We start from the raw sequence: 124,725 nt of genomic DNA on the forward strand, positions 1-124,725 counted from the left end.
AGGTCATGCTGGGGTCTCTGGTCAGCTGGTCTATTTGGAGGGACTTATTCCTCATTCAGTGCCCTGTCACCAACAGCCACAGCAGCACTTCCCACATGGAACTTCCTTCTATCAGAGATACTTCATTGCTTATGGCAGAGATACCATAAGCCATATGCCCATGGCAACCACATTTTCCTGCTGTGCAGGCATTTCACTGAGAGCACACTGGGTTACCCAGCAAAGCCAAGAAACAAATTAAAATATCTTTCATTTCAATATAGATTCTCATGTGCATTTACTCTGGCATCAGTCTGCACCATAGTGGGGCAGCTGGATTTTTCTCCTCAGTGTCCATCCTCTGAAGAGGCCACACTGCCTGGATTTTCTCCCAGTCCTGGATCTGCACCCTAACAAATGAGCAAAGCCTGCAGAGCCAGCACAAAACATTGTTCATAGGCAGCTCCAGAAGAATCCCAGCTGTAGCCCTTAAAGCAAGATCAGACCTGACACTCATAGCTCTCTGCAGCCATCACCTTCTATAGACTAGCAATCCACATGTTTAAGGGAAAAGCAGATCAGGGCTACCAACTGCTCCATAAAAATCATCACACACAGCACTGCCCTAACCACTGTCTCCACACCAGTTCCAGGAGAGCTTCTGGTGCCAGCCGACTCACTTGGATCAAATCACCACCCAGATCCTCATTTCCATTCCAGATGGTGCCCCCAAAACACCCCACAAAAGGGTGTGTCACTCTTCAATCTTCACCTAGTAGAAGCAGCCCTGTCATGAAGCACTCCTGGATACTCTGATCATGTCCCAGGTCTCAAAACAACCACCTCACCTGCATCCTCTGTGTTACAGCCATAACGATGCAGAACCAAGAGCTGGATTTTCTTTATTTGGACTCAAACATTGCAATCTCTTTATATGGTCATATGTGAATCCTGATTTGAAGCACAGGAATGCTGAGAGGAAATAGTAGAAAACTCCCTGTGCTTTAGATGCTGGAGCAGCTTCAAATCAGGAGTTAGCTGAAGCAAACAGAGGAGACAAAATTTTGGCATTTAATAAGGGCTAAAGTACAGTACAAAAAGAGAGGGGGAGAAGAGAGCATCACTTAGAAGAGATGTTTAGATGGTACTACTCAGCAGAATGGGGTACCAACTAGAATGACAACAGGTCCCTTGATATTCTCAAAGTGGCACAAGCAAAAGAGAAATGAAAACCAACAGCAATCTAATCAGTTTTAAATAGAACTGGGTTGAAATTACATGTCTAAAGCCAGATAAGCCAATCTTTGAGAGCCTGGAGCAGGGAGTGGAGACCAGGCATGAAGGTACACAATTTCCCTTGTTTCTCTGTGATGGTTTGAAACAAATGACCGTGTCCAAATTTCTCCAATCCTGGCCTTTTTTAGATCTGGACATGAAGTGCCTGATTCCAGTAAATACCTCGGGCACCCTCCTATAGTCTCAAATTGTTTTACCAATAGAGATAAGTTCAGAAACACTTTGGGAGTTACAGACAATTTAACACGCAAGGGCTGCTCTGGGAAAACTTAAAACTGTCATAATTCATCCTCCCCTTCCCCCGGTCCAGAAATGAAAGATTAAACCTAGGAAGATTTATTAAACTGGCATTTTAATAGAATTTTTAGACTTTCCGTGTTAATAGTTTAAATATAATTGAATTCCATGAAAGGGAGGAATACAGGATAGAATACAGTGTCCCCCAACAATAAGAATGTTTTAAACACTGGGGCATATCATCAATGTATAATTTAGTCTTATTTGCATGGCCTTTAGAACTGGGAGTAACGAAAACACAAATCTAATTAACAGAGTGAAAGAAATGCCTCCACCAGCAAACTTGATCACAAGCTCCACTACCACACACCCACCCTCTGCAAGTTACAAACATGAAACAGATGGTAAGGGGACAAAAAAATAAAAGACATCACACGTCAGCTCTTGGAGAGAAAGAGGGGGGAAAAAGAGAGAGAAAGCAGAAGGGACAGGATGGATAACCATGCTACTTGACGATGCAGCAATTAACTTGCTGAGGGTGGAATAATTCTTGCAGTGCCTCTCTGGTCAGAGCACTCTCCCAACTTAGCTAAGGAGTAGATGTATTGAGTGCAGTGGAGAGTAAACCCGTTTTCATAAATCCCAGCAGGTGTCCGTTTCGCTTTATAAGATTCATGTGAAAAATTGAAAATTCAGGTTTTTCCAAATGCATCTGTAATCAGCAGGCTGAGCCTCACAGGTCCCAAGAGGGAACTGATCACAGCACAAAGTAGGGTTTCACAGTCACACTGAGCTTCTCCACTGCATTTTTAAAGGTTAGACATTAATTCCTGATCAATACAAGGAACAGCAGGCTACCCCCTACTCCCACTATCAGAATTGTCTTACATTATTAACTGAGCCTTGGCTTTGTCCCAGAATTACTTCAAATCACAACCTGGAGCTGTAAGACAGAGTCTCACCAGAGCCAGAGCAGAGGGGGGTGAGAAAGGCCTTCCTCAATGCCTTCTTCCCCCATGCAGAGACAAATCTACGCTGTCCCGGGTCTTAGAGTTGAAGGTACAGTTTGTTGTGCTTAGCATGACATGTTCAAAAATAAACACTAAAATCTGAAGTTTCTCCGTGTCTAGTTGGACCATAGAACCAGCTTTCCAAGTTAATCTTCACATTTGAATATCCCTTCCTTAACAATGTGCCACACTTTTTTGCTGGGTTCTTCTATGCCATAACCATTATGAATTTCTTTGGCAGCAACTCCCTTTAGTGCTGAAAACAAACTCAGTGTGTTCCAAGCATCAGATTTTCCAGCAATGCTGAAAAGAGGGATAGAAAAAAAAAAGAAAGAAAAAGGGCTACTCAACAGCCTTTGGTCATCAAAAATTTTCTGGACTTCATACATTTTGCTGTCATTTGCTTTCCACTCTTATGATAGGCCGTGACTGCTCTCTTGTGATAATGCACTTTGACATGGTCTAGGTCAGTGGCAGGATGGATGCAAGTTGGTCCATCAGTTAGAGTTAGGACCAGGTTTTGATTACTGGTCATGCTGATTCCTCCCCCGTCTCTCTTTCCCTCTTGGTAACACTCCTGCAGCTTTGAAGGCTTCAGCTGCTGACTGTAAGATACCCCTGGACTTCAGGCAGTATTTTGGGGAGGTTTTGGAAACCTTCACAGTTAGGCAGGCCTGGGTTCATTAGCATGCGCTTATTGTCTCATATTTTTTACTGCCTCTCTGCTGGGCTCATTTATTCCACTGAAATCAAACACAAGGATTCCCCCAAGGCATCCTTGTCAGATATGAAGTGACTGGGCTACACAACACACTCTTTCCAGGTACTGCAGCAGGTACAGGGAGGCTTACAATGGGTTTTGGTGTCGTATCAATTATCAAAGGGAAATTGATGAATATCCCCTTTTGCTGAGTTAGAGTCTCCTGATGGCTAATGAGCATGAATAAAACGTTATGCAAATTAGTGGATGAGAAGGGAATTCTGGAACTGAACTTGAATATGAAACAGGTCATTAATACTACACATCTTTAACATCTGTTGATTGTTTCTAATGTTACATTTGTGGTAAAACTGCCTATGTTCAGATTTAGTGAGAAGAGTGTAAGCTGACCCTGCACTCATGCACTCACCCTCTGAACTTCGTTCCACGCTTGATGTCAGAAAGGAGAAATGACTCTGGGTGAACAAAGCTATCCCCACTCCTGGTGAAAAAACACATTTTACAGTCTAGGTTGCTATTTGATCACCTGCATTGTGTGTGCCTAGCTGGCTGTGCAGAGTGCCTCATAAAATATGAATACTTCTTCCAGATACGATGGTGCTTAACTTGCATTTACTGTATGAACAGTTATAGGTTTCTATTATTATTTATAAGTCTACAGTGTCAGAAGCTTTTCTCTAATGCTCAAGAAGTAGCAGCTTCTTTCTTGACAAGGACAGACAGACAAGGGAAAGGCAAACAACAAAGAGATGTGTAGACAAGGCAAACTACACTTCTGGAAGCCATACAGGCCATCTAGGTGTTTAAAAGGAAGTAAAATTGGAATTGATTTGGGCTTTGTTGGCTTGATAGTGTAAGGTACATTTTGTGTCTTATCCTGTTGGCGCAATCCAGTCTGTCTGGGCTTCTGTCTATGGGGTTGTTTAGGGTTTTTTTCCAGGTTGAAGGAGGTGTGATGAAAGCCAGCAGGTAAAACAGGAAAAACTGAATTTCTTTGAAGATAAGCTGCCCCAAATGGTCTCTGACACATCACAGCAGAGGAGTGGCAAGTTAATGATGGAGGCAGTGTGTCAGTGGTCTTTAAAAATGAAAAATTAATACCTTGACAAAAAAATACAGTGTCAGAATAAGGGAAATGTTTCTTTGTGAAAAACAGTCTTTGGGATACACGCATTCTTCACCTGCCCTGCAGCAGGATCGAGACCTACCAGGAGGGCTAGGTCTGACTAGGAAATGGTAATCATTACAGGGCATTTCTAAATCTGGTTCAGCAAAGAAACAACCTTAAAATCTTGGGACATTCAAAGGGGAGAGGGAAGGGGCAAAAAAAAAAGAAAGGAAAACTCTTTCCTACCTTCCTCCTGCTCAAAGGTTATCAAGCTACCCCTATGAAGTAGAAAAGGTCCAAGAGAAGAGAAACAACCCATCTACAATTACTAATAAACTGTGAGCAGGGCAATATGTGCAGGATGCAGCACAGAGAGTTTCAAGCCATGATATTGACATGAGGTTTTCTTTCTCCCTTCTGAGATGACCACCAAACTCATCCCATCTTCAAGTCAGATTAGGATATATTTCTCTTACCAAAAATTCTGCCTTTCTAACATAAAATTTCACTTCTACTTCTGACAATACGGTCAGAAGTTTCTACACAAGCTCTACATAGGACAACAACAGGAGCCCCCATTCAAATAAATTAGGACCATCCTCAGGAGAGAGTGTGGTAAAAGAGGTGGTTTGTTTCTCCATCCTTGCCTTAGATCCAGTTCTTCATTTGAAGTCACTGTCTACAAAAGGGCAAAACAAACCAACAGATGATAAAAGCTGATAAGTGGCCCACCCAAGCCATGGTCTAGAATTCTGGCCAGCAATATGACGGGAGCAAAATACAATGATCACTTCTGGTTGAGCCACATAACCAAAGAGAACACAGTTAGGGCAATAGTGCAGGAGAAGACCAGAGCATACTTCTTCAGAAACAGAGGCATGAAATAGCAGGGAGACATGAGTACTGTTTAAAATTTAAGTGAGGAGAAAGAAAACAGCACAACACATTTACATTTTCTGCTGAAGGGTTCTGCCTACTCCAGCCATGCTTTATATAGTGCCTGCATTTGCTTCTTAGGTATGAAAAGTCAATCACTGCCTGGTATAGGATCCAAGAGCTCATGTCTCAGGTGGTGCAATGAGCCAAACCCTACCTTCTCACAAGGCAAGAATCACAAAACATGCCCTTTACAAGAGCAAGCCAGACATCAGAAAACCAGCATCAAAAGTACTCAGTTTTTAGAGTTCTTCAAGAAGAGAAGGACTGAGGCTGTAGAGATCCCCATCAAAATCCAGGGCAGCAATTTCAAAGATCTGAAAGTCATGTCCATAAACAAAGGGCAAGAAAAGACAGCAACTGAGTTTCTTCATGCAGTGTGTATTCCAACCCTCTGCACTGAAACACCAGAATTGATGAAAAGAACAAGTCAAAGTGGGGAAATGAAACCTGTAAGTCATGGAGCTTAACCTTAGCCCAGGGATCAGAGGTGCATGCCTAAACATCAGGATACTGAGAGCCACCTAATTTCTTGAATGAGCACCCAAAGCCCTTACCCAGATCCTTTCCAGGCTCTTGTTTCTCCCATTCACTGCCTACTCATAAGCACCAGCAGTGACCTGAGCAGCTTCACCTCCACTCTGCAAACCACAGTGGTGGGCTACTATACTTATTATCCCATCAAAATTAACCACCTCTGATTAGTTCAACTAATTACTGGGTGCTAGCAATTACTCACTGACAGGCCTCCTCAGAGTCCTTAATAGCTGTTCCCACAAGAGCAAACAGGTGAAGGTGAAAAGAGGAAAGCAAAAAACCAAACAAGGGAGAAATGAGGGAAAGAATTAAGAAATCCCTGAGCAGATTCAGGTCCTTTGAGATCCAGAGCAGAAAACAGCCCAGCTAATTAGCATGCCTGTTGCATTGCCAGCATGCATGGAAATTTCCCCTCCAGCCCTTTTTCTTGCAGAAGCTCATGATTTGGGATTTGTCCACAATAAGCATTGCACATTGTCATTTCAATACTGCAATGGCCCTCCAAAACACTAAATCATGCCTGGGTAATTGTGTTTAGAGGGTGAATTTTGGATCTTGGACCACAGCTGACTGAAGGCCTCTGACAACAGGAGGGATTAGGGAAGAATAGGAATTCTGACAAAACAATAGCCTTACCTGATGGAGAACATACTTTTTTATGGATCTCAGAGGCAAAAAATCCTTAGGAGGGTGCTCTACCTGTTGTAATACCAATTGTAGGTTTCTGTTTCAGATCCTGAACAGAAAATAAATTGTTAAAGACACCCATAGAAATGATCTTCATCTGTATTAAATTTTACAGGATGCAAAAAACCCCATAGATTTGTATCTGTTGCTTGGAGAACACTCATGCTCTTATTGCCATTGAATTGCATGGAATTTCCCTATACAGGAGAACATCTAAATAGTGTCTTTTTTCCTAGGTGTGTCTTTTGGCACCTGTGGGATTTTCAGATGGTTGTGAGGTCACCAGAAGTGCCAGCACTGTCTTTATTTACCTCTGGCTTAAGTCAGTCATGTTGAACACAATTCATAGTAGCCATGCACATGATGGTTTCTCCCTTGTGATGCAAAGGTTTGCTTTCCCCAGCTGTGAGCTCACTGGGATAAGAGCAGGTCTGGTTAAATGCAGAGTATGAAAGTTTCTAAAGAGTGAAACAGCTTGTTCTTTTCTCCGCCTCTCCCCTCTCCTGGGTCCCCACTCGTCTGCACACTTCACCCCTGTGGCTACAGCACCTGGAATATGTCTGCTCCCAGACATCCTGCTCCAAAGCCTTTCGTCTTGAATAACACTGACCTGGCAAGTTTTAAGGGAGAATTTCAACATGTCTATAAAGCACTCATGTTAACTTCCAGGTGGCTTTTTAACTAGAAGTCAGTTAGCCACAGAAAACATAACCACAGATCCTGAAGCATCTCAGCATCCCAGAAGCAGTCTCCAAACACAGCTAAGATCTTATCAGGAGGACTCTAATCCTGGGGAAGCTACTGGGGAACAGACACTAAGCAGCCCGGCAACAATAAGCCTGGTTCAGTGCCTTATCCCTTCCTAGTTCCAAACGGGATTTTCCAAAATGACAAATGGCTGTTTTCCAAATAATGGTTTTGCATTAGAAACACTGATTATTTCCCAAATTGCCCCTTCAGGTCAACACAGGGGATTATGTCCAATGCTTTGAGTTTTGCTGTGCCACAGGAGATGATGGGAGGACTGGGAAGCTGAGATGGTTGTCTGGAAATTGGTGGAAAACATGATCTCCCAGTGGACAAGTTTCCTGAGCACAACACCTGGTCCACAGGGTGGGCATCAGAGTATGGGTGTCTGTGTGGGGTGGGATGAATTGCCCTCAAAGCCAACAGAGAGAAGAAGGATCATCTGCAGACTACAGCTGGTAGACACACCTATCCCACATGTGCATGGTATTATTACCTAAATGCATTCCCTCCTTGGGCAGGAAAGGACAGTGAGCATGGTCAGGAGACCTCTTGAACCCTGACAAGCAGCATCATGCAGGTCCTTTCCCTTTCTGAAAAAAAACAAAGAGGGGAAGAGGCGGAGGGTACAGCTAGAGCTGAATTGTCCCATAAAACATTTTACTACAGCAAACCAATTAACATCTGACTCGGCTATGGAACCCAAACAATGCGAGGGGCTGCAAAACGCTGTCTGAAAAGGCAATGCAAAACAATACAGTCACACAAAGGGCCTTCACCAAGGCAGGAAGGGCCCCTAGACAGCCCCTGTCCAGGCTCTGCCCAGCCACCGAGTGCTTTCATGCTCGTGCTCACTATCCATGCTGAAAAGGCACAGGAAAGTAAAACCCTTCAGAACAAAGCATGTGCTGCAGAAAGGCAAGGGACATGATAGCATCCGCTTCTACAGGAACTGAAAGAGCCCTTTGCTCTTGCAAGTCAGAACCCCCCCCCAGATTCTGTTTTCTGCCCTCGAGGCACACTCCACACTCATAGGAACCCCAACAGGCTCAGCACAGGAATTCTCTCCTGTTCTGCTTGTGTGAAGGTGGGAAGGAAGCACCTGGGGACCGCAGCAACCAGCCATGTAGTCACTGCCAGAGCTCAGCCAAGCTATTGCATCTGTAGTTCTGCCCCATTTCTGCAGTTACATTCAATTATGCAACTTCCACTCTTCTACAGTTCTGGATGGGTTTTCTAGACCTAATGAGATTATCACATGAACTGCATCAGAAAAGACTATGTTTTTATCTCAAGCTTTTGCTAATAAATTCAGTTCTGGAAATCAGCTGAAGTTCAAGTAGCCATGAGCATCTGTAAGGTTAGATCTGATACTTCTGGTCAAGCAATACTTTTTCCTGCATACACACATACACCTAAAACTGTTTTTGTCCTTAAAAGTCTTCATACCTTTTCACCACTTTTTTTCTTTTTTGCTTGCTTTTTATGATTGAAGCTGACAGGACAGCTCTTCACAGGAAGGCTTTCAGAGATCTCAAGAGCAAATCTTACAGGGTTAATTCCTGAATGGATCTTGCAGGCATCTCTGACAGCAGAAGCAGAGCTGCAAGTGGCCTCCAACCTTTGGGGACCCAACTGGAAAGCCACAGGAGCTGATGCACTGACATCTTGCCCATCCTCCAAAGAACAACAGGTTTTGGTCTCCCAGACTCAAAGACAGTTGACAATTCAACTTGATGATCTTATAGGCCCTTCCCAACCTTAACAATTCTGATTGTACGAGCTGGGCTGGCATCCAGGAGCAGCAGGCCATGATCTGAAAAAGGTGGGTGCAGGAATTTCCAGAGAGGCTGTTGTCAAAAAATCAACAAGTAAGGAGCCTTCAGGGTGGGGAAATGTCAGACCAGCTTGTCAGTCAGAGAGGAATGGCTGACAAAGACAAGGTTCTTGCCACGTCTTACAGGAGCCTTATTTTTCACCTGCAAGCAGAAATTCTGGCTCTCCCACATTCATGACAAGGGGCCTTTTACAAAGCATCCTCCACACTCCACTAGGCAGGCAGCAAAACAACAGGGGTCAGGTCTAACTGGCCAAGTCAGGTCCACAGAAAAGCAACCACCAGCCATTGTGGGCAGGTCAAGCAGCTGTTTGGGGTTGTGAGCCTTCAGGAGAGGTGCCTGTAGTTCAGAAGGGAGATATGCCCAGGGGAAGCCTCACTGCTCCACTCCACCAGCCCTGAGGAACAGGTGGCCACAGCATGAATATCCACGCTGGTCTGGGATGTTTAATATCAAACTGAGAAGAAATTAAGGTGCTTGGGTCTGTGACTGCTTTACGCATTAATTCTGGTTAGTATGAAAAAGTTACCCACTGGTTTTGCCTTTATGAGCAATACTTGGCTCGTTCTGTTCCTGAGCTTGTCTCCTGTGCAGTGCATTTCTTGTGCTGATAAATATTTATGCTCCGTGATTTTGATTTATACAAGGGGCTTAAATATTGTAAAGCTGGATATAACCAGCATAAAACAACATAAAACAAAACACCAGTATTCAGAATGGGGTGGACTAAAAAGGAATGGCTCCTGCAGCAGCTAAATTTTACCCCAGAAATGACCTCTTCCCCTCCTGGGAGTGGCACAAATTGGCAGCATCCTCCTTTCTGCTTTACAATTGAGATACCCAAACTGTGTGTATCAAACAAGAGAGGTGTTTGCAGTATTGCCAAGGTTACTAGAGTGAAAACATTGCAAATGGCATTTGCATGATTGTACTTTCAAATCCTAACTTGTAGCAACAGTGCATTTTAAATGAAGGGGATTTATAACTCAAACCAGAACACTAATCATATTCCAGGGTAATAGGATTTATTTGTTGGTTGTTTAGTGGTTGTGGGGTTTTTTAAGCTCAGAGACAACAAGCTATGTTCATGAAAAGGGAGATGGCTGGGCTTAAACCCTACTCCAACAACATTTTCAAAGGATTAGGAAATAAACACAAATGTACTCCATTTTCAATATGTGGTTCAGAGCCTGCATAGTCTGTAATGCTTCCTGGCTAGGAGAATGTCCTAAATTGCTAAACAAGTTCAGACAATTGCCATTTTAAATGCAAAACTCAGATCAGCACAAAAAGAGAAACAGTCATTTGAGAATCGAGGGTGGATGTTTAACAGCAACCGTCTGTTCTCCAGCTATGAAATTCCCTACCCAAAGCACATGAGGCACGTTATGCAGCAATGCTCAGTCCTCCACCAAGACTAGGATTTACAGCCCAATATCTTGACCAACTAAAGCTGGAAGAAGCTGATATGCTCCCCACAACATGGGATTTCAGGGACTAGCTATTAAGGTCCTGGGGCACCTGACTTGAAGTCATGCAATATTTATGGCAAGAAAGAGCTCGTTTAGGCTGTAATTTAGGAGGTACACTAAATCTCATGGCCCATATCCTTACATGGAACAAAATGCATTAAGTCAATGTACACCACCCAAAGAGCTTGATTTTAACCTCCATGCCCTGCACACACCAGACTTATGGGAAAAAGGGTGCTCCATGAGAGTTTGAAGTTTACGAGAAATAGTTCCAAAAAATTCCCTGGATTTTTGACAAAAAGGAACTTTTCCAGACATTTCTGAAATATCTCTGTAAAACACATGTTACAGCCACCTTACAGGGTTTGTTTTAATATAACTATTCTCAGTGGTGGTCTGTTAAGCTATCCTGTCAGACATGGAAAACCAGGAGTGCTCGTGTGGTCTGTTACTGCAGCCATCTAAAGAGATAATAATCTTCATCTGACCAGTGAGAACTTCATTTAACCTCATCACTTAAATTGCATGATCATATACTTGCTGGCAATTGATTTTAGACTAGTTAAAGGCTGTCAATTTAGGCACCTAAAACCAACAGCAAAAATCTCCAGTTATGCTTGGAAATTTTGGCCTTCAGTATGTTCATACACACACTGACTTTATACAGTGTATAATGTATATATGTATAATTTCACACACACACATACATACATCTATAAATGAAAAAATTAATCTGAAATATGTCGCCCTGCAATCTGTCAAATGAAGCTGATATAATAAATATGTCACTTTATTTAACAACTGATGCTGAAGAAAACTAGGCAGAATGAAAGAAATGAAGACAGGGCTTAGCAAAAACACTGAGGAAGGCAGAAATTAAAGCAATCAATCACATTCTCGTGGAATGTCTACACCACTTGAAATAATATTTTATTGTCTGCTATTGATTGGATGCCACTGAACAAAATTACAAACAATGAATCTGGTATTATAAACAAGAATCACAATAAGAATAACTTTCTTCAAAGCCTCGGCCATACAATAGTTTGTAGTCTGCAGAGTCCTGGACATCTGCTTGCTTTATCACCATAACCTAAGAGACATCCCTACTCATTGAAAATGGAGGGGTTGGTGTGCAGTGGTGCTGAAACAAGGGTACAGTCCTCTTCTGCCCTTTGCATTTTAAGCATGAACATTTAAAACTTGCAAAGTTGGTAGGACTGGAGGGAAGAACAGGGATGCAAAAGAGAACTGGAGCTGGTTTTTTTCAAACTGAAATCTCAGTTCAGAAAGAAGGAGGAGAACACTTTGAATTTTATTCTGGCACAGTCATAAGAAAAAATAAAGAGATTACGCTAAATCAGAAAGTAAAGCATAGTTGTGTCACCCAGAAGCTAGATCCAGGTAACTTACTGGAAAATGAAAGAAAATCTCTGTGGTACTCTGGAAACCACTGATCCCAGGTCTCTTCCGAGGTGCTTTACCCTCACTCCAGTGGGATGCTGCCACCTCGATCTGTACAGGGACAAGGGAGACCGGTCAAGACACAAGCTGAGAGAGCTGATGGAGAGAACTAGGCACAGGACAATTCACATCCTCCTGCTGCTGACCAAGCCACAAGTTACTCATCAAACACCTTCACTAACACCACCAGGACAACCTGGGAAGAAAGGTGGTTTATGCTGAGCACTTGTCTGAAAGATTCACCTCCAGAGAGGACGAGTTGCCAAAATATTTTACGGTGGTGCAGAATAGAACCCACAACTGCTTCCCAAACACCTCTGAGCATGGCTTGTTGTAAGGAGCCATGAATATGTGACAGGGCAACTGGGGGAAAGTCCTAATTCTTTTTCACCCCTCTGAAATCAGATGATGATAAAACAGAGCACTACTAAAACATCTATGAAAATCAAATGAAGTTCTTGGATAAGCTGGCCATTCCTGATAATAACCAAACTCTAAAATAAAAGTAGGCAAGTATGAATGCAAAATGCTGGATGAAGGAGCAAGCAGACAAGGTGGATTAGAGGACACATCTCCCCTTCATGGATTGTACTGTAATGCCAATATTAGCGATTTACAAACACATGCAAATGGCATGAAAACACTGGGGCAAATCCATCCATGGTGCAAATTCATTGAGTTCCAGCAGATCTACACTGGGTTCTAGTTAGGCTTATTATGTATAACTGAACATAATTCTAATTGACAGGTTTGATTACACCTCACATCATTTCTGGTCTAATTTACCCATGTGGGGTGAGAAAGAGATAATACATGAGTCTGGCTCCAAGGGTGACAGCAACAGGAGGGAGAAAGAAAAGCATCCCTGGACCTGTACACAATGGCCAGGGGTGGAGCTGGAGGTATTCTCCCACTGCAGCAACATTTATCCTGCTGGTATTCAGGAATAAGGTTGTTTCTAATTTACCCTTATGCACCTTTACCTACCCAATAGTTTGCCACCCACCCCTGCAATCTCCAATCTACTATTACTATAGATTTGATGGAGTGGGAGTCCTTATAGGCATTTGAAGGGGGAAAACTCTGCTTGGAATGTGAGGAAGAGTGAATGTGAGGAAGAGCGTGTTTGTGCATGGGTGGGATCACAGTTTGGGGGATTGGAAGTTAATAACTATTTTCTCCCATCTGTCTCATATACACTCCCTTCTTTTACAGACTGCATGTCTCAAATTAGGAGACAATTTCCAGCCTGCAGGGTTCAGCAGTGCCAGCCCGCCCTTTCTAGGAAGGAGAGATGCTTCCAACAGGGTACCAGTTAATGTGGAAGAGAACTGGGTACACTGGACACACCTACCTACCAGTTTGAAAGGAAGAGCTACTGTCCTAATGAGTTATAATCACTTCAGAAAGCTTTGCCTAGAGCTCAACTTGGGTGAGAATGTCCTTGCAGGAATGGGACTGCACAATGGCATCTATGGGCAGATCCATGGATCTTGGTTAATTCATACTGTGGATGCTCTGAGACCAGAAAGCCCAGCTGGTAGTCCCAGGTTGTAGAAAAGCTGTGAAGGAAAGGACACAAGTGGTTGAAAGGTAAGGTGCAAAGTGGTTAGCCTTGGTTCACTTCCAAACCTGTAGAGGTTTGCCTCAGATCTGGGTCTGGCCAATGTCTTGATGGATGCCTTTGATGAAGGGTGGAGAACTTGCTTGTAAAATGCCTGGTGGGACCAAGCCCAGAAAGGGTGCAAATGCTCTGGAGGAGAGGGGCAGTATTCAGACAGACCTCGACCTGAAATCCATCTGAAAGAAACAAGAAGGAAATCCAGAGGAGTGAGTTCAACATCCTACCCCCCAGGAAGGCCATCTCCAGGGCAATGGAACATAAAGAGGTTCTGGTTTACAGCCTGGAGTTCAGGGAAAAGGGCCACAGAAATGAGAGCAGTATCCCAGCAAAGCTGTGGAATGTGTTGACTGGAGGGGATACACAGGGAAGCACAGGAATCTGCCACGGTATAGTGGGGCGATAACCCCCAACCTTTCTGCTGGGGGGAGCTGAGGGCAGCCACCTTCATCCCGGCCTCTGGGGTCCCTATCCAAGGCCAGGGATGCTTCCTGCTATCAGGTCAGTGCACCCCCCACAATCAGACCAATTTGCTATTTGGCCACTGCTGAATGTGAAGATGTATCTCCAGCTTTGGAACCAAGCCAGCCTGTGCAGAGGAGGACACCACATGTCCATGGCACGGTTCTCAGGGTGGCCAGTGCTCTGCACCCAGTTAGCAGCAAGGCTGTGTTCATACAATGAGCATTTAAAGGGGTGGAAGGAGCCCTCGATGTACAAAGCCATTCTATCCAAATGCGAGGGAGGGAAGGCAGCGGGGTGGAGGAAAGCCATCTGGCACCCTCTAGTGTGATGCTCTGAGAAAAGCTCGTCCCTCCGCACCCACGGCTGTTCTTCAGCAGCATTTTTTCTCACCCCCACACCGACCCTCCGTGCCCGCGGGCTCAGTCTCATCAACCCCCTTTAATTACCATCCACTGTAGCAAGACACGAAACTCATTAGCGCGAGCAGCAGCGCCTCCTGATGAGCCTGTCGTATCCCAAGACATTCAGCATGTGAGCTCGATCGGCAGGAGAGGCACAGCACAGAGAGGCTTTAAAAGATATTTTCAAAGCTTGGGGGACCTGGTGTGGCTGAGAGTAAGGAAGAGCCAGTGCCAGGACATCAAGGCCACCATCAGTTGCAGCCCCACATGTGGAGGGTTCGGCATGAAAGCAGAAATAGCCATGGGCACACACTGGGAAATTAGACATGTTGCTGTTTGACAGCATTAGTCTGGGAGCAAGCAGATTCAGCTGACTGAGGTGCGACGTTTCTATTAAGAGACCCTAAATTACAAAAAAAAACCCAAGACAAGGGCAGGCCAGGGTCTCCCACACCAGCCCCTACCCAACAGTGTAGGCACAGCTGCAGCTGCCCAAGCACATTTCACCTTTTACAATTTGGCTCTTAAGCCACTGGAAGAAAAACAACTTCCTTCCGTTCCTAATCACCTTCATTGTCCTCCAGCGAGCTTTTGGGTAATGTGTGCTGTGTCATCAGAGCAGCACTGCCCCATGAATGGCAAACAGGCACCCATATATTTCTCAGGATGATGGTTCACATTATTCAACCCAAAAAGTCAATGCAGAGCACAGACAGAAGGAGATAAAATAACCCAAAGCCAGGGAGAACAATCCCCTCCCAGGGAATGGGACCACCAACACTATCAAATAAAACCTGCTCCTCTCCCAGGGCTTTGCAAACAAAAGGGTTTGGGGATCATATCACATGACAATGGTTCAGTGGCTGGTGGCCTGACCTTCAGCACCTGGGGTGGTGTGGATGGGACAGCTGTCCCAGCAGCGACTGACAGTCATCAGAGGCAGGGCCAAGTCCCAAAAGACCATTACAGATATTGTGAGTGATACTGCAAAAACATTAATGTGAGTGTCCCTGTCAACCCTGGAGAGATGACATCTAACTAACCTTCATGCCAGCAAAGGCCACCCCTGCTTGACACATCACGGGCACTTGTTGGAGGTTTCTGTGATCTGCATAGTTTTGTGTTTGGGTTAGGGCCAGCTTGTTACCTCAAAATAATTCTTCATCTTCATCCTCCATAGAATCATTTAGATTGGAAAATACCTCTAAGATCATTGCATTCAATAGCTAACCCAGCACTGCCAGGCCCACCACTAAACCATATCACTCAGTGCCATATCTACATGTTTTTTAAATACCTTCAAAACTGGGGACTCCAGCACTGTGATAGGCAGCTTGGTCTGATTCTTGACAACCCTTCCAGTGAAAAATTTTTCCTCATATCTAATCTAAACCTCTCCTGGCACATCTTGAGACCATTTCAGTTGTTACTTGGGACAAGAGACCAAGCCCCACCTTGCTACAAACTCATGCTCTTCCTTATCCTGTGAGTCCAATACCAAGGAATCCTACTTGGTTAGGATCAAACCCATAGCCATGTGTCTCCTGCATCAACTCTTACAACCCCCCCAGCCCTTCTTCCTGTGCCACTCTGAATCTGCCTGACATTTCCCATGAAAACCGGCTGCTGGTTATGCAAGCCATGGATCTGGCTCAGCTCTGGATAAAGCCGGATCCAATTTTACAAACCCCATCTCACAAACAAGTCCCTCTTCTATAAATAAACACAGAACCTGGAACGTTTGCCTGGCCCCTGAAACAAAAGGAATTTTGATACACGGCTTATATTTTTATTGCTAGTTAGTGTAAGAGAGGAGGAAACGCAAAAACACAGGCTGAGGCAGGATCTGTGCAAGCTTTCATTGGCAGATCAGCAACTGTATCCCCTTAATGACCTTTAAAATGCCTCTTGTCTGTCATGCAAAATTGTATGGTCATTTTATGATGTGGACACATGTTCACAGAAGACCAAGCTGAGACTATCCATGAGACAGATGGCTCTCAATTAATCAATGTATTCTGAAAAGTGTGATTTTTCTCCCCTTAAAGGTGTAAGATTCCATTTTAAAATCAACTCCTATTTTCAAACCACAGACTCACCAAAAATGAATACACTGAATTCAGGGAGCTAAAGGTATCAGAGGTGACTCAAGCCATGTTCAAGACATCAGAATTATGACCAGATCACCAGCCCCCATCAGAAGCAGCAAATTTTTTTGGAGGCAGGGCAAGAGGATAAACATTAAAGCAACTCCCTTACACCAGCCCTTCCACTTGAAAACCACAGGTCCCTTGACACATACTATGCTTAAATCTTTTTGGAAAACCATAGAAAGACATAGCCTTGAAATAGAAACATGAAGCAGTGCTTCAGAGGGCATCACTTTAAAAACAGGTCTTGGTTGCTCTGTATCCTCCCTGCCACAGCAAGCACCTAGAGAAAAGTAGCAAACAGATAACTCAGTGTAAAAAAATGGGTTGTATTTTCTAGTCATGCACTTACAAAAGTCACAAAAGGAAGAGAAAGTGGAGTCCAAGTCTGATACTTGATCTGTGTTCATGCAACATCACACTGATCCACCCCTACAGCCACTAAGTGCTACTACAGTATGAAAACTAATACAATAATAACCAAATCAAATGAGACATCTTTTACCTTCTCCCCAACCTCTCTAAAAGTTTTGAATAAGAACAATTAAATGAAAGCTGGCGGGCAGGGCATTGCTTAAGGTCAGTTGACACATCTCCTTCATGGTCAGTGAAATTCCATCTGCTAAGTCTGGTGAGTCCATGCCACAGGATCTCAGGAAGGTTTGGACAGGGGCTACGTTGGTGAGAGCAGAGTGAAGTCAGTGATGATAAGAGAAACAGCCTGAGCTGTTGTGAAACTGAGGAATCAAAACCAGCTAATGGAATGGAGAGAGGAGAAAAAAGAAGGGAAAGGAAGGGGAAGAGGAAGGGGATGGAGGGGGAGGGAAAGGGGGAAGGGGGAAGCAGGAGAGAGAGAGGAAAAGGAAGAGGAAGAGAATTTCAGTTGGAAAGGACTTACAACTGTCATCCAGTCCAACTACCATCCAGTCCAACTACCTCATCGATTCTGTGTTGAGTAAGTTAAAGCATGTTACTAAGGGCACTGTGCAAATGCCTCTTAAACACTGACAGTCTTGGGGCATCAACCACCCCTCTAAGAAGCCTGTTCCAGTGTTTAACCACCCTCTTGGTAAGAAATGCTTCCTGATATTCCACGTAACCCTCACAACAGTACTTTAAACCATTCACATGTGTCGTATCACTGGATATCAGGAAGAAGAGCTCCTCCCTCTCCACTTCCCTTCCTCAGGAGACTGTAGAGAGTAATGAGTTTGCCCCTCAGCCTCCTTTTCTCCAAAGGAGACAAGCCCAAAGCCCTCAGCTGCTCCTCACAGGACATTCCTTCCTTTGCTTTGCTGATCTCCTCTGGACACGTTCAAGGATCTTCACATCCAGAACTGCACACAGCAGTGCTCCAGGTGAGGTCACACCAACACTGAATACCACAGGGCAGTCACCTCTTCTGACCAGCTGGTCATGCTGTGTTTGATGCACCGCAGGATGGAATTTGCACTCTGGGCTTCCCAGGCTCACTGCTGACTCCTACTGAGCCTGCTACCAACAATCACCTCACTGCCCCTACATGTCAGCTGGGAAAAGAGATGGGTGCACAGGCAATGACACATATCTGTGTTTGTGCCATTAGGGAAAAAACTTTACACATTATTTCTTGGTTTCCAATGATTAGTAAAACAGAGAGATTTTTCTCAGTATCCCTATTACCTTATTTTTCTTACTTTTTCTTTAGTCATTATTTAGTTCAACTCAAACTTACTGTTAAATGTACTCCCATCAATGATGGTGAACAAAGCATTTAGGCACCTGTGTAACTCAAAGCAGATAACTAAGGCACACTCAGTAAAACTCACCCATATGCCTCACTTTTTTTTTCTCTGAATAGGGGCCCTCCATTGTTTTAAAAGCTGTATTTCTTTTCAGCTTAAAGTACTGCAGCCACAAAAATCAATGCACTGTGCTCCATCAGTGTGCATCTGTCACTCAGCTCCCAGCATGGGGAAAAGAAGAAGCACACATAGAAAACACTCACCCAATCCCTTTCCTGTAAGAACAGCCAGGAGTAAAAAAATGCATAATTTAGCAGAACAGTTCTGGTTTTGTATAGGGTTTTAAATGTCAGCTGAGGTTATGTTTTTGTCTTCAGTTGCTGCTGGGTGTTGCTTCAAAGTCATTCTGAGTCACTACTCTCCATCTTCATCTGCTGATGGGCCCCCAGGTAGTGATGGAAACATAACTCCGCTTGACATGGATAACCTCCAATAAAGAAGTGACTTCCCTTTTGACATGTTGATTAGAATAAATGAGGGGAGATGGAAGGAAAGGCAAGTGTAGCCCTTGAAAAGCAAAGACAACGGGTCACATCCTGCTCTCTGATTCTGTGCCATCAGATTCACTGCAAGTTATTTGCAAAGCAGCAAGAAACTCATTAGATTGCTGCTAGGACTATTGATGGAAATGCAAATCTTTACTTACAGGATCTTATTCCACAGCAAATTAACAGCAGGTTGTGGAAAACCAGAAATCTGTAGTCTCAGGTCTAGGAGTCCAGCAGAATGAAGCATAATCTCTGTTTTTCAGATGCCAGTACAAAAAAGGTCTAACTTCACTCAGTTTTTCCATTTTTTCCATTAGTTGCATCAACTAAAAGATGCAACTAATGGAAAAGAATGACTTAAAAGAATTTCCTCCAGGTTTCCATGAGCCTGAGTAAGGTGAGGATGAGAGCCTGAGTGTTCAGTAAGTTGGCCTGGTACATTATGAAAGGGCTATTCTCAGAGGGACACAGTCTGGCTGGCGCTTTACAAGACCAAGGGAAGTATCCTCCAGAGTCGAGCTTTTGTTTTGCCCTGGCACAAGACTTGCCAGTGCCAGTAATTCTTTCCATTACCTTCCATGGCCTTTGGATGAGGTTCCTTATAGTGAATTCAGCTTTGGCTGCCCAAAGCGATACTTCATGAGATCATCTACCTCAGAAACCAGGTAGAAGGTTTCCAGAAAAATCCTGCTCTGGTCTTCCAACGGACCCTGCTGAGATGATGATTAAGTCATTATACTGGTTCCAGTAAGGCTACAAGTAACTGGATCACACAGCCAGCGGCTTCTCCACTCCAAGAAAGAACAGGAACACCCCCACACTCCACCCCCCATCTCAACCCCTCAGTATGGTCTGCACTCCTTGTCACATGCTCATTATCCACAGAGCAGCAAACATTGTCATTTACACCAATAAAAAGCTGAATTCAGCACTCTTTCCATAAAACGGATCGTGAACCCTTAGCACCACTTGCCTCTCCTTGGAATAATAAATTATGAGGACAAATGGCAGAATCATTATCAGTTTCAATATCCAGTCATAAATAGTCTTGTAAGAATGCTCAAATGATGGTGTTTTATTGCATTAGATATCACTTGCCATTAATTACAGCCTGAAACTTTTGCACTTTGATGAAAAGCATTTTAGCCAGCTCAGTTATAAATTTAAAACAGTCTTAAAACAGAAGTCATTGCAACTTGTGGGGTGGTTTTGTTTTGTTTTTTTCTCTATAGATCTGAACACAAAAGAGCGTTTTTGGCTTGGAATGGCACAAAATCCAGGTTTTATAAAAGCTATTTTATTGCACATTCATTCAGCTTCAGCACTTTCAGCAAACTAACGGTACCCATGGCTATTTTTTACAATAACATTGCTGGCAGCTGGATTTCACTGCTACAGATAGTTCATTTTGTTTAGTGGGGGTTTTCTTCCTAATGATCTAGTGATGTTGTGAATCAACAAGATCTAGTTTACGTTTCTGCCCTGTTTCTTTTGTTTGGATCATTTCTCCTTCCTTCTGTCATTGTAACTCACCACGCAGGACAGAATCACAGAGCAAGTCTGGCACCAACAGCAGCTCATGGGTCAGTCCTCAGCAAATCTGAAGCACCCAGAAAACCCCATATAGAGAAGTCAACTTCAGTCTAAGAGCTAAATTTTCAAACAATTGTAGGACCTGTCTTCAAATTTCCAGTTCGGAGGAATTCAGGCTCTGGTAATTTACGTTGCTGTTCCATGGCATTGATCACAATTTGCATTTGTTTGCAAAAGGGATTAAAAGGATTATTCCAAACCCACTCTGGGCATGGCAACCTTACAGCCACCACAGCCAAATCTCCCAGTGACCAGGATTCACAGCCTCTGCTGAGGTGAACAGCAGTGTATCTATTATAGCAATCCCTCTGGATTTAACATCCATGCATGAATGTATAGCCTCAAATCCAAGTGCACAGCAGCAGTTACACTAGATCCTAAATATACAGATTTCTCAGTATATTTAGGGTAGACTTTTTTTACTTTCCTAGCCCTCCAGGAGGAATTATGGGTGGCCCAGAATTTAAATTATTGTCACAAGACCCGAGAGACAAAGGTTTGGCTCTTGTGCTGCCAAAGGCTCCCACTTTGGCCAGAGACACAGGAAAAATGTGCAGCTTCTCAGAGGTATGATAGAAATCTGCTGAAGTTTAAGAGAGCTAAGCTTAGGAGTCAAATTCCCATGACAGTCAATGGAGATCTGGTCCCTGCATTCAGCAGTGACTTCTTGCCCTGGAAGAAACGGCCCCCAGAAGATTTGCTCTGTGACCTTCCTGGAGACAAAGGTGAAGCTGACCAGCCTGCAGTTTTCTTGGCCCCTCCTTGCTGTCCTTGAGGGTGAATTGGACATCAGTCTCTTCCAAGTCACTGGGGACCTTCCGTGATCACCTCCCCACTTTCAGAGATCATAGAGAGTAGTGTTGCAATGGCATCAACCCTCTTCCTCGGCACCCTCTAACACATCCATCTGGTCCCATGCACCCACAGAGACTCATTTTGCTTCACTAGTCCCTAAATTGATCCTCCCCTACTACATGTAGCACCTCCCTCCCCTAAATCATGCCACTAGACACAGAGATATAGAGGTTTGACTGTTACTGGAAGACCTTGGCAGTAATGACAAAGGGAAAGAGCACCTCAGATTTCCGCATGCCCTTTGTCACTAAGTTGGCCATCAAATTCAGCAGCAAATCAGTATATTCCTGTTTTCCTTTTTCTGGTGATTTAGTTATAGAAATCCTCATTCCTGCCCTTCACACCCTCAACAGTTTCATCTCACTTTTGGCTTTTTGAATTTCATCCATGTTAGAGCATATCTGAGATCTGAGGACAAGTGACATTGGCCAAGACTCATCAGCACCTGTAAAAACAGATGTCATTGTTGCAACTTGACTGTTTCTTGAAAGGGTGACCATTTGCTTTTTGACACAAAAGTGAGAAATTGAAGAAAAACAGCCTAACTGCTCATTTAAGGCAGCCTGTTCTTTCCCTTCTGCTTAGCCTGTTAAAACCTCATTTGACAATCTGAGAGTTTAGCTCACAGTGCTCTTGCTTAAAATATAACAGATGGCCTTTAATAAGTAAATTGAAAAGTGCAAATAAGGTTAAAACAATTTTTCTTTATTGAATATCATTAACTTCAAGGCTGTCCACTTAAAAATGCTAATTAAACCTCACTTTCTTTTGCAGGGTTCTAGTGAAGAAATTGCCATGGGGTAAATTCCTCTTGTTTGCAGAGGACCAGCCCAGCACACTGATAGCAAACTGGGCTGTTACATGTCCCAAGCTTAAGAAGTACAGTTGGAAGCTTTCCATTATTTGTCCCTTCCATACTAGTTCCTTCCCACAAACTAAACAAAGTCAAGAACAAAATTCAAAAGAGGTCAAGTGTGAAACCCTGCTCTGTCCACACAGCAAATAAAAGCTTCTCTAAAGGTCAGTATTAGTCCATCCCAGTTTTCACACAGGATTTCTAACACCATGCTATGGCCCTGCAGAATGTTGTGGGCTCTGTATTCCTGGCACCACACACAGAGTACAAGAGGTCCTTCAGCACATCGTCCCCACCTTACTCTTAATTTCCAGTGCAAATTTATTCCCAACCAGTATGTGTCAATTGCTCGTGTGCCAACACTGTTCTTTGGCTTGAATATCTTTTCCCCTGTTCTTCACCCCTAACCTGAAGGATTTTTATTGAATTATGGTATCACTTCACAGATTCTGTTTGCTTGGCAAAGCAACCTAAGCCTTCAGTCTCCCCTCCTAGGAGAGCCCTTCTCTTCCCATGATCAAGGTACCAGCTCTCTTCTTCACTGTTCCAGTTTTAATTCTGCTTTCTTCAGCACAAGAGAGCAGATTTGCAAATGTTCTCCCATGTTCAGTCTTACCAGATTTCTGCATGAGGCAGTGTTCCCACCTCAACTGGAAAGGCAGACAGTTAAGCTCCAGGATAACATTCACCTTCTTCATGGCCAGGTTCATACTCAGAGTTTCCAGTCATGTAAAAAAACTGGTACGTTTTTTATCTTTTACTACCTTTGCTCCTTCTGAAGGCTGAGCTCCCAGGAGGCACCATGACTCAGCCCCCAAAGACAGCCTTACGTTCAACTAAAACTGGTGGATGTAAAGCAGCCAACTTTTTGGAAAACACCCTCAGGACAACAGCCCATCATCAGGAGCAGGGAGCTCTGGGTGCTCCCTCTGCCTGGTGGGTTTGACCCCAGGTCCCAGTTTGCAGGCCACAGGAAGCTCAGGGAGGGAGCAGTTTCCATATCTCCTGTGATCCTGAGCTACTGTAGAGGAAAAAGTCAAGATGCACCAGGCCAGAAGAGAGGGAGTCTGTGTGAGTTCCTGGGTCCCCTCACCAAGCAATTCCTGAGGTCAGATGCATTCTCCCTTCCCTCTCTAAACACAAGATTCTCACTCATCAGAGCAAGTTAATTTACTTTGCCATTTAAAGATTTGGAGTATAAATTATAAAATGCAGAACTTCATACAAATTACCTGTCCAGTCTCACCTCAGTGATTTCTCACACAGACAATCTGGCTGAATGTCAGCATCCCTCACCTCAAACTGCTCACACTATGGACAATCCAACACTGCCTGTCCAGTGACTCCAAATTACAACAATGCTTCTGGGCCAAAATAGATGGGAAGGAGCCTCTTGACATTTACTTTTGACTTTAGAGGAAGCCCTTGCCCCATGGAGACTCATCTCTCTTGCTACAGAATCCCTGAACAAGGAGAGTTTAAAACCAACAGGCAGGGACAGTTGTGGCAGCACTTGTTTAACTGGTCTATTTATAAATCATGCCAAAACCACACACAAGAAACACAGAAAATGTATATTGACTGGACAAGCAGCAAAAAAATCTGTGGTGAAAGGTTTTTGGGAGAGTCGGCCATGATGCAAACATGAAATGCAGTTTATGTGCTTATTCATTCAGTTGAAGTCTCTGACTAAATCACTTACTGGATTAGCTGCACTCAATGTCTTCTCCCTCTGCTTGAGGTTTTCCTTCTAAGGAACAACAAAAGCAGGGACCTGAATAATTAGAAATGGAAATTGGGAAAACATATTGTTGCCATTCAATAACACCTTTCTTGATCAAAAGGGTGCTTCTGTTATATGCAACTGTCCTCAAGTAGGGCAGAATTCTAGGAAAGAAACAATACCAGGAGTGACAGGGGAATGGCCCATCCTAACCTAACAAGCTATGACAGCCATGTGAAGAGATGCTCCCAAGTGGTACAAGCTGTGATATCAAAGTTGTGTGAGACTCCTTTGCTTCTTATGTGCTTTCTGCAGAACGTTTTATTTTAAAATAAAAGCCCTCAGCTAAGAATCAGCACCATTTCTGCTCTGTTTCCCTAAATCCTTCTGTTACGCAGCATGGCTTAGACTACTTTTTAAGGAGAATTTCATTTTCCAAAACACCAGTATTTATCAGAACTGGAACAGAGTTGAGGTTTCAGGAGGGTAGTGCATAGATGTCAATCAGAGAGTAAATATTGTCTTCGAACAGCAAGTTGAACAGACCTTTGTTTTTCTGTGCAAGGCTTGTCTAAGTCTGAAGGGAGCTGTCTTTCCCTGAACCAGGGTTCTGAGCTTGCAGGCATAACACAAACGCCTGAGAGAGTTCAGCTTGAAGAGATAAACACAAGCAAGGGCATGGAACTAAAGGACAAAAAGCAAGAATATAAGGAACAAAGCTCTCAACCTATGTCTGCTGGATATCTCCATGCAGGTGTATGGAGAGGACTGCCCGACAAGAGTTGGGGAGGTCAGTCTCATGGATTTGACAGTAAAAACAGAGCATGTCTGGAACAAGAAAGCTTTCCAGTTGTACAGTGGTAACTGGGGACAAATCTTGTCTCCAAACTTGAGACCAACTTTCAATCAAGTCTTCAGGAGTTTTGGCACAAGAAGAAAAATAGGCTTTTTCCGTCCTCTTCTACACACCACTGCCTTTCTACTCAGCAGGGAGAAACATTTCACTCAGGAGACAAATCATCTGATCTGTTGTAGACATCTGCCACAAGGTAAGATGAACAATATCCAGAAACTCCTCTCCCTTGTGGTCCTCTTCTGTGATTGTAAAAGGAGCCCATATGACAGCAGACAGAGGTGTCTACACTGATCAGATGAGTCCCACACCTGAGTGACCAGACTTCTGTTTGGCTGATGAGATCCTGAAAGAGGAATGACAACCAGATGGATGCATTACAGAGTATTCAGGCAAAATATACCAGATAAAGCATCTTAAAACATATGACAAATATGTGTCATCAAAAGATGTTAGAGCTAAAAACACTCTACACAATTATAAACAACCCCAAAGTTGTTTGGCTGATGATTAAACATCGTGTCTAATGGTCTACTAGGCAGGCTGATGCACCAATGGATGAGGTAACAGTGAAAGACAGAAATCAGGGATCAGTATCCATAGGCAGTGACAGCTGCTGCTTCACCCTTCTCCTCAGGGTTTGTGCTTCAAGAACACTGAACGAAGTCACTGAGTTCCCACAATGGTTGAGACATTCCCAGAAGTCTGGGATCACCACAGAAACATTGTTCTGTTTGTCAAGACCAACTTTAAGAAGCAACAAAGAAGCAGAAGAACAAGTAAATCAAAAGGACTCTTGGGGCTGGATTTCAGCAGGAGACAAGTTTACTCAGCAAAGTGTCACACAAGAGAAGCTCTCAGCATCCTTCAGAAGTGGAAACAGCTAACAAGGCAAACCATCCACAAGAACAGGTTGTTTTCTGCTGCAAGAGCGGATAAAACAGCCCTAGGGGAAAAAACATCATCTAAAAATCTTATATTCTGGCAATATAAGCTGCGATGACTGAAAGATAAACCACTTGAACTGGCTAACCAAAAGGACTTGACCTAGGCTACAACCGAGGGGTTACCTGAAGAATTCATCCCAAGTTCTTTTGCCTTGCACATCACATAGTACTTTTGATCTGCACAAAATGAGCTTAAAGTAACAAGAAGGTAAGATCCTTTGCTGCAGACATGATTTTGTACCTAATTTGCACAAGAATATAAAATTTCAAGCCACACAGAATCAGGGCTACAGTAACCTTCAAAGACACTTGTTACCAAAACCTCTTCACTGAACAGTGATGCCCTGGTATCAGATGAGTGAATGTTCATCCACTTGCCTGTTGCCCTTAGCCATTTGTTTGCCAGTTTCAATCCAGTTTAACATGAAGGTAGAGATCGTATCAAATTGAAAATCCAAGATGTTATATGAAAAATCAGCAGCTGAGAAGAAAAATCCAAATTAACACTTTTCTGCTATGGAAGAGGTTATAATTTGGCTCCATATTCATGACAAGCACCAACAGCAGAGAGTTTAGTTCTCTAAATTGCTCTTTTCTTCCCTTAGCCCCTAACCTGCACGTAGCAGTCTGGGGACTAACGTAATAGAAATACAAATAAAACAAATGATTTGTTCAAAGTCCTTCTTTGGCTTTTTGTGGCTTTAGATACACATCCTTCACTGCACTGCTCTGTGATCTGTGGTGGTAGCTCAACTCCAAAGGAAAAGAGAGCTGAAAAACAAAAAGGTCCCACTGGGATCGCACACGGCAGTATTCAGCTCAATTACTTATTAAAGCACCAACACAGCATAGATTTTTTTCAGTACATTACTTATTCAATCAGAGCTCCAGCTCTCTCAGACTGATCCCTTAAGAAAAAGCAAACATCTTTCCCTGTTTGTTTCCAGCTGCATCACAAAAGACTTTAAAGACTTCAGGCTGCAAAGAAAACTGTTTGTCTTTGGGTCATGGTACAGCAGGAGCTTGTGGGTGAATCCTGTGCAGCTCTGATTGACTGGTGAGAGCACAGGGCCATCAAGCTAAGGAAGTTGCTAGGATTTTTCCATGTAACTCCTTGACCCACCTCCAACCTAGAGTAGTTTTGCTTGTGCAGGACAGGAACTACAGGCTAGACATTGATGAACGACCTCTTTGTGGCAACCAAGGGGTTTTTTTTACAGGAGACAAGATTAATTTTCCATCAAGTTAATCCAGACTGAGAGTAGTTTATCAGGTCTTTAAACACAGAACCTAACCTTTCATCTAGACAGGATGAGGATGCTATGTTGCTCACCTTGAAGGACAGTAAGGTCCCATATGGAGGAGGGAATCAAGCATTATCAAATATTTATAGGTAAAGACATTGCCATGCCTTTAGATTTGTGTTAGCTAATATGTTAATTAGGTGATAGAATCACAGAATCAGTAAGGTTGGAAAATAACTCCAGGATCATTGAGTCCAGCTGATACCCTAACACCACTACTATACCAGAATAACATAAGGTAGACAAAGCTGTCCAAAAACCCATGTGGTTTTGGAAACAAAAGGGCATCCTTCCGTCACTGGGGACTTCTTTGAAGGGATGTGCACATGAGAGCAAGAAGCCTGTGGTTACTTGGCAGGCTAATGCGCATTCCTAGAATGACAAAAATAGAAGAGTGGTAGATGTCTTACAGTAGCATTTCTTCAAAGGACCTTTCAAGGGGGAGATTTATTGAGTCTTATTCTATCTGACACTAGTCAGTGAACACATGCAACTTTGGTGAGCTGGAAGAAAAAAAGAGCCTGTCTATAAATTCTTGTACTCCAGACGCCATTCCTCAGAGGCCAGCCCTAATAAACCCATCACCACAGCAATACTGTAATTCAGTGGTGCCTTGCTTCTGAACCTTCAGAGCACTGTATCTGTGTCTTTTCTGAGGGACTCCTGCAGCAAGCACACAGTGCATCAGCCACCTTGAGGAAACAGTGCTTTAATGCTAATGTGGAGCACATCAGAGAGCCCCAGCCCAAGAGGGAAGGGTCTCCTTTTCTCTACCCAGAGAAGAGCTCAGGCCCAGAAAGTAATTAAAACATCCAGACAATGTCCTACTTGCACCACGTAATACTTTGCTAGGAGCCAAGATATTATGTAGAAATGTTCTACCATGTGCTGTGTTATGAGCTGGGAAATATAAGCCTTAATCTTCCTCAGCTGAGTGACAAACTGACCCCAAACCTCCCATTTCACAGGCAAATAAAGCCACAAATCTACAAGAGACATCAGTCTTCTCACTCTGAAAAACCAAATGAGCTACTCAAGAAATTGTCACCAAAACTGTACAAAGCTGAAAGACCTCTCTGAATCCCTTCCCTGTATGGTTAACCTTGATGTCAAACCAGTAACCAGGCAGAACTAAAGACTAATGATGATGCTTAAACTAGCAGGCATTGTTTAACTTACATTAATTAATCCTTCTGCAACTCTCTACAGCCTTGCTCAATGACAAAGCAACTGCTGACAGCAGAGGCCTATGAGAAGTATTATATGTTTTAACACTGCACCTTGGGACCCAGAATAATAAGAACATAAAAAAGATAAATGTGTGTTTCTAATGCCACCTTTTAAAGCAATTGCTTAAAAGAAGCCTGCTTTAGAAACTTGGAAATGTAATTCTTGACCTTCCTGAGTAATCATGCCAACATTGAGAGAAGTTGTAATTATTCAGTTGTGAACAAAAAAAGGTACTGTTCGTACTCACAAATGAAGCACTTAAATATAAAAGGGGAAAGCAAAGGAGGAACGTGTCCATTCCCTGACCACTCCGGAGGTGAGTCATGGCACAGGGTTCCCACTCTTACTGCAGAGACATGGCAGGGACAGGGAGAGTGCTCCATATGCTGTTGTAACGTTAGGATTATGAATCTGAGTCACCCAGCTCCAGCAGGGACATAACCCAGCTCTCACTCAATAAAGAGATCCTCTACTCCCTACAATTCTCTGGCTTACTCCTTAAGCACATTACAACTTCTACAAGAAGGACTCCAGTCACTTTCATTAAACAATGGGCTTTATTCCCAAGAGAAATTTTATCCTAAGGGAAAGATATAGGCACTGCAAAATAGTGCAGTTAAGTGTTCCCACTTTCACAGGGTGATTTAGGATGTTCATTCAAATTCTGCAACTTCCACACACCTTTGCAGAAAGATCTCCTAGATTGTATTTTCTCCTAAGATTTTCTCAGGTAGAGGTTACTTAATCGGGACTAACATCAGAAGTGAAAGAGCAGCAACAGAGGAATACACTCACCTGTTCTGTTTGAGATGCCTGAGAAAGAAATGGGATCCTGGTGGTGTAAGGAAAAAAGTGACCTTCCTTCCCTGTTGGGAGCAGAGCATGACACAAAGAATTTCACAGCCATGACACCTAGAGTAGGAAAGGAAAGCAGAGTAACCCTAAGCTGGTGTGCAGAAGGAAGATGTGTGAAAATTCCCATGTTTGTCCCTTTATTTTCTTTTCTCACAAAACTGATTTCAAGTAAAACATTGTGGAATGGCATCGGTATCCCAAGACCTCCGTGCCTTCCACAATCTATAAAAACCAACCATATCAACCAAATCACAAGAGATTTTTTCAAAGTGTCATGTAACAAGAATTTCCCTTCTCAGAGGATCCCAGGGAGTTTTAAAGACTTATCCACATATTAAAAAAGGATGGGATTAAGTCAGTGTGTTTATGCTTTCCATGGGTTTCATGTAGGTAAAGATATAAACATCAGGAAGTTACAGATGAACAGAAAGATAGTCTCGAAATATTTAAGTAGGAGAAGTTGAGGAATTAAGATACTTTGCTAGACAGGTATGCAGAGGTTGGCATGCCAAACACATGGAGTCCAAGCTGACAGAGATGGGTAAAGTGACTCATTTATACAAGGGACCTGACTTTATCATCCAGCTCTTCTGAAACAGCAAACACAATCTGAAAAGTACCCAAGAAAAATTGAAGCCACAAACACACAGAGCAATATGATGCCTTTTTAATCAGGTTTTCAATCACAATTTAATTTTTTCCCCACCAACAAACTCAAATACAGACATTTAAAAATTATTTGTCTACAAAGACAAATGAAATTATTTAAACAACTCCAGTAAATTCTGAGAAAATCTTTCTTGATCTCCTTGGGAGTCCACTCAGCTGACATAAATTTTGTTTGCTTCTATTTCGTAAGACAAGAAGAGGTTGAGTTGTAGATAACCTTCTGTTCAAGCTCAGCATATCTTTTCAGAAGTGGACCATAGAGCTAAAAAGGAAAAATAAATAAATATGTCTCAGTTGAAAAATTATGTTTTTAAATCACACTGCAGTTAATAAACATCTTCAGTCCTGAAATATGTAGCATCTTTGCAGGTACCTGGAGATTTGGGCTGGTTTTTCCCCAGTTTGCTCAAGAAAATGCTGCAGAGTTTTCTTTCTTTAAATGTCACAGTCTTTTTACCAGCACCTTTACAGCTTAATTTTACGACATGCACAGGTTGTTCTTACTGTGTCTGCATTCTTGCTATAAGCAGAAGTCATTACTTCCAGTGGAAGGAGCTCAGCTAAAGTCACCTCTCCCAGTGTGACATACTCCTCTCCAGTAATAGCTGTCCCAATCACCCAGGCAGAACTCCTGTCCTTGCCTCCCTCCACTGCCCCAGGATGGATCACTGGCTCTGTCCCCTCCTCCTCTGCCTCACTAATCACACACTACTGCCCTCCAGCACAGCCAAACTCCACCATCAGACAGATCCTCCTTGGTCAGTATACTAAGCAGGGCCTTCTAAAATACACTTTGCACTTCACACTCCCTCTCCCACCCCTATCACACTCGTGTATCTGAGCTGCTTTTCTCATTCACATCTTTCACAGCTTTCCCCATCCATAGTCTGCTCCTTGTCCAGGTTCCTTGCTCCCTGATCACAGGCCCAGAGGGACAAATGGAGACCCAACTTCTATCCACAACTACACCAAGTATCTCAGGAGCTTTACTTTGCATTTCCCTAGCTCTCCAGGAATTTTTAGATCCAGAATTGTTACAACCATAAAAAGAAGAATCAAGACTCAAATGTACTCAAAACCCCAGACTGAAACATGCCATATGCCTTTGGATATGAGAGAGATCCATGACATAGCAGAAACCCTGAATAAATCCATACTACTGGCTCCAACCAAAAACTGTACTTCATCTAGATCTTAGAGATACACCTTTTCCCTTATGTCCTTTCTCTGGTGTTAACTGTACATCTAATAAAATCAGTAGTTTGGCAAGTCATATCAGAACAGCTTCATTCATTTGCTGGCTTGAGCACAAAGAAGAGACTGCCAGGAGCCAGTGTACAGTCTGGTACAGGCTTGAGCAGTCCTTAGCAGGTTGCCATAAGGTTCTATCCCTGTCACAGTCAGTCCTAGGGGCAGTCAGTCTGGTCTACAAGCCCTCTGCACTGATGTTACTCATAATCAGGGCAGCCTTGCTCCTGGCTCCAGGTTTGGAGAGGTTATAGAGCCATAATGAATCATACCCAGAAAACTGAATTACTGCTCTCATCAGTGAGATCTCACATTTAAATGCATTTTATCCTTTTCAGGATAGCCAACTACTGTGTATGTACATGCATGAAAAATTCAGGAGGAAAATATTGCAGGTGTAAACTATCAGGACATGGTAGGAGGCAGGATTGTTCTTGTGCAGTTCTATGTACAGCCCCACAGTAGCCTCAGTGTTTGTAACACTCAAGCTCCACCAGATGAAAAAAAAAACAAACCATCACACAGTCTTCTCATCTAGGAAGTAAAAAAAATAGCTTTTTTGTTTTGTTTTGTCTTCTAATTGATGGAAAAATATCAGTTTCTCTGTTTGCCTCTTCCTGAATGATAATTTCAGTCTGACCAGCGAAACCTGGATTTATCTCATTTGCATTTCCACCTTCCACAAGGGCCAGTGAGTATGACTCAACGGATACATTCTGCAGAAGAAACCTTTTTGATCAATTCATCCCTTGCACAAACCAGATGTTATAGATGTTGAAGTGCATTTCTACAACAGATTAAGTATATGAAGGGGAAGAAGAGAAGCAGCATCTACAGCACATGGAAAGAGACACTGTCCCTTAGCCGAGGTATCATCAGGACGGTTTTTAAATCCATCTCACGGGGACTGAGTCTTACAGTGTCTTTATCTGATTGAAACAGAGAAATCAACTCACTGCTGCCTCTGCAACAGCCTCATTCAGTGACCCCGGGCCACGCATTTAACATGTATGTGCCCCAACTCCTCTTCTCCACAGGGAAGTGATACTGAGATCCATGGAGATTTATGCAGATTTATGGGGTTAGAAAATAAAATGCACTACTATCATGAAATGTCACATTACTCAGCATGGTATTTTTAACTAACTATATGAGGGCCTTGAGGCCTCAGAGAAGTGTGTGTATATATATATATATACATATGGATATATACATATACACATTCTTTTCATGTTCCCAAAGAACATCATTGCTCCCATATCTGCTAAATATGCACATCAGAGTAAACAAAACATTGAGCAGGCAACTATGGCTATAGTGGGAGTATCAGTATGTCAAACAAACCAGCTCCTCTATTCACTGAAGTGTCTATAATGAAGACTGGCTATTTCTGACTTCACGATTCTGTAAATTTGATAAACCCTTTGCATTTCTCAGCAAAGATTCAGCACAACAGAGCAGCATTGGTAAGCAAGATCAAGCACTGAGAAAACAGGCTCCATATTACTTACCCATCAGTAATTTTTAGAAAATACATACAATGCATTTAGCAGAAGACTGGGAAGTATTATTGTTAATACATCACTCTAAATTAAATTGTGTCAAAATAAGTGAGCAACCACATTTACTGATACGGTTTCTTTTCCTGTTTATTGGACTTAAGCACTTAGCTTGCTAATTGAGAAAATTCAGGCATTTGCAATAAGCTTCTCAGCCACTACAGTAAGTAAATGCTGCATTATGGACTATCTGAAAAAAAATGCAAACTTAAAATTAAGAATATTTCTTGTACTCTATTCCTGTTCATCGGAAATGAAAAAAGCTCAAAGGGATAAGCAAAGTCTTAAATTCCTCCTCCTCAGGGAATTTGGCTGTAATACCATCAGTACATCATGGTTGACAAGTGGAGCAGTACTACAAGGTTTTAACAAGCTTTTCCACCAGCTGCAGTTTGGGGCCAAAGCAGCGCAGCGCCCATGAACCACAGAGAAGAAAAGCCAAAAGGCACCAACCAAGAACATGTCCTGAGTGTGCACACAATTGTGTCTGTTAAAGATGGTTCTCCACATCTGTCACAACTGAAATTCCTCCACAGAACCTTGGGCAACTCCTCCTGTGCAATTCCAGGAGTCTTTCCTGAAGCAATTATGTAGATGCATTTTTATAATTGAGGTCCAAAGGGAATAAAGGACTCTCAACGATGCATAAAAACACAAGAACATAAATTCCCTCTCTGTCATAGCCTCAAACCTAATCTATCAAACCATGATATTTAACAGAAGTAATTACATGTATCACAACATGAACCTTATTATTGTCCATAATTTAATTGTCCTTGCTACATTACAGCCCTTTCTCTGGCTTATCTCTATAGCTTACCCCATAACATCAGCAGTATTCTGATTGCTTCATTTACAAACCCTGAACTTCTCTCCTGGGACAATCTGGTCACACTCTGACGGTCCCACAAATAACTAAAGAAAATTATAATGATAAATAATACATTATAACAGGGAATAACTTAACCTGCTCTCTCTGAAAAATACTTTCATACAATGCTACCTTTTTCTCTTGTCAAAATCAAATGTGTCATCCTACTACCATATCTCACCACAGTACCAGCCTACGTACTCAACAGGGCTTTTACTGCTTACATTGTCCCTGCCATCCTCTAAAAGTAAAACAAGCTAAAGATTATTACTACAAGTGACAATTCATATGGATCCTCCTATACCCTGCAACACTCTGTTAGCCAATCATTGGAGCAATTAAAAATTTACAAATTACAAAGATGATGCTGATGATTATCTAATTTTAATCTACTAGAGTACTTTTAATCTACCCTGAATAGATTAAAATTAATCAGTCTCTCACAAACACTTGCTGCTTTTGATAGGTTCGTTTTTTTCTTAACCCAGCTCAAATTACCCAAAGAGATTTGCTAAAGAAACCACAAGTTGCTTTATTTTTCAAATCATATTCACTTTTCTTAACACAGAAAGGATATTCATAAAGCAGAAAGAATACATCAGTGTTTGAAATACTCTGAAAACTTCTCCAAGGAACCACACCTCAAAAAGTGACTTTATTTACTTCAGATATTCATTCTTCAAGCCTATTTTAATCAATTTCATAGGTTAAAAAATATTATTGGCTACACAAATCACCTTAATCAAACTCTTATCAATACCTATTATATTTTTGTGGTTATATTATTATTACCTACTTTGCACTAAATTGCCAACCTGAAGCAATTCTAGAAAACAACACTCCCACCCCCACAATCTATCTCAACAAAACATGATTATTTTAAATCAATAAATAGGTCATTATAACCTTCCTGGGGAATAGGGTCACTTCTATAAATCCACCTACTTACAAAGCAATTCACCAAAGTCAAGAAAACCTGTTAGGTTTACATTTTCCCTTCTTGAATTTTTGCAGGATTAATACATCTCAGCAGAGTCAATAATGCAATCAAAAATCACACATCCAGAGGTAGTGAACTGCACTGTGCCTTCTCCCTTACAAAACCCCACAGGACAGTATCACAACCAATCTGACACTGTATAAACACAAGTGACCAACTCCCAGATAATCCTGTTCCCTCTCATGGTTTTTTTTTTCTTAATTAACCAACTAGCCAACCATCATTGTTTTAACAGACTACTAAAATAGATCTGAATTCTAATGCTAGAATAATTCTTTCTGTCTGTTATCACATATCTATTGCTCTAGAATCTCCTCGTTATTTTTGTGATGCTTAGTGGTTCTGATTAATCTCTCTCTATAGGGAGAGAGGAGGTTTCAAAGAGTGAGATGACACTAATTTTTGCTATTCTGAAAACCGGGAAGAAGGACTCATCAGGTTAACCCACAGATGACTTGAGCTGCCCTGGCTGAATAAGTGACCAAGGACTATCACCATGGTGGTTACCACCAGAACACCTTATGACCCATTTGAGTACCGACAGAATTAGAAACAAGCTCAAGTTAACACCCATAGCCTACAAAAATAGTGGGAAATCAGGTTCAGCTAAGAGACTAGGGGTCATAGCCACGGAGAGGGTTTTATCTTCTTTGAAATGGTCTCTTCAAGGCAGCATGGCCTGTTACAGGATAAAGTCACATTTTTGCCAGACAAGTTCGAACTTTTGAGACTTCAGTTTCCAATAACTACTAATTCATCTCCCATCACAAGGTCTGTGTCCCCCATCTTGTGACTTTATTCAATTTTACCTGCCCATCAGTTTAATTGAACCAGAAGAGCTGCTTTTTGTTCCCTGCCCTTACTTTTTAAAATCACATTCATTATCACAAATGATCCCTCAGCAATCAAAGAAACCCTTTTTGCATTTTTGGTTCCTGAAAACTCCTACTGGGTGAATAAGCCTTGGCAATGAAGAAGCAGCTACATCAAACTGTCGCATTTGACCTCCATCTATGGGAGGTTTTCCTCCCTCCAATGATCTAACACATGTTGTCTCCAACCTATACCAGGAAGAAAGGATGAAACCAGAGCAGATTGCTGTGTTATGACCTGTTTTTCTCTCCACCCTGCCAAGATCTAGCTGTAGCCATCCAAAAAATGTAAAGAAGTGGTCCGGGGAATTTCACATTGGTGAGCCAGACTCTTTCAGAAGAGCTCCTCAGCAAGACAGAACTTATCCTCAGGATGACTTTGAAGTTTATAAAAAGAACCATCATTTAAGTGAAAGGCTCTAACCTCAACAGAATGAAATTGGATGGACAGGGAGATGCAGCTCTGTAAGAAACAGAATCAGACTGACTCATTGCATTATGAATTTTTACTGCACTGTTCATGCTAACACACTGTATTAGCGACAGGCCCTCTGGCTTTCTGCAGTTTCACAGCCATGAAATAGCCAGGGAACCCACCATCAACTGCAAAATTATAAGACAGGAAGAAAAAAGAAGTGGTGTAGAATATGTAATTGCAAGAAGCTGTTTTTAATGGAATGAAGCTGGAAAGCTAAGCTAAAGAGCAGGAATGGTTATTCTTTCACATGCTGTTTGGCCACTACTTTCCCTATCATTCACTCCTATCTATCAGGGCAATAATTCACTGTTGTACATCATTTAAAACCAATAAGATGTGCTATGAAAGCCAGGTCTAACCATGTGGAAAAAGAGGAAAAAATTATAGAGAGGGAGGTAATTAACTCTTTTGGCTTCCAGGCCATTTTCTGCAGACACTAAAACAGAAGGTAGGTGAATTCCCCAGTGATCTTTCCAGTCAGGTTTGCTTGGTCCCTGCAGGGGTCCAAGGTGCTTGCAGGGCCCCAGTGAGTGACAGCTGTACTCCCTGCCCTTGAGTTTTATAGCTGAACCAGCACCAGGGGGTCAAAAGCAGCTCTCTGAGCACTCCCCACCTCCACCCAAGCCAGCCTGGCAGCTTTTCAGCACACAGCATTTTGGGGGAGAACAGGGCAGCAACGTGAGGTTGAATCAGACACGAGGGATCTGCTCCTGAAGTGCGTTCCCCGCAGAGCTTCAGCTGCAACACACACAGCACAAGCCATCGCTGTTAATTATTTTATCTTTTAAAATGAGGAGGGAAGGTTGAGTAAATGAGATCAGATCAATCAAGTTTAAATTATTCAATGTCTTAATATTTCTGAAGGGGACTTCTATTCGATTACCAAGCTCCTCCATTTCAGTTAATAATTAAATAATACGCTGGCAGGCACAATGCAGCATGATCATTTCTATTATTACTCATGATGATATCTGGTGCTCCACTACACATGTAGCTGGGAGTTAGTAGTTTTGGCAGATCATTAATTTCCCAGTTTAAATAAAAGCTTTAAAACCTTGTTGCCTGTAGTTAGGGCACACCCAAATCTCATAAATGGTACAGTGTGTAAGGCTGTGTTGATGCAAACAAAGTTTTTGCACAGCTGAAGACAGATTCACCTTTGTTATTTAAACTTGTGCTCCCTACGAATCTTGCTCTAGTGTATTGTTTATTTATTACTACACATTGTATTTCAAAAGCTGTTGTAAACTGAAGCTTTTGGCACCTGATAGTGAAAGGTCCAGGGTTGCAGTGAAGAGCCTGAGACAATGATTCCTTCTTTGGTTTTACAAGGACTGGAATCACATTTAACAACAATGACTGTCTCTTTAGCTTTATCTACCCTGGCCATAGAGCACAAACATCACCTTCAGATGTGCTGGAATTCACAGGATGGGCACAGTACCAAAGACCTGTGCCTACAATATTCTCCCACTTGGAATGCTTTCCAAGTAGGAGCTACAAGTGTATATATACAATTACTGACCACTGTTTACAAACAGACAGGAAGGATCTTTAGGGATGTTTTCCAAGAAGCCAGAAAGTACCATCACCACTCCTTTTCCCATGCTGCTTGCTGCAAACAAGACTGTTTTATCATTATTATCAGTTACAACCTGACTGACCTGTATCCAAATTCAGCCTATTTTACGATATTTTCTGTCCCTTAAGGAACAGATTTTGCTCTCTGATCACACCCTGTTAGGAAAATTCACTCTCACAGACCTGGATGGAGGAATCAGATTATTGCACCATTACAACACCAAAGATCTCCCCAAATCAAATCCATCTTTGCAACATGGAATAGGAATTGTGAAACCAAATGGTTTTTTTTAATTAATCTATTTTTCTGGAAAAGTTAGTAAACCACTACATTTTGTAGCAGGCAGGAAATGAAAAGAAAAATGGAATTCCCAAGCTTGCTCACCTCCTCAGCCCCAGCTGTGGGTGTAACAGCCAATCTGGGCTCTGGTGCCGATTTCACAACATCAGCCAAGGACACATTCCTCTCAGCTACAAGTCCTGCAATGAGAATCACAATTCTGATCAATGTAAAAAAACCACGATGAGGGATGTGCCTTGACTCCCTGGCAAATTAATACATTATATTGATCTTCCCTGGTCAGGTCAGTATTCAGGATTGAAGGATAAATGGCAGAAGATCTTACATTCCCATGCGCTACCCTGGGAAGGGGGGACTCTGAGTTTTTGCCAATCACTCAATTCGTACCCTGGGGAATAGGTAAGCAGCAGAAATGCTACTCAACAATATCAGTAATTATTTATGGCTACAACAATACAGTAAACAGCAGTGAAAATACGTGGGAGCAAGGGATTCAAGGACAAAATGTGACTAAACATAAAAGGGAAGAGAAGCGAAAACACTTTCAAGAAAACATGCTACAAATTATTAAGCATATTTTTATATAAGGAAGTAGAATAATAGGGGAGTTCTGCTACTAAAGCATTTTGCTTTCCGAGTGAATCACAACATTTCAGGAGCTCCTTGTACACCTGGTAAGAACCCCAGGCTAACTGCCGAATCCTTGCCATCAGTATTTCATTTATATTAGCAAGTCTTCACTTTTCCTCAATTCCTTTGCCTGGGCAAGAGTGAGTCAGCTGAAAGCATCAATCAAAAATGCCATTTAGAAACACACGCAGCAAGCCCCTGGAGCTTGGCTGGTAGAGGACCTGAGCTGAGGGGTCCCTGCATCAGCATGGCATCCGAAATCTTCACTCAAACACTGTCAGCCAAGCCCCACATTCCACATGCCAAACTGGCAGAGGGAAGATAGCTCCCATACATATGAAACATCTGCACAAACTTTAATGATGTTTCCACATTCCACACACATCCACAGATGAGGAATTTGCCTGCAGCATTAGGTGCTGGGAAGATTCTAGTGGCTTCTGAAGCAATAGGCAGAGTTTGAGTACAGAGGAAATCAGTTTGGAAATTTGACCCCCAAGGTGCAAAAATGGTCTCATCGTGGCTTCAAACGCACTGACAATTGAACAGTGCTGTTTCCACTGTCCTAAAACAGGCACTTTACCTAACAGAACCCTTGTGTTTTTTCTGGAAATAGAGGAGAGCATTTTGTGTGCATCAAACACACCAACTCAAGTTTTGGCTGTGCAATTTTTTGTGCTGTTTTCAAATGCAAGGGAGTGTGTATTCTTCAGATACTGTAATGTGACAGCGGAATTTGCTTCTAAAATTAAAACTTGGCTGATTTCTCCTGATGGCTGATGTTATCTTTTCCATGCTTGTTGTAATCCCATCGTCTTACATGAACTTGTACAGAAGTTGTCCATGTCTTAAGGACCAAATCCTAAATCTTCTAATTAGAAAAACCGAGGCTAATAAAAGTTAACCTAAATAAGGACTTCAGAATTTGATATACATTCATTGAATTGTTTAGCTGTTAGATATTAGAAATTGGTTTAAAAATAAAATGAATAAAATTTCATGTTTGGGACTCAAGTCACAAATAACTGAGGGCTCACCCTTAACACACACCTGCACACAATAATAGATAGAAGTTAATTAACACCTTAAATCTGGGGCTTGGACTGTTGCATTACAGTGATTGATGTAGTCCAGCAAGCAAAGTGGTCAACCTAAGAGTGTCCCAAGATTTATTCTTTTGCAGAAGTGCATGGAGCCCAGGACACCTTGCATATCCTTCAACTTGATGTTTAAAAGCTGGAAGATAAATATAAGTTTAATAACATCTACTTGGCCAGCAGTATTACCAGTTCTGTTGTCCCTGCCCTCACTGACGTTCTGTGCTAGGTTCTATGTTGGTTTGAGCATTTCAGCAATTCAGTTTACAGCCCAGTCCCCAAACTGGGGCAGCATGTTACACCAGCACCTTCTGTTGGTTGTAATCTTCCACGTGTGTGCAACTTGACACATTAAGATCCTAGACCTTCCCCGGACAGTATCAGCACTTCCCACACCCTAACCCTTGGTCAAGAAGCAGCCACTAGACTTGGAATTACAATACAAACATTATTCTTGAGCCTAATCCAAGTGCATTAGGGGCAAAAAACCCTCTTTGACCTGAATGACCTCCCAGCCAGATGCACACAGATCTACTCTCCCCTCATTTTCAGTAACATTAATCCCAAGCATTAACCAACTGAAATTAAATTCCCTGATTGCTCAAGATTCCCCCCTGCAGCCTTACCATGAATTGCTCTGTAAGCACTTCCCAAGCAAGCGGAGTTGGCGGTATCGATGGTGTACACCGGCGCGTTGAACACATCAGACAGCACCTGAGAAGTATCAAAGCATGGTCCATGGAAGACAAGGGATAAGAAATCCCCAGTCACTGCTTAGGAAAACAAGCAACTTCAGTACACCTCAACCAAGCACTCAGAAACCCATGGAAAGAGGCACCACAGGCAATGAGCCCTGACCTCGGCACACAGCAGGGTATTGGTAATTCTGAGTTAGAAAGGTAAGGCAGCCAGGAAATAAAGCCCCATTTCTCTCCAGATCCCTTGATTACAAGTTCAGAGGAGCATGGGTTCAAGCATTATCTCCCTCAAAAGCCCACACAATTAGCCTATGCCAAAGGTTTACATCAGGGCAGGGAGACCTTCTCATGAATCTACAACTGGGGTTTTTTTCCATCATGTTTATGGTTGATTCAAGTTAGAGGGAATGAGAGAAGAACCAGTCATGGTTTCTCAGTTCTCAACTTGGGTAAAAATAAAACTCCAGCAATATGAAGGCCTGCTAAGCCTGTCTTCTTCACCTCTACCATTCCCATTATATCAGGATTAGCATGAAGAATGACACAGGAGCTGATTACACAGTCTCTATGTTTACCAGGAGTTTTCCTGTATTTAAGAGAACCTTAGCTATGAAGATATATTGAGACACTTGTCAACTTGGCTTGAGCAATGCAAATAAAATTTTACAGGCAAAGAATTTATTATGGCATCCAATACATAATAAAGTTATTCAACCACGCATCATTCTGCATTGAAATCAACACCAGGCATCTCACATCCACTGAGAACATGTGCTCTTCCCCACAGTGCAGGTTTGGAAAAACAATACAGAAGGGGGAAAATTAAGACATTTGATAGGGACATGGGAGTTTCAATAACTCCTTTCCAAAAACATCAACAAATGCTTTCCATTTTGGTTTCATCCCTTCTAGGACTGCAGGTGCATCTCAGGCTGAGCAATGCAAGGTGCAGGCAACAACTCTGATACAACTTGTGCTGGTTTATTACTTTTGCCAAAGAGAAGAGTGACTCGTCTGACTTACATCCATGCAGTTGAGTCTAAAATAAGGCCAGAATGTTCAGGAACCCAAACCATTTGGACTAGTGCAAGACCACCCTGATCCTAGAATTTGCAACCCTGATGATGATGGGCCCCAAGATTTCATAAAAGATGACTAAGAAACTCAATCCATATCAGATCTAGAAAAACAGTACGTGAAATTTCTGAAGAATTGTTCTTCTTTCTCTGAAAGTTTGTAGATAATGTGCCAATCAAAACCTTTGAAAATCACTGATTTTCATAATTTTAAACAAAAGTGGCTGGTTGCTAACTAGAATCCAATGAAAGCCTGAGTTCAAACACTTAAAATGCTCTCTTCTGGTAAGACAGCCAAGGCGGTATTACCTAACTTCACTTGCAAGCCAGCACTGAGCAACACATGAGCTTCAATGCTAGAGAACAAATGAAAAATTAATCATGGTATCTATTAAAAAGCCCTCTGGAATTCATAAGGTCACAGAGCACTGGCTCCACTGCCTGTCCTGCCAACCAATACCACCATGTTATTTCAACACATTCCCCATCTACTTCTTCATCTCAACTCTAATAGTTATTTATTGTCTTAAGCTTGAATGGTGCAATCCTTTGGACAACCAGGGTTTCCTTTCTCTTGCATCTCTGCAGAGTCTCATACAATGCATCTCTACTCTATACTGAATGCTAATAAATGTTGTAATACTACAAATAACTAATTTTTGTGCCACAAGATTATAAAATTAAAATTATTCAAAGTTCATATATTTGGTAAGTCATTTGAAACTGGGGTATCTCTTATGAATAATTTTTAAAGAAACTGTTAGAGTTTTTACTGCTTAAAATATTTCACTGTGTTTCATATGGTCATTAATCAAGCACCACATATGTTATAAAAAGCTTCCCAGAACTATGGAGAAAGCTGCCCTACTAAATTTTTTTAACAGATTTTCCTAAGTTGACTCCTTTGCAGTGTAAAATATAGGAATTACTGAATGCTGATTAATTAAATGATAGTCTTTTGTAGCCCTGGAACAAATTATCCAAAATTGACCATGATAAGGGTTGAAGCTGTTATTCTTCATGCAACTGATATGGTTTCTGAGGTTTTGATTAAATTAAAAAGAAAGATCCAATTAACCAGTGATTGAATTAAATGAATGACACTGTATTGATCATATTATTTTAAGACACTTCTAATGAGTTTTAAAACCAGCTGAATTGTGATACGTGAAAAGCAAGCACCCCAGCCACCACTCTCCCATCCCATGATTTACCAGCTCTATATGTTGCCAAATTACATGTTATTAGAACATTAAGTTCTCTGCTTTCATTCCACAGCAAGGAGATCCTCCTGGCACCTAACCTGGAAATACAGCTTTAAAAAGAAACTCATGTATGAATCCAGTCTCTTTCCTGATGTATTCTTAGCAGAATTACTTCTGTAAGGACCAATTTTTTTTTTAGCAATTAAATGATCAGTTCATTTTCCAATGTCAAGTTATTAGGCAAAATAACCAAAGCAGATGAAGCAAAGTGACATCTGCAGGCAAAATGTGCTCCCCAATCAGCTGTACAACCAACGTTGATACAAACATCTGGTTTAGATGCCTTGGGAGAATCAGCTTTTGGCTTTTTGCTCTTCAACCTCCATTTATTCCAGCTCAGGTTCTGTGGAGCAGAGAACCTTCCTTCCCTATGATTGGAATAGTCAAAAAGCATGGTGTGCAGTTGAGGCTGGCCTCTGCGCTCTCCAGGTGATGAAAAGGGATTGGCATCTCCAGAAAACAATCCACTCTGTGTTGACTAATGTCAGTGGTAAGACTTGGCCCAAGATTAAGAGAAGTGCCTTTTGGTGTCCATGTCCACCTCCAGCTCAGTGTTGGAGCCTCCAGTTAAAGTGGAGCTTGTCAAGGTATTCTGTGGAGTCCAGAGAGCTCTTTGGCTCACCCAGAGGGAGACATTTATATTTATTAAGTTAAAACACCACCCAGTTTCTTTTGCACCGCAGCTGATGGGATCTCCCCTGACTGTTACAGGGTTGACAGATCATAAACAGACATCACATCACAGATGACTGGATTTGGGCAAGGTGAATGCCAGTCCAGATGTCTAACTCTGTGCTAGCAAAAGCCAGGTGAGAGGCCTCTCACCACTTGTGAGCAAGTCTTTGCCAAATCTCAGTGGGCAGAAACAGAGAGCACATGGTACTCAGTTTTTGAGAAGATGGATGAAGGATCTTATCCAGGCAGGATGTGCAGCAACAGCAGCAGAAGAGGAAGGTGGGAAGAGAGGACAGACTGTACAGAAGTGTAGCCTCCTCCTACATGACGTGATGCTAATAAGTCACAGAAGGGCAGGGCTTTGGGGTTTGTATGGGGGGGTTGCTTGTTTGAACATTTAAAAACCCCAATGCCAACATCATCTTAAAGCAATCCATGGTGGAACTTTGACCTGAATGGCAAAAACTACAAAAATCTTAGGTATTATATTTGAAGTTTCTTCTTGATTTCTTTGCTGATTGATTTGTTGTAAGTGATGAGACCTGGAAAACACCATTCCTTCAGATAGACCCTCACAAAACTAGTCAAGCAAGAAAAAAACCTTTAAGTTCCGTATAAAATTAGCATTGGGCTAAAGGTTTCCAAAGTAAACCTGAAAAAACCCCAAAGACCTGCAGCAGTTTCACAATCCCATATCCACACCTTCTTATGCAGTGATCTGGCTTCAGTACAGCAAAATAAAAATGGCGATGTAACTGCAAGTTCAGTTCAAAGAATTTAACTTTCTACTTACTTGCAAGATTGTTTTATTGTGGGATGCACCACCAGTAGCCAAAATCCTTGTTCTAGGCACTGCAATGTAATAAAAAATACAAATCAGACTGAAAGTGCATATGGTCAAGATTTGTACTACTGAAAAAAGCAATGAGAGTACAGGGTGGGAGTCAGGGTTCTCTCTCTGTACCTCTAATTTACCGTCTGTTAAAAAGGAGATAACACTAATTACCCACTTTTCCAAGGCACATTAGAACACTTCCTTAGAAGAGGCAACATAAATATTGCAGATCTATTATTATTATAGTGCTATCAGAGTCAGGGAGACTTGAAAAGGAGATACACAGTAAGAAAGGCAGAGTGTTATTATATTACAGCTCTGTTTGAGATCAGATTGGTTTGGCTCATAGCTGTGTGTATACAAACTGACAGATAACCTTTAAAATCAGCAGTATTTTCCAAACTTATCTTCTCATGATGTTCACAGTCAGAGTTCACTGAAACCTGGGCAATCCCTATGCACTTCAATGACAAGGAAGTGTGTCAAAAGGTAATTAGAGGTGGTCTAAGTCACTTCAATAAAAAAAAAATCTGAATCTTCCTCCAGTGCAAACCCACAGCTTTGAGGTGTTAAAAAAAATTATCCTGCATTCTTTCTTCTACATTTCTGAATATCTGTCCTGTGTCTCATATTTATTTGTGCATTTGTGTGCATTCTCCTCTGGAGCACAGCAGGCAACAAGCCACACATCTACCCATAATCACAATTCTGCAAGGCATTATGAACATGAGTAGTTCCAACAATCTCACTGAAGTTCTTCAAAGGCTTAAAACAAAATAAAGGCATAAATATTTTGATATCATACATTTAAAAAATCTAAACACTTAATTACCCTGATTTATGATAATAGTAAGTGATACCATCATGTATAGCCTCCCAAAAGGGAAATTTCGCTGTGGTTATTGTTCTTTTATCTTAACTTCCTTTTTAATAAAAGCTAAAGATAATTTATTTCTCACAAGGCAAAGCTGGGAAACTTATACTGATGCCCTTAACTTACTGTCATTTATCCTTTCAAGTATCTTAATGACAAAAGCCCTTAAGACAGAATTAGAAATAATCAGAAGGTTCAGCTCACCACGCCATTTTCAGACCCACATCTCAGTGCTCAGGTGGAGCCCAAGACCCAGACAAAGCATTGCATGGGGGACCCTATTTTACTGATAAATTTGATTTTATTGTCCTCTTTGGAGGATAGTCAGTGATGCACAAATTGGGTTTTAAAAGCCATTAGGATCTCTGTCAATGTCAGTAAACAAATAAAACAAACAGCAGAGTGATTCCTCAGGGAAAACAAGTTTCAATTATACCAACACAGAGTGACAGATTCCTGCCAAGATTATCACAACAACATAATAGCACAGAAACCAGTGAAAAATAACTAGTAAGCCTCTGTTCCTAGAAACCAAAGCAAACTCTAAATGATTTGCCTGGTAGTCACAATTCTGTCTTGCTAAACTTTGTTGTGAATATAAATTCTTGCAGAACTACCATATCCAACATGAAAACATCACATTTCAGAGACAGCCAGCAAGACAGAATGAGAAACAAACAAAATGGCTACACTTGCAGCAGATAAAACCAAAGAATAAGGCACACTTGCTCCCCAGAGGCTCTGGAAAGAAGCCTAATCCACCACTGGGCTCCCACCATCAGGAGAGAATGGGGGACAATGCCAAAGTGGCAAAGCCAAACAGTAACCACCCCTGGGAGAACAGCAAGCATCTCATAGCTCAGCTACTTCTTGCACTTCCATCTGCATTCCAGATGTCTGTCTCAGGGCTTCTGCTTCACAATTTTGCAAAAGTTTCAGAGCTCTGTCAGTATATATTGCTGTCTGCTTCACTGGCACGGTGTTTGATGGGCCAGGTATGGCTGAGTTGTGCCTTCTATCTGAGCTTTAACACCCCTGTAACAGGCAGTGTTTGCATTTGGAATAAGGGAATGCATGGGAGACTTACTCCTTACTAGGTCAGAACATTCAGGTTTTGGCTACATTATCAATTTATGCCATAACTGTAATTCAAGCTACTTCTATATAAGTTATCATCAGAAAAGTAGGTGTGAATCTACATTGCAGTAGCTATTCAATATAAACCACACACAAATGTGGATTTACCCTACTATTAGTTCAGTTAGATTTCTTCCAAGCGGACAAACTAAATCTCAAGTCCAGGAGTATTTAACATGCTGATTATCTGCACAACCAACTTAATCCAGATTATTTCTTTTGTAGCAAAATACTAAGAATTTTTTCAGAGTATAGATAACCTACTTGATAAAAGAAACTAACTTTTTACACTGTGAAGTTTCTAATGTTGGTTGGACACCTCAAGTTTTAAATTGGATCAACTCGTGAGTACAAACACATGCAGATAGACAGTAAAAGCACTCAAAACCCCTATGCTGAAGCTACATAAGGGTAAAATCTTTCACTCTCCTCCACTTCATTAACTAGGATGGCTCTCTCCACTGAAACACATCCCAGTAGGTAACAGCCTAGTGAACCTTGGCCATCACTGTCTGATAGAGACTCCGACCCATCATACAGGTGGGACTGACCCATCCAGGCCACATGGAAGAGTGATCCTAGATGAAGCTGGTGCTCTGTGTGTGGCCAGAGCAGAGAGAACCAGCAGCCCCGGTAGTTTCAGTCACTGTTTACAGACAAGGATTAGGTCCCAGAAGAACTTACTTGAATTTGCTGAATTTTAGGTTTAATGCTTATTTCAATCTCTCTGGAGGGCAAGGGAAATGGATTGATCACTGATTTCGGGGATTGTCTTTTTGATGCCAATATTGTGTGCTTTACTGAACAGTGGGCATTTGCTCTTAGATGTGTAATTGGATACATCTCATAAATAAATAAAGCAAGCCCTTCATTTATGTATACAGGGCATTAACAGAGACATTGTTCATCCATCACCAGCAGTGTTCTCAGCCAGCTGTGCTTGAATCTGTCAGGAGCCACCACCCATCCCCTACAGCTCTGCACAGAGAGAATTCTACAGTGTTACTAAAAAAACTCCAACAACAACAACTGTAGCAAACATAATCCATGAATTTAATTCTTTGACAGTTGAGAGAATCAGATTTAAACATCTTTTAATTAAAAGCTCCCTGTATAGTACCTAACCAAGCAGTTTATTTTCTTCCTATTGAAAAACTAATTATTTTTTAGAGTGTTGATACTGAATTTTAACCCTCTCTAGAAATTGTTTGCAGCTGCACATGGCATGGTGTTGTCCTGCTATATGCACATCTTTTAGAGATCTGTTCTCTGCTGGGGAATGTGGTGACTGAACTAACAAAATTGAGTTAAAATAATGATTCCCACTGGACAGGAGGAGAGGGGCAGACCCAGGTTCTCTTACGCAGAAAGACTGAGCATAAGGTACTTTGCCACACAGGGCTGAAAAAGTCAGCACACAGTGTGTGTTGTTATGCACACAAAAATACCCATTCTGCCTTTCACAGAGATTCAGCAAGAATTGAGTGATGTTAAAGTTCATCTCCTGCCTTTTCTTTCAGCCAAAATATTGCTTTCATTGAAAGGCACATAGGGAAAATAAAAAATCTGTTACTGAGAAAAGACAGAAATTACTCTTATTTGTGTTCAGCATTGTCAGTGGTCCAAAAAGACTGAAGTCCTGCATCATTGTATATTTAAAACACAAAACCGATGCCTTCCCAGTAAAGGAAGCTATTTAAGAAAAAAAGGAGGAAAACCCAAAGATTTTATAAAGTGAAGGCTCAAAGAGCATTTCTCAAGTGGATTCTGCAAGAGACACTGGAATCTGTAACACAGGGTGAGTCTTCCCTGAGCAATCCAATGTCCCCTCTAATGGTCTTGGCACATAACTGTGCTGGTGTGGCACTACCTTGAGTCCCATGTGCAGTTATGGGTGCTACAATATAAGGAGGATATAAAGCTATTAGAAAGCACCCAAAGAACGGCCATGAAGATGGAGAAGGGTCTTGAGGGGAAACCATACAAGGAGTGCCTGAGGTCACTTGGTCTGTTCAGCTGGAGAAGAGGAGCCTGAGGGGAGACCTCATTGCAGCTACAATTTCCTGAGGGGAAGAGGAGAGGCAGGCACTGATCTCTGCTCTGTGGGGACCAATGACAGGACTCAGGGGAATGGCCTGAAGTTGTGTCAAGGGAGATTGAGGTTGGATATTAGAATAAGGTTCTCTACCCAAAGAGTGACTGGGTGTTGGAACAGGCTCCCCAGGGAAGTGGTCATAGCACCAAGCTCAGGAAGTGTTTGGATAATACCCTGGGGCACACGATGTGACTCCTGGGAATGGTCGTGTGCAAAGCCAGGAGTTGGACCTGATGATCCTTGTGAGTCCCTTCCAACTCAGGGTATTCTATGGATCTATGATGATAAATGTAGTTATTAAGGAAAATAATTGTATAAGTAAACTCACACCAGTTAGATATTTAGTGCTGGTAATTAGCACCAAAAGTTTGCTGCCACATCATTTGTGCAAGGAGACTGGAGGAAGAAATTCAGTCTCCTGTTCCACCAGGAGTAGGCCAGATCAGACTTGTAACAGGTTCAGATGCTGAAACTGAAAGGAAGATTCCTGACCTCAGGGTGTTTGAATCTGGCCATATTTCAACTGGACAGTAACAGTGTGCCTGTGTCAGTACAGAATTTTGGTGGTTCATGCAGTCCAAAGGCAGAATTTGACCTTCCATTTTGAGGCTGAAAACGCCTCAACTTTTTAATCTAAATACCCAGGACTGCCCACAGACCCTGTTTGCACCCCAAACTCCAGGAACTTGCTGACTTTTAAAACTCCTAAAAGACATTTCCAAAGCTTCATCCAAACAACTTCATAATGTCTTTCTCATCACAACTGAATCCATAAATAAAACAGAACAATAGAACATGCATTCAAAAAGCAGCTGATTATGCACATGAACCCACGCCAGTTATAAGTATGATTGCGAATAACTGCAATTTACAATTTGCAAGCAACAAGAAAAGTATCAGCCCCTCCTTTATTTCTCTGATTAACTCCAAACACCATAATTTCAAAAAAAAGTATTTGCTGGCTTTTCATTCAAGAAAAAACAAAGCAAAAATATATGGTTATTTTGTCCCATTTATCAAACAAATGTTCCAAAATCATCCTCCTTGCTTATTAACTCTTCCAAAATACATGCTAATTTTCTTTATGCATATAAAGACACTGAAATGTAACTCTCACTATGGTAAAATGTTTCTTTGTCTACATCCTTTTAAAAATGAAAATGTACAAGGTGTGGAGAGCCTTTTATGTCCATGTGATTGCTAGGAGTGGGTCCAAAGGCACTTTGCCCTCTACCTCATTCTGCTGCATCACTTCTCACATCTGCAAGTATTTCATAACAGAGAAAAAAAAGACTGCCACAAACCAGCCTTCATCATACTAGACAATATCTACCTGATTGAGGCAAAAGAAATGTAAGCTGGAATACACCCTTTTTTCCTTTTCCTTTCTTTTTTCTATTTAGACCAATACAACTGCCCAAGTAAACAAATTACAGGCTTGAAGTTAAATATTCACACAAATTCAGCCACCTTTACAATTCTACAAATGATATGGTAAATAATAAAAGCTATTAAAAGTGTTTCTGACTTTCACTTTGAAGCATCACTAATTTATTACAGAGAAAAGCAAGCCAAATTTGCCATAGAGGTTGGCTGTTTTCTTACGTGTAACCAAAGTTTTCATATTTTGTAAAATGCTTTCATTTTACTGAGAGTTTCTCAAATGTATGTCAGAAATTTTCCAGACATAGACTTTCTTCTTATTTTTTAAATGCAGTGCCTAGGGAAGAAAAACTACTTTTACAGATAGAATTGATCATCAGCCTCTAAGGCTGGTGTAGTAAAGCTACTATTAAACCAGCTGTAATTCAACAGAGGGAGGAAAAAAGACTTGATTTTCTTAGCACCAATGACAAATATGCCTAATACTCTTGACATTTATGCTACTTACATAGATAAAGTCTCTACAATGGTGTGGAGGAGACCAGCCATTATTCTTCTTGCTCACACTGCTGCAAGGCAAGAATAAAACCACAAAAAGGAGTAGATGTGCACACAACTAAGTGAAACAGAGTAGGAATGGTATCCATAGCCAAGACTCATGTGCCACTGATTTCACAGGTCACCTTATGTTTTCTGGTACTTCAGATAGAAGAAATTGTTCTTCATGAGGATGCAAATTTAGGCTTTACTAAGACCTTGTTTCAATAAAGGCAAAACTTTTCACAATCTAAAGCATAAAGACACCAAGTCACAGAAAATCCTCTCAGCCCAGCTCACTTTCAGAGATTAATTTAAAATTTAATGCTGAGTCAAAGCCTTCCCCTTCTTGATGGGTTTCAGAAAGAAATAAACATAGAAAAATATGTACATAAATTGTCTCTTAACAGCAGCTTAAATTACTGCAGATCACCCAAAGGAGAGGAAACAAAATCTACTCAAGATACAACCCCTTGGACAATTCAGCTTCATTGACTTCAGCAGAGTTATATTGCAAGGAAAACTTTGGTACATTAGTGGCAAAGACTTCTTTAAGAACAAGCAGATCAATAGTCATAACACTGTTATAACATATACATTGACACACCCGCAGCAAGACCTCTGAAATATCTGCAATTCTTGTAGAAATACTGCAGAGCTGCAATTGCTTATCAATTCACAGTGATTTTTAATTTTATTTTTTTTAGACACAGATCTCTCTATTTGACAGAATATTGTGATGAAGCCTGGGACAAATTCCAAAGGTAATGTATTAAAAAAATTCCACAACTCAGCACTAGAGATTACAGCAAGGGGGGGAAGCAGATTCAGTCCAAAACTTTTTGTAGATAAAGGCATAAAGGCTGAATATTTTGAAAAATTATTTATCTGAAGCTTTTAAGGAAAGAGAGGGAAGATATAGCAGGAGGGTTGGAACTAGATGATTTTAAGTTCCCCTCTAACCCAAGCTTTTCTATGATTCTGTGAACACTTAAAATGTTTGGTCCAGACTGAAAATGTATATGGGTAAAAGTCCTCTCTTGAAGACATTATTACTAAGAGTAATTTAGTAAACCTTTCCTGTCTCTAACTTCTGTAATCTCTTGGTTCTGAACTGATTCCTTAAAGAAAAGTAATATATTTCATGAATTAGTAAGGTAAAATACGTTCATGTGCTAATAGGACTGGTTTACACCAGGTTTAATTTTTATTCTTTTTTGGCCACTAAAAGTTTTCCTCTCTTGTTACCCAAAGTTTGGATATTGAAAGAACTCCGTGTTGGGGAAAAATACTGATCACCACAAAACCTATTCAGCAGTTGCCCAAACATCCATGAAGTAGCCAAGGATCCAATTAAAGACTTAACATAACAAAGCACAATCTGCTTTAACTTATCCCATGCTTCCACAATTATTCATAGACTCTTGACAACACCTCTACCTTCATCTTCCACTCCAGAATTCCTGTCATTCACCAAATAAACAAGAAATCTGCAATCAACATGACAAATTAACTGATTCTCAAAATCTGTTCTGAAGCAGGTGGTACCAGCCTGAAACTAAAAGTTAGAGTAGATCCAAAACAGGCATTTGAAATCTGGCCATCACATCTAGTTTTTAATAATGTACCTACAGGCAGCTCCAAAAAAAAGTAAAAGGCCAGAGTGGACCATCTGCTTAAAGAAGGTCACACAACTTCCACCCAGTGATCCCACCATCCAGCCCAGAACTGTATTCAGTGAACAACACTAACATTAAAAAGACACAGAACCTCAGCTGAAGGACTCTCTGCTGCCTATTTGCATGGTTACTACTTTTAAATTTAAATTAAATGCCTTAACAGTTGCATTTTTCAAATAATTTATATTTTTTATTCTTTAAACATCGAGTCACTTGATCTTTATGGCTTTAGCCTTCCAGTTAAAACATTAGCATTAAAATTGGGTTTCCCCTTCACATGTTGCCACTTTACAGGCCACAATTAAATTACATCTTGTATTTCTTTTCGATAAGCTAAGGATATTAAGTTCTGCCACTCATTAAAAGGCATAATTTCAAGACCACAAACCACTGATGCTTAGTGCTTCTGGTCCCCTACAAGTGCCTGGCAGAAATGTCTTCACCACTGAAAACACTATCAAAGCAGAGCAGAGTTGGTAAGAGCATTAAAAATGTCTGTCCTAGAAGTGCCTGACACTGCATGTTGTCACTTTGCCTATCCAAATATTTAGCAGGAAAGTGCCAGTTTATAAAAAGTCCTGATAAATCACAGAGAACCTTGAACTGGAAAACTGCCTGGGAGAGCTGCTTCTTGGGAGAATATTCTGGCTTTGAATGTCTGTAGCTCCAACAGATTCATGCCCTGTGGAGTCGTGTGGGAGGAGGTCAGGTGTCCTGTGGTCCCCACCTCAAGGAGCCCCAGGGCTTTGGAGAGCTCTGCACTGAGCTGAATTCTAGTGCCTCTGAGAACCCTGGAAATGCAAAACTACAATTCCTGCTGCTTGCTTCCCAGAGTGAAGGTGAGACATTCACCCAGAGACAGGAAAATGCAAGATATTTCCCAAAACTGTTTTTAAAAAGAAAAGTTCATTGCTACTTTAGGCATTCTCCACTGACTAAAAACGACATTTTTTTTTTACAATTTGCTGTGTTCTTGGCACTGCAACACAGCTCAGTATTTCCTCAAAATATTCTGGCACAAGAAATTTGTGCTTGAAACTCAGCAAAATATACACCCTCCCATGCCTATCACAACTCTGATGTGTATAAGTACCACATGAGGCTTTACAGATCACACATCAGTGCATAATGCTTAATACTCAGTTATTCAGGAACACAAAAACCATCATTCCATTTTTTAAAACAATTTGTCCTCATACAGCAACATTCAGCCTTGCAAATCTTCTAAGGGAAACAGAAAATTAAATTGGCAAATCAACATATGACACCATCCATCGAAGGTTAAAATGAGAAAAGCAAGCAAGGAGATAAATGAGCCACCCAAGGTCGCACAAAATCAGTAGAACAACCAAGAATAGAACAAAGGCCTCTTCATTACTTAGATCACAAATGCATTCGATTCTGCATTAGTTAATCTGCAGAGTATGAGCATCAGAAGCAAGACATGTCCACAGGAGAAAATATAATAATAATGAGCTGCAAGTTCAGCATTACCTCAAGCCACAAGATATAATTAAAAGGTACAGGGTGCAATGACCTGACCTTGAATGGCACTTGAGTGATGAAGAAAGAACACGCTACCAGGTATTTTGATACTAGGAAAACCCAAACTACCGCAAACTTGGGGGGAAATCAGTTCAGGATACAGATTTGCAAAGCAAATCTCCACCAGATCTCAGGTCTGCTCTGCTCCCCTCAGCATCAGCCTCTGCATCTTAACAACATCAACAGAAGCCTCTGGAAATGCAACAGAAAAAAAGTCGAGGGCCAAGTAATATTTTATTTTTGCAAAGGATAAGCCAGATGAAAAAAACAGAAAAGAACTTATAAAATGAGGCAATTTGGGTGTTTTCTTTACAAGATTTTTCAAAAGAGTGATTACAACTATTTTGGCATCCACAGATATTGCCTGTAGCTCTTCATCTCCTAGTCCAGTAAGACTGTTTTGTGTTCAGTGCTGGTGAAGAATGTTTCTTCTTTATTTTTCTTTTTCATACCTCCTACTCCTCTCAATAGAAATAATCTACAGGTTGTAAAGCATTTCACAAGAATAAAATGAATTTACAGGGAGGATGTACCTGCTCACAAAACACTAGGCTGAGGTAGCAGAAAATCTGTTTATTCTGTTTGTTCAGTAAGTTCCAAATGTCAAGAAGTGAAGAAAATACATTGAGTAGGAAACATTTGCTCCTTTTTACCCCTAAAAACTATACCAGACCTATGATCAGGAAAAACCCTACACTCACTGTCGTTCTCTGTGTGACTGTGGTGAGTTACTCTGAACCTCATTCTTTCTGTAGCTAAAGAACACAGCACTGGGGACCACTTGTACCAGTTGGGTCTCTGAGCACCGCTAGAGTCTTCTGTTATTAATAAACCTCCTGCTTTCCAAGTGGATTACTTATAAATTAATTTTGTGACCTCTGGCAGCCTAGAACTAAACAGAATACAGTTTGTTCCCCTTTAACTGAAAAACAAAGGCTACAGGAAGATGAATAGAGAGAAAAAATTAATATTTCCTAATAATTGTCACAGAAAATGGGAGAACTGCTATGTTTCTCAGGGTTTCTGCACAGGAAGGTTCCAGGTAACTATTCATTCACAGGGCTGGGTTCATGTAAATCGGATGTTGTTGCCAAGCAACTAAAGGTGCTAAGGAATGAAATACAGTCTCCAGAAACCTAATAGCCTGGAGAGAAAAAGGACTACAATCTGAGATTTATGGCATATATAAAAGGAAAAGAGTCATTCCCCCCACACAAAGAACACAGATACTTTATTATAAATGTCCTTAGCATGTTTTTCTAAGGCATAATTAAGCAATAAAATTTGCACTACTCCCCAAATCAAACAGGTAAATTATTTTTTTAATGTTTTGTTCATTAAGCTTTCTAGAAATAGATCTTGAGAAATTAGCTACCAAGGCAAAAGATAAAATTTAACCAAAAGATCTTTCTTTTCCCCAAGAAAATGGTTAGGTATACAGACAGCACTGCAACTGCCAATCAGCTATCTGCTTTACCTTCTTATGTTTTTATACCAAGCTCATTATCATTGCATCTAATCATCAGAAATTCTCTTTAAGCTTATTAAGATTTTAAAATATTTTTAGCAAGTTAATTAGAATACATTAACAGAGCTCATCTGTGTTCACCCATCATGCATATTTTATTTTATTCAAGCAAATTGCTTTTAAATGAAATACTAGACCTAGGAAAGGTACCCTGTTGGGTACCAAACAACACAACCCCTTAGTACAAACATATGCTCCCAAACACCCTAATAGCTTCATGCCACTGAAAACTGGGGGGATTTTCTGATAGCAAAGGGGTTTTTTTAGCGCCTGCCCTTATCACAATTCCCAGCAGCTGTATTGTGCTTACATGGACCTGGTGGATCATCCTACTACCTCAACCATTCTTTGTTGCCATCATGTTCCCATACAACCAATAAAAGTTAAAGACACTAAGAGATCACTGGAATGGGAACAAAAGGTCCAGCTAAGGAGATGAGAAGAACATTTTCAGCTCCTCACACTGTAATTCAAAGACTTAGAAAAATTCACATTTGGTGCGTTTGTTTTCCTCTAGTTGACAGTCTCTGAGGCTATTGATGTTAAGGCAGGACCCCAGTTAGAAGTTCTGGGATGGTGTGGCACAGGTTTCTAACAGACAGGAGTGCACATGGATTTGGCAGAACAACAAGAACAGCTCACAGAGAATGACCCTGAAATATCCTCTGCTTTAGTTAGCATCATAAATGCCTCCTTAAAATGTGCACTAAATGCCACCAAAGCCAAACACAGGTAATTAAATAACCATTTTTGAGGGAAAGGGAAACAAAAAAAATACCTTGGTCTATTTTTGGCTTGCCATTTGCAGAATTTCACTCCAGTCTGATGAAGTCCATCACTGGACACTGAAAAAAACAACTACAATACTATTACAATATGACATCCCTCAATCTCCTGATATCCCTTCACTCAATCCAGCCAAATAAGAAATCTTTTAAATTGTTCCTTTGTGGCCCAAATCCTTCCTATCTAAGGAAAGATGAAAAACCACACTAATTTCATCAACAGTTTTCAAGTTGAGCGGTTACTTTTAGAGTTCTGCATAAATAAAAGGATGAACAAAGTTTGCCAACCTCATGCTTGATTCAGATTTTGCACTCTCACTGCATTTCAATTAACCTGTCACAGATTGCAGAGCTGACATATTTGATTCAGAGAGTAAAGAAAACACTCTTAAAAAAACAACAGGTCTGAAGCTTTTGATGAGTGATCATACAATCCATATCAAAACACACATTTAAATCTCAGCCACCACATATTTCATGACCTGCATCATTAACACTGTCTGGTTTGAGGGATTTTGATAATCTCCTTTACAATCTAGAACAGTTCTTTATCTCCAAGCACTGATGCCTTTTAACCAATGATCATTATTTAGGTATGCTTTGTGCCTGTAGCCCTCCCTGAGATGTCAGTGTGTAATTCCAGAGGCTGCTTTTATAAACTTCTGTCACACGCCCATGTTTTCTTCCCCTGATGAGCCCCAAAACCAGACATGTTCCATTTTAGCATTTGGCTGGTACAGGGTAATTTTAACCATTGCTGAGTGATTCTATGGAAAGCTCTTCCAAAAACCAAGAGAAGAGAATGGTATCAATGGGTGAAGTCCCTTTTCTCTGGATAAATCACCATTGATTGCACTCAACCCAAAACCACCCTGCCATAACCTTTTCCTTCTATTTCTATTTATTAATAAACTCCCATATCTCAAGCATAAGCTGCAGTCTTGCACTTTCTCCTCAAGCTTGACCAAGCATTAATTTTACATTTTAAAGGAATTCTCAGCCTTTGACAGCTGGAGGAGAGATTTCACCTCCCTGGCAGGGAGCTGGAGTCTGGCAGCTGCCTTGGCTACCAGGATCAGCCAGGATCCCTCCCTGGCTCTCACTGCACTCCAAGTGACAAGTCACACAATCCCAATAACCTATTTGTTGGCATCAAAGAACACAAACTGCCTTTCTTTATTTTGTAACATTTAAGCAGAGATATGTCCTATTCTAAGGAAAAGAAAACCACATAGAAATCAATATAAATTTCTAGTAGCATCCTAATTGCAAAGAGTAAGGCTTGAATGAGCAGTGAGGGCAAACTAACATTTTTATGTCATTTGTAGTGACTAAAGACACTGAAATACATGTACAATAAGAAGTATTCACTAGCTAGAAGTAAAGCGTGGCTACCACACAATAGTAAAATAAAATGCAATTTAGCAAAGCACATTTTGTTATTGGCCTACCCTGGCTCAAGCTCATTGTTCTCACAATGGAAAGTGTCTCAGTTATCCAAGCCAGCACAATTTTAACAATCACTGTCATATCACTGCTAGAGCTGCATCTGTAGCACAGCTGTGCTCAAGCTCACCTGGCTCGGGATTTTACCGAGAACCTGGAGCTCTCCACTGCTTACAGCAACTTCCCTGGTAACCCAGCCATCCTCAGCACAGCTCAGAGTGTTACCCGCCCCAATCACCTCCTGACTCATCCCTCCAAACAAGTCTCAGCCACCGTTACTAAAAAGCTGAAAAACTGTCCATTCTCTCTCTCCCCCTTCTCCCAAATCCACAGCACAGAGGACTCAGGACCAATTCTTTTCTTTACATTTTCTTCCAGAGATGCCAAAACCTTCTACTACCTAAAACAGCCCCAGCTAAATATGGGACATCACTGATTACCCGCTGATTCTATCAATCAATTTTAATTTTTTAATTATTATTATTTTTATCATCATTGTTATTATTTTAAAGTAAGAGGCTGCTCAAATCTTTCTCTTGAATGGCAAAAAGGCAAGGTTTTCCACTTTGGGAACATCCCCTGGGTACCAAAGATGTGGCTCCCTAAAATCCAGCATATTCTCTGAGCCCCATTCGCTACATTACATGCAATCCTTGCATAAAACAGCAGTCAACAAAAATGCACAACATCTTTTCCCAATTCCTCACAGTTAACACATTAAGTGGCAATAAAGGGTGCAATGACTTTCCAAGGGCATGTACCTGTTTAATTATTCAAAAGAAAATTGACTCAGGCACCATGGTATGAAACACTAAAATATGCAAATGAAGTAAATTATGGGGGAAAGCAACAAAAGAGGAAAAAAAAGGGATCATGGTGAGAGGAACATATGAGGGCAGATTCTGATCATCCTGTGTTCCTGAGTTTCTCGATATATAAGAAGAAAGGCTTGTGAAGTGACAGAGAAATTATTATTTACTCATTGCAGTACTCTGACTAGGGTCTTGAAACAATCTAACCATGCCTAGAATTTCCTAAGAGAGGGTTATTTTCACCTGTATACATGAAGCAATTTCAGAAAAAGGAATGTTTACACCTTTCTAGACAATCAAATCTTACTGCTGAGAAAACATTTGTTTCAACAGAGGCTGTATACAACAGAGGAAAAGATGCAGAATCTGATCCGTAAGTAAATCTCATGTATTCTAAATTAAGGGCCTGAAATAACTCACTAAAATCACAAGAACAGGTTAACAGAAAGATATCATAACACCAATTCTATTTGTCCATTAAACATGAATATCCCATTAAAACAAAGAGCATATGATTTTAGCTTGGACCAAAGCAAATCTCTTTCCAATCAAGACATCCAGAGAATTGAATATTTCTTGTAAGCAGGTGCTACTGTGTTATATTTTCATCCAAACTGCTGAGAATAAGCTAGAAGGAAACGACAAAGTAAATTGAACAAGAAAGTGTCTGATCTTGATGAATAATTCAAAGATGCAATGCAACAACTACTGATTTTTTTTTCCTGGTAAAGGCAGTTTACAACTGTCCTTTGCTTAGAAAAATGACCTTCTCGTGGTAATTATGCTTTTGTCTTTAGGCACTGGATGACAGTCTCAGTAATACTCATGACTCCAGTTCACAGCTCTATTGTTATCTCAAAGCACTCCATTCCTGCTATATCATCTAATCCTTTTTTATAATAACATAATCCAGTTACTGAAGAACTTCAACTACAACATTAGACACACCAGTCACAGACTGTTCTTAACTATTCTGGTCACTTTTCTTAAGTCTTAAAAAATATCAGGGTATCTTTAAACTCACAGAGCCACAACCTGCACACAGGCATGAGTCTTGATGACTGGGTATGATGCACTAATCACAGCAGGAATTATGTTATCAGCCAGGAATGGTGCCATTAGCCAGGAATATGGCAGCTCAGTGGACACTTAACTTCTTACAGCAACAGGGAGAGCCTGGAAGTTAAGGATTTTATGATCTGCACTTAGGATTGTCTGAACTCTAACAACAGTACACTACACCTACTTTTGTCTGCTATATGTTAAAAGGTATTAGACTAGAACTAGAGCTGGAAAACAGGATTCAGGTATGTTGGATTTTATTTCTGCCTTACATCATCAAAAATATCTTGCATTTCCTTAGGCAACCTTCCATCATTGTTAAGGGTAAAGCTTCTATTTTTATAAACAGGCACTATTAAGCCCAGTGTAAACATGGTAAAAAAGGATTTGCAAGGAGAAAAGGAATAACCTCTCTTCTTCCTAGCTGGGATGGACAGAAGGAACCCTGACAGTATTAATCTGCGACACATCAAAGTTAGATCTGTTGCCAGAAAAGCTTTTTAATAGTCAGGATAACAAAAGACATAGGAATAGGTTATCCACCATTCCCATTGCCTGAGGAACTGCTTGACTGCATGGATAACAACAGTGCAGACACAGAAAACCATCACTCTGCCATCATGCAGCCAGGACTGCCAGAGTCACAGATCCAGAATAACCATGGCCATGTAGTTTAATAAAAAGAGAATTCACTTGGGAACAGGCCGAGTTGGATGCCAGCCTCTGTTCCCAGAGTGTGTCTTTTATTACCAACAACTAAAAAAAGAAATTAAGAATTCACCTGTCAAACCTGGTGTATCCACAGTAAAGATTGTGTCAGAAGAATCCTATCACTGGGGAGGTGAGCTCAGCCTGATGATATCCAGAGAGTCACAGAAAACTTCCTTAGAGCTGTGGTACAGCACAGTGTATTCACATATCAGTATTAAAAAGGGACTTCCTTCACTAGAAGATCATGACTGATAAAGGCTCATTTTGCCTTGCTCATTTATTCTTTGCTAATTGTGTTCTACATGCCTTTCTTGATGCATAGTCTTATTATAACAAAAAACATACAGCAAAGAATACATCTATAGTAGGTTATCAATCCAGCCAGAACAACAGCAACAAAAAAAAAATCAAGAAAAAATTAACCCTACTAAAATCTGTGACATTCGCCATAACCAGGATTGGTTCAAATGCAAGTAAGGACACAGGCACTCAGGTGCCTGTTTTCTGTCCCTGCAATATATAAATATCTCTTGCTCATGAATACTCAGATTACATTTGGCAAGTTGGCAGCACTTCCTAACACCTAACAATCTAATAAAAATATTTTTACTCTGTGCAAGACAAATCTGCCCACCTTAAACCTCTGCTGCCCATAAAAGACACAATTTATTCAAATACCTTTACTCTGAGCATAATTAACCTTTTCAATGTACAAAAGCTTCTGTGCCTCTTAAATGAACAAAGAGCTATTAATGAACAAAAAATAGTTTCCTGACTAAAAGTTTAATACTATTTCTGGGAATACAGAGTATACTATTACTACCCATATATTGTATATAATACAGTATATAGCTCATGCATCTTCTTTTAAAAGGTTTCTGCTTTCAAAGTACCATTGTGTAAGACTTTTATACACCACAAGGATGCTTTAGTCAGGTTACTGCAGATTTACACTGAGAATCAGAAAAAGAATGCCATGATCATGGAAAAGGAAAAGCTCATTTGCCCTAGTTTCAAAGTCAAGTGATGGATGTAAAAGGAAAACAAGATTTTTAATTTCTTTATTCATTTCAAGGTTAAGCTACAAGAAACCTGAACATCCACACATGGACATAAGTTTTCAATGTATGGTACATGAACTCGTGGCAGCCCATAAGGTAAGAGAAGCACGATGGTTGTCAAGGAGACTTAAATTTACTACGCAAGAGGTCCAGTCCATATTGAAAAATTTAGGAAACTTAGAAATTTTTAATTTTAAGTTTGAAAATCAGTGATCAAGAGGAAAGAAGGTGGCATGTGACCGGGTTTCATCTTCTTTTCCCTCATTTCTTAGAGGGATGTTGGATCAGAATTGGACTGGAAGGCTTGAATTAACCAATGCCACATTTCTCTGTGGGGACACTTTACATCAAAGCAAATCCTGGCTTTAGTTCTGTATTTTTAGATGTACTTTAAATGAAAAGCTGCACTGAATTCTGCAGTAACACAACTGTTGATCACACTCTGTTTTGTAACAGAAGTCCTGTCAGATATTTAGCCTTAGTTACCAAAAACTATCTTCAGGGAGTACAAACATTTCCCCTCTGGCATCCTGTCAGTCACAGCAAATCTGTAAATAAACTGTCAAACTCCATTCCAATCATTTCTGAATCTGCAAGGGAAAAAAAGTAGTAAAATCGGTGCAGCTGGTTGTAGTCCCTGTAGAGCAGAGCTGATTTCACAGCTTTAATATGGTTCACTACTTCACAGCCAGTCTGATCTGATATACAGCATGCAGAAATGAGTGACACCTTTGCTAATCATTTTCTTAAACTTATCACATGTGGAGGTAATAACAGATGCAATGACTTTTCAAGGGCATGGACTGGTTAATTTTTAAAAAGCAGATCGACTCAAGTTCTGCAAAATTAAAAATCCACTAAGGCACACTGTCAAGCTATTTAAATTATGGAAAATACCACAAAAGGCAAAAAACAAAGCTCTGGTCATGAGAAAGACAGTGTTAGACCCTCTTCTCATATTGTCCTATGCATTGTAGGAATACAGCAGCAGCAAACAAGCCAAAGATCTAAAGAGAGGTGCTGACTTTAGCAAAGACTTGCTAAATAAAGTGGCAAACCCTTTGTACTATTACCTAGAATATATTGGCACCTTTGTTCTGTAAATCATAACTGACTAAGTAATCTTGACAGAGCTGGTCAAGAATTTTTTTTGCAAGATACATTTTGTTGGGCCACAACAGCTAATTGAAGAGTTTTTCAAGGCCACATTAGAAAATGTGCAACAAAAGAAAGATCAAAAAGAAGTAGATAAACACAATCACCTCTCTCTGTATGGACTCAGGACATAAATCCTCTGATTTAGAGAAGAGAGAGAATCTGAATTGGGGTCTGCTTTATCCCACAAATTTTCCTTCACCATCAAGTTATACAAAGTCGCACTGTCTCTCTGGATTGGTGAATATTTCATAAGTAGCAGAATAGCCCCAAGCAGAAGACAGACTGGCTCAAAACCCAATAGCAAAGACACTGGCTTGATTTATGTTAAATTTAGGTTCAAGACTCATTTCTGTTATCAGTCAAAAAAGCAATCTCAGTTTCCAAAAGGAGATGCATCCCTCATGTTTCCTCACAAAAACCCCCTGAAACATGACTGCAATTGTGAGTTTGGAAAGAAATTTTGAAAGTACATAATTTCTTACAAAACAAAAATATGAGTGTTTGATTGCAGATGCTCACTCAGTCTCCCTGCTCAGGAAAGCAAACTTCTCATGTGAATAGCTGAATGCACCATAGGAAAGAAAAGGGCACTAAGGTCAGTGTGATTGCAATGAGTTTGAAGGTGGAAAAAACTAACATCACCCCCTTAATTAGGGTTGCCATATGTTCAGAATTCTGCTTTCATGTTTTCTTTCTTAAGCTCAAATTTTGACTGGCTGAAAAGAGAGGAATACAAAATGCATCAAGATGTACCATATGTGCCCTGGTCTCCTGTGCACTACATGTGTCAGAGATCTGACATATCAGGGACATCATGCTCACCATGCAAAGGCTACATGGCCTATCAGCTACTATTTCCTTCTAAAAATTCCCTGAAGAAACAATGGGAGCTCTACCAAACATCTTCCATTTTCCTAACACACAGAAATCCAAACCATATGCTGCAAAGTTTTCAGCAGAAGCAACAACTGCTGCTCTCCAGAGCTGAGTGTCAGCCTGGTTTATTCTTCTCTGGTTGCATACAAATACTTCCACTAAGGTGTAAATAAACCCCTGTGAACCTGAAAACTTCAGTTACACATGTCTAGACCCCGGTACGTGTTGGTGTTCAGGGTTCTTAGCTTTCATCTGCAACCACTTTCATCTGAGAATTAACAACAAAAAAGAAGTCTCTGGGCCTGAATCTCATTCCCCATTTAACAACCGATAACCCCAGCCTAAAGACAGAAAATTGATGCTCAGAATTAACACCCTTAATGGATAGGGATTATCACCATCCTGATTTCAGATGTGAAAAGATACTCACCTACATGAACTAGGACTGCAGGCCAAGTCTCCTCAGTCAGCTGAAATCACAGCATCTTTTCACTGTAAGCTACAGTCACAGCTTTGCTTTCCAATCAATTACACATCAAAATCCAACTTGTACACGTCTTTCCATCCAAAAAAAAAGCAACAAAATTTCAATTTCCAATAAGAAAATGGTTTATTGGATTGTCCTTCCAGTATAAAAGAAAAATTTACTTTGCATACAAAAGTTTCAGCCCTAGAAAATTGCACAGTGAAATACACCCCTCCCTGGCCAACAGCACGACACAACACAACATCTCCTGACATGAAATGAACCCTAAGATAACACCTGACAAAAAGGGGACTTCAAGTAAAAAGAACACAATTATCCTAATGGGAGTTGCTCCAGGGCACCTGGTTTTACTCCCCTGCCAAAAGTATTTTGAACTCTTTAATGGCTAGAAATGATAAGAGAAGTTATGATGAGAGAAAGTCTGTGAGGCTACACCTGCAAAGTGAAGTATTTTTTAGGAAAAATGCTTCAGATACAGAGACGGAAGTAATTAAAAATCCAAAGAAAAACGTGTACTGCTGTCTTTGTTTTCACCCAAGCTGAACTTCCCCTGCAATTGAATTGCTGGCTCAGTGGGGCAGCTGGCTGACATCCTGAGCCGTGGACAGGAAAAGCTTGTCTGGGAAATCAGCACAAAACTCAGGCTTGTTTGTTTGGAAATGAGCCCACACGTAAACACACACACACACTGAGGTCTGTAGCATAGACTGCAGACTAACAGGACCGGGTGATAAAGGACTATAAAATTCTCAATGCTGACTTTGCCTCAGTCTGATTTCTTTCAGGAATGACAGATTCCTGAGGCCAGGAGGGAAGTTCAGAGCAGGGAAAACTTACCCTCAGTGGAATAGACCAGGTTATGGAACATTTATATAAACTGAATGCACAGAAGTCCATGGGACCTCATGGAATGCACCCTGAATGCTGAGAAAGTTGACTGATACAACAGTGAGACCACTCTTGATTTTCTTTGAAAGGTCACAGCAATTCATGGCTCCTTGGGTCTGGAAAAAAGCAAATGTCATCTCTATCTTCAACAATGACAAAGAGGAAGACACCAGGAATTACAGGTCAGTCAGGCTCATCTTGATCCTTGGGAAGATGGAGAAAAACCTCACAGCAACCGTTTCCAAACATATGAAGGATAGAAAGGTGACTAGCATTAGTTAGCACAGCCTTCTAAGAAGAGATGACTGGTTTGATGGATGAGGAGAAAGGAAGGTGTGTTGTTTATCTCAATTCTAGCAAGGCTTTTGACACTGTCTCCCCCAGTATCTTCACTGACAAGCTGATGAAGTACTAGATACTTGGAGGGCTGGACTGAAAAATGGCTGAACTACTGGACTTAAAGGCTGTGAATGGTGGTCAAAATCCAGCTGGAGACAAGTCACTAGTGGTGTATTCCAAGGGTCAATACTGGTCTGCTCCTGTTCCATATTAATGACTTAGATGATGGAACAAAGTGTAATCTCAGCGAGTTTGCTGATGACACAAAACTGGGAGGAAGACTGATACACAAAAGTGTTGTGCTGCCATCAACAGGACCTCAACAGGCTGGAGGACAGGACCAACAGGAATCTCACCAAGTTCAATAGATGGAAGTGAAAAGTCCTGCAGCTGGGGAGGAAACACCCCATGCACCAGTACAAGCTGAGGGGTGACTGGCTCGAGACCATCAGCTGGAAAGCAGCTTGGCAGAAAGAAAAAGATCTGAGGATCCTGGTGTACAAAGTAAACAAGTTCCAGATATGTGTTCTTGCAGGAAAGGCATCCAACAGCATCCTGGGGGGCATTAACAGGAACAGCAGCAGGTCAAGGGAGCGCTGCCCAGCACAGGGGATGCACATCCATAGGGCTGGGTCCAGTCTGGGCAAGAGAGTACAAGAGACATGGAAACACTGGAGTGAGTCCAGTGAAGGGCCATGCAGACGATTAAGGGACTTGAACACCAGGCATACAAGGAAAGGCTGAGAGAGCTGGAACTGCTCAGCCTGGAAAAAACAAGACCCACTGGAAATCTTATCAATGTGCATAAATACTTGATGAGGGAGAGTTAAGACAAGCCAGATTCTCCTCTGTACTGACCAGTGATAGAACAAGAGGCAAAGGGCACAAACTGAAATTAAAAAAAAATCCTTTTAAACATAAACTTTTTTTTAACTGTTCAGGTGATCAAACAGTGCTGCAGGTTTCCCAGAGAAGCTGTGGAACCTCCATGCTTTGAGAAGGAGGGTAGGTTTAGATTAGGAATAAATGCTTTACTGTGAGGGTGCTGAGACACTGGCACAGGTTGCCCAGGGATGTTGTGGATGCCCCAGCCCTGGAAGTGTTCAAGGCCAGGCTTGACAGGGCTTGGAGCAACCTGGTCTAGTGGAAGGTGTCCCTGCCCATGGCAGGGGTTTGGAATGAGATGAGCTTTAAGTTTCCTTCCAACCCAAACCATTCTATGATTTTATAATTCAAACCCAACTTGACACCATTCTGGGCCATCTCCTCCAAATGGCCCTTCTCTGACCACATGAGCTCAAGAGGTCATTTCCATTATTCTCCATACTGTGATTTGAATTACTCTCGATATAACTTATTACATGTAGCTGCAAACAGTGTAAAATATCCTGAAAAAAATCCTGCAAAATCAGCCTGTGTGAGATATTAGTGTGCAAAGATCTATTTTTCATCATCACCTGTATCAGTCTGTACAGTCAAAAATACTAAACTGCATGTAAAAATCTACTTTGAAATATATAGAAACTAAATATATAGGGAGCAAGGAATCAGAACAAAACAGAAATATGGTAATATGCCTGTAATTTAAAGTGCATCTTCAGTAGTCTTAATGAAATTAGACCAGAACAAGCTCAAGATGACAAAATTGCTTAAGAAAGCATCATTATAAAGGTAATTTTTTGACTAGTAAGTAATGATGCTCTTGAGGACATGGCAGCTATTTCGTGGAGCAAAAGTTTGTGAATGTAGCCATCTCTCCTTTGCAGGAGCCTTTGACTCCAACTAAGCCAACTGATACCTGTGGGAATTGGGTGGGACCGTAACAACACAGCATAACTTTGCAAGTCAGTCCTAAAGAGTTCAACAAGAGACAAACACCTCTAAAGCTGAAGACATCAAAGATAAAAATTCTATTAGCTCAATTGTATTATCTCAAGTTATAAATGAGCTATTTCCCACTACAAAGACAGAGGACTCTTCATCATTTTCAAGCTCCTCATACAACATTTCATCAGAAAAACAAACGGTACACCCTGGCATGCATCATAGTATGGGTTTTAAGTGAGGAAAAGGACATGACTAAACTAATTTTTGGAATCTCCTGATTTTAAGATGCCTGGTTTTTGAAACTGTGGTAACTCCAGGGAGGAGAGGGGCCATAACTTTCTAAGAAGGAAACAAAAGGAAGCACTGGGATACTGAGGAGAAACAGACAGACAGACAGATCTACTTGACGTGCTCCCCAGAAGCCCTGCAGGCTTCATCAGCTGTGCTTGTAAGGCCTTTGAAGTATAGCTGTTGCACAGCTTGTAAGTCCCTTCCTCTGGAGCTCACAAGCTTGTGGTGTTATAAGCTACTTAAGCTCCTTAGTCTAGATCTAAGCAAACAGCTTGACGCACTTACAAGCTTCACTCCCTCTTATTCTGAAGATGTTAAGCTGCTTAGCTTACTGTCTTCAACTTTCAAATTCCTACAACCAAATCCTATCCAGACACTCTGCATCCACTTTTATTAGCCCGATTCTCCCCTCTGCTGAGGATTCTGAGTGTCTTGTGCCAAGCCACCAGTAGAACAAAATGTTCTTTTATAGTTCAGGTCTTCCAAAGTCATACCCAACACCTGAGTGCCTATTGCTTTGGCAACTACCACTCTGCATTTTCAGTATCCACTGATTAGTGTGTATCAAACATATTCACCTGTTCTCACAAATCTTTTTCTATTAATAAAGTCTATTAAATATTTCAGCTGTATTTTTTTTAAAAAAAGAAAGCTCCACACTGGTGTAACTCTCCGGTCACAAATAGAAGCTTTTACTAGGAACTTTTGATGCAGTAGGAACTGCAGAAGCTTCTGGAGGAAAGGCTGCTTATACAGAAAAGATGGTTTTCATGTAAATCCAGCTGGTACCAAACTACCAGCATTTACAATTAACTATGTTACAAAAGAATCTGTAAAATAAGAAGTACAGTAAGACTGGCACAAATGGACAGGACACATTTTCTAGGGCTGAAATCATTAAAACTTTGTATCTATAAATAAAAGATAGAGCAGACATTAATAAAGCTTAACAAGAAACCACAAAGAAGACACAATTCCATTTTAATCATCGCACAAAAATGAGCAACTGAGCCAAGTGTGGAAGTGCTGCTATATTGACACTAGAAATCTAAAAAATAAGACAGAAAGGCTTAAAATGCCTAGTTTTCACTAAGGATGTTGACAGAAGCAACATACTGGTGAAAGGCAGACAATCATTACATGCTGTAAAATAAAAAAAGCAAATTATATTGCAAAGGTATAGGAAAACCACAGCAGTGAGTGTTACTATCCACTAATGAAAACCTGAACCAGAGCAGAAAAAACAGTCGATTGTACCAACTTGTACCATAATCCATATGGTCTGAACACCACATCAATATCAGGACCATACAACAGAGCACTTGCCCAGGATGATGACAATGACTAAAACACAAAAAGATGACACACAATGCCTGGACAGGCAACACAGCAACAATGGCAAACTGCAGCTATCCCTACGTGAGTTAGGCCAAACTTCACACTCACATATGCTTTATGCTACAACTTCTCAAGAAGCCTAGAAAGAAAAAAAAGCATCAACTCTTGACTTGTTTTACCTTAAGCAGAAAATCCTTGGGTTCAGAAAGTTACTACTGAAGGACCACTCAGTAAATTACCATGAACTACTGAGTTAAGATTGTTCTGACTGCAAAAGAGAAGACTCTAGGGAGACTTTATTGCTACCTTTCAGTATTTGAAGGGGGCTTGTAAGAAAGATGGGGACAAACTTTTTAAGCAAGGCCTCCTGTTGCAATAGGATAATGGGTAATGGTTTAAAATTAAAAGGAAAATTCAGACAAGATTTAAGGAAGAAATGTTTTACAATGAGGGTAGTGAGGCACTGGCACAGGTTGTCCAGAGACGAGGTGGACGCTCCATCCCTGAAATCAGTCAAGGTCAGCTTGGACAGGGCTCTGAGTCACCTGATCTAGTGAAAGATGTCCCTGCTCATTGCAGGGGGGTTGGACTAGATAACATTTGGAGGCCCTTTCCAATAGAAACTATTCTATAATTCTATTAGAATAAATCCATCTATGAAGGGCCAATCAATGAAAATAAATAATCAATCCACAGCAGCAACACATAATTTCAATGAAGGGGAATAACATGAAAAGGAAAAAGCACATTAAAATTAATTTAAAGGTGGCAGTCAAAAGCCTAAAATATACTTAACTAAGGCAATGCAAGGAGAATGTAAGAAGGTGGTCTTAATCTGGGATGTGTTGGAGGGCCTGTCCCAGACTAAGATGTCAACAAGGGATGTTTCAGAACAAATCATAAGTTACCCATGCAAAAGCTGTAAGTGGAGTGCCAAATTATTATGTTACCTATGCAAAATATGCATGCTTTACACAAGTATAAACATGGATTTCCAACAAGTATTCTTTTATGAGATCCTTCACCAAAATTTCTTGTAGGAAGAGGCCTGCCACAGGACAAGAATGGAAGTGGGCTCATGAATGAATGATCCTCTTTTAGAAAGACATGACACAAACAGCAGGAGTACGTGACTGGTTTTCACAGCTGCCAGTGAAAGGTGGTCACAAGTAATCTGGGAAAAGGCAGAGAATCAGAGGACAAATCCAGCCATGAGGAGTCACAGAACTTCCTTGTGACAGAGATGGGATAAGAAACAAAATTTCAGATGCAATTCCATGCTCATTAGTACTAAGCAATGCACTTTGTTGAGTGTGCAAATTTAGGTCTGTTCTTTCAGTCTCTGAAGTACTCTGAGTAAAGGGTGGTAAATTTTAATAATTTCATGAAAATACCAGATCAATACTCAAAAACTGGAAAAGCAAGTACATTATTTTTTTAATAAAAGGAATAAAACCAGAAACAGTATCATGCCAGTTTTCAAATAAGAGGTGAGTCTCTGAATATTCAGTACAGTGCAACTCCCACATCTCAAAAAGATCATAACAGAAAGGGAAACAATAGAGAGAGACACAACAAGGCCGATCAAAGGTTTGGGACAGCTTCCAAACAGACACGAGTAAATCTTGATTACAATTCTTTAGCCAAGAAAAGAAATGCGTAAGGGTATACCAGGGGGAGGCCAGCAGAGGACAGGCAGTCAAAGATGATAAAAACCAGAATGACTATTCTCTATTTCTCATGGTACAAAAACTACCAAGGTGCAAATGAAATTATCAGGTGACATGTTCAACACAAACAAAAAATGGGGAAATCTCACACAATGCGTGGCTCAGCTGAAGTACTCAGTGCTATAGGATACTAAGGGTGCCAAAAACCCACATGCTCTTAAAAAGTGATTACAGAAATCATGGGAAAAAGTCTGTCAACAACTGCAAAGTGAAAAATCCTGAGGCTTAGGGAGTTGCTAAACTGCAAACTGGTGGAAGCTGAGAGGATGTAATGTCTGATCAAGGCTTGCTTCTGTGTTACAGGCCGGCCACTTGCACATTTTCCCTTTCTCTATCACAAAATACATGAAAATAATTTGCACTGAGTGTTTAGAAAACTCACCATCAAACCAACAAATAAAGCACCCTCAAGTCTTGCAAACAGATTTTGATTCTACCAGCCCCAGATTCCTAGGTACAGCCATTTCCCCTCTCACTATGTTTGTTTTTAAAGTTATAAGAAGACAAAAGTCTTACAACCTTAATTATATTTATCGTAATTCTGGAGATTGCAACAATCTTGACCTTTTTTTCCCACATGCTAATGCAACTTCAAATTAATCTTCTCTGTTTAACAAGTTATCAAATGCCATATAGCGTGTAAACTACATCTTGATTGCTGAGAAAATATCTATTTACAGAACATTATTTAGGCAGGCACTTAAGTTTCATTGACTTCAGAAGTACCTAAGCACCTTCTTGCATCAGGTATTTCTAATCCTGACAGCACCAATAGCCAATAGGAGCCCAAAGCCTGTACTTCAAGCCTGAAAATTTAGTCCATAATATCCCACTCAAAAGATGTCTGGTCAAGATGCTGCTTTGCCTTCTTCCACTGTCATGAAGGGCACAACACAATGCAGATAAAAGATTCTCTATTTGTCAGAAGTAATTAAACTTGCCACTGACTTTCTGTAAAACTCAAGAGCCATCTGGGAAAAGAGCAGTATGTTTCCACATCCATCTGAGTGACAAGGTCAGAGCATCCCTCACTTCCTTGGTTGCATCTCCATCACTGACTCTGTTCATCGTGCCGTAAATTAATCCATAAAAATTTGGATAGAGTACCTACTGTAATTAGCTCTAGCTGTCCAAAGGAGGCAAAATGAGATGGGGTGGCAGCTGAGGGATCCAATTGGCTCGTGGCTGAAGAGTGACAGAACTAGTTCAATATACCAACTTTATTCAGAAGGAAGATAACATAAAATTAGCCTTGTCGTGTTACATTTCTGGGACAAGTTTTCAAGACCTTCAGTTACCAAGAACTTACTAATGCTTTATATTTATACTCATCTCTGGGATTTTTTTTTTTGTATATCCAGTTAGGAAGTCTCATCTTTTGGTTTATGAACACTCTCACCTTTTTCTGCTGTGCACCTCAGCCAAGAGCACCTCAACAGGCTGCCATTAGGCCCCCCCTGAAGGCTCCTCTTCTTCAGGCTGAACAAGATCTGCTCCCTCAGCCTCTCTGCTCAGGGCAGGTCCTCCAGCCCCCAAATGTCTTGGTGGCTCTCCACTGCTCTTGGTACAGTTTGTCAGTAAATTGAGGGGTCAAAACCTGGTGCAGTATTCCAAATGTCATCTAATGGGCTGCTGAATAAAGGACAATAATTCTCCTCCCGCAACTGCCTGGCTATGCTTCTGCACACTGTCAGCCTTCCTTGCTGCAAGGATACACCCCTTGGCTCACTTTTAGAAACTTCCCATCTCCTTTTCAGCAGAGCCTCACCCCAATTTTTTATCAATGCAGGGAGTTTATGTGTCCCAGGTGCAAGACTTGACATTTTTCCTTGTTGAATTTGATGAGGCTCCCAACAGACCATTCCTCTGTTTAACATGATTCAGCTTACATGATTTATTCAAGTCACAAGCATGAGCTTCTCATCATCATAGCAGAGGATAAGCCTGGAGATAGAGCTGAATGTGTAAGGCAGGATTAGGTGTACACTGGATGGATAGAGTAGTGTATTGCACAGCTCACCTCTTCAGCCTTTTCTCATTATACCATAAGAGTTCTCTCAATCCATTCACAGTAACTCAACACTGGGGGTCTCACTGCTAATACTTCCCTGTTCTCAGAGATCTGGCCCAAGCCACATGTCCCTGTTCAAGGGATTTCTGCCTGGAATTGCTAAGCACACACTAGGTCACAAATGACATGACTCAGTTTTATTTGCTGACTTCCAGTAGGAGGGGGGAAAGTTAAAGTTAGGAATTTAGGAAACTGCTTCATAGCATGCTTAAACACAAACAGCATCATTATTATCAACAAGTCATTGAGATGATAATGTTTGTATTTAAAACTAGACCAGAAAAAGAAAAGAAATTGGCCAGACTAGAGATAAAGTCCATTTATATAAAAATATGTACATTTTCTTCTAAAGGTGCTTTCTTAAGTCACAGCTGGAATTGAAGGGTAGGAAGATTTCACTGCTGCTGGCTGTACAGAATCTATTCTACAACTAAGGGAGCAGCTGAATTTCCACTGTCAACCCTGCAGAAAGTGTGTTGCCTCTTGGTTTTGTTTACCTTCTAAATTTTTTGTGAACTTTGAAAACATTTCAGGACTGGCTGTCTAAAGTGGTAATGGCAAGTGAAAGAACACAGAACACAAATAAGTGTGAGGGAGGAGGTACCACTACACTGACAAGTCAGGGAAGTGCATGTATTTATATTCATGGAACCCACAGATACTTATGGATATCAACCAGGTGTCTCAAGGTAAAATAATTTCTGCCACTAAGATCAGAATAGCAGGACACCTAATTTAAAAACCAGTTTCAGAAGGTCTAAAGACATCCTTTTCACTAAAACACGCACTCCAAAACAACTTTGCAGGGATTATTTACTAAAATTATTGATGACATTCTTGCACTTGGGCGTTTCCTTTGCACCATTGTCAAGCCTAACATATCAGACAACTACTATGCTTGCAAGCAAGAAGCACTTGAGCATTTCATGCATGAGCAGCACTAGGTCAGGAAGAGGTTAATGTGTGAAATACAAAATAGATTTGGTAAGAAGGCAGAGGAGGAAACAGTACACTTCAGCTAAGAATATGTTATTTCAGCACATGAGGATATTAAAACATCAGCTATTTTCTTTCAAGGCAACAAGGGACATGCACTACTATATGCTCCACATCTTGGCAAACTGAATGAGTGTTACAATTTTCAGAAAACATGGAAGGGAATAAGAGAATCATTTCTCATTACAGTGTAGGATTTGGATTGCTGGTATCCACTAAGGATCTGGAAGTGTTTTTTATCTTTCAGTTACAAAACAACTTTAAACATTGCAGGGATGAAACTGTTATTCCCATCCTGTTCCACAGCTGAGCCATGAATAGAGACCTGAGGTGTCAATTTACCCTCCAGAATCTTTTGTTGCAGTTTAATTTACTTTTCCTCCAATGTAATCCTGGTGTCACTTTACTGTTTAATATTGAAAGTTATTGACAAAGGAAATGCTGATTCATGAAAGTGAGATTTTGCTCTAAGGTATTCATGTGAAAACAAATGAGCCTGTACTGTTACATGGTTCTTCCTCTTGCTCACATTTCATTTCAGCCCTGATAGAATTTCAGATAGGGTGAGGGAATCCTGCACAAATGCTGCAGCAAGTTTTTCCTCAGTTGAGGGCCAATGAACAAATTCAATTTCAAAGAAAAGCCTCATCATTAGTGCAATGAGAGTTCTCCTTGGAGTGTAAAAGGGCACGACGACTTACAGACTGAAGCAAAGCTGTCTCTGAAATTACAGAATTTGTTTATCTAGTTTGTTTCCTATTCATACAGCATGTTCTGCTCCATAGGTACATATTTGCTGTGGCTTGATCCTGATTAAGATTTATATTCTAATCCAGCACTACTTACCCTCACTATTCACAGCACCTGCACTATTCATAACTCAGTGCTTCCATTGATACTGGATTGATTGCCTGAGCTGGGTCAGAACCTGCAAACCCCTCCAGCCACCTGAAACCAGCATATTGCACAGGAGGAAGCAACACAAGCTCCTGTGGTGCAGCATGGTCAGACCTTAAAGGTCAATACCAACCACCTTTCCTCCACACCAGTGCTTCCAGGACCTCTCCATAACTGATTCCTATTTAACAATATGCATTGAAAATAACCACTGTTTGCTCAGCCTGGATGCAGAGATCCTCATTCTTTGTAGATTGCTGCAGTGTCTATTATTCAATTCAGTTTACTTATGAGATGATGCCACTGCAACAGGGTCCTAAGAAGGCCAGAGGATCATTCTGGAAGTCTAGTTTTCCCCTGATGAGAGGGTGGCAAGTCTGGAAGCACCTGAAAACATCTATGTAAGAGCATTTTCACAAATCTTCAAGAAGAGACGCCCAAGTGATGTCAGCCTCAAACCCACAAGACATTTACTGCAAGGTAAAGACCTCTGTCTGCAACCAGGAAACTCCTCATCTACACATCACCAATGCAAGCAGGCACTTGGTAGCTGCCATCACCCTCTGCGACAAACCCAGCATAAAATTCCGGAGGTATTTCAGCTTAGAACAGTCTCATTTTCAGTCCAGGCACAGATTAGAGATGACCGTGGGAATGGAGTAACACGAATAGACTACACTGACAGACCAAAGTGTTTCAGGGTGCCATTCTGGAGCCACACTGAAGGAATTTGTGCAGTGAGGAGCATGGGAGAGAAGCACCATGAAAGGGAAGCATTTTGCCAATTGCATGGTAGCAGTTACTGAGCAGTCAAATGCACGAAACAAAGCAACATGGCAAATACTCTTAGGGTCCTTACCATGATGCAGAAAACAGGGAGAGTTTAATTCATTCCAGTGATAAAACAGTATGGTATCTTTCAGTGCCTTCACAGAATCATTTTCAATGACCCTGGCTGCAGGATGATTCAGAATTACAAGAAACTGAAACAAGAGGAGAAGGACAGGGAGAGAGTACAAGAAAAGGACTGGTTTTCAATACTTAGAGTAGAACAAGCAAAAATTTCCCTGGAAACAGGGAAGAAGGCTGACAGACATGCTCAGTGTTCAATGTCTTGTCCTGACTCTGTCACATGCTCTTCCTGTAGACAAAGACTTTGCAAACAACTCAATTCCAGCAGTGCAATCCCATCTCCCATAGCTTATTAGCACTTTGGATATACTAGCCATGCCCATCACATCAGGCTAAAACAGAAGTTTAACCACCTCACAAGCCTCCATCACATCAACTCCAACAGTTATCCTACCAGGAAAAGGTTAACCATCGACTGAAGCTGAATCAGTTTTACTCACATAGATAATTGTGAAGCTACTAGCACTGCTTACTTGATACATTGGGAGAAAAAACTACCTGTGTACAGTGAAACCAGAGCAACTGCTGCAAACATCAGCTGTTGCCACTGCTCTGACAACATCCCACTTGCATGGATTCCTAAGTCCAACAGTGCTTTCCAGAAAGCTGTAAAACAGTGGTGAGGTCTCATGGTTTTTCCTCTACATCTTGCTGTAAATAATGCAGAGCAGCCAGAGCAGAGGCAGCTCATCCACTTGTGCTGGACACGTGCCTTGACACCACTAGAATAAATTGAATTGAGTAGCACACTGAGCTGAAAGTATTTTTTATTACTGTACTGGCAAGCTAAGAACACTTCTGCACAGGAGCTCAACAGGACAGGCAGGTTCTTCCATGGTGTATAATAATACAAGTCCTCTAGCAGCTCAAACAAGACCTCTGAAAAACACCCACCACTTTATCCAGAGCCACGCAGCACCAGGACAGAGAGAGAGGCACAAGCACAAACCTGCCACAGCTCAGGAATGTTGGTACCACCACACATCCCCAACCTGCCCACCAGGCAAGGTGCATCCTCAGTTAAAATGTCCTCTTTCTACATGGGCCTGTCACAGGACAGCTATGGGAAAGATTGGCATCTAGTTTGCTCCATTTCACCTTTCTGAATGGCTCCCAGGGCAAAAAATACCTTAAAAAATGAAAAAAGGAGGTTTTGCACAGGTGAGTACCTTGGCTGGGCACAAAGCAGACAAGCCCAAAATGGCTCACACATTTTGCTCTTTCCTCTCAGATTTCTACTGATTTCAGTCAGTATTTTATAATGGTATTTTATAAAAAAACATAAACCAAGGGATAAAGAACAACTCAGATCAATCTAGTTCTGATGCGTGAAGACATGCTTCATTTATTTTGGATGTTTTAATCACATAGGGAGATATATCTTGTGAAACGAGCATTTTCCTCGCTAGCTACGAGTATTTAAAGTTAGCAAAACAGAAGCCACTGAATATTTATTCAGGTGAACTCAGGTATGTAATGGAGTTGCATTCAGCAACTCTCCCTTGCTCCTGGGCCTCCTGTGACTACGCTACCTACATTTATCTTTCTCTGATGATCCCAGCCGGGCAGGATTTTAAAACTTTAAACTAGAAAGCCTTGAAGCCTGTGTTATACCCAGGGCTAACAGCCCAGACAAAGAGGCAAGAGCAGCAAGTGCTTTATTGTAATACTGGTATTTTCCAAGCTCTTATCGAACAAAGCATTTAATCTAATGTATTACACTTAATGAAGAGTCAGGAACTTGTACTTCAAACAACAGATCAGATATAATTGGAATTTGCTCCGCACCACTAGCCTACATATATCAATAAAAACAATAACCACATTGGATTTTGGGCTCACTTAATTTGCATTTCTTAATTTAGTGTTTAACTAATTTAACAATAGTAATGATTTAATTCAAATTAAAATCTAGGGAAAATAATTTTAAAAAGCCATTATAGATTTCATTAAGTTCCATCTAAATTAATATTAGCTTTCTTAATATTTTCAGTAAATTATTTTTTTTCCTCTCACGACTGAAACAAACATGAAGTTTCCTCTGTGCAGTCAAGCTTTAGACAAACCTTGTTAGATTTATTGGTATTATTTCAAGCAATTAATTAATATACATTAGAGTTATTTAGAGGAAAAGCACAAAAAATGGCAGGAAAATGGATGAAGCTGTTTTTAAAACACTGCATTCAACTCAGATAATTGTTCTTTGAGCCTTTTATGTGGAGCTATGAGGTATACACCATACATTAAACCACATTTTCCATACACTTGTGGCATTGTTCCTAAGCATCAGATGCACATGAGTTACCCAAGCCACAAGATATTTTCTGCATCTCCATGTGCAGCAGTCAATTCCATGAGTGGCTACTCAGAGAAAATATTCCTTTCAGAAATACGTCAGTTATAATAACAAACAGGTTTCTGTAAATCTCTGGTTTTGCCTCCTATTCTCCACAGAAAGGTTATTTGGATGATGTAGGCATTACTATACACATGCATATATATATGGGGTGTGTGTGTACAACTAGCAACTTTTATATATTAAATTTTCGTGTTTAACCAGAAGAATACAGCTCATCCTACCTCAGCCCTCAACATACTTTTGCTTTTATAGTCTCATGGAATGTCCAGGTGATTTGGGGAAGTTAGACATGCCATCATGCCAGACACTGAGGATGTAGGGAGGAGGCAGATGCAAGAAGTCAAACTGAGGCCACGCTCAACTGGAACTGCTCACTCCAATAGTTTAGTCCCTCAGTTAAAGTCAAGAAAGGTGAAATGGTCAGGCTTCTGAGGGGCTATTGAGCTCATTTTCAAGCATATAAGAAGGACTGGAAAGCAGGGTTATAGTCCTGCACTGTCCTGGTTCTCATGATTATTCATGCAAATGGCAACACCGAGATCAACAGCTACGCCTTTGAAGTGATTACTCTTGTAAGTAACAGCCTAGATAACACCTAAAGTTTGCACTGACCCAAACTGCAGCTCAGAGCAGTTATTGTATTTTACAGAATTTAATACCTCTGAGTAATGGATAAAAAGCAATTTAAAACACAAAAATAAAGTAGGAGTCACTAAGTCTTGACTATTGCAATTTCCTTATAAACACAATTACATCTTTTCAAATAGATATGCCAGAAATTTCTTATTCTAATGTGTTATACTTAGAAGCAATTATTTCAGATGTTCACCTCCATTTCAGTGAGCAGTAGGTCTTTATGTTCACAAAATTAAGTACCCAATACATGCTTGATATCACTTTCTCTGTAGCAAAACTGTTCATTTGCAGGTAAACTTAAGTCATTTAACTAGAAGTGCACTTAATTTGAAGAGATTACTCAAGCAGCTCTTCACTTGTACATTTGTATTATCATTATAATTAGAACTACTTCAAAATAACAAAAAGTTCATTTTTGACCAGAATAAACACAGAAAAAAAAACATCAAGAGCACCTTGAGTGAAGAGAGTGAATGCTTTTGAAAATGTTCTTCAAAATCCCCCCAGCTCTCTCACCAGTGACCACCTTCATTCCAATGCTACTCACAGGGCTGCCGCTACACAGGCTAATATACAACATTATTTTCTGCTGGTTTGTATGTTTTAAGTTGGCCACCAAGAGGACTGAAATATTTCCCTGATTTGTAACAATGCTGAGCACCCTCCAGCTTTCTATAAGTACTTGCTGAGATGCACACATGGAAATGGCTCTGTGCAGATAAAAACTGACATCTATCCTGTTCAGAGAGATACCAGCAACAGAGAGAGAATGAACTGAGTGACCCAGTCCTGGAAGCAGAGAAAGCAGCCTGTGATGTGCTGGAACAAAACACCCAGGAGCCTTCCTTCAGCACATGGATACCTCTAGGATACAAAGCCCTCTACCAACAAAGGCTATGTTTGAAATGTAACTAAAGTGATACCAACCTGCTGAAAACAAGACATAAGAACACCCTGAAGAAAGTTGCTAAATGATGCAGTACATTGACTAGATAGGCAAGCACACAAACTTTGGCTACCAACTTTAGGCTAGCAAAATTGAAGGTATTTACAAGTCAATTCATTTGTTGTCCAAAATAGTTTGTTCTTTGATACTACTTCTATAATAGATATACATTGGTTAGTCCTGTTCCCTTTGGTAGTACTGCTGCTTTGGAAAAAGAAAGAACCCAAAATTACGTGTTTGTGCACACTAAACACTTTCTAGTGGGATTTTTCAGACAGAGCATTCACAGAACCACAGAATGCATAAGGTTGGAAGGAACCACTAGAGGCCATCCAGTCCAGTCCCCCGGTCAAGCATGTTACTCAAGATTGTGTCCAGACAGATTTTGAATATCTCCAGTGAGGGAGACTCTACAGCCTCTCTGGGCAACCTGTTCCAGTGCTCAGTCACCTTCACATTAAACAAACTGAGGTGGAACTTCCTGTACATCACCTTCTGCCTGTTGCAGAAGAGCCTGGCTCCATCCTAAGACACTCTCCATCCCTTTAGATACTTGTACACATTGATGAGGTCCCCTCTCAGGTCGTCTCTTAAGGCTGAACAGGACCAAATCCCTCAACCTTTCCTCATGATAGAGCTGCCCCGGTCCCTCAATCATCTTTGTAACCTCCATAGGACCCACTCCAGGAGCTCCATGTTTTTCCTTGTACTGGGCGGCCCAGAACTGGGCACAACATTCCAGGGCTAAATAGAGGGGCAGGATTACCCCCTCAGCCTGCTGGCAATGCTCTGGCAGCTTACCCAAATTCCTATGTAGCCATTCCTTTCACTTGTTAGTTCAAAAGTGGAAATAGAAAACCCCCCAGATATGTATTTGAGAAAGATGCAGCCAATTTCTACAAGTGGGAGCTAACTGAACTTTCATCCACCAGAACTTCTGAAAACGTATCATAAATATGCATTTCAGAAGACTCCACTTAGACAGGCACAATCAGAGGTGCAACACCGAGAGCTAAGCCACACTTTAGGAACATTTCAGATAAAGATTTATGAGTGTAGTTATCTGCAATAGAGGTATCCTCTAAAGAGCTAATTCACTTTGAGACACTATGAAAAATAAAACCATCAAAAATCCACCCTTTTCTTGTATGTATATACATACTTCTATTTTTAATTTCAAATTGCCAGCTTTCTTGACATTTCTTATTAAGCTTCAGATATTGTCAAAAGGAGTACAAATACTTTAAAACCAACAGAAGTGGTAGAGAAGTGGCCATTTTTAGACTCACTTTCTACTTGAATAGTAATTGATGTACAATGCTCAGCAGGTACTCCTGAGTTTAGTTTTACTTGGTCTGATGCTGTACAATCACTCTAACTGCAGTCAGAAAAAGACAACTTCAGATTCAACCAAACTTTCTTTGTGTTCTTTCATCCATTCTTTAGATATTTCCAGCTAGGAAAGTTACAGCACTGACAAGTTGAAGGTCACTGCAAGACACTGTCAAGTCCAGCCATTTGAACATCAAAGAGAAAAATTATATCACTGTCCAGAAGCTGGGATCGGGAATTTCATGTCATCTACCATGTCATTAAGGGACTTAATTCTGCAGACACCCTAATCTCACTCTTCCACACATTTGATTTCTCTTCTTCGGGTCAGTCCTGACACTGATCCCAAATTCCAGACTACAAGTGCAAAGCTAACACATTTCTGTTCTTACCTCAGAGAGAGAACTTGAGAAGTACACACTGCAGTTGAAGCTTATTTTTCATGAACTCCCATCCTTTGCTACCCTTTACACATGGACTGAACTGACATTGTGAAAGCCTTGGGGCTGAGACCTGTCATTTTACATGCACCATGCACACCTTTGCTGGTGCATAAATTAGACACCATGTACAGGTTAAGTAACATAACAGTTTGAAGAATACCCTTCATGAGTGTTCTTGAAAACCACAGGCCAGAAATAAGAAAAAAAGTTTCCCACATTAATTCTCCATGTCTGAAGAGAATTAAAGTTATACAGGTAGAAAGCAAACTCACCCTTGTCCACAGTTCCAGGAACTTTTATTTCCGTTTTGCTTAAACAAGAAATGTAGGAGATGTTTGGTAATTTTTTTCTTGAGATAATTTGAGTAAGCTCTGAGTAACTTTCCTCTGGAAGCAAAGGTTTAGGTATTTTAAATTGTTTTTAAAATTTAGGCAATAATCTCTTTTAAAGTAAGGCAAAATTGCCTTCTCTAATTTCATGCAACAAACAAAACCAGCTAAAATTTGCTGTATGTGCAGGCAAATAGATTAGGTAGGGAAAGAATGACTTGTCTAGTAGAACCCGTTAACACTGAAATCCTCAAGGGTGGATTGATGCCAGTGAAAGCATTGAGACACAGTGCTCAAAAGTGATGCATAACCTGAGATATGTAAAAGAACCTCAATAACCTTAAACCAGAGAAAAGGAAAGATAGCTGGAGGGAGTAGGGAATTTGAGAGAGCTGATTAGAGTTCACTAACAGGCCTGTCACATTTGAACAACAAAAATGAAAATACAGAAAGACACAGAAAGAAAGAGATAAAGTAACAAATACAAAGCATTTCACTAAGTGTCAGCTAAGGTAAATCTAATATTTTACAAGCGGAATGGTCACGAAAACAAGGCAACATCTACAGTGATACCAACAGCTGTTGTGGGTATAAATGATTAATTCACAGCAATGTGTATATAGCTGTGAGTCAGATGAACTTTCTAGCAATGGCATTTCTTATAGATTCCCATGTGTCCAAGATGGAATGGACCACTCATCTTTTGAACTCACCCTTCTATTACATAACAGATCTCTTTAGACTATAGTACCTGGTTTGGGGCAAAAAAAAATAAATCTTGCTCTTAAAACATCCAGTGCTAAAGAATTCACTGCACCACTGTCAATTGCTGCACTGTTTGATTTCAGTTTCTGTTAAAAATCTGCACCTTTCTTGTCATTTGAGGCTCGCCTGCTTTCAGCTTCCAGTTATTGAACCATAATGTTTCTGTCTGCAAGGCTCAAGAGTCCTATACTATCAAGTCTCCTTTCCCCAAGAAGGTACTTATAGACTGCAGTCATGTCATTCCCTTGCTAATCTAATTGGATTTAAAACTGTAGATCACTCTCAAAAAACAAGCAATAAAAGGAGATTTAGTAGATAGTCCAACTGATCTCTAAGTACCCAGCTTCCAGAGATCCACAAAGCTCTAACAAAACTACCAAACTGACAGCTTGGCTCTCATTCTGAATACTACTTCAATAGTACATCCACTGACACAGTCAAACAATTTCTCCCAACATCAGGGCACAGGAATTGAACCATTTACATACTTGGTCTTTTGCTGACCAAACATTAAAAGCAATTGTTCAAACAATGACAACGTTTTATCACTGTGTCAGAAAAGAAAGACAGATAGTACCCTTTCCAATCTTTTTATTAACTCTTCAGATTTTCTGTCTTCATTGCGTTTCCTGTATATGTATGACAACAATAAAACAAAATAAAAATGAGACAATAGTCACTGCATGAAAAACTCTAGAGCACGTAAGCAGCTTCCTTATAGCACATGAAGTCATTTCCTTCAGAGACATTTTATCTAATCCTTTCAATTATTAGTTAAACTAATACTTTACTCTCCTGAGCCAAGTAATAATAAAAAGGCCTTTTTTGTAAAATACTTGGTTGAGAAATTGGTAATAAGTTAAACAACCTTTTTCTCCAGATCACTGGCTTAAAACCAAGCCTTGCTTGTTTGTGCCTAGAAGGCTCAGCTACGTGATAAACGTCTGATGCTCTGTGGAAAATAAGAGGGGATATAGTCAAGTTCTTGGCAAGGTATTGCCAGTCTCACACTGGCACTCTTATCAGCCAGAAGTTTCATCAGAAAATACAAATATCCTCTGCAGCAGAATGACTGGCTTATCTGGGAGGAAGATCCTGCCACTGATGCATTTCGAAGCATTTCTTGAGCCAACACTCCTCCCTCAAAAATATAGGTTCAAAATCCAATGGCAAGGCATATCTGTGGTCTATTTGTACTGCACACCAAGCAGCACACTGTCTATTTACACACATTCCAATCTGACTGCTACCACTATTCACTATTGTTTCAAACAAAAAACTTCAACCTCCCATCAAGGGCACTGTCCTCTAATTATTTTTAAGCTGTTTCACTTGCTTGCTGAAGCAAAAGGCCCCTAACAAAGCCGTCACCCTCGTGCTGCTGAAACACCATCAGCACTCTTGGCAGTAAACAGCAAGAGACAAGCACGAAGCCAACACAACATTTTAGTATTGATTTCTCTAAGAAATTTAAATCCCGCAGGGCATAAACATCAATTTAATCTGTATGCAACTACAAAATGGCCTCACTCCCAGTGTTCCTCATTTCAGCCAAAACACTGCTACAACTGGAGTAGAAACAAGCTTAACAGTGAAGGCAAAAACAACTGACAGAACAAGTGTCCCCATGTTCCCTATAATTCCTAAGAGTTTTGGAGACTACAATAATAAAAAAGCCATTCAGTCAAAGACAACCACCAAAAGAAAAGCCTGTCTCATAGCCTGACACAAAGGCACCCCTGGAGCATCCTGAGGACCAGTGGCATCCAGCCTTGCCAAACCAGAGAGCCACTTCAACCTCCAGTCTACCCACACTTTGCTGTGAAGTGACAGTCTCATGTCTCACCTTCAAGTTTCTGTGCCTCCACATAACAACATGAAGGATGAAAGAACTGCTCCATATTGTTCTAATTGATATTTTGGAACAGGCTACCCAGGGAAGTGATGGAGTCACCATCCCTGGAAGTATTCAAAAAACAAGCAGGCATGGCACTTTGCAACATCTTTAGTGGGCATGGGGTCATATGTCAGACTTGGTGATCTTGCAGGTCTTTTTCAACCTTAGTGATTCTATGACTCTATTTTCTGAATTCCTCTCACACCATCAGACTGCCTTTCCTGTGGACAAAGAGCCATACATTACTGCTACCTTCAGCCTGCTCAAAATACCATTGGAAGAAAAACACCACCTGAAGAAAAAAAAAGAAATTTGCCAGCTTGGCATTTGCCCTCATGTAATCTTAGACTGAATTCTTCAGAAATACAAGTCCTTCCTCTAATCACTGACATTCCCTATTTTTTTCCAAGCACTGCAGGATTGCCGTTTTGTTTAATAATTCACCTCATTGAAAAAAATTGGCTCATTCTTACACCAGTGCAAAGCCAAGGCATGTCTGTGTCACCTCAGCAAGTACTTAAGCCCCAAGTACAGGCAGTAGAATTCAGGGCACCAACATTACTTGCAAGTGATGGATTTATGCATGTAAGAAACTATAAATTACACAATGATCACAGACGCAGGGTTTTATGGGCAAAGCCTGCACTTGTAAAACGTGGCACCTTCTATCCATCTGCCCCTGCTGACAACAGCTACGTGGCAGAATCAGATTCCTAAAGGAATAAATGTGACAGGACACTGGGCAACAGGAATACTATGAATCCACTAACAAGCACAACAACAAGAAGGCAGAAAGCCCTGTCCAAAGTTAACAGCTTCAGCATAGACCCTACCCCAGATAATCAGCCTTCCTGCAAGGTAGGATTTCTTAATTTCTGCTGCAGTCCTCCCAAAATTTATTTAACACAACTTCAGCACATACCTGACCCAGTATATGTTGACTTAGGGCTAAGATTACCATTGACATGAAGGTTTCTACACTGTAGACCAGCACAACAACAGAACCCCTACCTGTGTGCTGTTTTCCTTCAGCGTACATAACATACAGCATGGCAATATTTACTTTGGGGTAGATTTTGCTCCCAAAAATAAACAGTTTTGTGGATCTTCACCAGGACAGCTTCAATAGGTCCAAGCAAGGACCATGGCAACGCTCTCTAGTCAGTCAGTTTTAGGATGCACTTTAGGATTGCTTGGTCAGGAATAGAAGTAACTCTGAAGGGATCATCAAGATTACTGAAGTATATACTGGCAGATCAGCCTGTACCACTGGCAGCTTCATGGCTCCTGTGATCACCTGTGTCACTGAGCTGCAGACACCATCATTTCTGTACAAAGTTACCATAGTTTTGACTTCAGAGAGTCCCCAAACTATGCAGCAAGCATGGCTGTATGTCCAGCCTCTGAACTCCAGTTGTGGGTTCAGCTTTCAAAGGGGGATGGCTGCAAGAGTAAAAGGAAGTAACAAAACAGAAGGTGTTTGTGATACCATCAAAATTCAGGAAAATAAAGGCAGAACAGCAAACCCTCACCTTATCTACATGAATCTCTGAATGGGAGGATGTAAACAACAGGGACAGACCAAACTCCACTTGTTTGTTTCTAGAGTCAACACTCAGTCCGCCCCTTAAGCACATAAGCAAAACAGGATACAGGGTGTTACTGAATGATTTCCCCTGAAATCTGATTGAGAAAGATTAGAGCAATTAGAACAGAGCGACACACACTTTTAAAAGCCTTAAATCACAATTAATGTAAGGTTTAACCTTTCTCCTAAGGATCATCTGGTGACTCTGTGCCATTTTCAAAACAAGGCTGACACACACACATCCCAGCCTCAAAGACAAAATTCATGAGACAGAATATCCTGCCCTCTACTGGCACTGGAGTCGCACTGAGACCTAAGCACAGGCCTGCAGGCAGCACAACTAGCACCTGAAGAGCTGTTTTAAAGGGTATTTTAAACTATTATTTGTAATTTACATAAGATCTATAATGTTCCAGACACATCCAACTGGGACCAAAACCTCACACTGAAAGGCTCTTTCAGCATCATTGCACTTCTTCCCACAGCACTGGTGAGACTGAGGATTCAAAATACTGCTCCTAGCAAGATAATACATTCATTAACTGGAAACAAATTCTAAGGGATTATCTAATGTTTGTCATGTTCACAGTGCATAACCAAGAACTCTACATGTTAGATTTTTATTTATTTATTTTTGAAAAAATTCCCCTTCACGTACACTGCTGCTTCTCTGATTACAGGCATCCAAACTGCATTTGGCCCAAGAACAGAGAGGTAGGTCCTTGGCTGCCAAATCATTTTCAGCACCCTGGTGCCAGAGCTGGGGAAATTTTAGCCGGGTTTCTGACTCATATGCACCACACAAACCTCAAGGTACCACAGCAAGGCATTTGCTGTGACTGACCATGTCACGCACATTTCTGCTGCAGATCAATTTAATAGGTGTCATCATGTAACTTTACAGCTCTTATGAGAGGTTATTACTGTATTCTCACAGTGGTGTAAACAAGAGTAACAACAAAAAAAGCACCAAGATTTACACTGCTGAGATTATAATTCTGAATGTAAATCAGCTTGATTCCTGGAAATATCAAAGTAAATTCCCCATGTAGACAAGGCCTAAAAGGAATTGAATAAACACAAGAGTTCTGACTGTATATTTCATCCAAAAATAAATCAGCTTTTAAATCACATTAAAAGGTAAAAAGACCTGCCTGGAAAACAGCAGTTATTAAACAAGAGAAAGTCTGGCAATGCCAGAGTAATTCCCACAATGCTCATCCATACCTGAAACACATTCAGAACACACCCTGTTTTCAGAGCTGTCACACAACAAATGCAGATGTGAGCCTGCCATCACCACACAAATAACAGAGTATGACATTTAAATAATACCACCAAGGAGAAGTGGGAGATGCACACAGCCTACACTATGTACAGCAGTTCTTTTTTAAAGCAACTCATCTGTTAAGTTACCAAATAGCTAAAACACCCCAGGGATGCAACAAAATAAAAGCATACAATATTCCAAAGAATCTACAGGAATACAATACAATCACAACCATCTCCTTTGTACTGTAGGCATCTACAGCATATTTTTAAAAAAATATATTAATGAAGAGTGCTCAAAGCTTATTAAGCCACATCCTAAAACTACTTACATTTTAGGCTTTCCTACTCAGCCTAAATGTAGTTACAGAAAATTTCTCCCCATTTGTCTCTGTGTCAGAGTTGTCTGATATCTTAAATAGTTTTTCTTGCACTCTGGTGCTTGTCTAACCCTTGACATTTACAGAGTGCAAAGGAGTCTTCTTCAGCCATGAGCTTTCTAGGCTATATAAGCCAAGCTTTTGGTGCAGCAGAATCTAAGAATGAAGGATAAACAATCTATTGGAAACTCTGCCTGTCTACATAAATAACCTCCCCAAATAAATACAGTTTCAACTATATAAGAAAATATATAACAGTAAAACCTTTAAAGCATAAATTTATGAGGTGGTGTTGTCAAGCCCTGTGATTTGTTCCAGTATCTCTATATTTTCTCAACTTTCAGCTCTTGGAGTTCTCTCTTAAAAACAATAAAAAAATTCTATCCTTCATGATTATTGATAAAAGCCTGGAGGTAGGAGTCAAGCAATGGCTTGTGAAGGAGGAGGCCAGGATGTAAATAAAAATAATATGATTTTAAAAAATAAAACATTGATTAAAAACCCTGCAGATGAGTTCATTCAGTATTTTTAAGATGCCGCTGGCTGATACGCTGACAGAAAACACCAATAAAACATCTTACAGACTTGGCTGTATTGGTTTTGCAGAATTGTAATGATCTGATCCCACTTCTATAGGTAAAATACTGGATGATTCTGTTGTTCCAATCTGCTAAAAGCCATCCATATCATAAATTCTAGGAAGCAGGATCTACTGCTTTCTAAATCACAAGACAGAGTAAGGGCTTCTGCTTCATTAACAGAACACTGAGGTAATGAGGTAAGTGACTGGCTTATGGCAGATCCAGGAACTGGACATGGATTTCAGATTTTCTGAGTTACAGTTCCGTGTTTTAGGCAGAAGGCTGGTCTTTTTTCACTTAATAAACTATTGAAACCCAAAATCTTATTTAAAGATTGCCAGTGCAGTTCAGAAACAATGAGACAGTAAAAATACTTGAAAAAGAAGTTCTATTAAAGTTAAAACACTGGTTCTTCTAAAGTTAATGTGAAAACTTGCACTCAACACCCCATCAATAACTTTTCCAAGAGACCAATTGAGAATTCATACCAGTTTCTGTACCCATCACGCAGGACAAGAATCACAACACTGACACAACTGCTGGGACTCCCACCTCTGTGTTTGGCCTCTGGTGCCATTAGTTCTGCAGCTGCTCATCATACTTACAGACTTTATATCCCAGCTTTTCAGCATGAATCCTCTTGGCCATGAACTGCCCTTCAATCAGTGCTCGTATTTCCACTTCCTTTGGAAAGCCTGAAACCTGTATCACAGCAAGAAGGCATCAAGTGAACACCTTACCCAGCAACCAACACCAGGCTGGAGTGGTTAAAAACACAAAACAGATTTCAAATTGATTATCCTTGTCCTCACCCTGAAGTCTGCTTCCATCTAAACCCAGTTCTTCACTCATACACACAAGATGAACCTAAAGACTCAACAGAGAACCCAACCTATAACCTTGGTGCTGTTGGCAAATCCATCAAACTTAAAATCAATGCACAACGGGAAGAGGTTCTACAGCAAGTTGTAAACTCTTCTCTGTGCATTTCCCAGCACCAAGGGCTGCTTAAGAATCAGTATCTCAAAAATATGAAATTAAACAAGTAGATAAAATACAGTTGTATTAAGCAATGTCACAAAAGATTAAATCTATTTCTCTCTGCACTAAAGTGAAATCATGTAATCTTTTCATTAATTTAGTTTCTATTTATCTTTTTTCTGTTCTTTCATCAACTAGAATATGAGAAAGACAACAGAAACAGGAAAATATTGAACTACAAACAAAAACAAGGAATATTTCACAAGAAGTTGAGTTTTTCCATGCACTACAGTAAGTGTCCTCATCTGTGCAATAGAGAGAACTCGTTAAGCATCCATTTAATGGCAAACACTTAAGGGACTAGTGCTACACTGCAAAAACAAGATTGTATCAATCTCTGGTCACCTACATGATGTCTAATTGACTGGGAGTCATGATTGATCAGAGACCTCTCTTAAGCTTCAGTACCACCCAGAAAGCCAGACATTTAAGCAACATCCATTCCCCAAATGGAAAGAAAAAGGAAAAAGATACTAAGAACTTTCCATAACTTAATTTCTATTTAATTCCCCTTGGACTTGAGCCTATGTAGCTTTTAGGTTACTCCAAGACATGCACAACAGCAAAATGAGGTCTTTCATTTATATACATATTGAGAGCAAGATGAAAGAGAAAATATTATAGCCTAAAGTTTCAACACATCCTTATCTGTGTGTCTGAAACTTAGAAGACAAGGACTAGGTCATGTACATGTACTAAGCTCTCAATAAGCTTAAAGTTAATCCCATTTCAAAGACAGTGTTGGTTGCAGTAAATCCATGTTTTCCAGAAAAGAAAGTATTTCACCCAAAAAATGCCATATAAGTTCTAGTTCAGACATTGCACTGTAGATACTCTTAAGCCACAGACCAAATACTTCCTTATGAAAATCATCCCAGGGACTTGCATCAATAAATGAGACTGGCAAACAAGTATCCCAGACAGAAGGAAAAAAGAAAATAGGAAAGATTTGTAGCCTTGACAGCACTCCAAGGTTTGAGACACTAACTAGATTATTACTACCTTTTGGTTGTCTCTGTTGAATCTGTGAATCCCAACTGCTTCAGGAGTAATTTCCATCACATCAAAGTAGAAACCTGCACCAAGGAACATTAAAGAGTGTCATGTTTGCACCCAGCCCAAAGTTGGAATCCTGTTTCTGCACACAGGTAAAGTGATAGTGAATGTTTATCACATATCAGGACACTTGAGTTACCATACAGACTGTTTCTTTACTAAATACAGTCCATACACTTGTCAAATTTAACTTCTTAACAATGCTCTGAGGCACATGGTATAATTCTTGGGGGTCTCCTGTGGAAAGCCAGGAGTTGGACTTCAGTGATCCCTGTGGGTCCCTTCCAAATCATGATACTCTATGATTCTTTTAAGTTACAAATTGGGGATCTTAAGCATGTCTGGCCCTAGGCATCCAAACAATGGAATAAACCACAAGCCTACAAAAGAGGACACATCCACCAGAACATACATGCATGCAAGTAACACAGATAATATATAACACACACTAGAAGTAGTTTGGGTAGGTCATATGCAAGGGTGAAAGAAGGAAAAAAACCCACAGAAAAAAATGGCAAGTTAATAAGAAGAGTATAGGAATATTGGAACACCTCATAGTCTGCATTAGATTTCATGAGCTTATTATAGAACATCAGATATTTTAAGTCATGAAGCAGAACTTGTCTCTGAATAGTTTTGATGAGATCTGAAGAAATGAAGTAATGCTTCATAGACAGACAGACAAAAACTGTGAAAAAGATTTCCTCTATGTTGACAGCAACAAGGGTTGGTAAGAAAATATACTCAAGAAAGGAGACTCCCAAAAAATGAGGACAGAAACTGAACAGAATAGCTAAGAAACTAAGACAGTTTCTGAGGTTCAGACCTTGGAACAAAAACTAGGCTGTCCTACAAGACCTCTGACTATGAGGCAAAAAAAAGAAACCACCAAAAATAATACTGTGCTTTAGCATATATAATCTTTTTAGGCAAACATTCTGAAAACTTGTCAGTAAGCAACACTGTGTGTTAGAGATCTGCAGACCCTGTCAAGGGATGTATATCCCAAATTTCATTTCTGACCTCCAAACCTCTGCAGAGGAATCTCCTCACACAATAGGGAGTGCAGGGAACAAGGGACAAAAGGGTGGGTGTCTTACACCTTTGCTTTGCTTTGCCCAGGCACTCAAACTATGGAGATTACTGCATTTTTACATGTAAACCTAGAGGTTATTCTGGCATACAGCTTATTGGGGATGACTTCCACAGAACATCAATTTTATAGAGGATTGAGATAGCCAAATTAATATAATATAACACAAATTTTACAACTTTAAGGCACTGTCTTGGTATCCTTGATATGAGGAACAATATTTTCATCAACTTGCAATTTTTTAATACTGTCTAAAGTGGCTGACTTTGGGGTTTTAGAGTAATTTCTTCCATTTTCTAAAACACCTCCATCGATTTGTCTTCTAGTGAAAAGAGCTTCTTGGACATTTTAAAATCCTACAGAGATTGGATTTGACAGACAACATAACAGAGCTTCTAAAAATGAAAAATCTAATCTCACTGTGTCAAGAGGCTGTACCTTAAATTCACTTTCCTGAGGAGTGAAGTCTTCTACAGCTTAAACATCTACATTTAAAATCTTTACTACCCACAATTTTGACATTAATTTAACTCATATAAATTCACAGCTAGGAGGATGGCAATGATTTCAAATCCTGCTCTGCAATGGTTAAATTTTGATCTTGATTATACATATGCATATTGTAGAGCTATAGACTTGCAAAATGTTGAACTGTAGAAAAGAAAACAACATAAAATTTCCAATGCAGGAATTTATTAGTATTTTTTAAATACTTCCATCATCATAATTGTTTCAATTCATTCATTTACCATAACACGAGATAAAACAAGGATAAAATTACTGTGACATACATTGGGGGAAAATGCAAGAAATCTGGGTATCCCTTGACATTACTGCTTTGTCAACATGCATGAACAAGATTCTAGCGGTATGACTGAGAAAGAAATAATATGGAGCTACTTAATTCACTTAGTTTGAGTCTTCATTAAAAAAATTTTAATTAAAGCCTTATTCAGAAATTACTAGTTGTAAACATTCTGCTGCTAAAATGCTACTAACACCCTTCCAATGGCCAAAAGAACTCCATAAATAGAGTTTTCTTATTTAGTGAATATTGAAGGAAAACACTATCATGACACTTAGGCTGTCAACATACACATTAGGAATTTCCCTTGCTCTAGTTAACTTAATTCTTGGCCTTTATCATGACCCAAGTAAAACATAGGTACAACACCCACTCAAGCCTGTGTCTAAGCAAACCCTCAAACTCCCAGCCCTGCTAAGGCTCATACCCAAGTTTCCATTGTTTCCAGCAACAGTTGATGATAAGGCTTTGGAAAATTCATCCCAGGAGCCTGAAGCACAGTCATTTCTGATCCTCTCTCTCATCAGAGAACCATTCTTAAAACTGAAACACACAAACATATCATATGCATTTTCTAAAACATTTGGCTCCAGATTTTGAAAGCATTTTGTTCATTTACTCAATATAGGTGTTTAGATTACCAGCTGAATAAAGCTAGACAAGTTAAAAGATCCAATCACTTCATTATTGAAAGAGATAGAGAGGGAGAAAATGAGATAAGAGAGAAAGCAAATGTGCTGAGGAACTAAGTGTAGAGATGGTGGTATATGTGTCTCCACTGAGCGAACTTGGATCCAAGTCTGGTAGGGCACATTAAACCCAGCCTAGCTCTGAACACCTGAGGCATCTCCTCAGAGAAGTACTCGCTCAAAAGCTCACTCTGAGATGGCTCTAGAAGGAGGAGAAAGGGCTTCTCTATATTGCATTTATTATTTCAGGACTATGGTACCAGCATGGAACCAGCTTGGGTCCAACAAGACTTACGACGTCTAGATCTGTGCCAGGACCTGGCAAAGGAAAGGCACAACAGCTGCATCTGCAGCCTGTGGTCCAGAGCCACGAAAAAAATGCAGTAAAGTAAGCATCTCTTCAGTGTTTATGGTCTTTGCACCCTTTATATAGTCACTTTTTGTGAGCATCACACTCCTGCAAAATACTGCAGCATTGGACTCATACTCAAGGGAAAGCAGTTTGAATACTCTCCAACACAGAGTTATCAGAGCAACTCAGCAGGAGAGGCACAGAAATACCCAAAATGAGGGCAAGGAAATCATTGAATTTGCTTAGAGCACCAGCTGAAGTTACTTGAGTTTTCTATATAAATACTACGCCTGGTAGCTCAGGCACTCTTCTTCTACTAAGGGTCCTCTATTATCTCTAATATTCTGGAAATAAAGAGGCATTGGTGCAAAAGGGGCAGTGTCAGGCCAGAAATGAGTAGGCAGGAGAACAGAAGCCAATAACTCAGTACTTCCAAGGCCTCCACTAAACCACATGTTAAGCTGCAGTAAGAGAACAGCAATGTAACAGTTACTCAGAAAAATGCCTCAGTTTATACAGCTCTTTTACACAGAAAAAGTAGGGAACATATTAGGTAAGAGAGAAACTCAAATGTAAATTTAAAAAAAAAATCCAAAAAGCCTCCCGGGAAATCACACCATGAAACTCAGTAACCTGCAATCAACATTGCGCTTTTGAACTCAGCTTTGTGAACACTGTTCCCACTGTCATCTACTACTGTACAGATAAGACCCAACACTACAGCTCAAAGGCAGACTTGAGCTTGGTTGAAGTTTTGAGTTTCAAGCATCTACAATCCAGGGGATTTAGACACAAATTCTATCTGCATATTACTTGCAAATATTTGCCTAAACACTATGACCTGGTTTGGAAGCTTTAATCCAGAATACAGTGACTCAGTGAGGGCAAACAGCTTCAGGCCACCTTTCCACCTACCTGGCTGGCAAGGGGCCAAACAACTCCCAGCTTACAACAGTCTAAACCTACCATAAAGATCATTCTCTCAGCTGGATTTCCTGAGATCTCACTATTTGCCTCATGCACAGCCTTATACATCCCTGAACAGCACTGATTAAACTCCTCTCTGGAAGTGGAATCTTCACCTACTCCATTATGTCCCCTCTAGACCACTAGAAGAGCACAGAAGTTATACAGCCTGGTCAAGCCTCACACATTTCACATCCTATTTCAGAAGATTTTTTATTCCTGTGCATTAAATGTATTACCTGAGATTCATAGTGAGCTGGCTCTATATACACGCAAAAATAATTTCAGCTTTTTATTGCCATGAGAATTTATCCTCCACAACTCTGCAGTTTCAGTTACTCAAATTAAACAATAGGAATGCTATAACATTGATGGAAATGTTTCAGCAGTAGATTGCCATATACCGTAGAGAATACTGAATGTTCTATTCATTATCATTTTGCAAAAGAAATAAAAACACTAACACAGAGAAAGAAGTATATGTTATTGATCCCAGTTGTACAAAAAAATAAATTATATTACCATAAAAGTGCCATATATGTTTGAGAATCAACAGGATTGCAGAGGATATGACCTTCTAAGGCAGGAGTTGGCTCTTGGATCCACAGAAACAATGTGTCACTTGTGCCAAGGCTAATCTGGAGGGGAAAAAAAGTAATTGAAGCGTTATCACAATGTGCATGGAAAGCAATACAGAAATTAAATTAAAACCATTTGTTATTACCACTAATTGTTTTTAAATTACACATTAAGTCAATTGGATTCCTGTTGAAGCTAGCTCTGACTGAGGCTGTCATGCCAGTGAAATACATACTAGATGGAGACTTAGGTTTTAATGTCTGGAGCATTGGTTAAAAATAGTCACAAGAGTTTACTTAAAATCTTTCAGGCGCCTTACAGATTGATAGAAATAAAACAAGCATAAATCCAATAAAGAGAAAATCAACATTAGTAGGTATATTTGACTGGTAACCTACAACCATTTCCATTTCATGTATTTCAAGTATTTGAGGATACAGACAGTTTTCAGGAGTATGTTTTGACTTACTGCAATATCTCCTTCTTGAAGTCTCATCCCTGCCAATGATGCTGAAAGCAAAAGGAATACCAGATAAAAAGGCAGTTCCTTGACTCAAACACAGCCTATTGTATTAGATATTGTAATATATTGCATTCACCATCCCGAAGTACAACATAAATGGCAAATCTGCTCATGACAGCCTTGGTCTACGCACCGTAAAAGATGGGCAAGGGAGTGATTTTTAACAACATCAAAATGCTCAAGACAAAAAACTACAGAACTTCACGGTTATCTAATAGTTTATGTATTTATGTTTAAAATAGAGTGGACCCTTGATTAACAACACACTTTAAAAGAGAAACACTCCCACTGCCATCAGACTACTCACATATTTACTGTCTAAGCTGGATTTGAATCTCTAGAAGAAAAAACTGGACTTTTGGAAAGTGCATTTTACCCAACTCCCAGAATATGAATGTAAAATATAGCATGAGGAAGCCTCCACCATGATTCAAACCTGCATATGATACTGTAATACAGGTATTTTATTTTCACAGTCTTGAGAAACAGAAAAATTTGCTCTACACTGAAACAGTCTCCGGAATTCAAAAGAATGACCCTAAATTAACACCTTCCCTTGTACTGAGTTCTATCAGTCTGAAAAAAGTACAGCTTTAACTCTCTGAGAAACCCAACTTTTAGCTTGAAAAGATACAACAGCATCTTTTAATTCATATTTTCTAAGCTAAAATGTTAGCAGTTCACAGTAAGGATAGTTTCTTAGGAGCAAGCAAACAAAAACTGAAGTTATCAAGAGGTAAATTAATTCATCTCTGATTACTTGGTAAAAGAGACTTAATTTGTCATACACAGCTCATCCAAGATATCTCGATCTCAGAAAAATCAGTGAGGGAAGGGTGCTGGAAAGAGGAATTAATGTTGATAAACCCAATATTCTTTCATTGTATGGGGAGCACCTGAGAATCAGTGAGACTGATTTAGAATTTCAGTACATGCAGAACCATATTCTCTGCATCTTACACAGTTAATCATCTCACCTGGATTATCTCCTGTAAATGCTACTACTTTACAGTCAGGGCTAAACCCGTAACGCTGGCTATAATATGGAGCAATGGTTCCCTAAGGAAAGAAAGAAAGAAAGAGGAAAAAGAGCTCAAAAGAATTGAAATATAATCTTGGAATGTATGACATAACATGTTGTAACACAGAACTGAGAAAAAAACCAAGGAGCTACAATAATAATTTTATGCATTTAAAGCAAAAATTAATATTTTAAAAACTTTTAACCCACTTTTCTTGTTGTTGTTGAGAACCACACAGAAATACCATCAGACTAGATGTTGACATAGGCCAGTAAATAGCAGCATTTTAGCTTTGGGTCTTTCTCCAGTTATTCACATCAAGTAACATAAACACCTCTATCTGTTTTGCACATATACATGAATATTAATACAATGAAATTAGAAATTCAATGCAAACATAAGAGGAAACACAATATTAATATACATCACGGCATCAAATGCTGGAATATGACCCCTATTACTTTAGGGGTCAAGAACTGTATTCTTTTAAGCTATATTTGATAGCCATAGAGAAAATCAGGAGAAGGAAACTATCTGTAAAATACACAAGGACATTTATAAGGATTTCTTATATCTCCCTCTCCATTACAGACTAGCACAGAATTCTGAGGGATCAGGTGATGGGTATCTCTGCTGTTATACATGTGCACCAGCTAAAGCAATAGCTCTTTTTGTGCTGGGTAGTAAGACTAAACTCATTTACTCTAGGAGATGTGAGGCTTGATTTGATTTCACCATTATGCTATGTGAACTGAGGAGCTTTAAATATCCCAAATTATTCACAAAGATTACCTCATTAACTCTACAAATGGTTTAAAACAAGGTCTCTGTCAAGAAATGCAAATGTTGGGTTCTGTTTCTGCAGCAATAAATACCTGGGCATAGTTCTGCAGTGACCAGGTGCTTGTGGGCATGGGAGGAAACCTCAAAAATTGTTATCACTGGAGCATAAACCAAAAATTTTCTCATCACAGACCAGGGCATGCAAGAATCCAAGGAGATTAAAGCTATGATGGATGCCAACTAATGGTTTCCAAAAATGTATCTGCTCTGCAATACACATCCATAGCACACCTGGAAATATTAAATCAAGCAGCTTTGCTCTGAGGATAACTGTGTGTGATTGTGTCTCTGTGCATGCACAAAGAACACACACTCCAAGAAATGCTATTAGCACAACTCGCAGCACAAAGCCCCAGTTGTTGCTTACAACTCTTCTGGAAAGGCACATACCAGGACTGAATGGGATGGTATAGGGCATCCCAGTCTCTCCTCCAATCCAGGTGCACAAGCATCAAGGCAGGACTTTGACCACACCTTTTCCCAAATCTGCAGCAAGTTCATACCAGAACCTACAAGACAGGCCAAAAGAGGAAGAGTATAAGATTAAACAAAGACAGTACTGTATCAGAAAATTTAAGATGAATATTTTACATTCAAAGAGAATGGTTTCAGCTCTTCTAAACATAAAGGATACTAATTGTTCAGTCTGTGGAGAGCTTTCACCCGTAAAAGCAGCAGAAAATGCTCCTCTGATGCACAATGCACTAAACAATTCAGATATTCCCAAATAAAGAGTAAAAAAAAAACATTGGTGTCCCCCATCAACTCCTCCTTAAATCCTCCACCTTAGATAAAGACTTCACTACAATTAACGAAAGATGATGCAGCACCTGTCACTTGAAGGCATATTGTATTCACCTGAGACTTAACAATGAAGAATTCCCCCCAGGTGGAGTGGCTTTACACTACTCCTACCTTTGAGTAGAGTATTCTATAAGCACCAAAATCCAGGCTAACTAATCCTTCTCCATATGAATATTTCCCTCATCAGAGATGACAAAAAAAGGCTTAGAAGTCAAAAACATGCGTGAGGCCAAATTTTCAAACATTTAGCCTCTAACTTTGAGGTTAGTTTGGCAAGTCCAGTTTTGAACACCAAAGTCATGATTTTCAGAAACGCTGAACAGGCCAAGTGAAACCTGCAACACCTGCAAGCAGGCAACCTTGCAACCTAAATAACCGACTTGGTCACCTGTTTCCTCACCAGAACTATCACTACATCTGAGGAAGGCCTGTGCAGTTTTGTTTTGGTTTCTTACTGCTTTTTCCTCACTGTTTTATTGCTGGTTTTAAAGTTAATTGGAGTTATTTAGTGGCTGAATCTACATAACATCCCAAGCACTCCACACCCCTTGCTTACATTTCTAAGATGCCTTAAATTGCATATTTTATTAGACTTAAAAATCTGTATGAGCTGCTGGTTAGCGTGGCTCAGGGACATTGTAGTCTTATTCTAGATTAACAGCATTTTCATTTCAAAGACCATTTAGCCCACAATTTATTTATCTCAGAAACATTCTCAGTTGAGCACAGTGGAAAACCTGAAATTTACTTCCATTCAGTACATCTTTAAGATTTTAAAATCATAAAGATGCTGAAGTTGATGCCATATGCAGTGTCTGTAGAACAAAACTATGTTTGTGATGTTGGTAGAGGAAGAAAAGAATGCAGCCCACATCTGAGCCAGCACATCACAGGGCTCCAGCAGGGCTTACGCTCTGCAGAAGGGCACGTGCCTGCAACACTCTCCACACACACACACTGCTGGTTACACAGGCACAAATGAGCCCACCCTGTCAGCTCCCAGAAGCCTTTTTTACACAGGCTTAATAATGAGTTTAATAATGTTTATAAATGAATTGCATATTTGTGCAGTCCAATTCTAAGCACTACCAACAAGGTCTGGACCTCGTGCTCCACACAGTGTTGTAAACAGAAAGTGTTGCTCTCTCCAGCTGAGACACAGGAATAATCCAAGCTTCTCTCAGTTCTGTCAGATCACTCTAACGAGCTAGATTTAAACCCAGCCATCCCCTCTTTCCAGGGGTAAACTGAGTCCTGCCAAGTTAAACTCAGACCAGAGTCACTGTCTGCACTTCTCAGAGGCAGAACAGTGAGCAGCTGCGTGTTCAATGCTCTCAGGCATAAGAAAGCTTTATATGAGGAAATACACAAGTCTGTGACTTTTCCCAGGCCAAGAACCCCTACACTAAATTAAATTAATCAGTAAGGAACAGAATCTTTAATAGGAATTTTACCAGGGAAAGGTTGGTTGTTGTTTTCCATGAATTTTTTTGAAAAAATCGTTCTTACTCCAGAGCCTGCAAGCCTTGAGAAACATTTAACCAGTATCCTCCACTGCAATTTGGCAAGACGTAAGGGCAGCCTCCAATCTTTCCTGCATAAAACTGGAAAACCACTAACCTTTATAACTGAATGTTTATATTATACCAAAAAACCACTTCAGTTTATTGACTGGTAGATGTAGAGGCACAAAGACTTTAATGGGCCTAAGGAAAGAGAGATGAGCTAATTTGCCTCAACCTCAGAACCTCATTTAAAAGATGTGAAACAACTATTTTAAAAGAACTATTAATCTGTTGGCTTTGATTCATCCTATCCAGCTGTGGGCATGAGAATCTCTAGTCAGTGGAAAATAAAAACCTACACTGAATGCTCCTTTGATTATATGAGAAATGATGCACACCAAGTTCCTCACTTTAGTAACTCTGGTCACAATCTACACCACAAGGTTTAACATATAAAATTCATAATAATCTGAGAAGTAAGGGGAGAAAACAAACAAAAATCAAAGGCAGCCCTTCAGCTTGTCAGTCCAAATGGATACTCCACCAGCAGTGAAGGTCAAAAGCCACGGTCATGGTCTAGTAAGGACTGGGGAAAAGATCAGCGGGATTCTGTATTTCAATGCATAATTCTAGTATAAAATGACCAGGAACACAATCAGGACTTGCTAATATTTATTACATATACAAAAGTGCAAGTGCTTGAACACCTGGGGAGAAGGGGGCGAATACAAACACTTTCATTACAATGGCCAAAGGATGCAGACTAACCAGCATTATCAATCAACAAAGTAAAGATCAATATTTGTATGTTTATAAGCAGGTAAGTGCATTGGTATTACAGCCCTCTTGATTGCCTTTTCAGTGAGCTAAAACCATGAGCAGTGTAACTGCTGCCAACTCACAAGCTACACTAGGAGTAAATTCAGCCCACCACTCTCCTTTTGAAAAGGCTTCAGTCCAACACATCCTTTTTTGATAGAACAACAGAAAACAAGTATGCCAAGCTATGATTTGTCTAAGGCTCTTAGAAAAGCATTTCAAAAGATAAAGCTTCTCAAGATCAAGAGCTGAATTACTGTTCTTTAAGGTGTCTTCTAAAACAAACAATGCCCCAAGTGTTCAAGTTGTTTGGGTCCCAAATGTATCTTACTTTTAACATCTGCACAATATAAATGAAAATCATTCTTTATTCCACTAGAATGTAATTTCATTTTTTTTAAAGTCAGTCACCCGAGGTGCTCAACCATTCACATGGAGTGATTTGAACCTTATGAGATTGGGCCTCTAAGAAGAAAAGGAAAAAAATCCTGAAACTGAATAGCACATTTCCCACAATAACCTGCAAATTTAGAGAGATAAGTTATTGTGCAGAGCAAAATGATTTGACAGGGTTTTTTAAAGATGATATGACCTGAAGTTAAACCTACAGAAATGAAGAATAGGTCTATTATCTGAACATTATTTTGAGAGATGCATTTTAAACTACAATACACAGGTGCAACTTAAAAGATCAAGTGAATTGCAAGAAATTCTAAATGACAGGAAAACGAGTTTTTCAGCTGGATCCAAATAACTACTGCATACACTACACTTATATTTTATTACTGGAATTAGAATTCTCTCAAATATAACTGGAAGATCTGATATTGAGTAAGTTGCCCATTAGCTAAAATTGAGGTGTCTTGTCTTTCCCTATGAGCTTTGATGGAACAACAAAGGAGAAAAAATAAGTTGGTCTTAACACATGGGTGTCAACTACATCTCTATAATGCAAAAATTCCTCAGAGAGCCTTGTTATCTAACCTTTCAGCCCTGAAATATATCTTCTTTGAGTTTCAGAGAAGGAATCAAAAATGCTATTTAGAAATAACAGCACAGCTTCCAGGAAAGTGGTTTCCTTTGTAATTGTCATTTAAAATTGCCATTTAAAAGCTGGGTAACTGAGATACCACACAACACAAAAGAGAGACAGTAGCCTTGTCACTTTTTTGTCTTTGTTATGATGAATAGAGAGATATTGAAGTTGTTGGTTTTTTAACTGGGTTTAGTACCTTTTTGCTTCATTTATGCTTTTTTCCTAGTTCATTTTGAAAATATTCTTCTGTTGTAGGCCCATACTGCAGTTAGATTGGGAAAAAATAATCACAATAAACATCATGTTCACATCCTGTGTAACTCTGAGATAAACCAGCAAAAAACAAAGAACAAATATCAGAATTTTTAAGTCCAGTTTAAAAATCCACAACTTTTTGATGCCTTTAAAAGATATTTCAACATTCCTTTTAGCATCACAAAATAATGAAAAAAAAAGCTACAGTGGCATTTAAGAATCTTTTCTGAGGATCCATTTTATGGAAGTGGCAATCCCAATGTGATGGGGATAGATAAGCAGAGCTGACAGCACTGTCAAAAGTAGCAACCAAATGAAAGGAGTAACTTGGCTTAAAATCTACTTGTCGTTAAAGTTTAAAGACTGAAAACAAATAGTAGAGACTTTGTCCCCCTTTTATGTAAGGTGGGGATAGAAAGGAAAATTTCCCTGTTAAATTGTCACTACAAGGAAAGCCCACATACTTACCATCACTGTAATCAATGGGTGCATAAGTTCCCAGGAAAAGGGAAGCTGCAAAGCTACTAACCAAAGAGATTCTCTGCAAGAAAAAGTGAGAGATAGTGAGCCCCATCAGTATTCACTTCAACGAAAGTAAATAATTAAGTAATTCAAAGCAGCAAATGTTGATAGATTAATGTTAGGCACAGAAAGCATAAGAAAATACACCTAGAAGGATTACTCAGTTCTGACTGTCTCAGTAATACTGTAGATATCAATCTAAAAGTAACCCCATGATAAAAGCTGTTAATAGTTTTGCATTCTGAAACATGCAAAACACACCTAGTGTATTAGCATATTATGTGTTATCATGAAGTAATTCACAACTTCGAGGTATCACAGAATCTCATTGCAAGGAAATACACTTTCTAAGAAGAAGAAAAAAACCCAAAACACCTGTCTTCTGACAATAGGGGAAATTCCCAGAAACCATGCTCTGCTTCATCCAGAGCACAGGTCTGTAAGCTTTATAGAAGCTCTGGCAAAGCTCTGGCAGCCCCTTTATTTGACCCCTTGCCTTCATCCCAGCTGGGACCTCAGACCTCCCAGGAGTTACTCCCCGGAGCTGGCAATAAAAGGCTTTGAACTGAACCACTACCTGCAGCTCTGCCTCAGGATATGTTCCAACTGCATTAAATCCAGCTGCAGGGCTTCTAATATGGCCCAAAAATGCCCCAGCCATATGACACAGCTCAATGATCCAACAGGAACTTACCTCCCCTTCACACCTGCTATAGGAACTCTCAAGTTAATCAGCTACCCCCACACCTTCCACACCATCAAGTATTGCCTGTTCCCAACAAGCTGGCACAAAAGCTGGCAAATTTCTTATTCTGTCCTGGGACTAGTTGAGAAAAAATATGATTGTCATCCAATAACTAAACAGAATCAAATCCCTACTGGGTGAGCGAGCCAGCAGTGACAGGTGTTTTATTAATGATCACAACCCCACTGCTTCACAGAGCATTCAAGGGCAGCCCATCGCCAGAGCTCCGAGAGGTTGTTATAATGGCCAGGAAATTTAATGATGCTCTTCATGCATCTCTCCCCAAGAATATATCACATTTTGCTCAGATAACAAAGGCCTACCTTCTGTGGTGCCCCAGTGGGCACTAGCTGCCTGAAATGGAAGGAAAAAGGATGAAGTTAAACTGTGAATCAGCCAGTTTAGCAAGCTGACCTACAGGAGCAAAACATCCACCTTCCATGTGTCATTGAGATTGCCAAGCTGCTAAGTGCTTCTTGAGGGTCCCCAAGAGCAGCTCTGGCAGGGAAATATTTTGTGATTGAACAAAACATCTTGCATAAGCTTTATTGGTAAAAGGGGCCATCAGTGCCACCAGCCCTCAAAGTCTAAAATTGGCCTGACTGCTTCTCAATTCCATGGACCTATTTCCCCCCATTAATACATCTTTCTCTAAATTTAGTCTGAAGTTGATAATCAGACTGTGTTAGTGTTCTGTTTCATCCCATACCTTACTGGTGTAAAGGTTACACAATGAGAATGTGTAAGAAAAAAAGAGCAAAATAAATTCATCATTCTCCCATAAGAGTTAACTTTATATAGAGTTAACTTTGCAACTCACTTTCTTGTGGAAATAATTGTTTCATGCAGGGGTGGTATTTTAAAAAAACACAAAAGAATATGACTAATGCTATCAAGAACTGCAGTAATACAAAACCAGGAGTGTCCTGGCTTCCTGGGTCTGGATGTTTGGCGTATTCTAATCATAGGACTGGAATCTTTCTCTCATTTACATCATTTTTCCATGAGTTTTTACTTGCTTCAAGCCACGGCATTTCAGTCACAGCCAGATGCAGAGATACAAGCTGAAACAGTAACAAAATTGCAAGGTGCTTTCTGAAAATTAAAATCTAGAAGGAAACCAACAACACAAAGCAATTAATTTGTACTAATGGAATCAAAGTAACTCCTCAATGGAAAATGGAAGGCACTTGGCCTTGTTGAACTACATGAGTTTCACACTGGCCCACCTCTCCAGCCTGTCCAGGTCCCTCTGGATGGTAATCCCTTCTCTTCAGCATGTTCACTGCACCACACAGCTTGGTGTCACTGGCAAACTTGCTGAGAGTGCATCGGTCCCACTGCCCATGTTATGACAAAGATGTTAAACAGTGACAGTACCAGCACCAACTCCTGAGGAACAACACTCATCACTGGTCTCCACTTGGACATCTAGTTTTTGATCACAACTCTGAGTGCAGCCATCCAGCTAATTCCTTATGCACCAAGGGGTCCATGCATCAAATCCATGTCTCTCCAGTTTAGAGACAAGGATGTTGTGTCAAGTGTTTTGCGCAAATCCAAACAGGTGACATCAGTTGCTCTTCCCTCATCCACCAACTCTGTAACACTATTGTAGAATCCACCAAATTTGTCAGGCACAATTTGCCTTTAGTTGTCTGTCACCAACCACCTTCTTATTTTCTGTGTTCCTTAGCCTGGTTTTCAGGAGGATCTGGTCCGTGATCTTGACAGGCACAGAGGTGAGACTGACTGGCCTGTAGTTTCCTGGGTCTTCCTTATTGCTGTTTTTTAAAATGAGGGCATTGTTTCCCTTTTTCCAGACAGTGGGAATTTCACCAGACCAACACAGATTCTTAAATGTGATGGATAGTGGCTTAGCCACTTCATCCACCAGTTCCATTAGGATTCATGTATGTATCTCATCAGGTCCCACGGATTTGAGCACTTTAATGTTCCTTAGATGGTCTTGAACCTGATTTCTCCTCTGCTCATTGCTTTTTCATGGTCCCAGTCCCTGCCTTTGCCTTTCAGGTGGTCTGACTGAGCCAGGTCATTGAGTATCTGGCCTTCTTCCTAGCCCAGGTAACCACGTCTCACACCTCCTTTTGGAGAGGGCCAACATTTTTTGAAGTCTTCCTTTTATCACCAACATACCTATAGAAGCTTTTCTTGCTGCCCTTGATGCCCCTGGCAGATTCAATTTTTTTCAGGGCTTTATCTTTCCTAATCTGATCCCTTGCTGCTCAGACAATCTCTCTGTAATCCTTGCAGGTCACCTGCCATTGCTTCCACCCTCAACAGGCTTCCTTTCTGGGTTTGAGTTTTTCCAGAGCTCCTTGCTCACCCCTGCAGGCCTTCTGGTGTTCTTGCCTGACTTACTCCTTGTTGGGATGTATTGCTTTGGAGCTTGGAAAAGGTGATTCTTGTGTATTAACCTGCTTACAAGAGCCTATATCCTCCCATTCCAACACTCCAGTCACAGGAGTCATCCCATCATGTTTCCATGATGCCAATAGGATCACAACCCTGCAGGTGTGTGCACATCTCTAACTCCTCTGTTTATGCCTCATGCTACATGTGTTTGCACAGACACATTTAAGCTGGGCCCCCAGTAACAGGGACTTACTGGCTCATGCTGCTGTTCAGGTGCTCTCTGCTGACCTGCCATCCCTTTCCAGCCTCTGGGTACCTATTTCTGGCACTGGCATCATACTGGTAGGAGTGGGATGTGTTGCCCCAACAACTTCAGTCTAAAGCTCTACTTACCAGCTTGACAAATATAACATTCAAAACAGAACTGATGCCAGATTTTTATCTGCCTAACTACTAATAATTTAGCAAAACAAAAAATAATATTTTTTTCAATTTCAGGTTTCCAATTCAAACACGAGAATCAAAATACTCTTTAGTAAAATGGTCTGTATAAACATCCCCACAAAATTAAATATTTTCAACTGTGTTTTCCAATAAGGGAATTGAAGTTAAGCCAACCTCAGTTTGCTTGTAGACCTCAGGATTCTGGCTGTAAATCTTTGCTATCTGGTTTCCTGTAAAACGCTGAGAAAGAAATGCAAATGCTTAGAAACACAAACCCTAAATGGAGTCAATAATCATTAACTCTGTGTAATGAGTTCAGTACATTGCACTTTGGATATTTAATTTGCCTGATGCATGATGAAAGTCAGTGCACAGCAGGCAATCTGCACTAAACAGGGTATAACACATAGTCTCATTATGAGAACTTTGTTCACCTTTAGAAAAAAAAGCATGTGAAAAAGCATTACTATCCATAATTTACATTTCAGAAATGACAGTTCAATGGAATGAATCACACTTATTCTGTGCACAGGAACCAGCACAATTCAAATGCTGCCATCAAACCCTTGAAAAGGTTTAAGCTACTCGATCTATGTACCTGCCTGTGAGGCAGGTGAATGGGGAGCCAAGCTGGAAGTTCCAAACTCAAAGCAGCAACTTCACAGTATGCTAAAAATAGCTGTTTTCATCCATATATTATATCAAATAATAATAATAATTAAAAAAGACTTGTAACATTGAAACCTTAACATTTAGAAAGGTAAAAATAAACTGTTAGTGGTATGTAAAGTCTGATTTCAACACTGGCCATACACTTTGCATGATGATTCATAAACAGAATCATCAAATTGGGATCTTAAAGCCTTACTCTGTTGAACCAACAGCGTGACTAGCCAGGTGCTGAGATGCCTCCAGGGAATATTAAAAGGCCAATCTTTAAATTTCAGAAGTAACCTAGAGCAGTGATCCACAAACAGGTGGATGCATTTACCCCAAATAAACCTGGATTGCCATCCCAATGGCAATGTGGCTGCAGAGGATGCTCCAGGGGACAACCAGGCAACCAAAGCAAGGCCACCAAACACTATATTTGGGAACCACTGGCCATATGCCACAGTTCAGCCCAACGGCCTCCTGCAGGAAAATTTCCGGTGTTTGTTTCATTCCAGTGTAAAATTTTCACATCTTCCTTTGTGAGAGTACTGCAAAAACCCTCACTCTCCCACAGTTAATGGCTGATGGTTATTCTGCCCTGCAATGGCATAATTGTTCCTATCACAGGACCCTGCTGAGGACTTTCTCCCCACCCACTCCTCACCTCATAGGCACGGGAGCCGGTGATCCTCGCCAGGTGCTGGGCTCCCCCCACGGCTTTCTCCAGCGCACTGCACTGGGGACCTGTGCTGGAATCCATCCAGATGGGGCTGTTACTGACAGAAAAACAGCCCTGTAATGGACAGTAATACCCTTCGTTAGTTAGAGCAGTCATATGTATCAGCTCACAGCTCAGTTCTCTGAGGTGCTCTCTGGTCTCTTCTTGATAATTACAGAAAGCAGATTTTGGGCAGCACTTTGGTCAGTGGTGAAAAGTTCAGCCCAAAATTTGCATCAGAGGGAAGCAACAGGCTTTTCCTGCTGTTACACAGACCCTACAGCACGATGTCTCAGTACACTCCTCTGGTAGCCAAAACCCCAGCCCCTTTTAGAACTTCTCTCCAATCAAATTGCCTTTCCACAGCAATACTAACAGATTTCTCTCTAAGGACTGGCATAACCATTTGGAAATACAACTGAGACTTAGTACATCACCAGAGAGCATTTTAATTCCATTTCCATGAGCCTGGCACAGATGAGATGGTTGTAAAACTACATTTAACACATCAGTTACACAAGAGTCTCCCTTTCAACATACAACTGTCCTTTCTGATCATGAAGTAAGGAAGGTAAGGGTCTTCCAGAGGAGAGTTGTTCCTCTCTATTTTGATTTTTAAATAAAAGTTTGTCAAGTCTATGTTCAAAATTTACTAATCAAACATTCACAAAATGTTGAAGTTCAACAAGGTACTTGTTAGGAGGTTGCATTCACAGAGCATTACACACTTCCATCCTTTCAGAATAAGAGTAAACTGGAATATTTATTATATTTATACATATATATATATAACATCTAATGAAATCACAAGCACTGTAAGTAAACTCTGGTACAATAGTCTTTTTCACAACAATTTTTGGTCAATACAAATATATATATTTACACATTGTTTATGAAAATATTACATTTCCTAAAAGAACAAACAGGCTGTTACTCTGAAACAGAAAGATTCTGGGACACCCACTGGCACCTGTAAGAGTTTAAAGCAGAATATACTGTCATATGGAAGAAAATGAAATGTCAAAAGCCCTGGAGCTGAAGGAATAATAACTACATTTCATTTATGCTTCAGGGGTATGAAACTCAGCCAAACAAGAGGAAATATTTGCAAGGAGAAAAGCAATGTGTAAGCATGGAAGGACGGTGTAGCTCCTCCTTCAGAGATTTTGTGCACATTACCTTCAGTGACTGATGTAAAGGCAATTGGGATGACGCATTCTTTAACATTTGGATGCTTCCTTTTTTCCAGTACACACTCCCATGTTGCTGCAGGAAATACAAAAACCGAAGTTGGAGATACCCTCCCAAGCTGCAAAGTTCATATCCTGATTTCAATTTTAAACTCTAAGGGATGAGAGAACTCTCTCAAACCTAGGACCAAGAAATGTATCTTTTCAAATCAAGTGCCTCATTGAAAGACTCTAACATTGAGCAAACCATGTAGTAAACCAGAAAATTATTTTGAACTACTGAAAACTCTAGTGGAAACTATTACTATACTGCTACTGGCCTTAGATACTTCTTTGAGGGCTCTTTGAGCTGTAGCCAAGACTCCACAGTCAAGACTTAGCTCTGTGCTGTTTCAGCACAACCCTCTGATTCATCAGTGACAGGCCTGCCCACCTTGTTGGAGGGTGGGTGAAATAAAGGGAATATAGGCAATGTGGAAATACACTTCCTTTTTTCACTTGAGTGAGCTGGGGTTACCTGTCAGTCCCTAAGTTCTGTTCCTCTGCAGAATTCACAACAGAGCCTTGACACCAGCTATGATTCTCAGACTTTCAACTGCAATCAATGAAACATGGAGATCAAAGCAAGAGTTTTGATTAATTAGTCCCAGATAAATCAAGATGAATAACGTAAACCCCACATGTCAGAATTAGCTATCATTTTGGTGCTGTCCTCACTCTGCATATCATCTGTGAAATGCTGTTTCACCACAGTACCAGGAGACTGGCTAACTGAATAAATGTCAGGGTGGGTTTTATAAATCTCAAGAAAAGGCATTATGCACTACAGGCTAAATCACAGCAGCATCTTTGTCATTTCTGCATCAAAGACTCACACCATTTGGGTTTTGTTGTTCCTAGGCAGATCTCTATCCTAGCCAACAAAAAACTGCTCAACAAGATGTCACTATCCTTTTAGCAAACTGTTCCTCACTGTTTTTTCTACCTCATTTTCCACAAGCACCTGGATCTGCTGAAATTTGAAATGAACTCTTGTCATTTCAGAATCTGCATGTACAAAGAATGAAAACAACAGGAAACAAGTAATTATGCACTGCACTAATCTAAACAACTGCACTGTAAATCTCATCCTCCGCTCCTGCTACCTTCTAACGATTGCTTTGTATGCTTGAAGTGTCAAGTTCCCCTGAGGAATGTGTCTAAGAACACTTATGTAGAACTTTTGATCTTATTTTATGCTGCTATGGTCTTCTGCAGTACAATTATTTGAATTAAATTTATCACTATCCTTTATACTCTACTGAAGAAATACAGTAAGACTGATTTTTTTCTTTACAAACTAACCTGGCCAGCACCTGACAGAGCTCTGACTTGAGAGAATTTAAAGCCCGAAGACTTCATCTTTTCCAAGATCATATCCAGAGCCTAAAACAAAAAACAGAATCAAGAATGACTGTAACGAGCTATCAAATTATGCATACTCACAATCTGAAATTAAACAGTAAATTGATGTCATCACTGAGAAGAGTTCATTGGCAGAAAATGAAAAATTAGCTAATGACTATGGACGTCTCAAGAAGCTGCATAAATTAATTTACTAAGTAAGAGACCATAAAAGTCGAGTCACACAGGGGAAAAAATAAGATCTTTAAAGAAGTTGAATCACAAAGATCCATTCTTTGAAACCTAAATAAGAGGCAAGAGTTAAAGAATTCCAATTCATTAAAAAGCACTTCTAAGAGTGCCAGACACAAAGCTGGACCTTTTGTTCTTACTTTTGGAAAACTGTGAAATCTTGACAGTGTGCATCCTGCACTCCATCCTACAACACATTAGGTAACCTCAATACCGCTGCCTCCAGTGTCAGTTAACTCACAGATTCTTTAATATAAGGATAATTCAAGGGAATTTTGTTCTTGCCTGAAGAACTTTATTTGTCTGACATTTAAACTCAAAAATTAATCTATCTTTACATGGTTTCACTTAGATAAACGTTTCTCAGACTGTCCTGACAAACAAACCACAGCAACAGTTCCAAAGAAACATCATATACCTGTATCATCATATTATTAATTTAATAATTACAATGTTCCTCTTCATTATGGCTCAAAAGACCAACCGCAAACAAATTTACCAAACCTTTGTCAACTATTGTGGATCACAGTAGTTGTGTGGGTTGGGTGGCTGGGGGTTCTGCGACCTTTCAAATATTTTAACTATTCAAATCCCTTTAGCAAGACAAATTTGCACAGTTCCATGTGTGAGAGCAAGTGTTGCAGAATCTGCACAAAAGCAAGGCAGGCCTTGTTTTAAAACAGAAAAGAAAGCTGTACTTCAAAATAAACATCAGTCAACATGACTGGGAATCACTGAATAAATTGCAGTTTCACCACTTACCAGTTGCAACATCAATTAGTTGGCAAAGCTTATTCTAAAAAAAATAGTTTCGGTAACCTGGATGCTACAAAACCACAGATTTAAGCAAGGCAAACTGACAGCTGCCCTTTTTGAGTAAGAGGAAAAAAGAATAGTCCATTTTTCCAATGAAGGAAAGTCAATGAGGCATTTCTCACACACGGAATGCTGTAAAACAGTAAAGAGTGAAGAAACAAACAAAAAACCCCATCAAAATGTTAGCAACTTCCACTATTTGTTGATAGCATTTTTATTTACATAACAAAGACACAGAATAAGATTTAAAAGAAACAGAATATAAGGGAAAAAACTATGTGATTTGAGTGATGAGTTTCACTATTGCTCAGAATAAATTTCCATTTCTGTGACAGCAAGGAAGAAGTTGAACTACATAAAGCTTTCTCATACCTGGACCCACATGAGCACAGGAGAAGTGACTGTCAGTCTGTCACTGTGAATATAGACTCCACCTTGAGTCCTACAGAAAAACAGGATTTTCTCTTGGTAAATTCTGTATTTTTTCCCTGACAAGCAAAGTTCCAGAAGTTTATTAATGACCAAAGAGAATTTGCAATGGGTTTTTTGGTATGTTTGGAGCAAGGACTGGTATTTGAAATATGAAAAAGTAAAAGCCAGCTCCAAGGAGGGGACATGTTTGACTTGATTGCAAAGCAAAAAATTTTCAAAGAAAGGCCCTGATCCTGAAGTGAGATCTGAGAAAGACTCCAATGCTGATAATACTCATTGCCTCTGTGTAATTCATGGTTATTTCTGCCACCATTTGTGAATTGAACTTCAAAGACAAAGTTCAATTTTTGCTGTTAAACCATCAAATAATAAATGTACTTCATTCAAACTTGTGACTGGACAATGACATTTGTCAATTCTAGTCTATTGCTGAAATAAACAAATATTGTCAACCTACATCTTACTGTGAGATTTGGAACAAATGAATTTGTCTGCAAATGCCTTTTAGACATTCTCCTCAGGTAATTTACTTGTCTTTGCCCTGACACAAAGGTGGTGATTACTTTCATGTCCCAAAAAGAAACAGTCATGTCCATAAGTCTAAAGTGCCAATACCTAATACCTATACCTAATAATTTGGAGTATATTTTCTCAATTTATTTCCCTTTGGGAGCTCCTGTCATGTTTATATACAAGGAAAGCAAGAGCAAATCCTACCCTTGCCAAGTATGAAACATGAACAGAGCATGACCTTTTTCCATGCTTCCATACATACCAATGAAACCAAGCAATCCCTTCACCCCAATCTCCAAAGTTTTAAATTACATTATCCAAGTAAAATATAAAAAGCCTTACTTAAATTCCGGAAGGTCCTTATCAAAATGAACATTATCCTCATAAATGACTCTCAGCTGTTCATCAATAGCAATGACTTTCAACTACAAGATATAAAACAGGAAGTTAACAAAATCTAGAAATAATTAAATATCACTAATAACTCATTTATAATAATTCAATTCCTACAGACAAAATGGAAAAAAGATCACCCCAGCTTGCTAAAATTTTGAGCACAATTTTGCATTAAACAAGTTATAATATGAATGTCCAGCACACCACCTATTCAGCAATATATATTTTTATTTGTATCCCTCTCCCCATTTTCTTTCTCTTCTAATGCACACGATCAAGCAGCAGGCACATGCTAAGACATAGGAAACAAATTATCAAGTTTGTATCTTGCATCACAGTAACCAGGTTTGCCATTTCTCCAAAGAATACTGTATATTAGATTAAAGATGCAAACTGCCAGTTTCTTCCCCTCCTGTTTTTTTTTTTCCTTATCTTACCAAGGAACTTTACAGATCCTTGAGGATCTTTCCTGCTCCCAAGGGGGTGAGGAAATCAAACTCTCCTGGCCTGGCAAAGCTCAGAGGGCATTACACAAGTATATTCTGAGCTTCTGCAACTTACAGAAAGCAGCATTCCAAACAAGTTAACTCCATAAAGCTGAGCCCCCTCTTAGCTCAAATTAAAAGAGTACCACTTTTCCTCTTCTATATTCACTTAAGTTCACCTAGTTCAGGAGGAAAATAGTCAAGTAGAAAAGTGAGAGGGCAGCTCACATTCTGGGCCTATTTCAACGAGGGAGAGAGTGCAAAGTGCTGCTAAAGGAACAGAAAAAAAAAGCCTTTAAAAACTAAGTCACCTCAAGGAGTTTTATTCAAATAACAAGGCCATCCCCATTTTGGCGATACTAATGTATGGCCATTATGTCTGCACTGGCACAGTGCACTAGCTCAAAAAATGGCTCTTACCCACTGAGCCTAATTGGCTCTCTGCTTGCAGCACATCTCCTTAAAAACACTTGATCAACCTAACCTGGATGTGCCTTTTCAAGTTCCCAAACTTCAGCACAACCATAATGGTGATTTATGCTCAAACACCTGCTTTTAATATATTCAGGCTTCTGCACAACTTGGGCAGAGTTTCTGTTCACAGTGTGGCAATACCCAACTGTGCCAACAAATCAGAATTGCAAGCAGCAACCTGAGCATCCAGGTTCACAATCCTGCTAGTCTTGATTACCATGAGGATACTGGAAAGCTGGACTTGGGTGCAAATCAAAACTCCTATAGGAGCAGGCAGAGGGGTGTCCATGCAGTCTGCATGTAGAGAAGTGTCCCAATATTCCTTTTCAGGATGTTTAACACATCCCTAGCGGGATGGGGAAGCAGGACACACTGGGACACGCAGCCCACAGCTTCAAACACAATATAGAGCAAAGTGAAAGAGACAAAGGGTGTGTGCATGCAGGTGAAGAGAACATGAGAACAACCAGGTACATGCAGTGCCCGTGGCCCATAAACATCTCAAAACACATGAGGTGCTGGGAATTATTATGGCCATAAACTAAAACACAAGAAGTTTCACCTCAGCATGAGGAAGAACTTCTTTAAATTGGAGGTGGCAGAACACTGGAACAGCTGCCCAGGGAGGTCATGGATTGTCCCTCTCTGGAGACATTCCAAACCCACCTGTATGTGTTCTTGTGTCACCTTCTCCAGCTGACCCTGCCTCAGCAGGGAGTTGGACTGGATGATCTCTACAGGTCTCTTCCACAGAATCACAGAATCCATCAGGTTGGAAGGGACCAGCTGCTCATCTGGTCCAACCTCTCCACTAAGGCACGGTCGTCCTACCAGACAGGGCACAGGATTGCGTCTAGACTGCTCTTGAGTATCTCTGATAAGAGAGACTCCACAAGCTCTCTGGGGAATCCAGCCCTAAGGATTGTGTGATTCTGTGAATTATTCAGCATCAGCTGTGGCAAGATGCAGTTTGTGCGACTCCTGGGCACGGAGCATCGCACCGCTCCCTGCATCCCGTGTGAGCCCTCGGTATGGGAACACCGCTCCGCTCCCTGCATCCCGCGTGAGCCCTCGGTATGGGAACACCGCTCAGCTCCCTGCATCCCGTGTAAACCCTCGGTATGGGAACACCGATCCGCTCTCTGCAGCCGCGGTCGGGCCCGGGGAGCGTGAGCAGCTCTGCAAAGCAAACTCGCCGCTGGGAGGAGGAAAAGGGGAACGGAAGGCTCTGGGATGGGACGGAAGCCATGCGAGGAGGAAGAAGCGGAGAGGAGGAAGGCCTGTCCTCCCCGCTCCGCGCTGGGGACAGCACAGCGGCCGCGATGGCGGCGGGGCCGCCCGCAGCGCATCCCCGGCATCCCCCGCATCGCCGGCATCCCCCCGGGTCCGCCGCCCGCACCCGCCGCGTTCGGACCCTCCCGGCCAGCACAGCCCCGCACCGGGCAGGGTCCAGAGCAGCCGGGGCGGCCCCAGCCCCATCGCCCTGCCTGCAGCCGCCCCCGAGGGAGGAAGGGAGAGTAGGGGCGGGGGAGGCGGCGCGGTACCTGCTGCGTGCTGAAATCCCAGCCCAGGTAGCAGGGAGAGGCCATGGCCACAGCCCGGCCGGACCTCACCCTCACCCGGGGCAGGGACCGGGAAGAGGATGGCTCTGCTGGCCCGGCCTCCCCGGGCAGGAGCTGCCCGCCCGGCCCCGGGGAGCGGCAGCACCGCGGTTAATGAGTGCTCAGAGCGCTGCCAGCGGGACGGACCTGCTCCCAACCTCGCACGGAGAGGCCGCGGACAGCTCGGGCGGGGGGTGATGCGATGGTGGGGTTGAGGTGATAGTGAAGTGCTGCGATGTAGGAGTGATGAGATGGTGGGGGTGCTGAGATGGTGGGGTTGACGCGATAGTGGGGTGATGTGATGGGAGGTGATGCGATGCTGGCGTGTTACGATGGTGGAATTGTTCCGAACGCAAGCTCATTCCCTGATGTGCAACGCCAATTCACACACCGAGGCGAGGTATTTCTCTATTTTACTCTAGTTTGTGCAAAGACGGAACGAGGCACTAATCCACAAAAGGCTGGCTCACCGATCATCAAAACTTTACACTATTTATGCATTTTAACAAACCAAGGCATCAGCTCTCACTGGTTACAATTTATATAACTTTTCAATTAATTATTACTCCTTGTTTTTCCAGTTATATCTCTCATTTCTCATGCTAATTAGTGCACAGGCACCATTCTTCCCTCCATTTGAGTCTGAGGTCCATTTTGAGTAGGTGGTCAATGAGTCAGTGATCACGATCTCCCACTGCCAGAATCACCTATCCCCCAGTTACTGCTCAGTCCTGCTGATTGCACTCTTGGTGGCTCTTGTTTGTCTTGGGATTGTCTTCCCTTTTCCTTAAAACAACATATTAGCCAAACAAACAAAATAACTGCCCAGCTACAGCTACTGACTAACAACTAAAAAAAAAATTGCAAAGTTTGACTCAAACCCTCACTCAAATCTTGAGGGGCTCAGATCTTGAGGGGCTCAGTATCAGGATGATGCAATGATGGGATGGTGGGTTGCCCTGTGCCAGGGCTGTGCACGGGGCTGCTGAGCACCAACAACCAGTGCCCATAATGCAGATCCCCATCAGCAATGCCTGTGCCAGTGAGACAACACTGGAGCTGCTGTGTAGAGACCACCCAGGAACCAGAACTGAAACAAAATGAGCAACCTCAAACCACAGTCCAAAGGAGTTAATGAAATTTTAATATGCCATTACTATGTACCAGCCCTGTTGTGGTATCACACTGTGGTCAGCACAAACACACCCAATATTGCATTAAAAAACACAGAATTGTTGCTTGGGCTGGTTTTGTTCTCATTTGCCTTTTTTCAGCTGGGAGGGCTGAGGAGGTTTTAGGGTTTTTCGTTACCTGCTGTAGCATGTGACAAGCAAAGTGAATTCCTTAATCAAAAGAAAGCTCAAGTAAAATACACTTTCATTCTGCAATCAAGGTGGTATCCCAGCAGAGCTTTAATGAAGTCAAATGGGGTTTGCATGCCCAGGATCTTAAAGGGTTTTAACAGTACAAACACTTAATTTGAAATGCCCTTTAAACTATATTACTTTTTTTTATAAACTGAACATTTTAAAATTCCCAGTGATTTCTCAAAGCCCTAATTCCCACAGGTCTATACTTTTAAGATTTCTAGTTATTATTATAAAGAAAAACCTTTAAAACATTAATGGCCACCAGGTAGTGGTGGAATTTCCCTTCCCCTAAGGAGCTCATGCTGGATGAACCTGTCCTGAACAAAGGTCTCACTTAACCAGAGGCTGTGAAGGAAATAATGTTTTTGAAATGTTACCAAGAACGGTTTCCTGAGTGTAACTTATACTAGAAAACAAAGGATCAAATATCAAGTAAAGGCTGGGGTTTTATTCATGCAGAATGTGACTGGTAAGCCAGGGAGGAGAGGCTTGCTCAGCCCTGTCACTGGTGGCGTATTGCCTCTAAACAAGTAACAGATTCAGAGGCTGAGGCTTGAAATGCTGCTATTTTCAGCTTGACATGCTGCAAAAATGAAGAGAAACTGAAGTCAGTTCTCAAGAAAGCTGTAAGAATGATAAATTACTTCAGAAAAAGAGACATTAGTGGATTTAATTTTTTTAAAGGAGGTAATGGCTAGTAGAAAGGAAAAAAGAGCTTATAAATAAGTCTCATGAGGCTGTAAAAATCAGTTATATTCTCCAGCATTCAGATCAGAAAAATAGTCCCCATTAACAAGAAATCATTTGATTTAAACAGCACAGAAAAATTGGGGCTGGAATAATTGCTCTCATGTTATCAGATCCCCTAAATTATTAAAAAGGGGGCAAGATAATTCAGTAGGAGAACCCACCAAAGGACAAAGTAGGAGTGTTATTGCTGCTATTTTCACTTTTCATGTTTTTGATAAGAAAAGAGGGACGTTTGGAGAATTAATGTCTTACCCAGTTCACTCTGTTGCTGATCCTTCCATCAAGGCAGCATTCTCCTAAATTTATTTGTTTGTGTATGGAAAATGTGCATGCTGCTGTTCTTTCTGCATTCAAGTTTCTTGAAGGCCAAAAAGGTTCAGCTCTGCATTTATCAGTGAAGTTGCATTCGTGTACTAGTGATGTTTTAGCACCGACAAATCCAGAATTTCCAGAGGGGACAGACAAAATGCCATTTATAATTGAAATGTCACCACTGCAGATTAACAGCTTGAGGCAAAGCACAGATTAATCACTCAAGACACAGAGCAGACTAAAGGGAAAAGCGAGTTTATTCCCCTTTTCCTATTAACTAGTTTCTGACCTGATGGAGAAGCAATACTTCCATGCTTTCCTAGGCCCTTGGCTGTTTAGGTAAGTTATAACTAGTATGCCAATTAATGCTTTTTTTTTCTTCCCCCACTGTCAAGTTAACTGCTACTGCACATTTATTTCACCTCATTGCAAAACATAGATTAACTATTCCACATTCCTACATACTGATTTTTTTTCACTTTTTGTTCTTGTTTCCAGTATCTAAACCTGCCTCTGATCTCAGCTGCACCCTGGTATGAACTTGGGTTTAACTTCAGCTTTGCACAGGGGAACTCCTTCAGAAACAGTGACAGCCTAACTCCCAGGCTTCATTATCATCACATCATCTGAGACATGCCAACAAGCTAGAGAGCAGACAGTCCAGACCTTTGGTGTAAATTAGGCTAACTGTATTGACAGCAGTCCTGCTATTCTGATTTATGCTGGATACATAATTTAATGGGATGTGGAAGTACTCACACCTTCACAGAAAGTAACTGAAGTCCATGGGCAACTACAAAGCTATCAATATTTCTGCTTCCAGCAGTACATTTTGGGCACCTAACTAGTTATTTTAAGTAGCAGGAAAGCCAAGTATTTCTAAGCCCCAAGCAGGCATTCTACATTTGTGCTTTAGCACAGGTTGGCACAAGCAGAAGCAATGGGACAGGTGAGAGTTGCTGCACATACAGACATCAGTCATGCACATGCGATAAGGCACAGCAGCCCATCTTAGACCAAGCATTGTTAGGTCTGCTGGCACAATTATCCTTCTTCCTAATAAGAAATCTTGTGGCTCTTTAATTAGCCCCAGAAACATCAAGCACAGTAAGCTGGGTCAGATATATGCCAGCCTTTTTGCCAAGTAACCTTTGAATCACATGTACTGCTGCTAATGAGGTGGGATATGTTTACAGTGTTAAACTCCAGGTAACAACAAAAACACATTAACACATCACCTTAAAAATAAAAAAAAAAAAAAAAAACAACAACAAACCTCAGTCTGAGCACTAGACCTGCCTTCTGGAACAATATCTGAACAATGGCAATGCTCTAAAGGTCATTCCCTCTCTACTTAGCATTGCAAGTGCTCTTATCACAAAATCTCCAGCAATGTTTAACCAAGTACTGAGAATACAAAATACCGCAGTACCATAAATTAAAAGATGAAGTTTCTGATCTTTTTATTGAGATGGCATTATACCCAATATGTTTTTCTTTACCTAAAGCTGTACTTAGCTGCTGAAGGTACTTTTGCATAGGGTCTTGTGGTAACCATTATGTTTGTCTGTACCTCCAAATGCTGTGGAGAGTCTTGTTATTCCCTCGGCAAGAACAAGTTTCAAAGCAGTGGGTCAAAGTGGCTGTTAACCACTGTAATTTCACTGCCTGTGCTGTGAGGGCCTGAACATGAGGAAGAACTTCTTTACTGTGTGGTTGACCGAGCACTGAACAGGTTGCCCAGAGAGGTTGTGGACTCTCCCTCACTGGAGATATTCCAGAACCATCTGGACACAATCCTGTGCCATGTGCTCTGGGATAACCCTGCTTGAGCAGGGAGGATGGACCAGGTGACACACTGTAGTCCCTTCCAACCTCACCCATTTCATGATTCAATGGAAGCACATACAAAGATCCAGCAAAAGCCCTGGGAACGAGTTTCACAAGAGAAAGCCCAGAGCACAGTTGTTACTTGGAGACTGAAAATGTAGATTATTTAATTATAGTAATTACTCCACAAACTTATTGGTTGATTTAATTTTTTGACATCTGCATATTCAAAATCCCAGGTGTGATACTGCATTAGCAAATTAAGGCCCTTTGCAGAGACCTCATGAGGAATTGGTGCAGGATTCCATATAAAAGCAAATACCAGCACACGGAACAATGGGCACAAGAAAAGAATTTAAATGAAGGCTCAACTACACAATCTCAATTATACCATGAGTTTCATAGGTATTGGTCAATTTGCAGCTTTTATTTAATCATGTACATAAAATCTTCCAATTTCACTTCTATTGAATTCAGCAGAACATGTGTTGACTTCAGTGGGTACTGAATCAGGCACTGTGGAATTGTATCTGGTTTTACATACTTTAGTTTTACAGATGTAATTTCCTTGACTCAATTAGGCTACCAGTGATTATGAAGTGCAGTACAAATTCCTCATGAGATTTCTGCATGGAAGCAAAGTGAAGGATGTTTCTGAATAACAAATTATTTTTAGGATACTTTCCTCCTCTGCACAGATTTCAAGTCCATTTTCATTCTCACAATAGTAATAGTACTTAACCATCCTCTTTGGAGGACTATCTTAACTACAGCCATTTACAAGGCTTATTAACATTAACTTATACACCCAGCAGATTTCCTTGAAGATGAATACTGAAGTGGTTTGTGTCCTAATGCTCAAAAGCAAATATCTCAGAAGCAAGATGTTGTCATCCAGATAAAACTTTTCATTAACAACAGATTAACCAGTTCTGTCATGCTGTACTTGATTCTTATCAAACTCCACTTACAGATAAGTACATTTTATTGATTAAAAGCAATCAAAGATAAACTCATTCCTACTCAAACAATGCCTGAACTGGGAACTAATAAGGGAAAAACATTGCACTTTTTAGCAGCACCTTGCAAGGATCAAAAATCTTTTTACAATCAAGAATTAATCAAAATCCTGTTGTTTTCAGGTGAAAAAATCAAGGCACAAAAGTTATATGGCTTATCCAATTTGGTATACACCTTCTCACAGAGTTCCTGTATACATGTCATGTCTGTTGGGAGAATGAATAACCAGAGGTTGATGTCACCTCCCAGAGCTGTAGCCTTCATAACTCTATGGATAAGAAATAGTTGAAGATAGTTGGTATAGGAAAGATATGTAGACAGCAGTGTCAGAAACATGAAGTTCATTTATCAGTAACTGGAATTTAATGCATCTTTTGGGTCAAGGAAACTTCAATGTGTTTCCAAACTCCTCTGAAAAGATTTACTGAAGGCCATTCAGTTCCTTCTCACTGTCTTCCCATGGATAGTTTTATAACATCAAAATGGAGCAAATCTTATTTGTCACACTAATTTAAGAAATCTAAGAACTAAGAAGGAAGCCAGGGGAACTGTAAGGGAAGATGTTAGAGTTCTATTGTTTAAAATCTCTAACTGGTAAATCCCTTCAGTTTCTTCATAGATTTACCTCTGCACTTCCAAAGGAGAATCTCAGTTCTTGGTGGGCAAGAATAAGCAACTCTTGGCTCTAAATTTTGGAGGCTGATTATTTGCACAGGGATAAGAGATTCTGGTCCTAAAAACAACATGATGAGCAGCCTTGTAATAAAGCAAATTTCAGCATTTTACTTTACTTTTCACAGCAACTAGCACTCCAAAGGAAAATTATTTAATCCTCAGCACTAACAGACAGATAGAAGAACAAAGGTTTTTAAGTGCTGCTATGCCAAGCACAAAAAAATGAATAAAGAACATCTGCTGCTTTTAACTCCTCACAACCAGCACAACTGAATTTGAGCTACAGGAGTCCAGTGACTTCCTTGTGACTACATTTACTGCCTCCAAAAAGAAAAAATCACCAAAAACCGTGGTTCTGCAAAGGGAACTAGGTAGCATCAAGCTCCCAACACCTGCAGAGCCAGGTAGGTGAGTACAAAATGACAGAATCATAGAATATCAGTTTGGAAGGGACCTCAAGGATCAGTCAGTCTAACCCTTCTTGGCAAAAGCACATAAAGCACAGGATGCTTGCTCGGTATGATAACTTGGTGTGCTTGATTTAAGCCTTTAGAGACATCTAGGCAGAGTGCAGGATCAGAGATATTTGATATAAGCCTACCTACACACTACTTAATTATATGTACATAAAGACACAAGGCAAAAAGGGAAAACAGAATCCTTATGAAGGAAATGTGAAGGTGGACTACATGTGCCCCAAGCTCACCAAACCTTCAGAGGGACCTGAAGGACAGCTGGGCCACCCTTCTTCCTTTTGACACAGTTGAACTCTATGTCTGAAAGCACTAGAAAAATCAGATCAGGGAAAGATCTCAAGATCATCCTGAAAGCTTCCATTGTGGATTCCTTCATCCCATTAGAATGGACACACAGAGAGCACCAGAAAATAACCTTGCACCATCAGAAAGTCCTGTGCTCTACTCACAACACTCCGTAACTGAGGTGTGCTCTAAGGTTGTGCTTTCAAACAATAGAAATACACGTGCTCTTATCAAAAATCTCATTAAAAAGTAAACAGTCACTATTGATTCTACTAGTACTGTCTGGAACCCAAATAATAGCAGACACCTTGTTTCTACCTTTCTTTTTGTTACTACATTTTCTAAGAATAAAACAGTCACTTTCTAAACTTCAAGACCACATTTAAATAAAAATTTAAAAAGCACTATGGAAAGCTAGAGAAAGGGGATCATTTTCCTTCCCCGTACCAGTTAAAATCTACAGATATTTGTATTCCATCTTTTTAACCTCCATGGACAGTGTTGGACATGACTATAATTCAGCACACGAATAACACAATAATCTACCTCTGATCTCAGGTGTGCAGTAAAACCCAGTGTTATAGGAAGCACATTCAGTCAGTTAACCATTATGAGCATTTTTAATTATCTTTAAATCAACAATTATTCCTATAAGGTCCCCCAAACAATTTTTAATAAAAAACTAATTTACAACTCACAAATTAATTAGTATGAGATAAAATTGGTTGCATCTTTTTAAATGAGATTTTGCAACAAAGGTCAAGGGCAGTAAACATCTACTTCAAGTTCTGAAAGCCACTGCTTTTGGACTATTAAATATTCTCAAATTTATTTTGCCCCAAGGAAATGAAGAATTGGTTCCATTGTGATGGAAGAACAGGCTTAAGGGAAATAGGGCACTCCAGACTTCAGTGGATATTCAAACAAAACCCACTCAGATGGTGTTTGGATCAGGAGTTTGTTCAATTAAAGAAAGACAAGTTTTGACACAAACCTAATCATGGCAATAACTTTTCGGAACCTGTAGTATTGTTAGGAGATACGTGTGCCAGTGCTAGGAAATGGCTTGGCTGCTTATATTCCTTAGGAACCTACAACCCAAATGGAAGTCCCTGGTAATGTTTCAGGCTCAGGCAAACACACAGTCACATCACTCCAATAGTGCCACCTGCTGCATACTGTAAAAGTGTACAGGGGTCTGAAGATCCAAGTAACTCGATTTAAAGACTGAGTGACTGGTTTAAAGAGAAATCATCATTTGGCATGCATTTATGACAAAACAAATTTATTTTTATTTATTTGTGATGCCTAAACAGGCTAGGGGTACAAAGGAAGTTGTTCCACTATGGTAGAAAAACATAACCTATGGGTAATCCAGTTTCAAGTTTATGTCAGTGGCATAACAAGGATTAGCTACATCAGCTCACTACACACCAAACCCACGACTGACCTCGTGCACTTTGTGATATCATGTACATTAGACCTGCAATTCATTTTATTAATTATATTGTGATTGCAAATGATTCACAAAACACACACATGTATGTATGTGGGTGTGTAGGGCACTCATGCCTTGATAGCAAAGTGTACATGCACAAACACATGTACTTACTGACCCATATAGACACCTATAGAGACTAAATCAATTGCAATCCTGTGTTCAGTTTTGGGTCCCTCACTACAAGAAAGACATTGGGGTGCTGGAATGTGTCCAGAGAAGGGGAAGTTGCTGGAGAAGGTCTGCCGCACAAGTCTGATGAGGAGTTGCTGAGGGAGCTGGGGGTGTTTAGCCCAGAGGAAAGGAGGCTCAGGGTACACCTTCTTGCTCTCTACAACTCCCCAAAAGGAGGCTATGGTGAGTTGGAGGTTGGTTTCTTCTCCCAGGTAACAAGTGGCATGATAAGAGGAAATGGTCTCGAGTTGCACATGGGGAGGTTTAGATTGAATATTAGGAAAAAAAAAATTCACTGAAAGGGTTGTAAAGCATTGGAACAGACTTCCTAGGGAAGTGATCACAGAAAGTGTCCAAAAAATATGTGGATATTGCCCTAGAGGATATGATTTAATGGTGAACACGATGGCGCTAGGTTGATGGATGGACTTGATGATCTTAAAGTCCTTTGCCAACCTTAACGATTCTATGAAGTTGCTCTGTTCACAAGCTTTTCCTGAGAAGGAAACAAACTGCCATGTATACGGGTTTGGCTCAGCAAAATAAAAGCTAATCCTGTTCCCAATTCCAGCTCTGCTGTACCACCTGGACTCATTCCCTTCATTTCACTGGGCGTCTGGTTCCTTTACCCCATTTCTGCTTTTGTTGCCTACCCATGCAACTGCTTGGGAAGGGACTGCCTTGTATAAACCATTTATGTAGTTAAGTGTGATGGCTTTTCCATGACCCCAAGGGAATGGTACAGTACAAATAATTAATAATAATTTCTGATCAAATATAAACTTATTATACATTAAATGCTCTTCTAATGAAAAGTGAAGTGCACATCTGTGAAGACAGAGCCTAGATTTCAGGTTCAAGGATGCTATCCTGGTAATTCCTTCTGCCATATGCAGTCAGGTTGCACAAGTCACTTTCACAGAAGGTCACAGAGTCAAAAAGTGTGACTGGAATTTTAAAAAGGTTGGGTAACTTTTATGTCCATTAATAATGTTTGTATTGAATGCCAGCTCAAACTGTAATGAGGTTAATGAAATCTCCTGTCCCAACATATAAACTGACTGCCTGAAGGTCTAAAGGCAGTCTCCATGTGACAACAACTCAGAACACTGGACAAACAAGGCAATTGAGATACTGCTTGCTATAGAGCACCAGGTGTTTCTTTCAACTGAAGGCAGAATATCAAAGTAGATTTACCAAAGCCATGATACATCAGAAAAACTCTAACATGACATGTGCTTTTTCTAGGGTAGAGAGAAGGCAACTTGAAGAGTATCTACAATGTCTGACAGAGTACTGTGTTTACTGTTCTGTCACTGGCTAAGGCAGGAAAAGACTGCAGCTGAGGTAGGGAACATGATTTGTAAGACACAAGCATATTGGGAAGGCAAGAGTAATTATTAAAAAGTCAGTTACTGCAGACTTAGACATGTGAGCCTGCTGAGTCTTACCAGAACTCTATGCACTGCATAACCAGAGTCTGGTCACCCCATGATTCAGTCAGTCATTTATGATGCAACCCAAGGAACTAGTAAGGACAAGTGAATTATCTGCGCTCAGTCAACTGGGAAGCTCAAGCATGTTGAACTGTTCCAGCAAAGAGAACGGCTGCAGCATTTCAAGCTCCTGCCAAAAGCCTCCTCTGAAATCACCCACTTCAGCAGTTTGGACACATCAGCATATTTCTTCTACAAAATGCATGCCAGCCTGCAACAAATCGACCTTTTACCCTTTCCCTAATAAGAAAGGGCCCAAAATTTCTGCAGCAGCAAGGAAGCTTGGATTATATGTCTCACCATGAAGACATTGAGTAATACCTAAAACTTAGTCAAAAACTTGACTAAAATTTAAAGTAGCAAAGTAGTCTTTCTAGTTACACAGATCAACCTGTTGAGGGTTTATTTTTTTTATTAGCCAAGGAAGAGCTTTATTTCTTTTATTAGCCAAGGAAGAGCCTTAATACATAACCTTTCATATATTTATAATTGTTAAAAATAATAAATAAAACCTCTGCTCATTTCTGTTGTTGTTGTAATGGGTCTTAGTACATGCCATCTTTTTCCTATATATAAATTTTATACTACCATATTGTTGGATCCCATCTATCCCTAGTATTTCATTAAAAAACAGGAGTCTGAATTAATTACTCAGCTTCCTGATACCATCTAACAATGCATCTTCCTTACCAGCGGTGTAACACACTTTTCTGCTGTTACAACAGTGTGTGCAGAAAGGGGACATAACCATTGGAACTGCAGAGACATAACTGTAGGAGTACAACTGGGTTTTTATAGAGGGTTTAACATCTTGCTTGGAGAAGAGAAGGTTGCATGGAGACCTCAAAGCAACCTTCCAGTATCTGCAGGGGGCCTACAGGGAAGCCAGAGAGGGACTCTTCATCAGGAACTGCAGTGATAGGACAAAGAGTAATGGGTACAAATTGAAAGACAGGAAGTCTAGGCTGGATGTTAGGAAGAAATTCTTTACTGTGAGGGTGATGAGACATTGGAACAGGCTGTCCAGGGAGGCTGTGGATGCCCCAACCCTGGCAGTGTTCAAGGCCAGGTTGGACAAAGGCATTAATCAACCTGGTCTAGTGGGAGGTGTCCCTGCTCATGGTAGGAGGGGTCGAGAGTCGATATTCCTTCCAACCCTTAACATTCTGTGATTTTATGATCTTCTCTTGTGCCACAGCTGCACCACAGACCTGTAGAGGTTTTCATAGGTGAGGGGCTATTGCCAGTCTCACACCTGTGGATTATGTCCTTCTAGACACAAACTCTTCTTAGCCAGAAAGATAAACCATCCCCTCAAAAGATATCTTGGAAATATAGTGATGGATAAATAAATAACCAATGGATAAATAAAAGCCTATAGTCAAAGCAATAGGAGTGTTATCCATTTCTAAGAGAAATTACCATTTTCTTTGCACACAAGGCAACCT

The 124,725-nt window shown here is 40.6% G+C and overlaps 1 protein-coding gene across 2 annotated transcripts; it reads right to left on the reverse strand.

Moving 5' to 3' along the window:
* Positions 1-29,802: 29,802 nt before the first annotated feature.
* On the reverse strand, positions 29,803-113,484 carry XYLB (xylulokinase). 2 transcript variants are annotated; one of them, XM_071560710.1, is made up of 19 exons: positions 113,335-113,480; positions 110,778-110,860; positions 109,863-109,932; positions 108,384-108,464; positions 107,029-107,115; positions 105,796-105,924; positions 104,652-104,717; positions 100,859-100,931; positions 96,362-96,480; positions 95,084-95,165; positions 94,053-94,093; positions 93,527-93,642; positions 91,425-91,540; positions 89,046-89,119; positions 87,608-87,704; positions 43,971-44,029; positions 40,090-40,177; positions 37,821-37,915; positions 29,803-30,088 (listed from the first exon to the last, which is right to left on the reverse strand). In XM_071560710.1, exons 1-19 carry the CDS (start codon positions 113,377-113,379, stop codon positions 30,005-30,007), a joined length of 1,605 nt encoding a protein of 534 aa, XP_071416811.1. In that variant the 5' UTR covers positions 113,380-113,480; the 3' UTR covers positions 29,803-30,004. The 2 variants fall into 2 exon arrangements, with proteins under 2 accessions (XP_071416811.1, XP_071416812.1); XM_071560711.1 differs by lacking the exons at positions 37,821-37,915; positions 40,090-40,177 and having other exon boundaries at positions 113,335-113,484.
* Between the last annotated feature and the right edge of the window lie 11,241 nt (positions 113,485-124,725).

Source organism: Pithys albifrons, chromosome 7 (genome assembly GCF_047495875.1).
Source record: "Pithys albifrons albifrons isolate INPA30051 chromosome 7, PitAlb_v1, whole genome shotgun sequence".
Lineage (NCBI taxonomy): Eukaryota > Metazoa > Chordata > Aves > Passeriformes > Thamnophilidae > Pithys > Pithys albifrons.

Bases quoted from the DNA above. Each gene is read 5' to 3' on its own strand.
- XYLB (XM_071560710.1), bottom strand. From the start codon at position 113,379: ATGGCCTCTCCCTGCTACCTGGGCTGGGATTTCAGCACGCAGCAG. The intron at 94,094-95,083 runs GTGAGATGATTA...TTTTGCTTTCAG, and splicing joins ATTTACAGGAGATAATCCAG to CATCATTGGCAGGGATGAGA. The intron at 37,916-40,089 runs GTAAGGCTGCAG...TTCTCATTGCAG, and splicing joins TGCTTACAGAGCAATTCATG to GACTTGTAGCTGAGAGGAAT.